The sequence below is a fragment of the Lytechinus pictus genome, chromosome 12, assembly GCF_037042905.1.
Source record: "Lytechinus pictus isolate F3 Inbred chromosome 12, Lp3.0, whole genome shotgun sequence".
Lineage (NCBI taxonomy): Eukaryota > Metazoa > Echinodermata > Echinoidea > Temnopleuroida > Toxopneustidae > Lytechinus > Lytechinus pictus.
Window position 1 is genome coordinate 25,894,880 of NC_087256.1, and position 144,179 is coordinate 26,039,058.

Below are 144,179 nucleotides of genomic sequence, written 5' to 3' on the forward strand. Positions count from 1 at the left end.
TTGATTCATCATAATGCTCTGCCCGTAAATTGTCGGGGGATGGATACAGCCGGGCCTCCCCACCCGAACTTTGGTGCACTGGCGGATCCAGGGGGGGGGGGGGGGCAAAGCCGACCCGCCCCTCCCCCTTTGAGAGGCACAATTAAAATTTGTAGTCTAAACATGCTGTTAAAACAGAAGTATGCCCCCCCCCCCCTTTAAAAGTGAAGACCTATTTTTTTTCTTTTTTTTGCTTGTCAAATCTTTTTGTGGACGAAATGTATATTTTTTGTTGAAAATCATTTTTTTGTGTTTGTCAAATTATTCCTGGGGAAAATGTGCCCCCCCCCCCCGTTTGGAAAATTCTGGATCCGCCCCTGCTTTGGGGAATGGCCCGCCACCAGCCCCGAGGATCGAATCCCATGCACCGGCCTGTCTACAAAAGAACCGGGCTAATATATTTCTAATATGATTCTGTTGAGGGCAATGTATAAGGTCAGTCAAGAGAATTCCAGCGACTCCCTCAGCTATCGATCAGCCCCCAGACCAACTTTCATGATGCGTTAGAAAAGGCAGTCCTGGTAAATGCCATTTAAAAATTGCTCAGATGGTTTCATATTTGCCCCATGAAATCCCGGACCCGTCTAAAAATCTAGTTCACGGAACCTTTCCCTTGGGGAGCGGGTGAGGGGGGGGGGGTTCCTGCATATAGCATTTTCTTCTATACAGTATAGGAGTACATTGACACACCTCTTGAACTTTTCAATTTTTCTCCTCTTTTCAAGCTCCCTCTTTTTTGAAAAATCTTAAAGGGGTGGGGTCGGGTGGTCTCCCCTGCTCCCTCCACCTGCGGAAGCACCAGCATCAATTCTTATCTATATAAATGAAATATAATGCCAAATATATTTCTAGGCATGATTGTCCATTGCAGACGAGTTGTGATTCGCACTGGAGCAGGGCTCTTTTTTCAAAGGTTTTTTTTTTTGGGGGGGGGTGGGGGGCAGTTGCGATTGGCAGGGGCAGGGCTCGATTTTCTTCAAAGGGTGACTTTTGATTTTTTTTGGGGGAAAGGGTGGGTGGCTCTTCGACAGTATCCTGCATGCCCCCCCCCCCCCCATCGATCATGAGTAATAATTGTAACTTCATGGCCCGCCATCCATTGACCGAGGTAGATAAGATTGAAAGAAACTTTCTTTTGATTAATTATTTCCTTTTTTATTTTTACGGCGACGAAACGGTTTATTTCCATTTTTTTATTTATTTATTCGTTTCTGCATGTCATGACAATGTACCGACAGTGTGACCATCACAAAATGTTAATACATTAAATTTTACATTAAAAATATAATATGAAGTATAATTATGATCATTTACATTAACTGATTATATGAAAGTGGCAATGCAGACATGCAGTGGTATGACAATACAAGCAGATGCTTGAGCCGTTGTCACACATTTGGAAATATAAAATACATGCATGTATATTTAAAAAAATACTAAGAAAGTCAAACGAACTAACTAATGATACACACAGATAAAAACCAAACAAACAAATTATGTTTCACAACTATAAATACAAATATTTAGTGTGAGGCGTAATAATTTACTTTAAATTATATCAATACAACAAAATATTTGTCTAGCGAGAGAGTTACATCTTAAAGACAAGTATGTGTTTAACTGCACTTTAATGGCAATTCGGCTATAATAGACCACCTCGTCTACTATCATGTGGTCTATCATCATTTCGTCTGATAACCAGTTGATCAAATAGCCATTTAGTCCATACCATTTAGACTGAGTGTTAATTGGGCAAAATTAATGAAAATAATATGGATATTAGACCAAATGAGACGAAATGGTGATTAGACGAAGCCTGATTATTGGACCAAATTTATTTGACCAAACGGTTGTTAGACGAAATGTTGATGGACAGAATGGCGTTAGACTCAATGAAGGTATATACACCGAATTGGCAATACCGATGAAACTTACAGATCGAACCGCTCTCCTGATAAATGGCTAAATAGCATTTTGTTTTGTGGAACTTCGGGCTGCCCATATTCATTGAATGAGGTCACGGATTTGATGACGTCGGCACACCGGCAAATCCATTTCAAGTGTACACAGCAGACGCCCACCACCAAATCACGGATTCGTAATCCTTGATCATCTAATTGAATTTTGTGTATTTCGTATCACTTTTTCTTCAAAAATACTAGATTTTGCATAAGCCACCATCATGCAGTCGGCTATGTGGAAGATCCGTGAATTAACGGACAAAGTGTAAGTTACTACTCTTTTTATCCATACGCTAGAATGGTAATCGGTGATGACGTTCGTTGCCATCGCTATCGTATCTCTGTATGCTATTCCGCCGGTACAAACGCCGTGCTATAATTTTAAATGCTGTGTGCTTGCTGCGGCGCGGCGGTGGCTACGCCCGCCCACATTCATTCAGTCTGTCTGCTGCTCAAACTTAAAGTAAATAATCAAATCAAATGAACCAACAACAAATTCATTATGTAAGACAGGTATAGACATGAGTTATGATAATTATATTTATATTAGAATGAACGGCAGTGACGTGAAAATGCGCCGAGCTGAGCTGAGATGACATTTGTCAATTTAGACTTTAGTTTAGTTGTTATAGTTAGGCCTAGTGACTAGTGACAATAGTGTAACTGTAAGTTACGTTACACTCAGTCATTTATTTTAATTGAAAAAAATAATGACTGTCATTGTCAATTTAACAAAGTTACAATACTAAGTTATACATGCAAATGTCCATCATTCTCAGCCTGCCGCATTTGCCAATGCAATGGCAAAAAAAAAGTTTCATGAATTAATTTGACAAGGAAATTAGAAAATAGTCGTGTTACTTGTTACTGTTAGATCTATCGTTCATTGTCGTTTATAGACCTAAAAAGTTAACTGTTTTAGTGTTTGATCTCCAACTTAGTAGTATGATGGTGGGCCCTAAGTCTGCACCTAACAATTTGAGTTAAGATTTAACATGGATTTCTTCTTATTTCACAAAATCTTTTGGATAATAATGTTCCTTATATTATTGAGAGTAAGTATACCAAATTTCTCATTAAAAAATGAAAGAAAATATAGGATTTTCTTGAAAAAACCTTGGACAGTCATTTTCAGATTGAAAAAAAAAATGGTACCCCATGTCTGCGCACTCATTCACTTTGCACACGATTCAGAGATTTTGATTAGAAAGGCTGTATTTTGAGGCCGTCACATGAAATGCCCTGAATTCATTATTTTTTCACCATTTTGAGTCGGATTTTTTTAAGAATACCTGTCTATGTATTGCATGTGTAAAGTTCGTGCTCGTTGCGTATCTTCTTTTACTAGAATCGCGCAGATACGCGGGTGCGCAGACTTGGGAGACCGCGCAGACATGGGGGAACTGACCATACAGTTACTGAGTTTGAAATGTTTTTGAAAGGTGAATTTAATGTTTATTATTAAATGTTAGAATTAGCTTAACTCTGATTCTGAGTGACGTTGCAGTTGCAGAATAATAATCTACTGTACCAAAATGTTTCTAACGTTAATCGTTAGGCCTAGATTCTACCTAAATAGTTGTATTCAAATGGCCGTTAAAAATTCCTATTTCGACAACTCAACAGACTCAGTTTTAAAGGAGAATGAAACTCTTGGAGCAAGTTAGCTTTTGTGAAAGCAGAAAAATCAAAGAATAAGATCAACAAAACTTTGAGTAAAATAGGACTAGCAATAAAAGAGTTATGAGCATTTGAATGTCGAGATCACTAATGCTATGGAGATCCTCCCATTGGCAATGCGACCAAGATCTGTGATGTCACACACGTACAACTCTCCCATTTGGACACTGAAAATATACCCCAAAACATCTCTTTTTGCTCATTCTAATCATATGACAAACGATTCATCAATGATATAATGTTGTGAAACCTCTGTACTTGTCATCTCATAAAGAGAACACCTCACCTTGTGATAGACTCTATAAAAGTGAGAATATAAGTTAAATAAGTACTAAAGTAATGAGGGAGTTGTACGTGTGTGATATCACAGATCTTGGTCGCATTGCCGATGGGAGGATCTACATGGCACTAGTGATCTCAATATTCAAATGCTCATAACTTTCTTATTATTCATTCAATCTTCCTCAAACTTTCAACAATATGTTTCTTTGATTTTTCTCTTTGATATGGATTCAGCTGGTTTCAAGGGTTTCATTCTCCTTTAAGGGGAGTGAGAGTGATCACTCGCCTTTTCAGGTAGAGCAATTTATCACTCGCCTCAGCAAAATTGATTTTTTGTGATATGAAATGATTAATGCATTTATGCAGAAAAATTAGAAAACAGGCAACATCATCTTACGCATTGAATTGCTTGTAGACTCTACATTTTATTACGTATTAGGTAATCTCTGTTCTGACATATGAATGTTAGAACAAGAGTGTCGGTCAATGATTGAACTGTAGTGTAGGCCTAGTGTTGGAGCCAATCTTGAAAACCTCATTCTCAGTCAAATTAAGAAGACACGAAAAAGCATTAACACACATTGCAAGAATGACAAGAAAAAGTTAATTGAGATAAATGTTGCCTATACAACTGATTGTTTGTCTCCTTAGTTGTGGTTTGTATCTTAAGTAGGTACAATCATGAACGCTAGAGGGCGCTGCGCGTAAACGGCGCTTTTTTTGCATGGACCGTTTTGCCGCCGATAAGCTGCTATCGTTGAGATTGCCGAGTGTATTGGCAAATGTAAGGGTGGATGAATCTACTCTTATTTTTAAAGTGATTTGCCCAATAGGTATGATGTGTATGAAAATTTCATCATGGATACTTACGTCATCGTCAACGAACAATGGGAGAGCTTCAACGAATAGTTTTGACTGTCAAATTGGTCTGGAATATCACTGGTAAGTACAATTTTCCGTTGAATTTTCGTATTTTTCGACGATATTATGTGAAATACGATATATATCCATCAAGATAGAAGTGAAAATGTGGTATTTTCTGAAAGCTGAATTCATTCTGGACTTGATTTTTCTTTCCACTTTGTCGCATGACATAGCGGTTTTAAGATATTGAGGTTGGAACAGGGGCTTCCCCTGGCGTCCCGGGGTGGATTTTGAGGAAATTCACGAGTTCGAGATTGCGTGTGAGCCGGGTGGCTATGCGTACGCCTATGGGCTACACACGTAATAAAGTTAGCCTAGCCAAACGAAACGGAAGGATAATTATTTTCAAAGGTTTTAGTGATTCGATGGATTTATTTAATAGGAAATTTCATTGTTTGACCATAATGATTATATTAATAATATTGATAAATGGAAGTTGGACTTACCTTAATTAAGTTTATTGTCAATGTCAGACTTCACTTGGAGTTGGACTAGCGAATCTGGGGAGTCATTCTGACTTTTGAAGTTTGAATCATCGACATCGCTTTTGGCTGTGCTGGGGCTTAATGTCATTGCACTTCATAATCTTTTTCTCTTCAAATTGGCAATACAATATTAATAATAATGAAAAAGAGACCTTTAAAAAAAAATCTGTAGGTGTTGCCAACACAGCAATATAGGCCTAAATGTTTTTTTTTTCAATTTAGGGGCCCAGGGGTATGTTATGTGCAGACAAAGTTTGTTTTTGTTATTCATGAAATTGGCAACATATAGGCCTCAGTTACCTTGATTCAGCCCAGCCATTGAATCTGTGTTATTGTTAAAAATAAATTAAATATTGCTCAATATAGGTTTGAACTGGAAGTGCATCTCTTTACAATGACTTTTTCATATTTATGTTTTATTTTTTTAGATGAAGCTTGAGCACCGATCCTACCAATGGCATCATACCAAACTATTAGAACAGCTGATCGATGATGTTTCGTGTACATTTTCCTGGCTACTTGGCAGTACTTGCTTTTACCATCCTTGTCAATATCCATCCTGGCCTATGACCTGGTCTACACTACACTCTACACTCAAGTGCAGTCTTTGCTGCAAAGTTGTTTTAAAATTCCAAGAAAGAAATAAAATTGATTTACTCTCAAGATAATTGGTGATGGAGATGAAAGAGAAAGAAAATGAGATCATGTTTGATGCACTTGTGGGTGGATGTGGTTTTTAATGGACCTCTATATTATATATTTTTATGATGCATGTATGTGTGAGGGTGGAGTGAAATGGGATGAGAGGTTAGACATTTCTTTTTACTCTTTGTCATTGCCTTTAAAAGGAAAATACAATTTGTTTGTTTTACGTAACAATCTCACAGGAATTTTACAACTTGTTTTATTATCATTATTAAAAAAATTTCTTTAAGTATATTGACCAAATGGAGGACTGAAAATGCCAATTTACAATCTCATTACAAAGTAAAATAGTGTTGGATAACAGAAGGAAAAATGATGGAATAAGAGAGATTGCAGAAGAGCTGAAAAGTACCCATTGTAGAATGAGAAAGTAGAGATTGAGGGGGGGGGTGTATTAAAAAAAATATATATATTATAAATCCCAAAGTAAATATTCTATACAATTCATGTATTGGTATATTTCATACAAATGTAGAGAAAGGAAAATATGATATTTTAGCAAGTCAATTTGATATAGAACAATTAAAATGTAATTTAGAGGCATGGAGGTCCCCCCCCCATTGTTTCTTAACAAAAGGGTATTATTGTTGATTTGTGGGATCTTTCTATTTTGTACTTAAATAATAGTACTTAGGCCAGAAATATCCTTCAACTGTCTCCTACATCTTTGATGGTAGTCCATTAAATGTGTGTTTCTGACAGAATTGAGTTACTTCAATCCAAACCCTTGATGAAAGAAGGCATCCTTGAATGTTGAAATCATGATTCTTTGCCCATTTTTTTGCATGAATTAAATATACTATTTCATAAATCCATTTAAATGTAGATACTAAAACTTGGGCAAAGATTCATTTGAAGTTGGGGGACGGGAGAGTGAAATTTGAAGTGTATACAGCTTGGTGGCCAGTGTTGCAACTACAGTACCTGTAAAGAGAAAATAAAATCAAGTAAAATTTAGGAAATTAAAAAAATGCTCAAGTCTGATAGCTTTGAGTAAATTTTGCCCACAATTCAGCCAATAAAATAATTAATGGAAAATAGGTAAAATTATCATGGTAATATCCCCAAGAACAGTAATGATTAAGATTTTAAAAAGTAGTTTTGGCCATTGGCAGCGGAAGGATTTTTTTTTTTTTTTGGGGGGGGGGGTCCACCTGAATTTTTGGGATGGAGACAGGTAACACATTTGACTGCAAAAAAAAATAGTAATCAACCAAAATTGTATGATGAACCACCAAAAAATTTTGACAAGAAAAAAAAAGGTTATCAACAAAAATATTAGGGGGGACTGCCCTCCCCCCTCAAAGTCGAGGGAACCTGTCCCGTGCTTCCGCCACCTATGGTTGTGGGTCTAGGACCCCCCCCCCCTGGAAAAAAATCATAAATGAAATAACAGATTTAAAAAATCCCTACTGATAGCCACAATGACTGAAAAAGGAAAATGTATAGATCTTTATAAAAAAAAAAACCCTGCTTAGATTCGATGATGTTGTTAACCCTGATTTTGCATGTTTACGCTTATAGGCCCTACTTACCAAAACTCATTTCAAGGGGTGGATTGGGGCATGATATTCCAGGGATCTTCAGCTTGTTGCTCCAGTGACATACATGAGAGAAAGAAACAAAAAAACTTTTTGGAATGGAAGTTCAGAAATAAAAAATGTAATTTCATGATAATGGTTAAGTTGAGTAATTTATCCCACAATTAAGCAGATAAAACTTTTTCTTAAACTTGTAATTAGTAATAATTAAAATGAGTATTTCCCAGAGCCCTGCCCCCATCTGTAAACGGTGCAATGATACAGAATAAAAATAAAAATTGGCAACTTTGAACTTATTAACCCCCCCCCCCCCCCCTTTGACCACCGACAACGAGAGGTGAATCTTGGTAAACATGAATGACTCATACTCAGTATGCACGGTAACGTGACGGAACTATTTTCGACATCGTTCACAAATTAATTTCGAAGTAAGCCAATAACGAAGCATAAAAACATGGAATAATCCGAGTTTCATCACTGGCATGTCAATTCAAGGTAAGTATTATCACCAACTTTGATTATGATATTACGGAAATACACTCGGCAGCTCTCAAATGGCATATTTAACATGCAAAGAGAGCGAGCTTGGCGTCTATTGCAAGTCGCAGCTGCAAGTGCATCTGCACAAGCAGGGCGCTGGAGCAGTGGGCTGCCGTCCATAATTGCATGAACACCATCGCCGTTGCGTCGCGGTCGCCATGCATCATAGCTTCGCATAGGTTGCCTAGCCCGCGGCGTGCATTGCAATTGCAGCTACTCGCCGCTCTAGCAGCCGACACTAGTTTCAGAGCGCACATACGGATGCACGTAGCTTAAACGATCACAAAATTGGGATATCGTTTGATATCGCTGGTGATTATGTTTATGACAATTTTGCCACAAATAAGCTACTTTTATTCCAATATTATGAACATTTTAAATACGTTTTTAATATTTTCACTTCACATCAGTGATTACTCAGTTATTTAGCTACAGAGTGATGATATTGAGAGAAGCTTTGAAGATGTTTTTAATTTTTCATTATTTTACCTATCTTAAGTGTACATTCCTCAATCCATTTTGTAATCAGACAAAAAAGTTCCCCTTGTACCAGTATGTCAAAAAATACCTCAAGTGAAGTTCGTGCAGGCTCCACTCCACTTCACTAAAACTGCTACACTACACTCCACCTACACGAACATCAAGCCGTGAATTCACTCTGATACTCCGAGTGACAAAGGTGGGAAAAAATGCATATTTATTGTAAAAATCCTACATCGTAATGAGCTTAAAAAGAATAAGAAGCTTAATTTTTTACTTTTCATCCTAATTTCACTCCATATCCATTCTCCGGTTAGCCTCAAAATGAGTGATTTAGAGCCAACATCGAGTTCCTCACACGTATAAATCGCTGCCGATTTCAAAACATTGCATGCGCGAGGATCGGAGCTCCGGGGTTATGGATAGTCCGGGGTTAAGGATAGTATGGGGTTAAGGAAATGCAGTGTGAAAATCATACTAGTGGACAAAAGATGTACATGTAGATCTACCAAACGGTTACATAACAGACTAGAAAGACCATGTCGTTGCCAAGTATGTTTCTTTTGCATATTTTTACTAGTCATTAAACACACCGGTATGGCTTACGCACAGTTTTGAACAGCAAATCATCAAAGTAGACTTGTTGGGAAATCTCCGGGGTAGAGGTCCTAGTAGAGGCTCTTCACTTTAGGTGAATTAGGTCTATACATGTAGTTGCAAAGTAAGTTCAATAAGTTCCACAAATGGTCGCACCATCTTCAACAGATATGTGATTTCGTAAAATAGAATAAACACATTTAAGCAAATAACAGAACGATGTAAAAATGAAATATGGGCGGGCAGCCAAGCTCATAATTGCAAATTTGCAGTGGTACAGTACAGACATCAGAAGCCTTATGACCTTACAGCTAAGGGAAGAGTTTCTCTTGACAGCCACCAAAAGTGAAAAAAAATCATTAGGGTTTGTGTTAGGGTTACAGTTGGGAGAAGGGACTTAGGGTGGCTGTCGCAAAAGGAACTCTTTCCTAAGCCTATTTTTCTGGTAAAATTGGTAGTTTAATTCATGGAGAATAATAGACCCATAGGCACTGAAGAGGCAATTTCCATTACTGCCGCATGCACAATGGTATACATTTTTGCTCTGACCTCATACATGTACATGTAGTTATTTATTTTAAAGGTAAATTCCCAGACAAAAATATATACACAGTTATAAAAATAGTTACACCATATGTGTATTTATATTTTTTCTTTTTTGGATATATTTATATACATATCACTTATAGATACATATTTACACTTACCTTCTTCTCTTAGTTTGTTTAATGCTTTATCATATATACTTATATGTCTTTTGCACATTATCAGTTGTTCCCCATTCTTTTCCTTTTTTTCCCCCCACTCTTATGCACCAGTTTATTACGCCTTTCTTTGTAACCTGTTTGACCCACCTCTCACTAATTCTCTTGTTATTCATCCCATTATCACTGTTTTGTTCCAGATCCTGTTTGATGTTGCCTGCCTCATTATCTTAATCCCTATTGGCTTGAGGTCTTTTACTGGCCTTACTTCCACTAACTTCCCTTTGTGTCTGCCTACTCCTTTTCTTTCATCCCCTTCACTAACCTGATTGGTCTTCTCTACTCACTAATGCCCCTTTTGTCTCCTTGTTTCTAGTGTTGCTGTAGCTTGTTTGTGGTCTATATTATGGTTGTTCCACTTTATATGTTTGTCATTTTGCCTCCGACGAAGATTCTGCTAGGATCGAAAGCTTAGGCCCCCTTTTGACTTTCTAAAAATATATACAGTGTACATGTACAAAATGTACGCTGTATTTCAAATACGTGTAGCACAAGAACTGAAATTAGGTGATTCTTCATCGATACTATTCATCTACATACATTGCATTTGCATATTGACACTTATTTGATCATTTCAGTATAGATTTACTGCTTTGTTCATCTTACATAAAAAGGAAGAATGGACGTGCTCCTTTTTCAGTCATGCACCACAATAACATGTAATATCTTTCATTTATTTTTTAATGCAGTACCAATGTGGTAATGAACTACAGTGAGGTGGAGTCCAAGGTCCGTGAAGCGACGAATGAAGAAGCATGGGGACCGCATGGTTCTCTTATGTCAGAGATTGCCAGAGAGACATTCACATACGAGCATTTTCCAGAAGTTGTCGGGATGCTGTGGAAGAGAATGCTCTATGACAACAAGAAAAGTTGGAGGAGAGTTTACAAGGTAAGCTAGTTTTAGCATGACTGGAACGGTACAATTCATATCACAGTAACAGCATTAAAATATTACTAAATGAAAAAGGGAAGTGCAGGGACTCAGTTTTATAATTATGAGGGGAGCAATAAAAAGCTCTCCTAGAACTTTTAAGGAGAGCGGTAGAGGAGCACTGCAAAAAGCTCTTCTTCAACATACAAGGGGAGCTTTTTGTCCAATTAACAAAACAGATGGTGGAAATATATGTACTAAGTTACAATCAACAACCAAAGGAAGGAAACAATCGAATATGCAATATTTATAATTGTTTTACAATGTATTGTAATTAGATTGTAAAACCTGTTTGAGTGGGGTTTTGACTTTGGCTAGAAGTAAGGTCACTGACAATTTTTTTTTGGGGGGGCTCCATTTTAATTTTTTGGTCAAATTTTGGGGGCTCTTTTTAAATGCTACTTTTTTGTACTTTCAGGAATACCTGTTCACTTATCAATGAATTATTACTTTTTGTTAAATATTATATGATTTTTAAAGTTATTTTTTCATGCTTAGAATCTTGGATGTGGGTGTGTGTGGGTGTGTGGCACTGTGCGTGTGTGTGTGACTGTGAGTTGGACTTGGATATAAATGAATTTAATATCTAATTTCTACTCTGTCTATTCCAGTACAATACCCCGTACTCAGCCATGTACATGTAATAAAGGCCCACATACCCTAACTTTTCCTGAAGTTCTTTGAAAACGCAGATCTCCACGAAAATTGCATTTCTCTATGGGGGAGTCTAAATTCGGTGAGAATGTATTCATTAAGAACTTAAATATACATGACAATGAAGAAATCATCAAACTTTATTGGCAGTTTTGAATAATATACCTGAAATGTAAACTCTGTCTGAAACAGAAAATCACCATCATTGAGGCCTTTACTGAGCGAATTGTCCCCCAGAGCTCTGGCAGAGAGACAGAGCTCCGACTGGCTACATGCGCCAATGCGTTCGTGCGTGAGCCTGCCGCCGGCCTTGTAAAATAGATGGAGCTTTGTTTGATGATTTATTTTCTGATATTTACCTCATCCCCTAGAAAAAGAATGATTTTTTAGTTATAATTAATAAATAAGGTACCGGTAACTTATTTTGGATGTTAATAGGCCGTTTTGAAAAGCAAAGCCGAATGACAACTCACCAATGCTAGGTTACTAGACTCTGAATTGTGATATCTGTAGGGGAAACATGTGCATTAGAAATAGAAATTGCACATGGTGCGTGGTAGTCTATCAATGCAACTGTTTCCCGACCGTTGCGTTGATTTTTTTTCCATACCTGGTACCATGTGTATGGAAATACGTGGTACAGAAAAAAAGACGCAAATTCGGAATTTGAAACTGCGCTCCTCGCTATTTTCAAGGCTTATTCAAGAGTTTGAGTGTGGATATTGGATGATTCTTAAACGGTAAGCGGAGCTCGAACATATGGCGTTAGTGCGAATAGTGGGCCGTTGAGTTGTTATCACTCGGCAATGATTTTGGGTGATTTCGAGGGCCACTTTAGGCATTTCCGCGCAGCTCAGCGATCGCGAGGCGCGCTATTAATCGCGCTACCTAAAATGGATTAAGGCGCGCATGTAGCGCGCGATCGCTCTCGCGCGCCTTAAAATTGAGTCCCTGGAAGTGATCCATGCAGCTTTCAATCACAAAATGTATCTGCTTATTCAAGATTTAGCTTGAATATCAGACTTATGATTCACATATATACATGTAGGTGTAGGTGGTTAGAAATCAATTTTAGGGATGGACTTTATTTATACATATTAGAAAATTTGATTGAAGTTGTGGCTATATTAATGAAACTTATCTCTGATACTGTAGGAAAAAAAACATAAAAGTTACCATTATGGTAACTTTGCCATCCAATGGTAACTACCATGGTAACGGTGCTTAACAGCCAATCAAAATCAAGGATTCCATGTAAGTTACCATTGGATGGAAGAGTTAGCATAATGGTAACTTTTATGCAACGGGGCCCAGGGAGCCAGTGGTGATTTCACCCCTGAAATGCTCCAGAGCGTGAGAAAATTCCCATTCACTGCAGTGTTAAAGCTGTAGCAGATTTTCGGCAGTAGGTTGTGAAAAGAACCCCCCCCCCCCCCCGAAGATATTTATCTGAATTATTCTTTGTTTTTTCTTTGCAGTCATTACTACTTCTTCAGTATCTTATATTGAATGGATCAGAACGAGTAGTGACCAGTGCGAGGGAACATCTGTACGATCTCAAGGGACTAGAATCCTACTCATTCGCAGATGAATTCAACAGGGACCAAGGATTAAATGGTGAGAAAATAAAAATTGTATAGAACTTTCTTGTTAGGCCTGGGATGAATAACCTTTTTGCCATTTGATTGTCTGAATAGTTCGAACAATTCAGTGGATTCACAATATGGTGCACCACCTATCGGTTGCAGCGGACAGGCCGAAATCCGCAATGCCTCCTGGGAAAAAGTGCATTATGCTGTGCTGACTGACGCGGCTCGAACGATCGGTTTGTACAAAATTATACTGTTGTTACCCAGGTCTAGGAGGTGGGAGAGAAATTTGCTTCAGATTTTTTTTTGGTAATATAGTTTTCTGTGAATTCTTCCTCCGCTCTTTCATATGGTTTTCATTTTTGAAGCATCTTTACACCAGCAATATGCGCTGACTGCGCCTGGCCTGCAAATGATGTCGACCCAAAAGTTAGAATGCCAACCGATAGATGGCACACCGTATTGTGAATCCACGGAATTTAGATTCTTAGAATTTCAGAAATGACAAGAAAATTGACCTATCTACATACCCTACGGGTGGTCATTCATAATGAGTAAGATGACTCAGTCTAGTGTTCCAGTACACGGCCTTTGACATTCATGTCAACACAGCTGAATGATACACGGTCTCCGGTACGGCCATTATTGTGTCTTGAAAGGGTTACAATGTTTGGAATTCATAAAATTTCAACATGAATTTGATTTGATATCTTGCTCTTTGTCGTAAAAATACCAAAGATTACAGCCATGTACTTTGGTGTCAGTAATCAACATCTGGCAAACATCTGATTAGTGTAAAAAAATTGTACTGTCTTTGTTTGCCAATTGTTGGTAAAATGATAGAATGCACTTGATTGTTCGAGTTTTACTCCCAGGCCGAGTTCTTGTACACATGAAGTGTATTTCATATACCTACTGTAGTATATCTACATGTAAAATGATTTCTTGACACTTGTCACTACAGTGGCTTGCGCTGGTCAGGTCACTCTATATTTCAAACACTAGAAACTTGTGGGGGTGAACACTGTTTATTTCCTTCAATTCCTTGATAAGTATGAACAAGGACATGGTTTCCATTCTAAAAGAATACAGTATTTACCACTGTTTGATATTTCAATGAGTACATGTAGAAGGTAATCCTGTCGACAATGGAAAAAAATATTCCTTAGATGCTCTGTGAAAAGCATACACTGCATGAAATTACTTCCTAACCACTGCTAATTCTGAATATTTATGTTATTAGATTTCCATGCATTAGCTTTCATTGAATCTAAAGTGAGTAATTATGGTTGAATATTAATTCCGGTACCGTAATTCACTTCAATGTTAATACGATGTAATAATGCCATAATTTTTAAGGGTGATTAATCATAAAGTGCAAATTTTATCGTAATTTTCTGTTTCACAAGTTTTGACATTGCTCTATCTTTCTTCTAATTCCTTCCATGGTACTTACAGTGAGACAAAAAGTAAAGGATATAATCCAGCTCATTCAGGATGACGAGATCCTCCGAACTAAGAGAAAAGCAGCGAGGAAGTCCAAGGACAAATATACTGGGATTGAGGGTTCATATTCAAGCCCATCATCAGATTACAGTAAGTTTGATTAAACCTGGTGGTGAACTGTATTAATTGGGACATTTGTTCTGTATGAATTTAATTTAAAGGGGAATCCAACCCAAATGAAAACTTGTTTTTATAAGGAAAAGAAAAATCAGACAAGTTGATAGGTGAAAGTTTGCACAATATTGGACAAACAATAAGAAAGTTATGAATTTTTAAAAGTTGTAAATATTGGTAATCACTATACCCATGGAGATTTCAAATTGGCCGCATATGGGATGTCATAGTGATGTAAGGCAAGGACTACTCTTCCATGTACTCCAATACATATTATGGCTAAAATGTCATTTTTCCCAAAAGTTTTATTTCAAATTATATTTTTCTTTCATGAGGACATAAAACAATATACTACCAGGGTTATATTTAGATTACTGCCCCAGGGGAATGGATACTTAGAAGAAAACCACAAATCCCTGATAATAAAGTACATGGCCTATGGGAAAGTTGTCCTTGCCCCTTGTCATAATTTACTTACCCAGTTGCCAATTTGAAATCTACATAGTATTAGTGATCTCAATTTTAAAGCAGCTATAACTTTCTTATTGCTTGTCGGATTTCTTTCAAACTTTCACCATTCTGTTTACTTTATTTTTCTCCTTCCCATCACAACATTTTATGGCCAAGGCTGGATTCCCCTTTAATGGAATTTATTAGATTTTGATTGAAGTGTCAAAACATGAAATATCATTGTTCAAAAATTGAAACACATTTCATTCATGTATATATGTAGGGACGGCTAGCTGACATATTCAAGTTCGTTTGTGTTTCTTAAAACAAAAAAATTTGTTGATGCGAGTAAGGGACAAACTTTGACTACAGAGGCCTCCTGGATCTAAAGTAGCCTGTGTTTCCGAAGTAAAGGTTAGGCTACATATGAAAGTCGTGGATAGATCATAGCTTATTAATTTTTTTACTGCTTCGATGTTTGTTGTTATAGAAAAAAGTCATACATAATCATGCTGTTTAAGCTTCTTTGAACTGCTTAAATGTTTGCTGTCATAGATTTAAAAAAATGCATGCTTCTTGAGCTTCTGTTTAACATTCCCGGTACTTCTTGCTTGCGTCTCGTAGGTGATCGATACGACCGCCAGCCCAAGTCTAACTGGCTGAGGAATAAAGAAAACGACAAAGAATTGGACGATGAATGGAACAAGAAGTCGGACAGAGGGAGACAGATGGGGAGACGAGGAGAAGAATCGGATGAATCCCCGGCAGAATATGTGTAAGTAGCATGAATGGGGGGGGGGGGGGGGGCTTGTCTGCGTACCTATTTAACATTCATGACATGTTTCATTTCACAAAATTTTCAGTTGATAATGTTCCCTTTGTTCTTACGAATACAGTGTGCAAAAAAATCTCATAAAAATTGGAAGAAGTATATGATTTTCATGGAAAAAACTTCAGCCTGTCATTTTCAGATTGAACAAAAAAATGGTGCCCCAAGTCTGTGCACCCATTCATTTTACACGCGATTTGGGGATTATGATGAGAAATGCTGTATTTTGAGGCCGTCGCATGAAATGCTTAAAATCCAATATTTTTCCACCATTTTGAGTGGGATTTTTAATGAATATCTATGTATTGCAGGTGTAAAGTTTGTGGTCGTTGCGTATTTAGTTTGTCTAGAATCGCGCAAATACGCATGTGCGCCGACAAGGGGGACTGTGTAGACTTGGGGGACCTTACCATACCAGCAGCGAAGAAATAAATGGGGGTGGGGGAAGCACCCAAAAGAGACCGTGAAATAAAACTGTCAATTTGGGGGCTACCATGAGGTAAGAAGTCGGTCCCCTTGCCTGTAAATGTTCTGCATGCATGATAGTGTGAGAATAGTCTAGATTTGGATGTATGTGATAATTTTTTTCACTGATTGCATGATCTATCCAGCTCTATTCTCAGTTTCATAAAACTTGTCATGATAATAATTTGCGAAAATATTAGTTAACTTTAATAAAAGGTACTGAAATCCTTCAATTTGTTGGGCTGATGATTAGTTTGTTTCATAAAACGTACACAAATATGGTTATTAGATCAATGTAATTTCAGGTAACTTGTTTTTTTTTCAATCATTTTTTAAAAACCAGGGTGAGATATACACAAGTTTCAATGTTTTTTTTTTTTCATCTGCTAGAGCAGTGCACATTTTAGCTTGCATGCAGCTTGAGCGCCGTGATAGGCGAGTGCGCCAAGCATTTTATTATGAAATACACTTTTTTTTGGGAAAAACACAAAATATTTATCTCACACGGTAAAAATACTGATTTTTTTGGTCAAAATACTGATTTGGGGGGATAAGAATACTGAAAATGCAAAATACAACTTGGCAGCTCTGCATACAGTGTACATGTAGCACTAATGACTCTTGGTACATTTGTGTGAATAACTGAACCAAGGTTGAATAAGAACTTTGTCTTGCATTGATAATGATTAGAATGGTTTTGATCAATTCCATAAAATATGTACGTTCGACCCCCTATATGTGGGAGCTTCATGAAATTTTCTGTCTCTGATTTCTTGTTCTTTTGACAGTCACAAAGGACCATGACTCAGTCAGTTTATATAGTGAAGTAAAACTTGAGAAAAATGGGGGTCGGATGTACAAACAGGTTGATCATTTTATGGAATTGCCCTATTGTGTGAATTACAATCATTTGAAGACTATTGTTAGGAAAAATATAGCTTATTATACTGGTGTTTCTTTCTCTTTAGTTTCCTTATTTTGCTGACTTCTTTGTAAAAAACATTTGCATTCTTGATCTGATGGAAGGAAAAATAAATACAAACCCCAATTAGAAGGTCTGTTTTGTAAAGTATGGACATAAATATATTTAACTCACAATGAAAATGCAGACTACATATTACTGCACATGATAATAAAATAATAATCATTTCATATTGTGCCATCTATCTAAAAATATCTATTTCAAGGCGCACTATTATTATTTTTATAACTTTTATGGAAGATGAAAGTTTTTTTTACAATGTCATTTAGTTGCAGTTCTTGTATCAAATGCACATTAATAAGTGCTAAAATCATTGAGATAAAATTAAAAAGCTTTCTTTTTAGGATGGCTAATGAGTAAAGACATGTTTGAAGGAGGCCTTGGGCCCGTCTTACGAAGAGTTACGATTGATCCCAGTCAACTATGGAAAACCACAACGTCAACATGTAAAATACATGTTTGTTCAAATTATTTTCTAGAAATGACGTATATTCATACATTCACTATTTTCTTGACAATTCAGTATGTTTCTCTTTGTTTTCAAAGGACCTTGAGCAAACTTCCTGAAGAAAAAATTATGACATTGATGGATTTCCATATACATGTACTTGAGATTGATCGAATCAATCACAATTATTTGTAAGACTGGGCCCTGAAGAATACACAGTGTATACATAAGCCCTTATTATAAAGCATATTCTAACCTTATGAATCAATTAATAGAATCCCCTGGACAGTAGCCCTAAAAATGGATTACAGAAGTGGAAATCGGAGGGGGGGGGGGGGTAGAAAAAAAAACCAATAAGAAAATGAAAATGAATTTCACTGAGTACCAGCATACCTTTCATGGTCGAGCCCCATATTATATCATGGGTTACTGGTAGAAAAAAAACACTGGTATCTTAAAATTCTGAGCCTCATTCAGCAGCAGCATTCGGCAAGAATCAAGCATCTTTTCACTTCCAATCCAATGTTTTCATCAAAACATAGGGATTGGGAAAGCTACTGTAGAATCTGCCATATGTGTCAAAGTTGGCCCTCGAATTATTTTTCAAGGTTAAAAAAACACAAAATTTACTCGGTCCCTGGAAATCTCTTATGTTAAAAAAATAATAATAATAAATTTAAAAGCAAAACTTGCTCAATTATACATAAAAAACAACATTGTTATCCAATACCAAGTGCAGAGGTATTTTGATGATATGATTCAGTTGTGCAAAATTATGTGGTTAGAATTCAGATTGGATATACAAAGGTTGACTGTGTCAGCATTCAGTACATAGAGAACCAGACTAAATAAATGCTGGTAATGCTGACGAGTATAGCTGGCATTTGCCATCTGGAGCCCAGCTGTAAACCTGTTAAGCACACCAGTCTGGTTTATTTTCTCACATTTTTTTTCATTCCGTGCATGCAATATCCAAGTCCTTTGGAAGCGCATAGAGACATTATTCATAATGTGGTATGCGCTATACAAGAATTGCATATTATTATTATTATTATGCTTATGGAAATACATGTACTATTTGAAGTGAAAGCTTAGCTGTTGTTCAAAGATGAAAATGTTATGTGCAAATTATCTGAGAATAAGTACATGTAATTGATTTTTTTTTTAAATTGTAAACGATTCTATTTCAATTTTCAATACCCTGCCATTAAAAAAAAAGTATGTGTGCATGTGACTCCTAGCAGGGTCGAGCTGATTTTGTGTATTTTGATTTTAAAAAAAGAATTAAATTGGTCTTACATAGAGACCTAAATGCATTATCAGAAGCATTTCCCAAAATCCCGCAAATATGTTTCATAATTCAAATTCACAACCAGAATTTATTTTAAGAGATCAGATGATTTTTTTTATCAGATACCCTTTTTACACACGCTAAAATGTCCTTAACCCCGTACTATAGGTGGGGCTAAATTGCCATTTAGCCCCACCTATAGTACGGGGTTAAGCTTAGCCCACTTTCTTTTTACACAGCATTTTTGCAAAGTGGGCTAACCCCACCTTTAGTACGGGATTATTTGGCCCTGCAAAAAAGCAGGGTTATCCCAGCAATTGCGGTGCTAAGAGCGATAGTACGGGGTTAAGATCGCTAGTGTAAAACGAAAGTGGGCTAAGCTTAACCCCGTACTATAGGTGGGGCTAAATGGCAATTTGGCCCCACCTATAGTACGGGGTTAAGGAAATTGTAGCGTGTGTAAAATGGTACGAGTGAAGTACTACGAATGATCGACAAAAACCACTAGTCCGGGGTTAGCGCGTTTCGTGTGTGAAAAGCAAGCATTCCTTATCCGGGGTTAGCAATAACAATTTGGCATGTGTAAAAAGGAAAAAAAATAGTACGGGGTTAAGGATAGTACGGGGTTAGCGATAGTCCGGGGTTAAGAAAATCCTGTGTAAAAAGGGTAATATAGTTCCAATGGAAAATTATTCTGTGTAATTTTGTCTGTCATTTGTACCATAAATGGAAATGATATGTTAGCTTATTACATGTACATGCTAATGAGAGTGCAAATACCAGTAATTATTCAAATTAAAAATTTGAAATGAATGGTCAGTAGTCAGCTCTACACTTATATCGTACCTGCATTTTTTTATTTTTTTTAAGATGTTTGTTTTGTTAATAACAGGATGAATACTATATCAAGGAAATTTGTACATGTCCTACTTATTCTTTTGCTTTTGAATATTTGTAATTAGATTTTCCAGGAGGTTAAATTGATTAGCATTTTAAAACAAAGTAATTTGACAAGAAGGTACATGTACATACCTTGAGAACATGAAAACAACTGGGGGGGGGGGGGGCTATCTTGAGCCCACTGTGCTCACCAGCAAAAATTTGTACCATGTACATTGTATTACTATAATTCACAAAATAGACCCAATGGCCCGTATTCTGAAGTCGGGTTTAATTTAAACTGTGGTTTAAAGTTGTGGTTTAAATATGGACAGCCAATAGTTGCATAAATCTCTTACGATAATTAATATAAATATATCATTTTCGCTCATATCATTCTTAACTGTTTCGGAAAGATAAATAACTTTCCTCACCATTCACGAGTTAGGAAAGAGCACAGTAAGCATAAGAAACATGCAATGTAAGGAAAATTTTGACATGTTTGGCTTTCCATAATTTTAGCACGGAGTTAGACCATGGTCTAACTTAAACCCGACTTCAGAATACGAGCCAATGAGAATTTCTTGGGCTCATGTAGTTTTTCAGGACTCTTTTACAGACATGCCACTTTGCCCTTGTCTGGGTATGAAATTAAAATTAAAGACCCACCAGTTGCTCTTCCTTTACTTTTATTTCATCCATAAATTAAGAATGAAAACAAATACCCAGGATAAATTAGAAGTGAAACTTTGAAATAGCAAGAGATAAAATTTAATTTTTGTACCATTCATTTTTAAGAATAATTCAAATATTTTAGTTCAATAAGTATAACAAGCTGTTAAAAAATTATCTATTTTGTAGTTTTGTAGACTAAAAAGTAGAAAAGAATACTTTTTTACTATACATGCATAAATTTGATTGTCAAATTGTTCATGTTGGAAGGAATACTCAGGAACACATGTTGGACTAATAAAATCAGAGTATGAATATCTTGTTAATCATTTTTTTAATCATTCTATTTTATTTTAATGAGAATTCCTCCCCTCTATTTAATTTAAAAATACTGTATCTGGATGGCATGTATGGACTTGAATCCGTTTTTCCCTTCATATCGTTTTGTACAAAGTATACATGTATAGTCTGCACTGTATTTGTTACATGTACATACAAAAATACAAATTTTCACATAATATAAATATTACATGTTTAAACTCTATAAACCTCATGCCGGTATTCTTATCATCCAGTCTACGCTAGACTGGATGGTAAGAATACTGGCATGATGCTTAGCCCTGAACTGAACTTGTTGCCCCTTCGGTGAATAGTTTGTAAAGTTCACGACTTTACATGTACGTGCATGATGCTTCTCCTAGGCATAATAATAATGACTATTCACTGGCGTAGGTTTAGGAAGTTTAGCAGGTGATTGTAAAAACAACTTGATATGCAGTGCTAACATGGACTTTGAACCTATACGTGTGCACATGGGGTGCATCCTTAGCTTATTGGTTTGTATGCTCTTCCTGTTGTAATGGAATGTGAAGTCGGTGTCATCATGCTTTGTGGTTTTAGATGCACTGTGTAACATATGAAGGGGTGTAAATATAACAAACCAATATGTTATTTATTTAAAAACAAAACCTGATTAATGGGACACATCATGAAGCTTTTGACTTGAATCAAAATTCCATTTTCGAATTCCACAGATGATTTGTTTATTTTTCTATTGTAAAGTGGGTGGATGACAAAATTCAGTACAGTGTGTGTAAATTAATAGATTATTTCGCTGCATGTACATTGCAGTCATTTTTCTATGGCTTATAAACCAATCCCTTCTTGCAGTTTATGTTGTTTTCTTATCAAAGTTGGTACACTTATTCATAAAGATGAACAATATACTACACACGTCACTGATTTGATGTATTTCTTTTACCTCATTATTTAGACATTTATACAGCATTTATGATACATGTATCAACGGCATTTATGGTACATGTATCTCTTTGGCTGTTTAATTCTATTCATGTTTTCAGCACACATGTCTAATGCCTATGTCTAATCCCCATTCACCTCCATGTCTTGACAACTCTGTAATTTTACAATACATGTATTTGATCGTTGATATTGTGAAGGGCAATCAAAATCTTCAATTGTTGTTTGTGTCTGAGCTGAAATGGAACAAGAAATTCATGGATAATTTGAAGATCACAGGACTTAAATTTTTTATATTTTAAGGGCAAGGCCATTTCTCCCTTGGTCAGCGCCGACACTCCGACGGTCCAGACCGGTAGAATTTGCTGTCGGGCCAGAAATAGTTAGATTTACTGGTCTGTCATGACCTGTAAAAAAATCAAGAAAATGACCACAGCCAAATCGCATCCCCAAAATCGGGGGAAAAAATTGCAGGCCAAAATTAATAAAATTTTGGGTTAGCCAATTCTATTGAATAGTTTCTGAAAGATCAGAAGAAGTATTACTAAGTTTTGTAAATTTTTAAAAATCGTTTCTTCATTCTTTAACTTTATTTTCCAAAGAATGTAAATTATTTCTTTGTAGAATAAAGAAAAAAACACAGTGAAATGGTAGTAATGAATATTAAAAAGTATAGTATAAAAAGGGAAAAGTTAAAAAAGTCTTAGTATGGGCTTATTCCATTATCATTGCACTAATATTGTAATGGAGAAAATAAAAAGGGGCACAACAAATTTTCAAGGCCAATGAGAGGGTCATCAAGGTCAGTTGAAGTGCATCCAAGGTCAGTCAAAGGGCATCCAAGGTCATAGCCCTTCAATGGTCTTGAATTTACTGAAGCACTGAGATTGTTGAGGGAGGGGTGGCTGCAGGAATTGAATATTTTCATTTTTTTTTCTCTCTCTTTTTTTTTCTTTGTAGAGATGACTCTGATGACTCCTCAACAAGGCAGCAACAACCAAAGAATTCCAGGTTTGAATTCCACGATGAAGAGGAGAAGGAGGAAAGGATAACATCGACAACGACGACAGAGAGGAGAACGAAGATGACCAAAAAGCGGTCAGGGAAGAGGTTAGATCTAGGGGCTGCTGCATCGTACGCAGCAGAGGCAACAGAAGATTCCGTTCCTAATACACAGGTACATGTTTTCACTGTATAGAAAGCTCTGTTCAGCATAATTTGGGAAATGTTTAAAGGTGACATGATTAAAGGTCAAGTCCACCCAAAAAAATGTTGATTTGAATAATTAGAGAAAAATCAAACTAGCATAACCCTGCAAATTTCATCAAAATCGGATGTAAAATAAGAAAGTTATGACATTTTGAAGTTTCGCTATTTTTCACAAAACAGTGATATGCACAATTCAGTGACATGCAAATGAGACAGTCAATGATGTCCTTCACCAGGCCTCTACAAATTTTTTTTTCGTCACTTGGTCACTGTCGGGCAAGTGATGAAACAATTTGCTTGCCCGATATAAAAAACTGCTTGCCCAATTTGTTTGATAATTTTTTTATTATGACGGCACTACTCTGATTTTTAAAGGTCATACAAAATAACAATTGAGAATCATGTACAGTATAAAAGAACACACATTTAAAAGTTTATTTTCAGCAATGTAGGCCGGAGTCATTATGTTTATTTTGAAAAAAAACTTTTCGCTATTTATAAATGGGCATTTAAGGTTTAAAAAAAAAACCTTCACCAAAAGTTGCTAAAATTTTTTATTTTGCCATATTTCCTTAGAAATGTTTTGATTTACTTGGAAACTATAAAGAAAGCCAGTAAAAAATATTCAGCTCTTTAATGACTCTGAAAAAGATCGTTTTATGATGTAAAAAAAAAAATCAAAAGTGGAGTGGCTAATATTTCACATTTTGCATCTTTAAATCCATGAAATTGTCATATATTTTCCATATTTACTTGAATTCTTTTTTAATTAGTTGGAAACTATCAAGACAATTAAGAATATTCACCTCTCTTGTCTTTTCTTCATCATTTAATGATAATAAACACTCGGTCAATATTTTATTTTATTTTAGTCCCGCATGTACATGTAGACTTTCATGGGGTTTTTGGTCAACACCATGAAAGTCTACATGTGGGACCACAATAATAAAGAACATTTACCGAGTGTAACATCATAAATCTGAGTCAAGAAAGAGCTGAATATTCTTCATTTTTTCGGTTGTTTCCAACTAAATCAAAACAATTTGAAGGTAATATGGAAAATAGATGGCCATTTAATGGATTTTTGCAAAGTGTGAAATTTTAGCCACTTTTGGTTGTTTTTTTTGTTTTTGCATCAGCAAATTGCGCAAGATAGTAGCGCATGCGCAGTCATTGCACACATAGAACGTAAGCTGCGATGGCACGGTTTTTCGAATGAGGTACCTGGCGACAAATTATTGGTAAATGGCGCTGATTTTACATCATTTTCCATTGTTTTTTTTTACTGGTTTGACAAAATATGAGAGATAGTTGTGATTATCCAAAAGGTATTGAAATTTAGAGGGTCTACTGATATTTTTTTTCCAAAACAACCACTTGCCCGATCGGGGAATTGACTTTGAGAAATGCTTGCCCGCACGTCATTTTCACTTGCCCCGGGCAAGCGGGTTTGTCGCGCCCTGCTTCACTCATTATTTTGTTTTTTATTGTTTGAATTATATAATATTTCATTTTTTACATATTTGACAAGAAGGACCAACTTGGCTGAACCAAATAGTATTGAACAATGCTAATTCCACATGTTGAGGAGGAATTAATTGTTGCTTCACTTGACAATGAGGAGAAAATTAGAATATTTCATATAATAAAATATCAAAGAAATAGTGAGTGGATGATGTCATCAGTTTCCTCATTTGCATACCAACCAGGATGTGCATGAATATAACTGTTTTGTGAAATTAAGCAGAACTTTAAAAGGCCATAACTTTCTTATTTTACATCCGATTTTGGTCAAATTTTCAGTGTTTTGCTTGTTAGATTTTTTCTTTTTATCCAAAACAACTTTTTGTTAGGGTGGACTTGTCCTTTAAATACAATTTTGTAATGATTTATAATCAACATACTAGTGACAAAAGGGAGAAAACAAAAAACATTTAATGCATTGCTCACTGCATTAATTGCAGATGCATTGTATTTGTGTTTCTTTGGTAAACATTAATCTATTAGACTATTTATGCATGAATACCTTTACATGCCCATCTACTCACTGATTAATGTTCGTAGAAGGTCAACCCAAAGAGGCTTCAAATGATATGTGCGCTCATGTGATTCTAATAAGTGCTGCACTGTATATCAGCAAGGATTATTAGCTTAGGTTTTAGATATCCAATTGAATTCATTGCTGCCATGGTTTACAAGGGATCACATCCTAGGCTTAATTTCATGTTGAATTTTGCTAACGTTCATGTCCTTCGACAAACATTGATCTATTTTCCACACACTACTGAGATGTCAATGTCTACAACTATACCTGAAGGAAATTTCTGGAATGCCTATGAACAGCAAAATTGATAGTTAAGCTGGCCAAGGGTATAGTTGAAGTACTATGAAGATTTTGTATGGGGAATGCAGCATGTGTGTGCATTATATGTACTAGTAATATTACACTGGTACCCATTGCTGCAAGAATGTTTACAAAATAATGCTTACAAAGCCCCAAATGCTCCCTTCTCCCAGGTTGAATATCAAGTTGCATTAGATTGCAAATATTTGTGCAACAAGCCCCAGAGACGACATGGGGAGTATTTCACGAAGTGCCTGGTCAGTCATTTTGACTGTATAATATGCTCTCAGCCAATCAGATGCAAGAATTTCAGTAGCTTATAACAGTTGTCCATAATAATCACCGACATCCTATTCAGTAGATTTGGTTCTAATTTCGGTACATTGCTTTTCCCTCATCTTTGTACAACAGAATTCCTCAAATGACTTAGTAACCGACCTCTTTGATTCCGGCATCACTGTCTCGGCAGCCCCCATCACAAATTCCGCTGCACCGTCATCTCCACGCTCAGGTCAGTTTGCAGATTTCTCATCAGCAGCAGCGAACGAAAGCCTTGGGGACTTCAATCCCAGAGGTGACACTCCCAGTGCCAAGCCACCTGCAGCAGCAAGCACTGATTTTGCTGATTTCTCAAGTTTCAAGGGCACTCCGGCTTCAGCCGCACAACCAAGGTGAGTCACTAATATCTTCTTGTTGGGCACCCTGTCACAAATAACTCATCCTATGCCCTTAAGATTAACCTAGACCATCAAAGTCACAGATGAAATCTTTCTAGCCAGACTATCAACATTTGGTTTTGCTAGCTTCGGGTTCATCCTCAGTTTTGAACAAAAATGAAAGCCATTCTCAGATGACAGGGCATCATTTATCATCTTGTTTTCATCGGTACTGGGATGATAAATCCACGTTTATCAAATTTTGGGGAAAATTAATTAGTTAATGTTTTGTTTAAATGACTAGATAGTACTCAAAGGAATCCCTTTCCACATTTTTGCTTTCTGTCTAAAGGATGGAGCCCCTTAGGAACAGTGCTCTTGCAGTCATGCTTTTCACTCATTTTTTTTACATTACGAAGGGCATGGCGAGCATTTCATGAAAGAACTTGTCAGACGTTTTATGCGACAAGTCCTGTTTTGGCCAACAGATACCATATTAACAGTGCTTCTCAGCCAATCAGAATGAAGGAAAGTTGTCAGATCTGACAACTTGTCGGACAAAAATTGTTGTTGAAATGTTCCCCTTGGGCCTGTTGCATAAAACTTTTGCCATAAAAAAAATTTTGGCAAACAAAATTATGCCATTGAAAATTACACATTAAAAAACTTTTTTTTATGGCAAAAGTTTTAAGTAACAGGCCCCTGGTGGATTGTTAGTGAAGGTTATAGTTAAATCAAGATATTTGGTTTGTTTAGGATTTTTTACCACTGTATATTTATAACGAAATTTTGCCATCCATATTCCACTGGATTGTTTTACACTCTCCTCCGTTGTGCCTATTATGACAGTGCCGATTCATCGTTCGGCGACTTCCAGAAGGTCCAGGTATCGCAGACCGTGACCCAACAGACCCAGAGCACAACCACACTACAGAGCAACCTCAGTCTCCTCAGCTTGGATGCACCGTTGCGACCATCATCAGGCAGCAACGTCATGCAGCCACAACAGCCCATGATGATGCCCCAGCAGCCACTCATGACAGCCCAGCAACCAACGCAGCAACCCATGATGCAGCCGCAACTCACCAGCATGGGCATGTTGCAACCACAGCAGGTTTGTTGCCTTCCGATTCAGGGGTGGGTTTCATGAAGCATCTCTGACAAGTTTGCTCCGAGCCAATCAAATGCAAGGATTTCAGTAGCTTATAATGAAAGCAACTGACTATATGTTTCATGAAATGCTTCCTTGATTTCACCATCTGCTATTTTTTTTTTTTGTGGTTAGAAAGGTCTACACTACATGTTGAAATTGAGAGTACCTACTTTTCTTCTCAAGAAAAATTCTTGTAATTTATGTAGGCTTCTTGTAGTCCATTTCCGTTTTGGTTTTTCATTACAGTTTTTCTGCCATCTCATCATACAGTCTTTTCATTGAGATATTTTAAGTTCATTCCTCATCTGATGTAATAGTACTGCATAAACCTATTCATATGAAGTAGTGACGGATAACGAATTATCTCTTCTTGCATTACCAGTCAAACATGATTTGATTTTAGTGATGCATATTTTCTGTCGATCACAGCACAAGTAATCTCAGGTAGTGGGCCCAGTGGTTTAAGTGCAGATTAGGCAGCATCAGGAAGGAGTTTCATGAAACAAATGATCATTTTTACTGACAAATGTGCTCTGGGCCAATCAGATGCACGGATTTTTGTAGCTTATAACAATAGTCATTGGTGATTTCTTTCATGAAATGCTTCCCAAAAGTGAGATAAATGAGTTGACAAATGCCCCATAAGACTTCATTTTGAAAGTGTGTCTTCTATTCAGTAGTTGCTCAAAGATAGAAAATAGAATCTAGTCAGTTCTTAACATCTCACAAATTCCCCCTTTCCCAGTTCACTGCTGTAGACACAATCACACAATGAAAGAAAAAGTCTTTGATAGTTTTCTAGATTAGTTTACCTAATGTCTTTATTGTGATCTCTCCTTTGCTCTTGCCTCCTTCTCGCAATCGTTTGCTGCCACAGCATCTTCTTTCATTTCACCCGCTTCAAATGGTAGGTGGTATCGTCCCTGGTGGGTGTTTTATAAAGCTGCTCGTAAGATAAGAGCGACTTTAAGAACGACTGGTGATCCTTTCTTTTGGTAAATGGTATACACCATACATGCCATAGACGATGGTTTAGCGCGAAAGAAAGGATCACCAGTCGTTCTTAAAGTCGCTCTTAACTTACGAACAGCTTTATGAAACGGGCCCCTGATCCTGTTGTCAAGTCCTACATACCTGTACCACCATTGCCATTAGTCTGGATTGTCATTTTGTGTTGAAACGGATTCTTCTTGTCGATACTAGATATATGCTTTTGTTGAGACACCTTGTATGCATGTTGTAGTTCCTTGAATATATTGAATATGATATTTCCCCTCTCATAGTGAATTATATATATGCTCACTGTAATTGGTAATGTGGCGCAAGTGGATCATTGCTGAATGAATTAATTAAATTATGAAAATAAAATTTGCAAAAATCAAAGCATGTCTTAATTTCTATTAGTTTAAGGTTACAAAGTCAGGGATTGATTGCAGATATGTGAAACAGAAACAATTTGTGAATTTAAGTTGTATGTACCTATAAAGTCCACCTTTTAGGCCTTCAGTTCTCTTGCGTTTTCATCCAATTAGCTGAACCTTAATGTATTTCCTCAATTGATCTCCCATCGGAATGTGTAAGTTTGTGCCCATGTTACAGAGATGCCAACCCTCCCGATTTCATCGGGAGGCTCCCGAAAATTCATCCCAACTCCCGCCCTTACGATTACCATCCTTATCCTCCCGAAATTACGATTTTTTTTGCATTGATCAAATTGGATTGGAAGAAAATGTATCGTCTGCTGACTTTAGCATGTAGTAACTCCATTACGTTTCGCTGCTACTAAATTCTGTGTGAAAGGCAGACAAATAAGGAGCAGCGAAAAGCTGGTGCATGTGATATGCCCAACGGGAATCCACTGTGCACCAGGCCGGTAGGCCCGGCTAGCTTCGCAAGGCGTGTGCGCTCGCGGCCGCTGGATTTGTCGAGTCGTGCGATGGAATATCGGTGTGTGATTTCGGCGTATTGATGGGTCGATATTGACACGAAATGGCGGAAAATCAACAAAAAAAGACCAAGAAATGGTCTCAGAAGTATAAGACTGAATACAGTCTCCAGTACCCGTGTATTCGGAAAGAGGAATCTACCATGCATTTTGCACAATTTGCAGCGTGGACATTAAATTTAAAGTTGAGCACGGAGGTCGTGATGATATTCGGAAGCACGTAGGGAGCAAACGGCATACGGACATTGCGAAGACGAGATCTTCGAGCTCCACTAGTACCCTGTTCACTTATTTCACCAAGCAAGGGACCAGCGAGGAGGAAGACGTTACCCGCGCTTTAATAATAATAAAGAGGATAATTCCTCATTATTATAGTTGAACAGGTACTTTTCTTCTATTGTCCCCTCATTTTTTTTACATGTAAAAATGCATACCGGGGTATTTGATATTTTTATTTTTATGTCAAAAAAGTGGGAACAATGTTTTTTTAAAAACATGTGAAATGCTCCAAAATAAGGGTCAGATTGCACCAGAGAGCATCTAGAAACCCAGAGCTTCCAGGGCCCTAAGGCGGGCCCTCGACCCCGGCCGCAAGGGTCGAGCGCTCCGCGCTCGAGATGTGCGCTACGCGCACATAATTTGGTGTCGGTTGCAAATCCTCCCTAATTCTGATTTCCAAAAGTTGGCATCTCTGATGTTATATTTGTGTTAACTTTCAAATACTCTGGTGCATCTTACATATTTTTTACAGTAACCCCCAAGTGCTTATCTGTATATGCTTGAAATGTAAATTTTCATTTATATGAGGGGAATGTGTTTTTTTTTCTTTGATTTTTTTAGTGCCTCCCCCCCCCCCCCTGGATTAACCCTAAATTGCCTAGTCAGAAAAACCCCCACATATTTATACGTTTTTCAAAATTATATAAAATATGAACAACAAAACTATTTGGGGCAGCAAGTTTTCTTGAAATCTACAAATTCATACACATCTTTCTGAAAAACCTGCAGGCCTGATGTTAATGTCATTTCTTGTTATGTTGTCATACATATATGGTTGGTATCCCGTATAAGCTCCTGTATGTGTATTTAAGATTGGTGTGGATCAAATATATTTTCAGTTTTTAGGACCCTTTTCAGCCCTTAGGAAATAAATTGACTCCTTCACTGCTGTAGCCTCCCTTACATGTACTTTCATTTCTTTGTTGTACCCTTTCATTTTTATGCCCTCCCATTTTACAATGTTCCAGTCATTAGACTTGGATGTGCAGCAACCGAATATACCGGACGCACAAGTTCACTCGCAGGCATTGCCAATGCAGCAGCCTCAGCCAATGCCGATGGGTGGAATGCCTCCTGTCGCTATGTCAGGGGGTGTAATGCCCTCCGACCAACCAGCCCAGTATATGTACTATTCAGGGGTAAGATCTTCGTCTGGCATGCCCAGTGGAACAACTGCTTGTTTAATAATGCACTCCTGTTTTAACCCGTCAACTGCTAAACTGCAATTTGTTTGGGTTCCATCAGGTTTCTGTAGGCAATGTGTTGAATATCTTTCGGTGATGGGATTTGGAGTGATGTCTTGTATTTATGCTGAAATGCACTCTGAATTAGTACATTTAATCTCTGAATGCAAACCTATTATAAGCTTCTCATTTTATTTTAGCCTCACATTTTTAAGCCTCTTGGTGATGGACTTGCTTTGATGACTACTGTCTTTGATCAATCTTTTCTACTGGTTTGTCATCTGAAATCTGTTAATCTCTTGTTAAATAAAACCTTTTTTGAGCTTCTCATTATGGCTCCACAATTTTTTTTTCAGCTTCTTGGTGATGGTCTTGCTATGACATTTGTCTATGATCGATCTTCTTTACTGGCTTGTCATCTGAAATCTGTTAATCTCTTGATTTTAACAAACCCTTTTCAAGCTTCTCATTATAACTTTTACATTTTTTCAGCTTCTTGGTATTGGTCTAGCTATGACAACTTTCATCTATGATCCATATTTTGTGCTGGCATGTCTTCTGAATCAGTAACCTCTAGATTTTAACAAACCCTTTTCAAGCTTCTCATAACTTTTTACATTTTTTCAGCTTCTTGGTATTGGTCTAGCTATGATGACTTCCATCCTTTGATCGATCTTTTGTGATGGCATGTCATCTGAATCAGTAATGTCTTGATTTTATCAAACCCCGTTGAAGCTTCTCATTATAGCTCCACATGTTTTTTTAGCTTCTTGGGAATGGTCTAGCTATGATGACTTCCATCCTTTGATCGATCTTTTGTGATGGCATGTCATCTGAATCAGTAACCTCTTGATTTTATTCAAACCCCTTTGAAGCTTCTCATGTTAGCTCCACATGTGTTTTTAGCTTCTTGGGAATGGTCTAGCTATAATGACTTTCATCCTTTGATCGATCTTTTGTGCTGGCATGTCATCTGAATCAGTAACCTCTTGATTTTATTCAAACCCCTTTGAAGCTTCTCATGTTAGCTCCACATGTGTTTTTAGCTTCTTGGGAATGGTCTAGCTATGATGACTTTCATCCTTTGATCGATCTTTTGTGATGGCATGTCATCTGAATCAGTAACCTCTTGATTTTATTCAAACCCCTTTGAAGCTTCTCATGTTAGCTCCACATTTTTTTTTATAGCTTCTTGGTAATGGTCTAGCTATGATGACTTCCGTATTTGATCAATCTTGCCTGCTGGCATGTCATCTACATCAGTTACCTCTTGATTAAAGCTCCACATTTTTTAGGTTCTTGGTATCGGGTTTGCTGTGATACCTTCCGTCTTTGATCTTCTCTGCTGACGTGCTCATTCAACAACATCAGTCTTCCCATTAAATTCTAGCAATCCATGTTTAAACATCCTTCTTTCTCGTTATATTTTAGCTTCACATTTTTAAGCTTCTTGATGATGGACTTGCTCTGATGACTACTGTCTTTGATCAATCTTCTCTACTGGTTTGTCATCTGAAATCTGTTAATCTCTTGTTAAAACAAAACCCTTTTCAAACTTCTCATTATGGCTCCACAATTTTTTTCAGCTTTTTGGTGATGGTTTTGCTATGACGACATTTGTATATGATCGATCTTCTCTACTGGCTTGTCATCTGAAATCTGTTAATCTCTTGTAAAACAAAACCTTTACGAGCTTCTAATGTCCATATTTTTTAGCTTCTTGGTAATGGTCTAGCTATGATGACTTCCATCTTTGATCGATCTTCTCTGCTGGCATGTCATCTGAATCAGTAACCTCTTGATTTTATTCAAACCCCTTTGAAGCTTCTCATGTTAGCTCCAAATTTTTTTTTATAGCTTCTTGGGAATGGTCTAGCTATGATGACTTCCATCCTTTGATCGATCTTTTGTGATGGCATGTCATCTGAATCAGTAACCTCTTGATTTTATTCAAACCCCTTTGAAGCTTCTCATGTTAGCTCCACATTTTTTTTATAGCTTCTTGGGAATGGTCTAGCTATGATGACTTCCATCTTTGATCGATCTTTTGTGCTGGCATGTCATCTGAATCAGTAATGTCTTGATTTTATCAAACCCCGTTGAAGCTTCTCATTATAGCTCCACATGTTTTTTTAGCTTCTTGGGAATGGTCTAGCTATGATGACTTCCATCTTTGATTGATCTTTTGTGATGGCATGTCATCTGAATCAGTAACCTCTTGATTTTAACAAACCCCTTTTAACAAAAGCTTCTCATTATAGCTCCACATGTTTTTTTAGCTTCTTGGGAATGGTCTAGCTATGACTTCCATCTTTGATCGATCTTCTCTGCTGGCATGTCATCTGAATCAGTAACCTCTAGATTTTAACAAACCCCTATCAAGCTTATAGCTCCATATTTTTTTTATCTTCTTGGTATTAAATGGTCTAGCTATGATGACTTCTGTGTTTGATCAATCTTGCCTGCTGGCATGTCATCTACATCAGTTACCTCTTGATTTTAGCTCCACATTTTTTAGGTTCTTGTATCGGGTTTGCTGTGATACCTTCCGTCTTTGATCTTCTCTGCTGACGTGCTCATTCAACAACATCAGTCTTCCCATTAAATTCTAGCAATCCATGTTTAAACATCCTTCTTTCTCATTATATTTTAGCTTCACATTTTTAAGCTTCTTGGTGATGGACTTGCTCTGATGACTACTGTCTTTGATCAATCTTCTCTACTGGTTTGTCATCTGAAATCTGTTAATCTCTTGTTAAAACAAAACCCTTTTCAAACTTCTCATTATGGCTCCACAATTTTTTTCAGCTTCTTGGTGATGGTTTTGCTATGACGACATTTGTCTATGATCGATCTTCTCTACTGGTTTGTCATCTGAAATCTGGTAATCTCTTGTAAAACAAAACCTTTTACAAGCTTCTAATGTCCATATTTTTTGGCAAAAAGAAGCTGCTGAAAACTGCTTATCTAATAAAAGAGAGCCAATGGAGTAGCTTCTTGGTAATGGTCTAGCTATGATGACTTCCGTATTTGATCGATCTTCTCTGCTGGCATGTCATCTGAATCAGTAACCTCTTGGTTTTATCAAACCCTTTTCAAGCTTTTCATTATAGCTCCATGTTTTTTTATCTTCTTGGTATTAAATGGTCTAGCTATGATGGCTTCTGTCTTTGATTGATCTCCGCTGGCATGTTATCTGCATCAGTTTAATACCTCTTGATTTTAGCTCCACATTTTTAGCGTCTTGGTGACAGGTTTGCTGTGATACCTTCCGTCTTTGATCTTCTCTGCTGACCTGGCAATCCACATCCTTTTGAGCTTCTTGGTGGTGCTACTGACATGATGAATTGCATCTTTTGTTATCATTCTCTTTCTCCTAGCATGCCTATCATCTGCCTGCAAGGATATTGCATCTTTTTCACCTGAAATAATGCAAACCATGTTTCAAAATTAAATTCTAGCTTTTTGGTGAGAAAATTGATATTATCATTCATATCTCCTCTCTGATTGCTCCACTTTGCTTTGATCTTTTACACTTTTTTTTTTGTAATGGGTGCTAGCAGGGTAGTGTCTCCTGAACTGACTTGTCCCATGTTTTACCCAGCAAGCTCTGCTTATCTGACAGTTACTATAGTAACAGTCAGACACCTGTGCTTCTCAGCCAATGAAAACCAAGTAAAGCTGTCAGATGATAAAATGTCATCTACTCTACTGGTGGACTGGGCTTGGGTTTTTCTTAACCCATGAATATCTTATTTTGATTCTGTCTGTCTTATCTTTTCACAATATGTTTTTGATATATATTTGCTTTTATTCTTTTTATTCATAATCTGGTGCAGAGTTGCAGTTGGATATTTGTATTTTATTTTGTTAATAGATTATATATATCTGATATTTTTGGAAATGATCTTTCAGGTATCATGTATAATGAAAAAAGAGGGAAAATAAGGTGTAGTATCTAATATGAAAATAAGCACTCAGTATACTTCTTTTGCATAAAATAGGAAGAAGATTACCCCTCTCCTGAATTTACTATATTTAGGAAGGAATTGCTATTTTTCCTCTCCACAGTAAATAAAAGAATAATAAAAAAAAATAAAAATAATAATAATAATAAATAAATAAATAAATAAAATGTGAAATTGTAACAGAATTTGATTTATGTTTGCCACCCCCTCCACTAATATCACCAATATGATATTTTACAGCATCAATATTTACACATTTCCCCCCTCTTTGTGCACCTCATTTATTTCATTTTAATACTTTTATTTTTATGCATTCAGTTTGCAACATAAAATCACTGCACTTCTGCTGTCATTGATGTACATGTATATAATGTACCTACTTTTTTTCTAATTTGTTTTTCTTTGTTTTCCTTTTCTTGCCTTTCCATTCCATGCTAATGAATTTTACTCTGTGTAAGCCTGGATGCAGTCATTCATATATTCCACCCCTGAGACTTTATGGAAAATGCTTCTATAAACACATTCATTCAGTTGATATGCTTCATTAAATCTCATTATTTTATTCTTCATTATCATATTGTTATCATCGTAGCCTGAAGAAAGAAGCGAAGATACAGAGCAAATGGTAATTCAACATACGGTGCCTTTCAGCAATTTACAAAAAAAAAATTAAAAAACTTTCCCAAAACTCAAAAGCATTGTAGAAATATATTCTGTAGTGTATGCTTCTTGCTGGTGTCTTTATACTTCTAAAGAACACTTGTAACCCTCTTGTCTTAACACGTTTCTTCCCTTTTCCCCCAAAGTACTGCATTGTTGCAATTCCTTGTGTTTCTAAACCCTCTGGCTTGCATTGAAAATTATGCTCCTTTGATGTTTACCTACATGTAGATGTAATTGTAAAGCCTCTTATTTTGGGGGATTTACATGTATGAGCGACAATACGACAATCCGCATGAATTTAATGGTTGAAACACCATGTCACTGTTTCTTCAAGAATTAATTGTAGCTTTGAAGTTATTCTTACGCTCCAATGTATTACATGTGTTCTCTTTGTCTATGGAATCCGAAGAAATATATATATATATATATATATTTCTTTTTTTTTTACAAAAATTCATTACAAATTCATACTGCTAACCCCTTTTTAATGAAACAAATAATGCACAGGATTAAATTATGATGTTAGTGCTGACGCACGCAGCTGGGATGTTCAAAATATTACACACAAGTACTTGGCGCAAGCGCCTCATGCTTTTTGTGCATAGTAGGAAATACCGTTGAGTGTGCTGCATTATCACTCACACATGAACTGTGCATTATATTCATAACAACCCGCATGCAGCTGGAAATCTTCGTGCAATTTTTTCATTCGCTATAAAGCATGCCTGGTGACGGTTATAGTTTCTTATATTTACCAATGTAATCAATCATAGTCCTATCTCTCCCACTCTTAACCGCTACTTCTGACGCCACAGAATGCTTCAGTCATAGGAGACATGAGCCATATGGCCCCTATGATGGTACAGCCTAATATCATGATGGTATGTAATCTACAACTAGACAGACATATCTGTCATTTTCGCATTATCATCGTCTTCACATGGTAGAACATAGTTTGTCCTCGATCCTGTATTGGCAGCGTTTGAAAACAGTGAACCAAATTGCAATCAGCCAACCACTATTGACTCCTAAAAAAAAAAGTCAATTCGTGCTTTGTAACTTTTGAAAAAGTGCTTAATAAGAAGTAATTATTATTATCAACAAAGTCAAGTTTGAAACCACTTATTTATTCAGTATTGATAATTAACAGTATGCCAAAACTAATATAGAGATTAAAGGGGAATACAACCCAAATAAAAACTTGTTTTTATAAGAAAGAGAAAAATCAGACAAGTTGATAGGTGAAACTTTGAACAATATTGGACAAACAACAAGAAAGTTATGAATTTTTAAAAGTTGTAAATATTGGTAATCACTATACCCATGGAGACTTCAAATTGGCCGCATATGGGATGTCATAGTGATGTAAGGCAAGGACTACTCTTCTATGTACTCCAATACATATTATGGCTAAAATGTCATTTTTCCCAAAAGTTTTATTTCAAATCATATTTCTCTTTCATGAGGACATACATGTAGAACAATATACTACCTGGGTTATATTAGATTACTGCCCCCGGGGAATGGGTACTTAGGAGAAAACCACAAATCCCTGATAATAAAGTACTTGGCCTATGGGAAAGTTGTCCTTGCCCCTTGTCATAATTTACTTACCCAGTTGCCAATTTGAAATCTACATACTATTAGTGATCTCAATTTTAAAGCAGCTATAACTTTCTTATTGCTTGTCCGATTTCTTTCAAACTTTCACCATTCTGTTTAATTTATTTTTCTCCTTCCCAACACAACATTTTATGGCCAAGGCTGGATTCCCCTTTAATATGTGATCTGTCATATACATGACAGACTACTTAAAAAACAACCAAACATAACGAAGCAATTACAGGAACAATTACATGTATGCTAAAGGACAAATAAGAACTATTTTCACTTCTGTTTCAACTTACAGTATAATGTCAAAATATGAAAGGACAACTTGATATTGCTCGACTGTCGTTTTCATTGAGTTTTCAGTTAAATTGATTTTGGCCTCACAGAGCACCCATACAGGTTATTTCCTAAATCTCTTCTCAAGTACCACTCTGCCATGTGAAGATAACTAATACGTGTTTCTTTCTCAATGTTAGGTTGAACAAAATGAAACCCATTTGCTCTTGCAATCAATTAATATTAGATCATCTTACAGACTAACTTTATTTGTTTTTTTTTTATCGATATTTTCAAGCACTATTAAAGAAAATTGGAAGCTAATTTGCTTTTCATAGTGATTTGTGGTACATTCCTTTTTTTTTTTGGGGGGGGGGTCCAAGGTGTTGAACATTTAACTGTAGAACTTGTATCTAGTTGTTCATGTTGTAATGATTTTTAACTTTATTGTATCAAGATTTCTTGTTTCTTTTGACAATATGTGAAAGATAAAATTCATTCAATGTACAGTGTATTTTCTCATATATTTTTGTAATTAGCCAAGATTATAACAAAATTAATGTTGGGGGACCAAACAAAATTATGAACGTGAATGAAGGCATCGTTTATTTTCTCACTTTGTTCTTGAATAAATAAAATTTTCCCAGTTGCAATTAGTACTCATGTAAGTGGTTTTAAATAATGGCTATTTTATTTTATTTCTATCATTTTACATGTTGTATTAATATTCAGTGCCAATCAGTTATGAATTGATATCAAACGCAATAATTCATTCTTTGCCCTCATGCTTTAGATTAAACATGATATTGCATAGTCTATTAGGCATCCAGTGACAACTTGATTGTTTTTTTCACCAAAATTATCTGCTCATATCATTTGGCAAGACTTTTCAGAAATTTGATTTAAATGCTCTTATTCCTAAAATAGGAATAATTGAATATTGAGATATGAATATTTTTCCTTATAAATACTTTTATGTACCGTGCATTATATTGAATAATTTGAATTAAAAAGAATAGTCTGAATTATAAAGAAATAGATATCATTTGAAATTTTTCTTCACCATCTTTTTCATACATGTAGCCTCCTATAGGATCAGTAATGGTATGTGTTTCATAAAAAACAATTTGTGTTGCTTTCTATCCAATTCATTGCTTTATCCTACTTGTATATTTTGGTTCTATCCCAAACATTCTTGCATTGGCAGTGTGCATGCTTTGTAATGGCTATATATAGTATTGTGCTGTGATGTTGTTTTTATAAGTTTCAGAAAAATGCTTCTTACACTCAGTCACACAAAATGAATGGAAAATAATGCAATTTCATGTGTGATATACTTTACAAAGATTTAGAAATATGAAAATGCTAGTCTTTTGTTGTATTTATTTGCAGCTACATTGTGGTCGGTGTGTATAATTTTATGAAATAGTTCATTTTTTATTTATATGAAATATTCCAAAAGTTTGTTTTGGGAAATTGTTTTAGAACTTGCCAGCTTTGTTAGAGCATGCCAAATACCTTTTTTGTCAACATTCAAAGTCTAAATCTTATCAAAGATTAAACATTCAAAATCCTCCACGTCGATGATAATTATAGCTACCGGTATTCATAAGTTTTCTTAGCAATGTGTAGATTTGATACAGATATTTTAGCCAGAAAATTATGTGTTTCTGAATGTGTTTTTTATAGTTCCATGACGTTTGCTTAGACTGGTACTATTGCTCCTATCCAAAAGTCTCTCATGAAGTCAAACATAAACCAGAACTCCAATAAACTATGGCCTTTATCCCAATCCCCAGATCATTTTGAAGGAAAATACCTATCATAACCTTCACACATTATCTTTGCAGTCCTGAGGGAATGTCTTACTTTTTTAAACAGTGATTACATAAATGTATTATGTTGTATTGTTTTAGTGCCCTTTCTACTTGTCTAAAATAAAAATGCCTAATTTCATCTTTATTTCATATCAATTATATGGCCAAATATGATTTCTATTTGTGTATGAAAACAAATATTTATTTGATTCATCTACATCTATGATTTCAAATATGAAAGGTTTCCTTTTTTCACTCAGTATATAAAAATGTCCTCCTGCGATGTTTGTATGTTTGTTTGCTGTTTTTTTTAGGGGTGGGGGGATAAATCTGAACTGTATTCTATCATTCTCTTTACATTCCTTTAATGATCCCTTTCTAAGTTCTAATTTAGGCTGCATGTATATTCATAATGAAATCCATATTTGTTTACATGTTTTGATAGTACATGTAAACAATAGAGTTGTTGCTAGGTTAGGCAAAGTAGTTGCCTAGCCTGGCAACCATTAAGCATTGCTCTCACTTCTTGACAATAGTAGACTTGTTAACTGCAAAAAAAGGGGTGAACGCTGCATTTTTTAGTACAAATGTCCCACTTGGCACAAATGTTCCTTGACTCAAAAGAAATAGATTCATCCAAAGAGACACGCTGTATCTATGCAAATAAGCAAGTAATTTGCATACATTTGCATATTATGTCGATATAGCGAAAACAAGTATTTAAGAATATATATTTAACCAGAACTGCCCTAAAATTGGAAATAAAGGCTTAGGGTAAGAAAGGGAAGAAAGTTGTCATAAAATGATTGGGATATCCTTGTTTATTATTACCTAATTTACATAAATTATGCAAATTATAATTTAAAAGTATTTTTTCATGAATCCTGAACTGTTTTATAGATAACAGCAATTAATACACAATGTCAACATTCTACATTAAAGAGAATATATTAGCGAAAACTTCGATATGCTTCATGACAGTATTAGTGTCTTAATTTGCTTAGAAAGAGGGCAAATTTTTTAAAAATGTAAGACTTGATATTGCGCTAAAACGAGACCAAAACAACCTCTATGTCACAGTCACACTCACGAATCGGACAATAAAGCGATCAATGGTATGTCATTCGAGATAACACAATCCCAACACAATAGCTTCCATCGGCTTCTCGTATCGCTTTTGTTGGTGTGTCTGCCACACCGTAATCTATGGTATATACGGGCAAAATGCATTTCGGTATCGGTAAAACACTATTTGTTTTATTTAATTCTAATTTGTTTCTCTTGGAAAATTTACAGGAGACATTGCTTTGCAGGTTACTGCTTTAATGAAGCTCTGGCACATGAATCATGATGAATATATCCTATACCTCAATCCATATTTTAACTTTATCAAAATATATATCTTTTGGAGACCCCGAAGTGGCAAAACTGCATTACCCCGCGGCATTCCCGCTACTTTACAAAACCAGTTTGACTTGTATTATCGACTTGGAAAAGACAGATGTATGAGACATCAGTTAACATGATTCCTGAATAATTTTTTTTTATTTAAGTCCACGGGAGCCCTCCGAATTTACCCCATCCCCTCTCCGTATTTCGGCACTAAATTAAAAAAAATATCGTGTTTTAACGCCACCGGCAAGGCAAATTGCGTGTTTTTTTTTTATAATAAAGCAACTTTTATATCTATATTTCAAATTTATTAATATTATTGTTATTAGTATTATTATTATTATTATTGTTCAGCAGTTTGTAATGATGCTCTATAGCACAGTAAAGGCTATAACCCAACGGGAGTTTGCCTAGGATACCCTTTCCCCTTTTGGTTTTATGTATTCAAAAATAGTTTATTGTCTTTAGAACTCTTAAAAGATTACTTTTGTTTGTATTGATATCTTGGAATAGATTGAGAAGAAAATACTCTACAATTGACATGTAGAAGAGCTGTGGTACATTGAAGAACAGCCACACGTAAGCTCTGAAATACTCAAACCCCTTTATTGATTTCACTCTATGTTAATTTTAAATATTTTTAGAGCTCGATCGGAAGAAAGATACATTTCTATTACACACAGTAAAGCCTCTTTACGTTCTCCTCTTGAAAAAAAAGACATAGAAGGCATTGTTTTATATCGCATAAAATAATTTGTGTACATGACGGTGGCCTGTCGAAGTTGCCCAACCCTTTATTTTGTTTTGACAATATACATGTACATTTAAAATATCGTCTCAATGAAGCCTTCATCTGGAAAAGGGCACTTATTAAAGGTAGCATCTACATATTATAGAGGAGGCCCTGGCACTGGGAATCGGGGGCTGAAGCACCCGCAAGATTTTCCGGGGGGATGTGCTGCATTATTATTCTCCATAGACAGCACCCCCTGGAATTCCGGCAGATGTGACCAAAAAAAGAAACGTTACTAAAATAGCCTTCATTTTGTAGTGCAATCCTTTTTGTTTATTTGCTTGTTAAAATGATGTAATTTTGAAAAACAAAAAAGGTTCAATGTAAAGTTTTGGTCCCAAGATATTTAACAAGCAAATAAAAAGGATTGCACTAAAAAAATAAAGGTTATTTTGGTAACTTTTTTTTTTCTTCGTTTTTTCACATCTGCCGGAATTCCAGGGGGTGCTGTCTATGGAGAATAATACACGCAGCACCCCCCCCCCCCCCCCCCGGAAAATCTTGCGGGTGCTTCAGCCCCCTCTTCCCAGTGCCAGGGCCTCCTCTATATAATGTAGATGCTACCTTTAATAAGTGCCCTTTTCCAGATGAGGGGTTCATTTAGACGATATTTTAAATATATATTGTCAAAACAAAATAAAGGGTTGGGCAACTTCGACAGGCCACCGTCATGTACACGAACTTATTTTATGCGATATAAAACAATGCCTTCTATGTTTTTTTTTTTTTCAAGAGGAAAAACTAAAGAGGCTTTACTGTGTGTAATAGAAATGCATCTTTCTTCCGATTGGGCTCTAAAAATATATAAATTTAACATAGAGTGGAATCAATAAAGGGGGTTGAGTATTTTAGAGCTTATGTGTGGCTTTTTCTCAATGTACCACAGCTCATCTACACGTCAATTGAAGAGTATTTTCTTCTCAATCTATTCCAAGATATCAATACAAACAAAAGTAATCTTTTAAGAGTTCTAAAGACAATAAACTATTTTTGAATACATAAAACCAAAAGGGGAAAGGGTATCCTAGGCATGCTCCTGTTGGGTTATAGCATTTACTGTGCTAGAGCATTATTACAAACGGCAGAGCAATAATAATAATAATAATAATAATAATATTAATAATGATAATGATAATAGTAATAATAATAATTATAATCATATTAATAATAATTATAATAATATCAATAGTGATGAATGTAAATATAAGAATATAGATATAAAAGTTGCTTTATTATACCAAAAAATGCAATTTGCCTTTAATACCGATGGCTTTAAAACACAATATTTTTGTATTTAGTGTCGAAATACGGAGAGGGGATGGGGTAAATTCGGAGGGCTCCCGTGGGCTTAAATAAATTTTTTTTTTTTTTTTCAGGAATCATGTTAACTGATGTCTCATACATCTGTCTTTTCCAAGTCGATTATACAAGTCTGGTTTTGTAAAGTAGCGGGAATGCCGGGAGGATGCAGTTTTGCCACTTCGGGGTCTCCAAAAGATATATATTTTAATAAAGTTAAAATATGGATTGAGGTATAGGATATATTCGTCATGATTCATGTGCCAGAGCTTCATTAAAGCAGTAACCTGCAAAGCAATGTCTCCTGTAAATTTTCCAAGAGAAACAAATTAGAAACAAATAAAACAAATAGTGTTTTACCGATACCGAAATGCATTTTGCCGTATATACCATACATTACGGTGTGGCAGACACACCAACAAAAGCGATACGAGAAGCCGATGGAAGCTATTGTGTTGGGATTGTGTTATCTCGAATGACATACCATTGGTCGCTTTATTGTCCGATTCGTGAGTGTGACTGTGACATAGAGGTTGTTTTGGTCTCGTTTTAGCGCAATATCACGTCTTACATTTTGATATATTTGCCCTCTTTCTAAGCAAATTAAGACACTAATACTGTCATGAAGCATATCGATGTTTTCGCTAATATATTCTCTTTAATGTAGAATGTTGACATTGTGTATTAATTGCTGTTATTTATGAAACAGTTTAGGATTCATGAAAAAACACTGTTTTAAATTATAATTTGCATAATATATGTAAATTAGGTAATAAAAAACAAGGATATCCCAATCACTTTATGACAATTTTCTTCCCTTTCTTACCCAAAGTCTTTATTTCCAATTTTAGGGCAGTTCTGGTTAAAAATTTATTCTTAAATACTTGTTTTCACTATATCGACATAATATGCAAATTTATGCAAATTACTTGCTTATTTGCATAGATACAGCATGTCTCTTTGGATGAATCTATTTCTTTTGACTCGAAGAACATTTATGCCAAGTGGGACATTTGTACTCAAAAATGCAGTGTTCAACCTCTTAACAAGTCTACTACAATGGAAATTCAGTTTAGAACTAGCCCGCCATGACACCATGGCAACTGACGTCACACTTCGGCACTCTATAGACCTGTTGTGCCAAGTAATTGAAATTTATGGATGTTTCTTTCAACAACAGTAGGTATTTCATCAACCTGTGTTAGTAAATGAAGTACAATACGTGGAATCTAGTTTGCATACATACTTGTTGCTATGTCTGACAAGCTTTCTGGTTGTCAACTTTTGTTTGAAAAGTATGTATATAAATAGTAAACAGGTCTATTAATACGGTACAGAGCCTTGCATCCTTCATTTAAGGATTTTGCCTTTATTTAACACAATTTTCTAGGACATAACTTTTCTGTATGCACTTTATTCAAATTTTTGTCCTCTTTTTCCTTAATTTGTAGACTCAGCCGATGAACCAAGGCATGATGGGACAGCCGGGCATGATGGGACAACCAAACATGATGGCCCAGATGCCGATGTCCTCGTCAGGTCAATCAACACCTTCCGTTAGTAATCTCAATAGTTTTGATTTGGATTAATTATGTGGCAGCTTTAATGTTGTAAAAGTTCCATATGCACCCGATGAAATTGAAAGTAAAAATATGAAGGTTTATAATAATATATCGAGCCCTAATCTAGAACATAAGTGATGGGTGAGTGGAATTACATACCAAACTATGGCTTTTTTCTGTCAATTTTTTTAGCAGGATCGAGTGTGTGTAATTGCCCGTAGACATTGGTTTATTTAGTCAGTAAATGGTCTGAATGCCTAGAGTAGTCGAACTATTGGCTCATAATTGCTTTAAAAAACTCTTCCGGTATCAGCGCTTCTCGCTAGCATTGTGGAAAGAGATCTTGACTGTAATTACAACGTGGTGAGTTCGAGTCCCAAATAAGGTAACAGAAAAAAATTGATAAAGAAATCTGAAGTGAACTAACCAGAAATCTTGATAATCTTGTTATTTTTGGTGGAGGGTGCATATGGAACTCTTTCCGGCTTGTCTATCAATGCAGCAGTGCTGCTTTACACTGTCATTATCTACTGTATATGTTTTATCATATAACATGCCAAAATATGAAGTGGGACGTACATGTCAAGGATATCAAGTAATGAAAGTTTCATTATTATATTAATGGCTTATTCACATTTCCCATCAGGTGGCCATACGACAGTTTTAACATTTTTGTACCCGCTACAGGTGATTTGAATGAAATAAATGGTGCTGCAGGGGAAATGTGACTGCAGCATTATCTTACAATTCAAATTTGTTATTAAAAGCTGTAAACTGGTCAGATATTGAAATATTTATTCTGGAATCGATACTTTTTGTGAATTACCCTAGTAGAGTTTATGCAAACAGTTCATTTTGTCTTTCTATCCGTCTTATTATTTTGCACACAAGGGAGCAAAAAGGTTTCAATAATACTGATTATATCCTACATAGATTGAATCCTGTATAGTGATTGGTTCAAATAGCATCATGTGACTGAATACATTTCAACTATGATGTTGTGTGACGTCAGACCTCGATATATTTTTGCTATACCAATATTCTGACGTCATTATTTCAGAAAACTGGATATTTAGCTAAACTCTCGTGCGCACCGGCCAGCGAGCTCTCTCTCCGGGGCAAGTCCCGCAATGCGTCGGTGCAGGCACTAATCTGCGTTCCGCTGAGCGCGGTGGCTCAGAGAAAAGTAGGTAATTCAGAGCAATGTAATTTGTGACCTCAATAATGGCAGTAAGATACAAGTAGTTTTGTTCACCAAACTTTGGCAATAAGAAAGAAGAGCGAATCTGCCAGAAAACTCACACCTCTCACAAACCTTGTTCTTGTCATTGTGTTTATTTCTGTTAGAACCGAGTCTCTGTAGCTAATTGGCACTAGTATGTTCTTATTAAATCAGTTGTAAGGTCATTACTGTTTTTTTAATGGCTTACACGTACTGTGAGTGAGTTTATTTATTTGTTGTTTTTTACAGAAGTCTAAGATCTGGTCAGGTAGCAAAGTGAATATAAGTCTAGACTCCCTCAGCCCAGCAGATAGGTATAAGAAGCACTCACAACCCTCCATGAATCAGCTACAACATAAAAGTAAGTTGAAAATGTATTTCGGTGGATGAAAATTATTATTATTTGTTTGGCATCACCTATGCCTGGGAGGCAAAGAGCGAACTGAATCACTATGACCCGCATGACTCTCCTCCCAATATACATGTAACTGATTGGGGATTGCAGGTGGACTATTACACTGGGGTTTCCCCCTACTCTTATACGAATAGTGCAGTGGGTTCTTAACGTGCAAAGGTGGTGATTCTCCTCTACACGGGGCCTTCATTTAAATTCCTATCCGAGGGATGGAGTGTTTTCCACTGTAACATAGCCTGCATCTATGGAACAGGGGAGAGACGTTTACACACAACGCAGGCTTCAGTCATCCACCGGGGGTGCACTCTAACCCACGATCTTTGGTTTCGACAGGCAGACGCTTTACGGACTGAGCCAACTATGCTCTCCAAATGCTAAAATGCGAACTATTCTTAAAATGTATATCTTGTCAACTTGTTTTGTTTTTATTCAGAACTTCCCTATTCTGTCTCAATTCAATTGTCTATGATTGTAACATACCTGTAAGGGTAATGCTAGGTATATATGAAGAATGTCCTATTCAAGAATGTTACTTGGATAGGATAATATAAAAATTCCCCTCATGATTTTAAGATTTTGATAACCAATAATTTATTTTTTTCCCCCTTTTGTTTCTAACTCAATTACGTTACCGGTAATTACAATTTGCACCGGTTTATAAAATGTGAATATGTTGATTATGTATCTGCTTTATATTACTTTTGTATTATGTTGGAATGGAAATGAAATAAGAATTGAAACAACTTCTGATGTATTAATTCTTAACCTTTGACCTCTATTTTTTTTCAGCTGGTGTGGTAATGTCACCCGGTGGGCAACCAAACTACATGAGCAGCACGATTTCGCCTGCCCAGCCATCGCCCAACCCCCAGATGGCTGGCATGATGGGCGGTATGTCCCAGATGAACATCGGTTCCCCCATGGGACAACCGGCAATGCCAAGCGGTACCATGCAAGGCAACATGGGTGGCATGAGACCACAGCAGCCACCCATGATGATGGGACAGGCACCGATGGGCATGGCCGGCAGTATGAACCAGATGGGCGGCGGTGGTGGCATGGGCATGCAATACGGCGCCTATGGTGCCAAGTGAGTACCGGCGCCGTGATCACTCGAACCTTGAACTGAAAAAGTACAGCACTATCTTCCTACATGACATCCGTTACTGAGCCGAGGGGAAAAACCGGTGTCCCACTCTAACCCGTCGACTACTGAACTGTGTAATTTCCATAGGCTTTCGTACAGGACCCACCAGGTTCCACTGGGCGACGGGTTAAGAATCAACACTCCCTTCACGGTTGCATCTGGCATGTAGAAGGAATGCCACACACGTAATTGCTGAAACCGGAAGATATAGTCAGTAGTTGCACAACATCATACAGGTAGAACATCATATAAGGTGGTAGGCAGTTGTTCATTTTACAACACAAATCTAGACAGTTATGATATATTTCCATGGCTAGATTACAGTACATGCAATTTTAGCCATGGGAAATTTCTTATAGATATGATTATAATATGAAGGAAGTAGATTGAGTTGACTACTAGGGAATGAATGTCATGATAAATTTAAGTACATGTGTAAAGTCCTTCAAATTCTGAAAGTATCAATTGAATTGCATCAAGGATTCCCCACACCAACTCAGGAAGACGTCATTTTGTCAATCATGTGAGAAGAGTAGACTACTGTATGTTAATCCAAAGATCGAGCGTCAATTTCTTCCTTATGCCCTTGGAAATTGATTGCTATGAAATATTTGGGAAGAGTCTTCATGTCTCGATGTATGTTGTGTCAAGTCTTCTGCTGGCAATCGAAGTAATATGTGTAGTAGTCCAAAGTTCGTAAGTCTGGTTTTTGTCCCCGTTAAATGGGGATGGCCGGATTAGTGAAAGAGAATTCTGTTGCAAGTGTGGAAATGTAATGCGCTGTACGTACAGGCATGTAAGCGTTTTTAAGTGGATCCGTTTTATTCTGTGGAATTCTGTTTAAAAAGGATATGAAATCAATTGATGTGTTAATTACTGAATTCTATGATTCTATGAGACATTGGACATGTACCACCAGCTCTTTTTATTCAGTGGCCCTTAACACAAAGCTTAGCAATCATCGTAGAATATTTTTCAACGATTGATTGCATTGACTTCATTGTATAATCAGTCGTGAAAATCAAGCGTACGATTGATCGCTAACCTTTGTGTTACGGGACCCAGGTGTAATTACTCTTCAATCAGTGCCTTGTTTTGTGTGAATCACTGTGATGTTATTCTCCAGGTTGTTTGCGTGATTACTGGCAAGTTTTTATGAATAGATGCAAAACAGGACCGTTCTGCTGATAAAAATTATTCCAGAAGTTCCTGTTCAGAAGACATTTCTGGGCCCTGTTTCGTAACCACTTGTTCAAATAACAAATACCCAATTTCTTTACCAAGTTTACGATCAGCCAATCAAATTGGATGATTTCAGTAGCTTTTAACTGTTATTGCAGATTTGTTATTAAAACAAGTTTTGTGAAACAGCGCCCCTGGACAGTGACCACTAGAAAATGCATATTCTGCAAATCTGACATTACAGTGACCTAAAATGTTTGGGCATTGAAAAAAATAGGAATCATTGTTAATCATAAAGTGAAAATGTTAGTATTGTGTCCGCTGTAGGTGAAATTTGTAAACATTTAAACATAAACTTAGGGTTCAGAAACATGCATGAATATTTTAATTGAAAAGATGTTTCTGATGTGGCAGACCATGATTGATTGCAAAGAAAAAAAATGACATTCCAAAAGACAAAGTTGCAATCATTCATCAGGTGCACATGAGTATTTTGTCTTGCTTATAAATGAAAGTAGCAAAGAGCAAGTTAGATACCTTCCTTCAAATTCAGATGGTATAATTTAGGGATAATTTAATAGTCTTTCGATATTAGCAAGAAGAAAAGGAGTATTAGAGAGAGAAGGGAGAGGATGCTCTTAAAAATCAGTATTGCTGTTTTAGTTGTGTGTATGTGTGCATGTGGGAAATGTTTTTAAGAAATGCTTTTTTGTTCAGTTATCAATGTAGCACTTACATAGAGGCAAAATGCATACTTATCATCAGTATCAATGCGTTGATATGCTGATAGCTCTGATTCCAAGTGCCAATGTATGTACATGTCTGTGTACGCAAGACACTAAAAGTCATTATACTGTTGTTGATAATCTGTATTCTGATTTTGAAAATGGATCGATCTTCTCACATGCGACAACCTTAAACTTTCACTCCTTTTTTGTACTGAAAGAGATTAATCAGGTTTCTTTGCAGTCCTTATTCACATATCTGTTTTGAAACAATCGAGGGCTTCTTATCCAAGAAGCAGGGTTTAATTTACCCTGACCCCCCATGCACTGTTAAATGATTATGTTAGAGTGAGGATGTTAAGATATGTATGACAGGCATAAACATTTGAACTCGTACAACTTAAAAATATTATTGAAATTAACAGTTATGGATTATGATGCAATATATACATACATATTGATGCCTACCAAAGAATGCCCACTGTAAAAGACTGCACAAGTCAAACAATCATTTTTTCAGACCAGGGGCCCGTAACACAAAGCTTAGCAATCATCGTAGAATATTTTTAACGATTGATTGCATTGACCACAATTTACAATCGGTCGTGAAAATCAAGCGTACAATTAATCGCTAACCTTTTGTGTTATGGAACCCAGAATATGAAAAACATGCATTATTTGCATCATTTTGTCTAATATCGCCTAAGTTGAGCATATTTCTGTTATCCCAAGGAATTAACTTTGACAGCTTTACCTGTATATTTATGGACTTAAACTGCTTTGTAGATTAAGAACTTGGTCTTGTTGCTCCTTGAACCAATAATAGTACGTTCTTGTATAGCGCATAATACATTATGAATAACGTCTCTTTGCGCTTCCAAAGGACTTTGATATCATTACCCCCGGCTGTAGCTCAAGCAGCCTTCAAGCGCTCGGTGCTTTTCAAGGAATGAATTCCTGCCAGGTACTCATTCACCTCACCTGGGATTGAGTACAGCACAATGTGGATAGATTTTGTGCTGAAGGAAACTACGCCATGGCTTGGATTTGAACCTACGACCCTCTGTTTCAAAGTCCGGAGACTAATCCACTGGGCCCAACGCTCCAATCCAACCGGGACTGGAATTGTGTGGCTCTGAATGCAAGAGGGGATCTAGGATGCTTTCTGTTGAACCGATCCAGGAGATAATATCACAATGTGGTCTTCTTGATAGGCTTTCCTTGGAGATTGTCGGAGAAAACTTTGCAAGGAAGGGATCTTCAACTGAAGATTACTTCAGTGCCTTGTGGGAAATTGGTATCCATCAAAGGGGGCCAGATAGACGTGTACGGTTTTGACTTCCGTGCAAGCATTGTACCCCACTGCCTATCACTTCAAGTGTTCGCAAAGCTGTATCATAATCCAGCAGCTCACGGATGCTGCAACTGCGAACGGAAGTGAAGCGTACCTTGGGAACGTTCCACTGGATTTGTCCCTAAAGTTACTGTGAACGGGATCGAAGAGCTTAATCAAATTTTCTTGATACCTTGAAAACCTATAGTACAACCTTAGATTCTTCTTAATGTATTGTATTGATGTGTCATGATATATGATATTCATCCTTTATCTCCATACCGCGAAGAGATTTTGTCTCTTAGGAGTAGATTTATGTTTTATGTAGTTGCCATGGAGATAAAACTTGAAGGAGATGAAAAAGTGTATCTGATCGATCGTATATGTGGGAGGGAGAATTCGGAAAGCAAGTTTGGGCGAGGGGTCAGATTTTAAGCAAATGTGTCCAGAAATGCAGACACTTTGTACATAGGAATCTTGAAAGGCAAAACTGTATTTCAGAGAAGGCTGAATAAAAGGAATCTATAGATGGTGGCAGTAGTGGTGATGATGATGAGAAGGAGGAGCTGAAGTCATCTTAAGCAAGTGGGGTGTTGATACAACTTCATTATTTAAGATTAATAAGATAAATGCATGTCTCCCGCTGCCATCCTCGTTTTCCTACGTTATAATAATTTTGATTGGTGACCTGCCTTTCTGTTCTACTGCCTATATATACATCTTGCTTGAAGCTTCCTACAGTTATAATTGTGGGAATATAGGCTATCAGTGGCAGATCCAGCCGGGGGGGGGGGGGGGGTGGTTGGCGGCACAAGGAATGTGTGCCCCCTCTATATTTTGATAGTCATCCATTGAAAATTCATATTAATATAGCTAGATCTAAACAATTGTCATCTGCACCTCCTTTATTTTATAATTTGCTTTTTGTGCCCCCTCTAATTTTAAATTCTTTATCTACCACAGGTTATATGGAGATGAAATGAAATGTACTGATTATGTAATCCCCTACCCAGTCCTTGTACTTGCAGGCGTAACTTTAAATGTTGTAGAGTGAGTTAAGAGATTCATTTAACTTGGACAAAATGAGAATGATACTGAAATGCCCATTTCTGATGCTGCATATATCAGTATTATATCGTTTTAAGTTGATACTTTTTTTCTTCGGTTTCTGGTTGATTAACTTGTAATTATAGGCTATATAATATATATCATATTGAGACGAATGCATCTTGGTTTCTAGTTTATCTTCATATTCCTTTTTGCAGAGAAGCATTCATCCGCCTTTTCTGTAAAAGTGTTGAAGTATTTTTTTCTCTCAAGTGACTATTTTATGTTCTTTGTTAACAAAACATTATTTCGCCAAAACTTTGGATTCTTTATAGAGAAATTCTTATATGGGAAAGATCTATATGGAGGAGATTTATATATTATCGCTCTATTTGTGTGATTAGGATATTATGAACCTGTAAATAGGAAACAATGATATTGTGTATTCAAACTCTCATTCTTCTATGTTTAATTGAGATATGTGTGCTTGCTATTAAGGGATTTCCCACAACAATTATGCAAGCTTAAAGCACATAGTTACTAGTAGATATAATCCTGATTAGGCCTGCAGCATATTTCGTTGAGAATATAGCTAAATTTCCCCCAGGCGTTTTTTTTTTTTTTTTTTAATTTTGTGACTCTTGTAACTTTTACAGTCCAGCTATATAAGATATAGGATCCAACATTTTAAAAATGTAACTCAAGACTCAACACTGTTTCTTCACGAGCTATGTGAATAAGGACTTTTTAAGAGTTCATTTTAGTAATGGCTGACAGCCCGACACCATCGTTTGAAAAGGTATTCTTGAAGTGACATGTACATGGTTTTTTGTTTATTATCGTAAATTAAAAATTGCTCAAATTTAGTCTGCTCAACATATATTGTTAACAAAATATATGAACAAATGGTGTCTGGCTCTTTTCAAATAATTTGATGTATTGTTAAACTTAACCATCTGACAGAGATACCCACTTTTCTTTATGGGGCTATAGCATTGAAAAAATGGATGGTTTCTGCCAAAAAGGATTTGATTTTAAGCATTGATGTATTGTTTCTGCCTTTACATAATTTTATTATTCTAAATGTCCATTGCTGGAAATATATTTGAATAATTTGCCATCGATCGGAAATGATCCCTATTCAATTTTCAGAATAATAGATTGCTATTTGCAATCTCTGATTTTGAAATAAATTCTGCTCCATGATAAAAATGTTCTTCATATGAACGTTTTGTCTTGTCTACACATCAATCAGATGCACCTTTTCAGTGAATCTTGGGCCTCATTCCAAACTCCTGAAGGCATCAATTGGCAATTTTTTTACATTTCCCCCTTTTAAAAACTTAGGTCTAAGTGAGAAGTAATGTACGTATTAAGAATAATAAGAGGGTGTAATTTATTAAATCGTTCTGTTGAAAAAAATAGAAAAATTAATGTTCCTTGTATTAAGCTATTTATGACAGTACTTACAAACATTAAATATCCTTTCATTATTTCTGTTTATTTTTATCAACATGCATGAACGATACTATAGATAACCTTGTACACATATGTGCATGCCGTGAGTTATGTAATTCTTTGTGTTAGTGTCATGTATTGTTTAATTTTAGTTATACCAGCAAGAAATATAATTTCATGAATTTTAGGTTTGAACTGTGGTATTAAGGAACTAAATTGCCTCACTTTGTTCAGTTTTTCACCAAACTGGTTATATTTAGACGTATCTGTTTGAATTAGGTTGTAACCATGTATATTGTAACTTTTGTACACTAGTCATTTTTTAATTGGAGATATAAGTAATTTGACATATTTTGTAAACATGGTGTATAATTTCATTGGTTGAAAGAAAAATATTTTTATACCCTACTTGCATTTCATTAATCAGCATTTAGTCAATTGATTTTACTAACTTTATTTTTTTTAATTATAGGCAATCAATTTTCTATGTTCCCCTTTACTTTTTGGTTTTCCTTTTTATCATTGATTATACATGATATATATTAGTGGCAAAATCGATAGATGCTTTCAAACGCGATCAAAATAATGTTTCATATTGGGAAATGCAAGGATATAGAATGTGCATTGTAGAAAAAAATAAAAATGGATAACAAACAGTTATACATCCTATCCAAAGGACTGCAGAGAGTTTGAGATAGCAGATACAGATGCTAATAGTTAGTCTATATCCTTGCAAATATACTGGTAATAAAACGGCTGGTCTGTATTATTAGTAAATGAAGGAGTTGCAGTGATGAACATTAGCCACAATTGTCCATCATAATTTAATTTTATCCAGCTCAAGGGGGCATAATCTGCTATTAACAAGTGCACTCCTTATCGCCAGCCCTTTGTCTAATGTTACCACACACCCGTAACTGATTTTCTTAGTTTTTATTTTGCAATATATTTTCCTGTAGTAGTAGTATAGTTACGTTGAAACCAGATGACCATTGTATTTCTTATCAGGCTAGAAGCAAATTGTATTGAAATGCATTGTATGTATCATGACTTGGATGAAAATGATTTCTTCTAAAGGTGTGATCTTGCTCTCTAAAAAAAGCAAACCTGTTAATATCACTTTGTACAGAATGAATTTTAGATATGAGAAAAGGATAATAAGAAATAAATATTTTATAGAATTGAACGATGCTTGTGAATGGGCTTTTCTTTTTGTTGATCTCGTTGATGAGCATGATGATGATGATGATGATGGTCATAGTCTTTTAAAGTGCATGCATTTACCATTCATGATGAATGTGGGGTTTGTGTATGTGTCGGTCAATGCCGTGAGTTAATCACGTGCATTTTCTTCCTTTTTTTTTTACATTGAATTTGATGAGAATTGAACCGATATATGGATTTCGATTTTTTTTCTTCAAAGTATATAGCAAAGGTCCAAATCGGTTATGATACATTATGATTTGGGGTTAGCCTGAAGTAAAGACTGCATGGGGCATTCCTACAATATACCCCTTGGGGGTAGGAAAAATTGATGATAATTCAGAGTTATTTTTTTATATACTCACAATTACTGCTTCTTGGAAAGACATTTTTTCTTTAAAGACGTCGAAAGTAGAAATAACATATGGGAAAGAATAATGAAGTTACATAACCGGTTTGTCCTTTTTAATAAAAACAAGATTTAATAAGACATGAAAGATATAAGTGAATAGTATTACTCGCACTGGTGATACACAATACAAGAACGAGATTCGGTGTGATGATAATAAAAGGAAATAAAGAAAGAAAGGGAACGAGCGTTCTATCGCACATTTCAAGGTAGTACTTCTATCAAGTCCTTTCAACGTTTTGATAGGAGGGGTTTTAAAAATGCAAAGAATTGACACTGCTCTTTCTTGTCTTTCGCCACATAAAGGTGGTGGAGGTGTGAAAATAATGTTCGAATTTTAACACCTTGCGTTCCCGGGCTAGCTTCGGACAAGTCAGACAATAGTGAGACTAGAAATTTATTTCGCCGCTAATCTGTAATTGATACCCTTATGGGGGCTTCCGCCACAAAAGAGGGGCAAATTGCTTTCTTTCTTCTCAAGGCGTTATAATCGGGTCCATTAAATCGTCTTAAACACCGTCAAACGCGTGAAGATTATCGAACGCGAATGGCCTGAAAGAGAGCGTTTGCGAAATAAGAGAAAAGAATGTGCTTGAAAAGCAGCACATAATTGCTTAGGAAGACACAAAGGTTGTTTCTCACTTCGCGATGCTTTTGTCCTCAATGAATAGCGACCCCGCCCATTATGAAAATTGATTTGAATTGCCGAGAATGTATTTGTGATTGAGGACATTACGGACACCTAAAATTTGTCATATCCAGAAATAAAAATCAATCTGTTGCAACTTCTTTTGTGTGCTTTCGAAGCCCTTCGCTCCCGGCTCACTATTCGCATCGTTATCTTTTGTAAGAGTTATGTTCGCTCGTAAATCTGAGACAGTTTTTTAATTAATCCCGTATTCATTCTGATCACATCACTGTCGCCCGTAGAAAATGGATTTATCTGACAACTGCTCGCCTGTAATATGTTTTTCTTTACCTTTTATCCTCTTTTCAAGTTTCTTATATAATAAAATGACAAAAATAACAAAAACGAATGGCATTCTAGACATGGGAGGCTCAATGCTCCAGTTTCATATCATTCTCGTTCCGAAACGAAACACCACGTTTAACTTTAATATCATATTTATATATGTTTCCTTTATTACTTACGATTCATCCAAAAATATACTAAATACACCTCTTTTCTTTGTTTTTTATCACATCGAAGTCTCCCGATTTTTATAGCAATTTTTTTTTTTAATGATATTGTATTTCTTCCTCGTAATATGATTTTACAATTCCAAATATCGCGAAACAAGTTATTCACATACTAAGTATCTCATATAAAAAACAAACAAATAAGAGCATATAAATTCATATCAAAATTATCTCAAATCAATATAACAATTTCTTCAAAACATTAAGTTTTAACCCGAAAAGATATATATATATTTTCATGTGAAAACTCTTATAAATTTTTCCCCCCAAAAAAGTACATAATATAGAATAAAATTACCTCAATATTTATATCATGTTAATATCAAAATTATGTCAAATCAAATAAACTACTTTTTTTCATGAAACTCTATGATCCTGAAGAGGAAGGTTACATATATATAATCTTTCACTCACCCACGCACCCCACACTCCCTACCACACAAACATTTTTTTTAAACATGTTTTTATTAAGGATTTCATTCAAATGAATTACATAAACTCCAGATAAATACAAACAAAAAATACAAATCTTCATTTTATATCCACAAGGAAATGCCAAAAAAATACATATATAATTTACCAAAAACTGAAGCAAATAAGGACGGAATGAAATTCCTTAAAATGATACTTATATCTTAAAAAAAACAAAAAAAAATTACTTAATTGAGCCCCCTACCCTCTATGTATTTTAATAATAATTAATATTAAATGACTAAATGATTTGCAGGAGAACAGAAATCAACCTACATGTATTATCATTGCATCCCATTTTACATCAAGCTTCAACATAACTTTACATAATTATACACACATATACACACACCCACCCACACACACATACACACATGCACATACCATGCATACGTAAACAAACATAATATATACAAATCTGCATATGAATGCTTAACATTTTGGCGAAATAGGATACAGAAAGAAAAGGACCTGCAGATCATATTGATACAAGAGAAAAAAATATACACACACGCACTCACACACACACGCACACAAAAACCCTCACGCACACACATCATACAACAGGTAGCACATCCGTTCCGGTCTGTCGATCTGTAACTTTGTATCATAAAAAAAAAAATAGAATACGATAAATGAAAAGTCAAAGAAATGCACCAATTTGTTCAAAAATTCCCTGTTTTCTTGGCTATATTATATTCTTCGTTTCTGTAACCTTTAATCATATCTGTTGTTTTTTGTACGGACGGTAGCTCGCCCTTTTCTCTAGAAATAAAAATTATATGTTTTAGCAGAAAGATTATACAGTTATTGCATGTATTCTCACACATTTACCAGATAGACCGATGAAAATTGTTTTCCAATCATCAATCCTAACTTCCTTTAAATGAAGCTTTTCGATGACCTCTTTCCATAACTGTTTACCTTTAAACAATCTAAAAATAAATAAATTTATGTAGGTAACCAAAGATCTTCAGTTCTATTTGAAAATTTTCACTATCTATAACTATAAAATCACTTTGTATCCATTCTTTTTTAATCACAGAAAAAAATTATTTGAATCATCAGCAGATTATCAGCAGTGTAACCCCGGTTATATAAGAAATATACTTCGGCCTCCCAATGATCTAAAAAGTAGTCAAAGGTTACTTTCCAACCTAAATATTTCTCACCATACAGCAGCCTTTAATCCACATAATTCTCTGAGTTTTAATGAAAACTTCAAAATTAGTTACTTTAAGTCCCCCTGCACAATAATCTTGATATAGAATTTTCCGTTTTATTCTGTCATTTCCACCCCAAATGAAATTAAAAGAAATCTTTTCAATTTCTTTAAAGATATTTTGAGGAACTGAAATAAGAGAAGAAACATAATTTAATTTTGAAAAAAAACATGCATTTTTAACAATCTAATTTTGCCAAACATTGTCAGATCTCGTTGCCTCCACCATCCAATTAATCTTTTGATTTTACTCAAAATTTCCTTATAATTTAAGTCATCTTTTATTTTGGAGTCTCGTGAAAAATATACCCCTAAAATTTGTATATATTGCATTCTATGTCCAAACAAAGGTAAAACCGGCCTATCACATTCTTCCCCCAACCACATAAAATTTGTCTTATCCATGCTTATTTTTAAACCACTCAATTTCTCAAACTCTCCGAAGACTTTCTTCACCCTATTAACTGAGTACGTGTCTTTTAGAAACAATGTACAACCATCTGCGTACAATACTTGTTTTATTTTTCTTTCACCAAACTCAATTCCTTCAATACCCGGATCATTTCGAATAAAATTAGCAAGTAATTCAATAGCTATAAAAAATAAATAAGGAGAGAGGGGATCTCCTTGTCTTACTCCTCTTTTAACCTCAAAATATCCAGTTGAGTGTCCCCCATTCATCACACAGCTACTAACATCATTAAAAAATGTCTATGCTTGAAAGAGGTTTCGCGCCCTCAAACGCCACATCGGTGCCAGGAATGAATCAAAGAGTTCTCAGTTGAGAAATATAATTTATAAATGTTGCTTGCAACACTGCTCCAACATAATTTTCATAATCAAAGAATTGCTTTTTTATAACATATTTTCTTTAGTTCGTTGACGATGAAGATGGATATTTGTGGGTTTTCTTTCTTTTTTCTTTTTTTTTTTGGGGGGGGGAGTGGGTCGAACTCAATTATACTTTTTTTTTGTTTTACGAAGTAAGAATGCTCGTCTGTAAAATTGTACTTGATTTGTACTACTTTATATTACTTTGTAATATGTTTTGAATGGAAATGGAATAAAGAATTGAATTGAATTGAATTGAATTGAACTGAATGAGAATCAGTTGTAGCTTTTCGTATTTATTTATGGAAAGTAAATGAAATGGACTTGAATAAATGGAAATTCATTAGCAATTTTAACTCGGAATCCCTTGCTTTAATGCTCCTCAAGGAGTGGAGAAAGTACGTATGCCTAAAGTGCTGGCAAGTAACAATTAGATGACCGGAGGTAACGCTAAAGCTTTAATAGAGACGACTCACTAGTTCGGCGTCCGGTGTCCTAAGCGAAGGATTATTATTTCATCCATATTTCAATTAATAACAAAACTAATCTTTCAAGCTCATTGGGTATAACAACAGTATCGATAATCTCTCATACATCATAATTCAAGCAATTATCCTGTCAAAAACTACTGAATTCAATCCTTTAAAGAAATAATTAATAGAAAATAATTAACTGATACGGAGAGACAGAGAGAGTGAATAGATACCACGAAATCCACAAATTGTAACGATGGCGTCAGACAGAATAGTTTGTACGGTTTGTGCGCCACGCCAAAAAAAAAAGATTAAAGCTGCTATAAATCCCGCTGTTTTTATGGGAGGCCTACAGGTAGAATTTTTGTCTGCAAGCGAAATGAGTTGACTTCGCCCCCTCCCATTTTCACATTCAAATAAATCAATCTGGAATGGGGCAGGGGCGCGGAAAATAAATGACCCCTGTTATTCGTTATTTCAATATAAGCATGCACATTATCATACCTAATAACAGGTTGGGGTCAATGCTCTCCCTTCCCTAAACACTCTCTTCATTGTTTTGGTTATCATTGAATTGAAAGATAATTGGTGTGAAATATTAGTTTCTTAATGAACCATATACCTCACTGTTGTTCGCAATATTCCACTCGTAAGTGATATGACTATGAAGTACCTCTATGACATAAGCCCAAATTTGTTCATGTCATTTTCATCAAAACTTAACTTTTTTTTTTCTTTTGATAGTTTCATATGACAAGACAGTGGCAAGAATATTACTTGTGCTCCAATGTTAATCATTATCGGTTCTTCTCAACGTATAGGTTAACGGAACAAAACATATCAAGATACCCCCATGGCTTGCCAGATTCTAGATATTGATAAAAAAAGTAATCAACTTATGAACAGCTCTTTGAATTATCTTTATGACACTTCGGAACTTTCGACTTTGGTGCTATTATGCAGAAAGCTATATATTTTTTTATTTTTATTTTTAAGCTATATATTTCTTTTCCATGCACGACAATTTTCCGCTGTTTGCGCGCTCACTTGTTACTCCTTTTCTTGCAAAAGAAAATTATTAATCATACAATTTCAGTCCAAGAAAATGGCACGATTTCATTCAGTAAGGATTTCGGTAAGTCGTGCTTCCGCTCTTCGCGGAGTAAGGAAAATCTTCTCTTTTTTTACCTCTTAAACCATCTCACACGTATTTCCCCATAAAAGCTACCACTGTTATTTCCAGTAATCAAGTTTCCCGATAAAAAAAAAAATCAGTTCAATTAGCCAATGAAGATACGAGATAATTATAGTCTCTTAAAAAAAGTTTGGAGTTATTGATAACATGCTGCACGCTTTGTAAGGGGCGGGGATATTGGGGGAGTCACCCGTTTCTATTCCAAATCCCTTGGAAGCGCTTCGCGCGCTGTTTAAATTGATCTACAAACTTAGTGTGCTAACCCTATTGCTCACTAAATAATCGCTCTTCTCAAATGAATTTATTGCTATGCGGGTAAATGTAGTCGAATAAAGTGTTTTGGCGCTTAATGATATCCCTTTTATACATCAAATAACTTTATTGAAATAAATGTATGACTAAAATATTGCTTTTCACTGGAAATCTGTGTTATAAGTCGAAGTGTTATTGAACCTCTGGGTAGATAACTTTCACTGAGAAACTGCTACAAAATAATTATTTTGGCGTGCAATTTATTCCATTTGTATACAAAGTCGCGCCTTACATGATGTGCATACTCATGGGACGCCCCTGATCTCAAATTGCTTCAGATACTCCAACTCTCGTAATTCATTGCCCTTTGACCTATAGCAGGAGGTGCGTGTTCACTTATAATCCCTTTATGATTGATTTTACTCTTAATTACATCGTTACCAATCATAATTCACTTTTTAATAATCATTTCTTAAATAGCCAATTACATCTCCCTTCTTGCTTTAAAGTTATAACCCAATTCTAAAGCCATAATCCCCAATCTCATAAAATTATTCGATGTTCAGTGTTGGTTTAAGTTAACTCAACAAATTGTACAAGACGTCATTATTTGTATACTTAAGGCGATGTATAATGGGCTATTAACGTGAACTATACCTGATTTGGTGGTCAAAAGATTGATAAAGAGCCCTGCCGAATAATCTTAAGCGCCCGTTTTCGTATCAATTCTTGAAATGTCATTTAGCTTGTATACCCGAAAAGAAAAATGACTTCGCGCGAAACTGTTTTAATTTGACTAGTCCAATATTGGGAGAAGAAACGAATTATCTCAGTTATCAATTCACCTTGACCTTAGCGGGTATTCTCTTTCTTTCATTCCGCCAACTTCATTAACCCCGTGCAAATTGCATTGCTGGAAGGTTAGAAATCGAGAAAGTATCATAGCCAATTCATAAAATCTAATTGTGTCTCGCCAATTGAATCCAAGTCATTTTCGTCCTATTCACGAGCAATCTGATTGTACCATCGTTTGTAAATCATTGACACAATTTTTGGGGTAATAGATTTTCCGCTTTTGCACCCCCCCCCCCTCCTCCCCAAGCCTCCCCTCTCCTTTCTACTATCTTTCATTTAGCTCCGACAACAGCTGTGACACACGGCGCTTAACACGCTAAATGCTTCGCTCTAGGATATTAATTTTCGTCATTCCGAATAATAACTGAGGGAGAAAAATGGGGCATGACAATTACAAAGTTTGATGACTCTCAGTACGGTTAACAATCCTCGAATCTTATCCCATGTCATTAAGCAGACAATCGCGTCGATGTGGTCTTGGGATGATTTTTTTTCTTCTTCGGGCCGATGTTGGGAAAGAATGACGATGTCCTGACTTTATAGAGACCCACAATATTTATTAAAAGTCACTTTCAGTAACGAAGTTTTCCCGCGGTCGTGTGGCAATCTGGTTTTCAGAGCAGTCTCGCCAAGCCCGAGGGCCGAACTGATCTCTCTAATTCTATTTCGTGTCACCTAGCATCTGTTTCGAGGTCCATGATATGAGTTGTTTTATTCCATCTTCAACCATGTTCAATGTTCAATTCAACGAAATGAAGGTATATGTCTGGCAGCATTTCTAAATTGTACTATTTTACAAATAAAGTTAAGACGTACATAATTATATCAAACGTTTACAATAAAGTAATGTAAAAATTACATTCATATCACATGGACAATATAGAATACAATACGAAATATGCACGGGTCGTGTGGTCTAGTGGTTAGCACATTGGACTCATAATCGTATGGTTGTGGGTTCGAATCCCTTGTGTGTCATTGTCTCCACTTTGATAAAAAAGAGCATAGAGTAATTTCTGTCGTATATAAGGTCATCCGCTATATGCCTGATGAACTTAGACGTAATCTGATCCCTATGTAATTTGTTATATACCAGTTTGGCGTAATACCAGCAAAATAAATAAATAAAAATGTCCTGCCGATTTCCTACAGGAGTTACCATAACAGAAAACAGAAAACAATCGTATATACATAGCAAATGGATAATGATTATATAGGATCAATAATGATTGTGCAGCGTGATAATCAACATGATATCTCATCTCTGTGCATAAGCTGCGAAGTCCACGGTTCGAATCCCACCGTGGCCCCCATCTTATAGGCAAGTTAATTGGAGTAGAAATATATTACAAAGTAAGAAGATGGAGCCACGTTCGTGAGAGAAAAAAAAATGCATGACAATCATGTCAAGTTCACTTTAGCCGAGTATTGAGGGGTCCCATCTTGCGTATTCATGGACATAATCACTCATTACTCATAAGGAACGGTAATGGGCTACTCCAGTTCATCCGCCATCACTAATGGCTGTTCTTATAATCCTCCCACAATGGGCTACCAATGGGCGCTTCAAAGTGTTCAGCTCTTTATAGGAGAGCCATGATTTATCGCTATTTCTCGGCAATCATCATCATGAAGGCAATTTGCGATCCCAAAGCAAAGCAGAGAGAGAGAACGCCACCGATTTTATGAGAAGACGGCTAGGGTTGAGTAATGATATCGAGGTTAGCGACGGCCGGGTTGGGAGGGGTTCCAGGCAATGATTCGGGATATGTGTTTACAAGAATTTTTAGATGAGTAAATTTGTTTGATAACAGTGTCAATTCTGTCGTTGGATATGATCTTAAATGAAGAAGCGCACGCTGCCTGCATGTTTTAACAAAATGCTTTGCGCGGGATCCCATTAGGATGTATGCCCCCACCCCCTCTCTGTCTCTCGCCAGGCCCTAATGATCATGATTTTTCGATCCTTCTTAACTTTGACCTGGTGGGTGTTTCATGAAAGTTGTCAGCACTGACTAAATTGTCCGTGCTGAAAAATTCAGTGAAATCCTTGGTTATGATTGGCTGAAAGGCACTGATCTCTGACTGTTACTATGGTAACTGCCGGAGAAAGACAACGTGTCAGTACTGACAACTTTCATGAAACGGTCCCCACAGATGTTTCAGGAGATTCGATGGAAATTGTAATATTGAAAGCTACACAATTTAATTTGGTTGAATACAATTCATGTTAATTTTTGTTTTACTTTATTTTGTTTATTTATCTGTTTGTTTATTTATTTTTATTTATTTTTTTTTTTATTTATCTATTTTTTTTTATTTTTTTTTTATTGGGGGGGGGGGGGTGTCTCCAGCCCCCAACACATACACACCGTCCCATACATTTTGACAGTCGATGTAAAATGAATGTAACATTTGGGAAGTGGATGCCTGGGTGGGGGGGGGGGCGCAAGGGAAAACAATCTTCTGCCCTTGAAGTTGGACACAGGGCCCCTATTCTGAAAGTCCATTAACCCTTAGGGTGACACGACATTTGCTCCTGCGACATTTCTCCGGTCTTAATATCTCAGAGGGCATTATGGTTAGAGATAGGATTGTAAGTTTTGGTTCAGAATAATGTAAAGATAATGATTAGGGTTTATTTAGTTTTGGAGGTTAGATTTTAGGTTGGATCGGGTTGGATGCTGCCTAACGTGCAGATTTTCCATCGGAGAAATTGTCGCCGGAGCAAATGTCATGGAAACTAACTTAGACCATGGTCTAACTCTGGGCTAAAACTTATTCATGTTATCGGAAAAAATGTCAAACCGTTTTCACATTTTATTTCCTTCTGTTTACTATGTTGTTTCATCATGCTCTGATGGTGAAAAAACACCAAATGTTTCAGTTATTATTCCCAGACAGTTATGGATGATTGAGAGTAAAATGAGCCGATAGATACTGAGCCTGTATAATGTAAGGGATTCCTGTAAGATATTAGCTCTTAAACTTCAACTTAAGACCGGAACAAGAGTACAGAATAATGGGGCAAGAAGACGAATGTTGTTCAATTGTTTAATTTGCAACATTCCCCCTTTTTTATACTGGTACAATAAACTTGCATTCTTTGCCACTCTCGACCCAGGTGCTAAATGGGTACCCGGTAGGATGCGAAAAATGTTTGAATTTGCCAGTGCCATAATGAGGCTGCGATGAATGCAAGGAATGCTCCACATGGAGTGGAAATTGTGCACTTTTCGTGCGGGATTGAAATGAATCCAACGACCGGGGTAATAATATGCTGTAAAGCGCTTTGAGCCGTTCTGGGAAAATCGCTATATAAAATTGACTATTATTATTGTTCTTGGTTTGCCCCATCTCAAAGAAATTCAGAAATATAAAGAGCCCCAAGACCGGGCCTTGGGGTAACCATTCGGTCAATATAATGGATGACTACGAGTATGAACATGAGTGCTGAATGATACGGAGACGATAAAAGTATTATCTTGGGCGGTGATCGAATAATGATAATATTCAAAATGATCTCCGTTTATTTACATAGGAGAAATTTTAAATGGTGATTATCTAAACACAAAAAATACGGAACATAAATCATTTATATGCCCACTCAATAACCTCCTCTCCCGATAAACACCCATTTTTCTTAATTGCTCATTTTCTCTATTATCATTCTTCTTAATTCATTGCAGTATATTACATTTGAAGTACTGAAGTTGTTTATTAAACAGTTTTAAAAAATGCTTGAAAATATTTAAGTCAGTATGGAGTCATTAATCGATTTGTTATTTTGGTTGACCATTGGTTAAACCATTCGCGTGCTCCATTTGTTATTGCGGCAATTCCCACTATTCTTTTCTATCTCGAATCCTCGACGTTGTCCGTTATGAAACATAATCATGACAGATACCTGAAAAGTAATTTACCTACAGAAAAAAATTTAAATACATGTTTCATCACTTTGAGTCGACGCCCTTTTAGGCATGAATAGGGCGGAGTTTCTACCGCTCTTTGAAAACTTTTACGGTAAAAACAATCACCGCATGCGAATCTATCAAATTAAAAATTGTGAGATTTACTTGCTTCACAATCTTCAACACCTTATTTCATTTTCTCTTATTCCCTTCATGGAGCGCCTTAGTTGGTGAATGCAAAACAGGAACAAGTCAAAGGCCTCAAACTTTTGGGCATCTATTCCGACTAAGGTTCGGCGACGAACGTAAGAACGTCTCCTACATCCAGCCTGCCTCCATCAGATCGCATTAACTTGAAACCCTTTGTCGGGGGGCGAAGGGCTGGGCGCCAGTCGTACAGGTGATATGTAAATCCACCTTGTTTTGATGTCACACCGAGTTACCATCAGATTGGCAGTGTTCATACTGGACTTTAAAGTGCGTCAGAGGAGAGGATGGACCGGGATTAGGCCCTTCCATCCCAAAAGCTTTCATTTCGAGTATGAAATAATCCTTCTCCGATTACTTTTGTATTAAGAAGTGTTTATTTGTTAACAACTTAACTTCTTTACACAAAATAAAATAGATACATCAAATAAAATAGCATATCTTTACAAATTAATATATGGAACATCGAAGACTCATATAATGAACACTTTACATTTTAACCTAATAAACTCAACGTCCTCAAATCTTTTTTCTAGTGTTAAATATTCACATCATAAGAGATTTTCCAAATACACAAAATAAATCAGTAATACAACTTAGTCGAATTGAAGCCATTAACAAAAAAATTCCATAAAAAACCCCAAATCGATTATGAAACTGTAACCGATTATCAGATTTGAAAAGGACCGACAATGATCCTATAAATATAATATCAAACATATCTTGCTAGAAAAAAAATGCAAGACTTTTTCTTTTCGATATAAGCCTTTTATGGCATTTTGTGATAGATATGTGACACACTCGTGTGATCAAAACTTATTATTCCGTTTCATAGATTAAATTATGATTAATTGAAATAAAAAGTAATTTCTTCAATGTGTCAACGGAGTCCGTCTATTTATTATGAAATGTGTTACAATATTCATGATAAGGCCTTCTTCCTGATGGATTGAGAAAAGGGAATGTTGGATAAGATGATCTGGGATGACGATCGACTTGTTCATTAATATCATGACCGTATCCTGAGTTTGATTTTTTTCTTATTTTGTAAATATTATTACTTTTCGATTTTCATTTTATTATTCATCTTAATCTTTATCATCATTTTTTTTTTTTGGGGGGGGGGAGGGAGGGGTGGTCGTTCCTGATTAATATTTACACTAATTTGACCTAGCAATTCGTAACATAAGTAAGAACGAATGGTGAAGTTGTCATTAATTTCGGTATCATTCTTTCCAGCATAATTGTCCTATCGTAAGACCCCAGACGGGTCAGAGTTGGTCTGCAGAACGCTCCAGGAATACTTTTTACCACCGCTTAAAGTTGGAACACATCCTCTCATTCGTGTCTTAAACGTTCACAACCATTATCAAACCCTATACACAAGAAGTTGAAATACCATTCAGAGATTAATACTGTAATCGATTTCTTTGAACAGCATTTGATTCCCCCTCCTTTCTCTCTTTACCATCCTAGAAGCACGGCCTTTTATTGCTTATTGTCTGGGGCGCAATGGACTAATTTTTCGCTGGGTGCCCCGAACAGAGCCCCGCTCTGAAGTTTGAAAAGGGAACAATTAATGACAATTAAACCTTTTAGACATGATGGATCGGCCTGACATTGAGATTACTTTCGTATTCGATTGAGGTCGCGATAATTCTTTCAAGGAATCTTTTGTATCCCAACGTCTCCCCGAATTGGGTCCAAAAGCCCAGCGTTACATTATTTTGCCGACGCACAGTCGAGTTCGGCGCCAGTTTGTTCTATAAACGTGTAATATTTCGCTCCCATTTTGCCAATTAAAAATTGAGTATTTTTGCGTCCATTATTGACCCCATTTGACAAGAAAACAGACCAATTATACGCCACACTTAAAACTTAAATGTTGTTCAGATGAAATTGTGTCCTCTTTAAAGACTTTCAATATAATTTACTGGTATTCATAAATATTTGAAAGGTTTTCATTCACTTTGTTTGAAAGAAGTTAACGATATAACAAAAGGAGAATGGTCCCACTTTGAAATTGTGTCTCGAATGAGGAATAAAACCATAAACTTATCAACTTACCATGCTTATCACAATTTGAAAGAACTTGAGGGCCCTGTTTTGGCACTGTCATTGTAAGTTAGACCAGGTCCATGATTAGACTGTGCTATAGCGTCGCAAAATAATCGGTCGTGGAGTAAAAAGTGATAGACAATATCACTCTTAAAAATGTTGGGCGAATTCTGGGTAGTTTTAAACCAATAATGATTGGTTTAAAACAACTACACAATATTGGTTGAAAACTACCCAGAGTTGGATAATTTTTTTTAACCAATTGTTGTGTGGACAGTATGTTGCCCAACATTTTAAGAGTGTATAAATCAATTATTTAGAGTATCTATGATTTTTTTCCCATAAAAATGATAATGAATAAAGTAAGTAATTTCATATTCCTATTTGTGTGTAATGCACTTTATATTCATACTCTCACACTCTCCCATCCCCCTATAATGCCTCCGCCCTCTCTGTCTCCTCCCCCTCTCCCCTTCTCTCTCACCTCTCTCTCTCTCTCTCGCTTTCTCTCTCTCTCTCTCTATCTCTCTGATTCCTTTTCAGGAGGATGGGGAGCTGCCTCCATGCATGAACCTACAGGTCCATGCTCCATGACTCTTGGTCTACACCAGTAAATTCCTAACTATTCCTTTAAAACGAAAATCACATCACCCTATCATTTCATAAGAAAAAGCCAGCGTGTTAACCATTCCATTCCAAGAGAACTTGAAATCAATGGCCATCCATTATCATGATTATGCCGTCATTTAAGTACTGGATAGGATAGATTATTATCCCATTCGGTAAGCAATTTCCATAAATTTCTCATCGATTTGGGCTTCTCATATCTCAAAGAAAACTCAAAGTGCTTAAACTACCCGAAGCTCATTCTCCACCATTCTATCGGTGGCATTAATCTGAGAGGATTTTCTTAACTTCCTTCCCGCGCTAATGTATCGCTCGTGCGGACTTTTAATTCTAAAAAAGAATAATAAAAAACTGAATACCATATCCAGAAAGAAGGATTATGGTTATGACCCAGAAACCTACTCTGACGTCTTTCGCTAACGATCGTCGGAAAATCTTAGATAATATGTATTAATATTAATGACACTTCGCAGTAATTCCTCACTCAAAGTACCGGTGATAATGTTAACTTTGACTTAATTTTGATTTGCAGTGATCAGCGATGATGGTGCGGTTACTTTAGAGCAGTATTCATCTTATTAATCATGTTGATGGTGCTGGAATAATCAAAGCCCATTAAAAGTGCGCACCATCCATACACGTCGACTTACGACTTTAAAAAACAAAAAGAGATTTCGACATATGAATATCGATGACGAGAATATAAATGGGCATATATTTGATTTGATTTCCTGTTCTCTTCTGCATACATTCATTTAATTCGTATAAAACTTTTTTTTTCATTACATGACAAATATAAAATGATTTCGCTGTTTGGGCATGAATCATAGAAGAAATGTACCAAAATATCATTTAACACCCACGCCCACACCCACACACACACACACACCCTCACCCTCCATCACACACCCTCACATGCGCACCCACACACACACACACCACCACACACACACGCACACACCCTCCCGCACACCCTCACCCACACACACACATACACACACACCCGCACACCCTCACACACCCTCACACACTTACACACACACACAAAGATCCACTACCAACATATTACAACATTTACAATTCGCAGGAGAAGGATTTGTCATCATAAGCACATTGCATGAAAAAATGACAACCACAGATTAAAACTCATTAAATTGATTAAATACATTGAGACAGCAGAATGGGTGTATATTTTTATACGGAAAGCATCAATTCATAATAAAAATGGAGATGATAACATGAGGATGATGGTGACAATGGTAAAGATGAAAGCAATGGAGATGACGGTGGTCATGATGGAGATTATTGAGAGTGATTTCATGGAAAAAAATGAAACATTGATACAGAAAATTTACGTCCAATATTCTGATAATAACATGGATTTAACATTTGCCTTAAATGAATAAGGAGACGATAGTCTTTTGATAGATCTGGTAGAGAGTTCCATAAATCGGAACCATGGTGTCTAATCGATCTCTGCGAAATAATCAATTTAGGGTTGATCAAATGAAAATTTGAAGAGTTATGGGTAGGATAACAATGAATAGAAGTGTTCATAGTATAAACATTGTGGAATGAAGGTGGCAGCATGTTATTTACATACTTGAACATAAGTAGTAAACTTGAAAGTGAATTTACGTCAAATACTTCAATTCGTTGAATAATGGATTTGTGTGTGATAAATATTGGGAATCAGTACAAATTCGAATTACTTTTTTTCTGTAACAAGTATACTGTATTAATGTTAGTTTTTGCACAGGTTGCCCAAACTATATTGCAGTAAGAAATATAAGGTAATATTAATTAATTGTATAGTGTGACAAGGGTAGTATGTGGAATTATGTTTTTTCGTTTTGTAAAGCACACCTACGTTTCGAGAGATACTTGTAGTTATACATCGTATATGTTCATTCCAATTTAATTTTTCATCTATTGTGACAGCTAAAAAACTTTGTTTCCTTTTTTTCGTTTGAGAGGAATATTATCAATGGTTATAATGTAACGGAATTCAGTTTTATGTGAATTTGCACGTTTGAAATACATAAAGATTGTTTAATCTATATCAAGTGAAAGCTTGTTACACTTACACCACAAAGATAATTTTGGCAATGTAGACAAATAAGTTGTGTTACATAAGAGAGTTAAGAAGTATTCCGGGTTGAAAATAATTTGTATCTAAAAAAAAGAAAGTCAAATTAATTGAGCAAAACGTTGAAAAATTTCATCAAAATCTAATAACAAATAACGAAATTATTGAATTTCAAAGTTGAAGAGTTATGCACGCCGTCATGAATATTCATTAGGTGGACCGATGATGACTTGTCTCCATCTTGCTTTTTCTTAAGCTATATTTTGTACATGAAATCATAATTATTACATAATAGTTCATACATGTGCATAATAATCATGTCTCCCTTGTAACAATATAAGTTGCAGTAATGAATATCTAATGGATTAAATCGTTAAAACAACTTTTTTTTCATTCTTGTTGCACAAAATTTGAATAAATATAATTTTTCGTGAAAAAATACAAAAAGAATACTTGCTTATATGACATCATCAGCTTGCTCGCTGCATATTAATGAGGACATGCGTAGAACCGTTTTACCAAAATAATGCAAAGCCTTTAAAATGTCATAACGATGTTATTCCTTTTTCCAATTTTGATGAAATTTTAAATGTTTGTTTGTGTGATTTTACTTTATCAATTCAAATCATATTATTTTCAATCCTGAGTATCCCCTTAAGGAAGTAAAGTTAGAAAGATGGTACAGAATATAGAACAGTACACAATTCATCACAACTATGGCATTATCCCTGTTATAGCACCGTCGTACATCATGAGAGGGGGCTTGGAAGGCCATGGACTCCCGAAATTTTCTCGACCAAGAAAAACATGAAAAATGGAAAAGGGAAAGAAAAGGAAAAGAAAAAGCGTGAAATATATAAATTTATCAAAAAGGGGCAGCTATTTATTCCACCTCCCTCAAACGAAAACACCGTAGCCAAGATCCTCGTTTTATAGACCACTTTCACGACTTTGTACAAGCTGTATACACCTGCACTCCTTCTTATAGTTTTATGATAAAAAAACACTTTTCAATGGAAGAAGATTGATAGTTATCAAGATTAAAATTATGAGCAGAAAGCTAACACTAATTCTTCAGCAAGTGATGCATAGTATTACATTGAATGTTTGAGATAAAGCTCTCACAAGGAAATTGATCAATTTCTTCCATTATCATTTTCTTGAATTTATACCCGCGTATTAATAGAAGTAATGAAGAAATACGTCCATATGGTGATTTATATGCATTAAATGATGCAAACATAAATCGTCATAAGTAGAAAATGATCATGAGTAAGCACGGCATCCATATCTTTTTTCTTTACATGGCCATGTAATCGACCGCCAGTACGATAACCCAAATGGTTTGATTAAATGTCAGATGAATTTTTGTCTTTTTCCAGGGCCCCACAACGCAAAGATAAGGACTCAATGGCTAATTTTAAAGAACAATTCTGATTGGTTCCTCGTCAGTCTGCTGAGCAAAATGCGCATGCAACGATGGCCTCGATAGGCGTTTCATTTAACCCTAACTAGGCCGGGCTTTTTTGGCTGTTCTGTGACCGGGGGGGGGGGGTTGATTCAACCCCCCCCCCCCTGAGGTCTTGGCCGCCGATCGCTCGAGCGCCGCAAAAAATTGCACGCTGGTAGTGTGCGATGTAATCTACAAGGCTGTATGGCAAACTTTTCCAAAATAATGAGATTTTATTTTATATGAATTAATTATGCTAATTTATGCATAAATCATACTTTTTGCTCTAATTCACCAAATAAAGCTCATAGAATGCTAATTTTTGGTAAAACTATTCTTTGTAGCATTCTTAACAATCGAAATTGAAAAAAACTTCGGTTTGGAAATCAATTTCTATGTATTTTATTGTCTTTGTTTTTCAACCTTTTTTTTTCTTTGTTTTTTCCCAGATTTATTGCACAACCTTTTTGAAGCATAATTATGCTAAAATCAATTGATTTCAGCTGTTTAAAGTAAAAATAATCATATCTTTATGAATAAGATGAGAAAACTCAATTTGCATTGACTTTGTACACAAAATCACGTTTTGGAACAATTTTTGGTCTGACATGCACTTACGAAATGTTGCGTAATTTCGGAACCGCATACCCGGGCGTCGTAAATTTGGTCTCCAAAAATGCACGAGACTTGAAAGTATAAACTCTGCGAGTGGCGCGGTCAAGAAATTTCGCGCGGCGGAATGATCGCAGAAAATGTTGAGGGGGGGTGATTCAACCCCCCCCGGCCTGTTTAGGGTTAATGCCCAGATGACAATCGCACGGTCAGATTCCTTATATTGACATACGCAGCGCTGCTGGATTTGGAATGAAATGGGGGGGGGGGGTGCCCCCTCTAGAGCTATAAAAATACATATTTATTGACCATTATAATACCTATCTATCCAATCATGCAAAAGTGTGCCCGTATCATTATATTTCTTTTAAAATATTGCAAATGCCCTCTTGATCAGTTTTGTCGCTTCGCTCCCTCGCTCAATTTTGTTCTTGAACCTTTGTTTATTTTTCTTGCTCCCCTCCCCTCCCCCGTAAAAAAAATGTGTACTGCCATTATTCGCTTACAGTTATGTAATTCTGCCGCGTCAAAATGCTTTAATAAAGGAATTTAGGACAGCGTAAATTGTTGCTGAGTTGGTATTACATTTATCAATGATTAATAATTCCATCTGTTCATTTATTATTCCTTTGAAGACTTATTTTGGTTAATACCTATGCAGTTTGTAATTGTTTGTTAATATAATTGTCATGTACTGCTGTCCCTCTATCATTCTTGAATTAAAGGGGGAAATAAGTACAATGTGAACTTAGCCCATAATTATGAGTCCATAGTTTTTTATCATTTAAAAAAAAAAGTAAATTCTATCTCCCCTTTGTCAATTGATATTGTTTCCCATATTAATTCAATGCAAGTAATCTCATCTTATAGTGACAGGTAATGAACGACTATTATCACCTCATCGGTGATATGAATAGTATTTACTGAATATGCATGCATTCTTCCCGCATCTTCGCTTGAAAATGGGAAAAATCGCCTCAGAAAAATGCTTGCCCCATATAGCATTCATTAATCAATAACTTTGCTTATAATAAACACCACAAAAGGATTACCATTAACAAAGCCTATGAATATGCGGAGATAGCCATTCTACTAAGCCCTTTTAAACAATGGAACGCCTGGCATGTGACATACTGGGTCACGGTCCTCGACCCCAGCCCCATTTCGACTCGGATGTTTTTGTCCATAATATTTATTCCCCCACAAATTGGGTTCAAATTGAAAAATTTTAACAGTCCACTTGGGACGGATAACTCTCCAACGAGTGGAAACAAGACTAATAAAATTGCGATGAAGTGTGAAGTTAGTTTTTGAAAGCTGGGGAGATTTGTTGTTTAAATTGCTAAAGCTTGGCAATCACTTTATGGTGAAATCATTTCACCCCAGCTTAATATTATCGAAACATAAAATTCCCACAACACAGTGAAGGGGGTAAGAACGCTTGAAAATCAAAGTGACGTGTGCAAATTTCAAATAAGTTTGCATGAATGGTCCTTTGTTATGTTTATATAATGTGCGAAAGTGATAACTTTTTAATAATCTTTCATAATCCATAGTAAAGTGTTATCTTTATTTTTATTGGTTATTTAGCTTTGATAATCTTAATAAGTTATTACGTAAACCTGACCAGATCGAATATATTTCGTCGAAAGTCGGTCATACCATCACGTACTGCAACGCAGCACAAACTAAGCCTGCCCCTTTAAACCGACTTTCTGGCTACTAAACGGGGCATCATAGCATTTTAATGGCCGACTCTCGTAAATTAATATGCCGACAAGGCTTGTTAACGTGTGGGACCATTGTAGGAAGCTTTATGACAGACCCTCAATGAAAACATTGACCTCCAGAAATACGAACGTGTGGGACTGATGGTAAAATTGTATAGCTCACAAGAAGCACTCGGTCCCACCGGTCTCGTTGGAAGGAATTACTCGGGTTAACTGCCGGTCGCAGCCGAAGACTGCAGAGAAAATTAAAAGCACGGGAACCCATATTTTACTCGGTCCCAATTGGTAGAATTGGAAGTTGGGATAATTGGTATGTTTTCTGGTAGACGCCATTTTGGCGGGGAGGGTGTGTACAAAGGGGCACAGTTAAGCAATAAATATTCTCCAAAAAAGGTCATGTAGATGTGTGGCATATTTATTTCTGTTACAGATATTATCAAATTCTAATTGTAAAACAAACAAAGCTGCATGATAAATATTAATGTAAATGATAAGGGACGAGGTCAGCTGAGTCTTATTTCAAAAGGGGGCAATTAAGCTGACCCTCGGGCGATTGCTTTAAAATGAATTTATATTTAATTTATATAAACAAAGGTATAGGCAAGATTGGGAACACGCCGCGAGCGAGCTCCTCTTAAAAACGAAATTTTTGACATCATATTAGGAATTAATTTCATATTCCACCAGCTCCCTCAACTAATTTTTTTGATCCTTCTCAATTTTAAATCATTTTATATTATTCCAGTGTACGTTGGCCATTTTATCAGAAAACTTTTTGACTAATCCCTTATCAAATTCATTGAGATTGTATCAAAGTGAATGTCAAAGTCGTTCTAAAGGGGGCATGCGGTCTAGTGGTTAGAGCATTGGACTCATTATTGAAAGGTTGTGAGTTCGAGTCCCAGCTCGGCCATTATCTCCACTTTTCGGTCTTCATTAACTGTCAGCCAATATGACTGAATAACGTAGACGTAAAATGTTTCATAATGTGATTGGTTACTGCATATACCAGATTTGCATTGATGCGGCGGAGAGCAGATTTGCTGAGTTCCTGTGGAAGTTTCTTAAACAGAAACAGAAAATCAAATAATAATAGTAATTGTCAATGTTCCTTTGATTTATCTAAGCTTGCAGGCTGTGACGATAAAACATCTATTTATTGCCCCAATCTTTTCTCTCTCCTTAATTGTCTATCGATATTCTTAATTCGACCACTAACCACTCAAAATATGAGACCCTGATATAGCCATCACCGATCGAACTCACACACAAAGATCTTGGGGGGAATGCTAGGAAATTTACCGAGTTGTTTAGGATGGATTTTTTTCTTTAATTTGGTGCATTCTTTCTAGTAGTTACATTTTGAAGAAAAAAAACCAAAACATAGCACAGTGCCCCAAGGTGTGCACCACAGTGTGTTCACAGTGTGGAACAGAAAGTGAAGTCCCATTCACACTGTTAAATTTTTAGCATTTCAACAGTGTGAATCACATATCAAAACAGTCGACCATGTTAACACGCTGTGAACAGCCACACTGTGGAGGTGTCCACATTGTTAAAATAACTCCACACTGCTTAATTTGAGCATTTCAAACATTGAATGATATTAAATAATATGTTCACATAGTCCACTATGCGAACACACTGTGATCACACTGTGCGACATTGTGTTCTTTCCAGCACGGTTGCCCCCCCCCCTCCCCTCCACCTGCTTCAAAAGACGACGCTACACCCCTCCCTTTGCACTTGCAACACTAACACCATCCACGCACACCCACCCACACCCTCACACACTGATATACCCGGTACCTGGCAGAAAAATAGCCCAAAGCAACCGACGGCTAATAATAATTCCCGCTTCCAGCCTGACTTTGGTGTTCGACATCGCCGCTATGAAATCCGAGACCATAAATTCCATTATTGGCTACCGAGAAAAGCTGTTTTAACTTTGGATTTGGTTTGGATGTTATTTCTCAAAATTGGGCTGGGATGCATGAATTCTTGTAACCAGTAATGCTTTGAGAGAGAGAGGTTGGGGGGGGGGGAGGGAGTATAGGGTAGGGGTTGAGTATCACGGCAATGTCGACTGAGACTTAAAAAAAATGATACATATTCCAAGCATAGTTAGCTTCAACATCATCATTAATTCATCTGGAGCAATAATAATAATAATAATAATAATAGTAATAATGATAATAATAATAATGATGATAATAATAATAACAATAATGATAATGATACTACTAATAATAATGATAATAATAATTATTATAATAATAATGATAATAATAATAATGATAATGATAATAATAATAATCATCATAATAATAATAACATGAAAATAATACTGATAATGACAATAATTCAATATTTACACAGCGCCTATTAAACATTTCTCTATGCTCTTTACAACCTAACCACTTAACTTATTTTTAATTTATCAAATTTAGTCACTCAACTAAATATCTTAGCTAACTTAATTACCTTACCTAGATAACTTAACTATACCAACAACTTAACTAGGGACAAATAAGCTATGAAAATGATTAGATTGCTTAACTGATTAGACTTGATTACTATTTTAAGGAAGAGATTTGTCTTAAGTGCTACTTTAAAGGAACTGAGAGAAGAATAAGGTCTTGAGCTATGAAAGTGAGTTCCATGCAGAGTGTGGGAGCCACAACTGAGAAGTCTCTGTCACCTTGTGTAGCAGAAGTTGCCTTTGTTACTACCAAAAGATAAATTAAATAAATATCTAAATTGAATAATATTCATATATTAGAGAAAAGGCATAACATCATTTTTCCTATACTATTAATAGCGGGACCAGGCGGGGACGCAATGGTAGCGCGCCAATTTAAATTTTGAAAATCGCCCATTGATCATCATATTGATACAGCTTAATCTAAGAAAGTTATCATCTACACCCCTATGTTTTCAACTTTTCCATTTGCTCCCCCTTCATTAACAAATCCCGAATCCGCCACGTACTGCCTTTCAATACAAAACAAATCACCTCAATGTCATTTGGCTTATAGCGCAATTTTCATCTCATAGTTTTCGGCATAATAGCTTATAAAATGATTAATATTTGGCTGTAATAAAATGAAGTGAAAACACATAGTTCATTTTGAAACATAAAGGATTTTTCCATCCAATGCTTGCCTTCATATTCCCTTTCTTGCTGGAAATCCCCTTTCCATAATGTTGGATTATGTCATTTACAATAATAATAATAAACAATCATTTATGTTTCTACACTTTATTTTTTTTATTTATGCTACTCCAATGAATGTATGCGATGTAATTGTTTTATTTGGAAATGAATAAATACTTATTTGCATTTCGATTAGCCCTATATGAACTAATCGTTTTCAGAATTCACTAAAAAAAAATAGCCTGAAAATTGAAATTATTTTGCTAGTTTGCACAAAATCCAGAGATCGATTTCATAGATCCAGTTCCATGGATCCAAAACAACCGATAGAAAGACATTTGAGGAAATACAAGAACATCTAAAACGAAGAAAAAAGAATAAAACACAAAATACGCTTCGTCGCCTATGTAATTCGAGTAGGAATATTTTTCATTCAGTTATCCCAAAAAGAAATCTGAATTACCCTGATACATTACCCTGAAGGGGTTGCAAAATGGAATCTTGACTTTGACTCCAGTTTGTTGAATACCTCATTTGTTCCGCCTATGTTAAGGAAGAAAAAGACCATATCGGTTTACAAATAGTAATCTCACTAATCCGTAAGCTTAGGGAGGACCAAACATAATGTCTCGTCAACTTTTTTTTTTTTTTCTCATTTCCAATTTTCTTTAAAACTTCAATCGACTTAGCCCTATCATATTATCAAGCTCAACATTTTCAGGGTTATTTAATTTTTTCTTTTTAAATATAGTCTCATTTTCTGCTAAGTATATATTGTGTAATATAGGAAGGGTTCGTTATTGCCGCACTAGTTAAAATGAAATTGCCCGAGGATTTGAAAACTAAATCGTCTGGTATTTGAACTATGAACTGATTTCTAATTGTTGTTTTTCCGACAGACTTACGGCTTTTGTATGAGGTGTGATCACGAGAATGAATGCTGTTTTACGAGAAAAAACATATTCGGAGAGTAACATTTTATATGAAAAAATTCTCAATGAAACAAACAATATTGCACTAATATCCGAATCATGTACAACGTACATAATGAGGGGGACATTATATGCTATTGCCGAATCCCAAAAATGATAATCTTATAAACTAAGATTTCAAAATATTTTGATGATTGATTATTGAGTTGCTGTTGTAGCTTGGGTCGTGTGGTCCAGTGGTTCGAGCATTGGACTCATAATCGCAAGGTTGTGAGTTCGAATCCCCACTCTGCCATTGTCTCCACTTTGATAAAGAGACCCGAGAGTAATATCTGCAGTCTATAATGTCAGCCACTGTGACTGACTAAGCTATATAGACGTAAATTGTTTCCTAGGTAATTGGTTATATACCAGCTTGGCATTTACCAGCAAAAAGCTGTCCTGCCGAGTTCCTACGGGACTTCCCATAAACAGAAACAGATAAACTTTGTCGTTCGATAACTATCATGCGTATTTTTTTAAATATTTTCATATATATTTTTATTTTGTTCAAGCAGTGAAAGTATTGTTTCATCCAATTAAACATAAATGCATGATACTAGTACATAAATTTGCAAGAATACAAAACTACATTTATCGTACTTTTAAAGTGAAATTATTTTGGGTTTTTTTTTTGCACCTCAATTAAAGGCAATTTGCAAAATTTGATCTGTATGTGAAATTGAGAATCGGTGTATTTATTTTACCACACACTCCATTCATATTAATGTTCTATAGTATTCTTCCTTGAAAACACAATTCTCACACTTTCCTGTTTTACGTCTCTGGAAGTGACATCATGTTTGTTTGTATTTATTTAGACAAGTAAAACATACAAAGTAAAACATGTCAAGGGATACCAAAGAAAGGTTTGAAAAACCCGTACAAGTTTGGATCCCAATAATATAAAGTAGCATCAAGATAAAAACATAAGTTTGACACTCGGAAAAAATAAAACAATGTAAATTACCATAGAAAAGGACATCGATAACATTTATAGATTTATGTAACGTTTAAAAAGATTAAAAACATGATATAAGAACAAAATGATAAAACATGCATAAGATAACATAATATAACAAAATATAATAAATTAATTGATGACAAATCTTTATGAGATGTGGTGTGGTTCAAAATTATACATAATATGACAAGAAAGATAATAAATAAGCTGTGAGGCATTATTATGGAAAGGAAAAGTGAAACTATTTAGTAATAGAAGTTATATACGAAGGTGAGCCTTGAGTAAGCTTTTAAAAGTAGAGATAGATGTGCTATTTATCACATTACTAGGGAGCATGTTCCAATCTTTGGAGGTTCTACATATAATTACCCCCCCCCCCTGCGTGCGACTCAGATTTGTGCCTCTACGCCGTATGCCAACCCCACTTATCCTGGGGCCGTTTCATAAAAGCTGTTCGTAAATTAAGAGCGACTTTGAGAACGACTGCTGCACATTTCCTACGCGCTAAATAGTCACCAATGGACATTTAAAGGTGACGTGTCGTATGGGACATTTCGACAACAATTTCTAGTCTCTTAGCTGATTGCTTGAAAAATAAAAAAATAATTTTGGTCAATAATAAATTTATAGTAGATTGTCGTGTGAAAAACTGAGTACCCCAAAAAATGTTTGATTACGGGTAAATTAAAGGTGAAAGTGTTGTGTGTCGTACGGGACTCAGAAGTGTCCCGTATGACACCAATATTTTCACCTCTAATTCACCCACGGACAACATATTGTTTGTTGGTTGTCATTTTTTGATAAGACTACCCAGTAGTTCTTTATCATTACCACAAAACAAATTGAAGTTCCTCGTTTGCTTGGACAGTAGGTTGGAAAATGTTGCGAAACTAGCTGATTTACCACAAGAAAGGATAACCAGTCGTTCTTAAAATCGCTCTTAACTTACGAACAGCTTGATAAAACACCCACCAGTATCCCTAAGCATCTGAAAATAAGAGAAGATCATTGATTATATATGTCTTCTGATTGTTCTTCTTGTGTCACGTGACGTTTAGGTCATGTGTTCTGTTTCCTCTCTGTCTAAAAGGTCAAAAGCAAGCCTACACTAGGGAATGCAAATTGGATACCTAAAATGAATATAGGCCTACATGTAGATTTCGAATTTCTGTAATTCGGGAATTGAGCCAAGTTGAAAGATTATCAAGACATCACCAGCTTTCAACAGTTTTAACACACTCTAATTGCAGACGACGTGGATTGTTATATTTTTCCTTAATTTTCTTAATTATTTATATAGGCTTATAAAATAATGTGTGTTGGCGGGTTCGTAAGAAGAGCAAAATATTATTGCAGACGACGTTTAAGTGGATTGTTTTATTTTTCCTTCATTTTCTTAATAGGCTTATAAAATTCTGTTCGTAAGAAGAGCAAAATAAAAAAGCGGTTATCATGTTTTGATAATGTGGTAATGTAAATCTAATTATCGTGCATGTGGATAACAAAATGTATTTTGTTTATCTTTGAAAATAGTTAATTTAAGAGCGACTGAATGTATTTGTGGTATTGTAAGTATATTTTCGTGTCATGTTAAATCAGAAAAAAAAAAGGATTTTCACATTCGTGAATATTACCTGTCCAGGGACGGATCCAGGATTTTTCGAAAAAAAAAAGAAGTTATTAACTTTCAAAGGGGGGGGGGGCAAATTTATGTTTCAACGGCATTTTTACAATACAAATTTTAATTGTGCTTCTCAAAGGGGGGGGGGGGCACGAGCCGGCTGTGCACCCCCCCCCCCCCCCTCTGGATCCGCCAGTGATCCTGTCATTTTGTGTACCTTCTCTTTAAACCGGCTCTACCTATATACTCTCTTACTCTCTTCGCCCATGTCTTTGAGTTTTCTTCCTAGTCCATAAATTGAACTTGATTGGTCAAATAAGAACGAGATATCCAATTTGTGTCAATAACAAAATGGCCCGGGGCATCTTCTTATTATTAGGCATGTTCTTGCCCTATTTCTTTGTGAGTTGTAAGATTGTTCTGTTTGTTTTAGCCGATGTTGTGCCGGTTAAGCGCCTAGGGGGCTGGTTCCTTTGATTTTGATTGCCAGACCTTAGAAATTATGATTGCAATCAAATCAGCAATGCCTGTAGTCAAAGAGGAATACAACGTATCTAGACGATCAATGACAACACGGTTACATTTTTTTTCTCAAAATAAACGTTTTTTCTTTTCTTTTCGTTCTCTTTTTTTTTTTTTTTTTTTTTTGGGGGGGGGGTAAAACTTTGTTAAGCGTCAAACGTTTGGGCACCTCCATTTTCTATAATACGGGATAAAAACTTGTGCGGGGTTATCAAACCTTTTCTTTTGTATCCCTTGACATGCTTTACTTTGTATGTTTTACTTGACGAAATGAATACAAATACACAAAAATAATTTCATTGATCAAACATAACAGATTATGATTGATAACTCTTTATAATATTTACCTTTTAATAATTATTTAAAAATAAACAGTTATGATTGCAGGTCGAGAATTCATGTGACGCAAAAAAAAAATCACCTTCAAAACAAAGAACACAAATGCTAGGTATAGAACTGTATGTAAAGGAACGGGGATGGCGCCACAAGCGGGTAGGAGGCACCGCCCCTCATGAATATTCAAGTGGTAAGAAAGAGACAATTGGGAAGATCAAATGGGGAAAAAGGAAGGATGTGGGGTAAAAAAGAGATATTGTGACTCAATGGATAAGTCTCTAGACTTTGAACCACAAGGTTCGGGGTTCGAATCCCACCACTGCACTCGCGTCCTTTGGCAAGGCGTTTATCTACCTTTGTCACTCTCCACCCAGGTGTAGTAAGTGGGAAGTGGTAAGAAGGAATTCTTTGAGTGCTCGGGCACCTGATTAGGCCCTGGGAGCCGTGCTAAAACTGGGGGAATGGTGTGTTGCCCTAACTGCCTAAGAAACATTGTATTAAGCGTTACATAGGCGTTGCATATTATTATTATTGTTGTTATTGAAGAGAGAAGAAAGGAGAGCGGAGCGTATATAAGAAGAGATGTTTGGGTCTTCTGATTCTATATAATACCTATATTACATAAATCAGTTATGAGTGACGTCATTTTTAGATCATCTTGTTCCCCCTAAATAATGTCCCGGCACCGCCACTGTAGAGCCACCCCTTATCTGTCTTCAGAATTGAGTTTACCTGTCATTTTCAACATCAAAATGGATATGTACATTATACAAAGAGGAATAAACAATAATTTGCTTATACTTAAATGCAATACGAGCTTTTAGAACAAAGGACAAAACCGATGTTTTTGATTGGCATTGCGTGAAATACCGATACACACCACGAGTCCTTAACTACTCAGCGGAAATATGAAATAATAATTTAGCACATTTCGGGATATCAAAGAGATAATCGAGATTTGCGTGTATCTAAGTCCGTGTACAGTTGACATGGCTAAGGCCGAGAGAAGGATGTCGGCCAACATCAGACGAACGACATCCCACCGCGATCGCATGAAGCTAATTTATTATTCTTGCTCTTCCCTGCCGCCCTCTTCTTTTGGCGGACTTTGAACGAGAGATCAGAGCTGAATCAATTGTAACTGTTGCGTCGCTGCGGGACGTTCAATTGACGCTTGCATGGGTTGTTGATTACGTCCAATCAAACGGCGGCGGCCCATGAAAGGGGCGCGGAGAGATTCCTCGCACAGTGCCGGAATTACCGCTACGTCATCCGGCTCGGACCGCGGGGTACAAGCCATACCAGGCGCAGGGGCTATTTGGAGATATCGTCTGCGCGCAGCGGGGTTGCCTCCGATTAAGTCGGCAGCGCGAAGAAAACACGTCCGTCTATTGCCCGAGCCGGCGTTCTCAAACGGTACCGCGGGTAATTGCCACTGTATCAATTTTGATTACTGTTTCTTTGCTGTCTGTAGGAGGGTACGGTTATGCGGGATAAACACCTCCCCTTGGTATGCTATTGCGGAGTTTGGTGGGAACCAGAGGGGCACTCTCTTCCCCCTTCATGCCCTTCGTCTGCAATGCGGTCGAGGCAACGACAAGCACTTGTGGTTGAAGCCTCAAGAGCCGCTTTGGATACCCACTTACCAGAGGGAAATAACCCTCATTAGCCCTATTCAGCTCATTAGCGGCAAAATTTCTAATTGATTTTTAAAATAAAAAATAATAATAAAACAAACATTTCCAAAGTCATATATTGGACACGGTATACAGGTCTTATTGTTGTTGAGATCTATTCCTTTTATCTTCGGTGCATTCACATTTCCGCAAACACCAACCCCCCAATTTCAAGAACATTCTGTAGGTCAAGCAATACCATTTACAAACTCGGCAGCCCTTACCCCCTCCCCTTAGAATATCTTTAACGTATTTTTCGGGGGACATAATAGGGCTAACTCAATAATAACGCATACTCTGCTGGACTCCGTTCTCATAAATGGGCAATAAGGAAATAGAATGGGTTGAAGTTGGTTCAGCTTGAGAAATTGATGACAACTTTGTTGGGGACGACATGAAAGAGGACCAAGCTATAAGCTAGGGTTCATCTTGCGGACATTACATCAGATATCTTCCCCTATAGTATCGGGTAAGAATCTAAAGAGTTTGGTTCTTCCATCGACAAGACCATGAAGACAGCAGATGATAGAGAATTATTTTCGCATAGCGACGTATAGAGGATTCAAGAACAGAGGAAGTGCATTGTCGAATGACCTTCAAGACAAAGAACAACCAACAGGTCTTTGGCGAAAAGTGCTGAATCAAAATAGCAGTTAAGTTCTTGGTTCTACATACAAACGACATCATTTGCGATTTCCGTCGGCTCCGTGACTTAGGACGAAACTGCTATTCCGGTTCACAAATTTTCGACAAAGACATCCCAGCTGTTGATTGTCAAATGCCCTTCATGAGAAATAACAACCAAGAGGTCTTTGGCGAAAATTGCTGAATCAAAATAGCAGTTAAGTTCTTGGTTCTACATACAAACGACGCCATGTGCGATTTCCGTCGGCTCCGTAACTTAGGACGAAACTGCTATTCCGGTTCACGAATTTTCGACAAAGACCTCCCAGCTGTTGATTGTCATTTGACGGGCCATTTCAATAGATTTTCTGTGTTCTTGGATCCTCCGTATGCCGTTTATTTCTAGCTTAAATAAACGATATCGTGAATTTTATTAGGGATTTTAAACTATCCCTTTTGAATGTAACATTATCTTGCTCCTCGTTACCAAACGGTTACTATTATTATTACCATTGTCATTATTAGTATCATTAATATTGAAATTAATATAAATAATAATACTATAATAATAATTATTATCATTTTTGTTATTATTATCATTTGTATTAGAAGAATAATATAAAAAAAATCGATATGTTTCTTAAGATTTGATCATCTTCTATTAACCAACATCTTTATTTACACATTATATTTCATATTCATTTCATTTCCATTCTAATCTTCAACGATACTTCCATTTCTTATATCAAATATTGATTTCCCCTGATTTTTCATAGTTTATTATTTTGCATATCATCATAATGTTTACCTTTATATTTATTTATTTATTTATTCATTCATTCATTATCTATTTAGTTATGCATTCATTATTTATTCATTAATTTATCCATTAATTATTTATTTGTTGACTTATTGAAATATTGATATTTCTCAATTTTTATCTATTTATCAATTTCTATTTTCCCTCCTTTTTTAATTTTTTTTTGGGGGGAGGTGGTAAGGGGCATCTCTTTCAACGCCCAATGATAATCCAAACTCTTTTATGGTCTAAAAAGTGCAAACGGACATTAATCAAAGCTGAGGGGAAAAAGAGAAAGGATTGTCCATCAGCAGTCAACTATTTCAGTGTAATGTTAAATATAATTGAAGTAGAGATGACATGACTAATGCCTCACAGTTGAGTCTTTTGTTAAGATACAAAACTCGAATTTCAGAAACAAGACAAGATAAATTATTGAGCAACATAACTTATTCCCTCAGCTGCGTGTCTGATGATCCTGAGTGAATGATAACAGCGAATATGAGAATAGTTGAAGCACAAAAACTATCTGTTTTCACCAATCTCTTACCCACTTTGTCAAAATTACACGGATGGGATTTTTGTTCTTGCATTTTCTCTGTTTGCTTGAAGTTTTGTCGAATTTGTTGAGACAAGTTGTCGTCAGGACGTCGCGAGCGTCCAGGCGGACCATTCCCCGGTGATTGGTGTCACAGGTCTGGCTGAGGCTGCACGGCGTCGGGGTTAATTCCGCGCGTCCGACAAATGGGCGTGTGAGAGGGCAGTGGATTTGGGATGGAGGGGCGAGGGATTTTTTCTTTGGGAGGGGGGGGGGGGGTGCTTCGGTACTATGTGAAAGGAAGGGAGGAAGAAAATGAATGAAAAAGTTTTTTTTAATGAAAATTTGTAAGGAAAATTGAAACAATCTAAATAAGATGCGCCTAAATATAGAGAAAGGGTCGATATATAGGTTGAGTGAGGAAAAGGAGGAGTGTGCGTGCGCACGAGAGGGTGTGGGTGAGGGTAGGTATATGGAGGTGGGTGTGTGTTGTACATAAAGATGGTTTACGGTACTTGTGTGTGCGATTGTATCCCTCACACACTTTTTCTTTTATTTGAAAAGGGGTATACAATGTTATTTGGATGTAGTGTGGGGTGTTTTGGGTTTGGGGTCTGCTCGCAGTCTGGAAGAGGTATTTATTTCAGTTCGTCTTATCTTTGTTTGGTGATAGAATGGATATATGGTATACGAGCTCACGGGAGACACGAATGTATTACTTGGTTTCATTTGTTTAGTACAATAAGACGTTTGGTTACTTACAGGGGTTTGTAATGCCAAATTCTTCCTGGATTACTTTAAATGTTAGAGGGTTAAGGGATAAGGTTAAAAGAACACGCATTTGGGAGTGGTGTAAAAGAAAAGGGAGTGATGTGACGTTTTTACAGGAAACATATAGTACTATAGAAGTAGAAGAACAGTGGAAAAAAGAATGGGGTGGGCCAATGTTCTTTTGTCATGGGTCAAACCACAGTAGGGGTGTTCTTATATTGCTCTCCCCCAACTTAGATTTTAAAAGGGATGTTGTTGTTACAGGTAAAGAAGGAAGATACATTATACTTAAAGCAGAAATCCAAGGGGTTAAATTTTTGTTGGGAAATGTGTATTTTCCTACAAGAGACAAAGTAGCACTGCAATGTGACCTTTTAAATGAGCTAGATAAAAGTATTCATAAAGTTTTTGATTCAGATTATTCGATAATATTAGGAGGAGATTTTAACACTGTAATGGACGGGAGTATGGATTATGAAGGGCCAAACATATCAAAATCTAGGTTTAGTGCAGTTTTGAAAGAATTTTTGAATAAGTATGATTTAGAAGATATATGGAGAAAAAGGAATCCTAATGCTCGACAATTTACTTTTAGACAAAGGTCGCCTTTAGTCCAAAGTCGTTTAGATTATTGGTTTATATCATGCAGTTTAGAGAAATTAGTGAATAAGTGTGAAATCTTAGTATCAGTAACACCGGATCATTCGGGCATTATTCTACAATTTCAGAATTTGAAAGAAAATTATGTTTACGGAAATTCATACTGGAAATTTAATAATAGTCTTTGTATGGATAAAGATTTTATTAAAGAGATGTATGATATTATATCTGAATTGAAAAATGAATGGGCACCTAGGTTTTCGAATAAATTAGTCTTTTGGGATTTTTTAAAAATGAAAATGAGGGAATTTGCTATGAAATATTCTCGGGAAAAAGCAAAATTACGAAAACGCGAAATAGAAACAGTAGAGGCTGAAATCAAGACTTTAGAAAAGCAGATACTCGAAGATTCATCGAGATCTGTGATTGATAGAATTAAATTGAAAAAAGATAAGTTAAATGAATTATATAATTTTTCTCGGCAAGGAATTAAAGTTCGCTCTAGAGCAGATTGGTTTGAGGAGGGGGAAAATAATATGAAGTACTTCGAACAACTGTTAAATATAAATAAGAGGAAAAGTGTTATTAAAGAATTAGTCAATGAAAATGGAGAAATTATTAGGGACAAAAATAATATTTTAAAAGAAATAAAGATTTTCTATGAAAAATTATATTCTTTGAAAAATGAAAGTTGTTATAATAACAGTTTATTTTTTAACGACGTCTTAAAGTTAAGTGAACAGAACAGAAAACTATGTGAAGGTAAAATAACAAAAGAAGAATGCTTTAAGGTGTTAAAAGAAATGAAATGGAATAAGTCACCTGGAAATGACGGTTTTACCGTAGAATTTTATGATACACTTTGGCCAGTGTTAGGGGATTTGTTGGTAGAAGTATTAAACGAAACATATATAAGAGGGGAATTAACAATTTCTCAAAAACAAGGGACTATCACATTGATAGAGAAGGAAGGAAAAGATGCTTTATATATTAAAAATTACAGACCTATTACGTTATTAAATGTTGATTACAAAATATTATCTAAGGTTTTGGCAGCAAGGATCAAACAGGTTTTAAACGAAATAATTCATTATGATCAGGTGGGATACATAAAAGATAGAAATATTGGGGAAGCAGTTCGACTAATAGAAGATATATTATTTTACTCTAGACATTACTTGGAGCAAGGACAAGGATTTTTGATTGCGGTAGATTTTGAAAAAGCTTTTGACTCTATATCTCATCAATACTTATTGAAAGCACTCAATTTTTTTGGTTTTGGGGAGTCATTTTGTTCTTGGGTGAAAATACTATATAAGAATATAAGTAGTTGTGTTATGAATGGAGGGTATTCCACCGGTTACTTTAATGTAGAAAGGGGGGTCAGACAAGGTGACCCACTGTCGCCCTATTTGTTTTTGATTGCAATAGAATTACTGGCGCATGAAATAAGAAGAGACAAAATTATTAAAGGGATAAGTTTGGGGGAGCATGAAATAAGACAGGTATTGTATGCCGATGATATGACAATCTTTTTGAAAGACATGGATTCAATAAAAAGGTTGCATTATATTTTTGAAGAATTTGAAAAAGTCAGTGGCTTAAAGGTAAATATGGACAAGACACATTTTATGTACATGGGTAAGGAAAATGGAAAAACAAATGACCCTGTATATGTATTTGGAAAATATGTTAGGGAAGTTAAAATTTTAGGAGTAATATTTTCAGTTGATTTTAGATTAAAAGATGATCTGAACTATAAAGAAATATTAAGTAAAATAAAAAAGCTTTTAGGTTGGTGGAAACAACGAGACTTGACTATTATGGGAAAAATACATTTATTGAAAACATATGCATTGACAAAGATAAATTATGTTTCATCCATCCTTGTTGTCCCCTCATGGGTGTATATAGAAATCGAGAAATTATCATTTGATTTTATATGGGGAGGGAAAGATCGTATTAAAAGAAAAATTATGTATCAGAACTATAATTGTGGTGGGGTTAAAATGATAAATTTTAAAATATTTGTTAGAACGCAGCGTATAATGTGGGTAAAAAGACTTTTGTATGGAGAAAAAAATCTGGGGTGGAAGTTATTTTTTGATTATTCCCTAAGTTCAGTTGGAGGAAGGTTAATTTTTCTATGTGATTATGAAATGAAAAAGATAAAAAGTAAGTTGAATATTCCATCTTATTATTTGGAAATGCTAGATGCTTGGCAAGAGATTGATAATTTAAGGCATTTCAATGGTTCTAAAAATCCAATCATTTTCAATAATAAGAATATTTGTATAAAAAATAAGATGATATTTGATAAAGATTTATTAGAACGAGGGTTAATTAAGGTTGAACATATCATTGACAATGGACATGTTAAACCGGTCGCATACTTTTTGAATCTTGGTATGGGAAGTGATCTTTTGTTTACCATAGGTGAAATATATCATGCAATTCCAAGTGATTGGAGAAATGATTTAGGTTCGATACAGTTTTGTGAGATAGACTTAATTAATTTTAATATAAACTTGCTTCTGTTCGGGAGGGAAATTAGCTTTAAGGAGGTACCATCAAGAAAAATATATGAATATTTTATTAAAGAACTGCAAAAGTCATATGATTTACAGATAAGAGATGGAGAAAATAATTATAATTATACAGAGAAAGAAATTGGTGAATGTTTTTTTAGACCAAGAATAACATTATTAATTGGAAGACATAGGGAATTTCAATTTAAGCTTCTGCATGGGGCAATTTACACTAGAGTTAATTTGTTTAGATTTGGATTTGTTGAAGATAATCTCTGTTCGTACTGTAAACGGGAAACAGAAACATATTCACATATATTTTTGTCTTGCTTAAAGGTCAAACTGATATGGGAAACTTTGATACAGCGATTTGAATTAGATGAAATAAAGGACTTGAAATGGCGGGATATATTTGTTGGTTTGTCAGGCAATACAAATAGAATAAAAAGTTGTAATACTATTATCTTTATGGTAAAATATATATTATTTATATTTAGAAAGGAGGGGGTATTACCAACCATTGACGATATACATAAACTTATTTTAGAATATAAGGATCAAGAAAAGAAAATAGCTATTAAAATGGGGAAATTAGGGCGGCACTTGCAAAAATGGGAAACAGTAAAATTGTGTTAAGGTTAAGTTGTAAGTCTTTTATCTACTTTCAATATATGTAATGCTTCTCCCGTGAGCTTGTTATATTCAAAATTGTTTATCGAATTGTTTTGTACGTTTAAACATGATTTATTTATGATGAGTGTGGGCAGATCTTCTGGACAGTGGTGTGTTGTGTGTGTGTGGTGTGTATGTGTGTGTGTTTGTGTGTGTGTTGGGGCGGGGGAGGGAGGGGGAGGGGGAAGTTTTGGTCTTTAAGATTTTTTTATAATAACTGATTTCATTGTTTTCTTTAAGATATATATGATTCATGATTTTATTAAGTTAGTGAAAAAAAAAGTGAAAATATGAAATGTCAAGTATTATATGTGATTTGAAATGTTAATTTGAAATGTTATGTATTTTTTTTTGTTCATGAAATCAGAATAAAAACATTATTCAAAAAAAAAAAAAAAAAAGTGTGTGACTGTGTGTGTGATAAATTGGATGGATGTGGGTGTTTATTATTGTGTGGACTTATAATTCAATGTTGAAAATGGGACAAAAATGAATGAAAATGTCATGCAGAATAATGAAGGGGGGGGGGGCTTATGGAGAAAGGACAGATACATGTTTTACCAGTATTCAGTTTATATGCCTTCGCGAATGAGATATCAAAAGTCAAAGAAATAAAATTTGAGACAAACTATATGAACATGATGAAGGGTCTCAGAGAGAAAGAAAGGAAAGTGACGAATAACAATCACCCTCAGAAGACATGTCATAAATAAAAAATGAAAATAAAGAATACAAATTAATAAATTTAACTTAAAAATTTCGTGCCGCTTAGCACAATATCGGGTCACTGCATTTAAATGTATTATAGAAGGGACTTTTTACCGACAGATGGAATTCTGTCAAAGCTAAAGAGGTCCATCAAAATAGCACTATGAGTTGGTGCTCCGTTACCAATAAAAACTAGATTTGGAAGTATTTCTTGAATTCATGAAAAAAATTTATTCTAATCGAAACATGTTCCCTCGAATGTAGTAAATGCAAACTACTCCAACAAAGCATTGTGACACTGAATTGCAATATTTGGTGATCCCTATTATTTCTTTTTATATGATGATTTCTTTAAGCTTGGCGACCAGAGAATCATCGGATGAAAAAAGGCAAATTTATAGTCATTTTGGCATTTTTAAGGAGAATCTTGAACATTTTATACTTAGTATCAAAACTGAACTTTTCTCTATAAATCAGCAGTTGGATGTCCTGAAATAATATGACAAACTTACACTACAGTTTTCATGGTAAATAGTCATTTCCGAGTTTGCTCGTTGGCTTCGCTCGTTCAAATTTCCCCGAATTTATCATGTTTATGATATCCATTTAGTAATCCCTGTATGTTTTCATAGCTTCTTGTGCCTCAGGACTTTTAATATCAAAATATGTCCTCAAAAGGGGCGACTTTTAGGGGATATTGCAATTTTTTTTTTACCAAGGAGAGAGTGATATCTCCTTGATTTTACGTTGAAAATCAAATGTTACATGCCTTGCCGTAATATTGTTAAATTGCGATGTGATGATGAGAATGTATAGTAGTGGCCGTACTTCTTATCCAAAGTCCGTCTCCACCTTAAATGTTCATCGAGGTTAGCCCCAAATAGACAATGTTATTACCACAGTTTAAACAATAACTTAAACTAAAATCAAAATATTGTACTTCTACTTCAGTAATAAGTTTGTTTAACGAATGTATTTAAACTTTTTACAGAACATACATATTCACAAAATCTGTATACAAAAATAATTTGTTTATAGACAAAATTGATCTGCATTAAGCCAATTATGCCACGGGATGATAAAGAAAACAAAAGTGACAATATTTGCGAGAACGAATGTGCAAATAGTAAGTCAGAAAGTATAGCGTATCCTTTTATTTATCCAATTTGATCTTAAATAAAACACGACTTAAATAGAGTATAATCGTATAAAAGAATAACAGAAAAAAAAATACAACAAAATAAGGGTTAATAATTATATACATAATATGATTTTGTTGGAAAAAGCATGAAAATTCAGCCTACATAAGTTTTCCATTGTTATGTGTAAAAGTGGAATGCACAACATACACTCTAAAAAACTGAGTAAAATTTAACCCAATAGGAAAGGGAACATGCATGTTTGCTGGGTACTTTTTACCGCATATTGGGCTATTTCAACGCAACATTGCGTAAAATTTACAACATATTGGGTATCTTTCTACCCAACCAACATGCATGTTCCCATTGGTTAAACCTTTTTTTTTAGAGTGTAGCTTTATGGATGTGATGGATATTAGATTATAGAGCGGAATGATGACCGATGATATCATGAGCCATCTTAAATGAAATTAAGAATTAAGTAGATTAATTTATTTCTGCTCCAAGAGTTTAATGGTATAAATCCAAACAAAATTGTACAAGATTCCTTACTTGCACCAATATACCCCTGCACCATTCAGAGTACAAATTTCCAGGTGTATGCATTTTTGTACTTCTTTTAATTTAGGTTGCAACATACAAGATTGCACCTTATTGGTGCTGCCAGTTATAGGTGCAAACTTCTTCTTTCCATATTGCACCAATTCTTACAGACAGAACTTTCAAACTTCAAAACCATTAAATAAATGCGGGAATCGAAAAAAGTTGACGACAGTTGAGGTGCTCTCGATTTTATTCTCTTTGACTGTGCATGTTTTAATTACAACATTTCAAATGTGGATTCGGATTGGGGGTAATTAATAGATCACCTTGATTTCGCGTATATAAAGGTCTGATTTGTTTAAGTATTTCCATGTAGCGTGGTTGTGTGATTTTGTATCATATATTATTTAGTGCAATACTACTTTTGTAATTATTTATGATATATTATGGATAATATTTTGTGTATACCAACAGTCAGAACATGATTGTTATGCCACTGTTTAATTATTATTATTTTTTTTTGCATGACAAAAATGTTTGAATATCTTAATAGAAGTGAAACTTCACTCACCGAAAAAAATATTAGGTTGGTCAACATATGGCCCTACCAACTGGTGGTTTAAGGAAAATGGGGATTTTTCTTAACCAACAGTTGATAGGTTCATTTTAACCAACCCAGTATTAATTGAAACATTAAACATTTCTGAGAGTGTAATGATTGATTGTAATTTTTTTTTCGGGGGGGGTGGGGTTCCAAGAAGATAACAGAAAACAATGGCGTACAGATGGGGGGCGCTTGGGGACTCTTGCCCCCCCCCCCCCAAAAAAAAAAAAAAAAAAAAAAAAAAAAAAAAATCAAGACCAAGAGCAAGAAAAAAAAAGAGAAAAGGAAAAGGGTGAAATATCATATTCTTTTCTGAATATTATGTCAAAATCCATCACAAACTTCGAATTTTGTAATACAAATGTCGACATTTTGCTCGCTCACTTCGCTTGCTTGTAAGCGATACGCCATATCGAGTTCCCCATTTTTTTTGGCTCATTACGCAACTGAAAGAAAACTACTTTAGCAGAAACCTCAAAGAGAACTATTATTGCTTTATTGCTTGTAATCGAATATTTTTTAATTTTTAAAGTGCATTTCTTTAAGAATACTGTTCTGCTTTAATAAAAAAAATGCCACAAGACAGTTTGGATTGCGTGACAGCTTCATCTGTCAACATCTCACGAACTGATAAAAGCATAAAAATTATACTGTTGGTGTGAGCGTGACCGGTATACGGATGTGTGAGTGTGTGTGCACGAGTGTGGGTGTGTGTGTAGGTGCGTTTGTGCGCGTGGAAGGTAAGAAAGCAAGCTAAAGAAATGTACACTCTAAATGCAAAAGAGCTAATCTGGTCCCTAATCTCACTCCTCTCAGAGTGAGACGAGGGACCAATCATTTTGGAGTGGGATTTACATCTTTTGAGAGTGCGTTATTGCTCCTTCTGGACTGAACAGTGTATATTTAAAGACATTTTAACTCCAGGAGGAGCTATAATGCCCTCTAAAAAGATGTAAATCCCACTCCAAAACAACTGATTCCTTGCCCCCACTCTGGGAGAAATGTGATTAGGTATCAAATTAGCTCTGTTACATTTTGAATGTAAAATGTGATTTTTTTTCCCTGCAAACATAAATATATAAATAGATAAAGATAAAGTTTGTGTTGAGATTTAAGACTGGACAAAACGAATGGCCCTCAATAAACCCTTCCCTCGACAGAAAGAAGGGGGGGTGGGGCAAAATGGCGTAGATAATCTGATTCTTATGTGAATATCTCTCTCCGTCTACCAAATAGCCGATAAAATTTCGTCTTGAGAGAGAGAAAGAGAAGGGAAAGGAATCGAGTCTTGAAAGCAATATTTCAACCAGCCAATTATATACATATTTGTCGGCTGTGTTTACAGTATGATTATGCCAATAAGTTAAACAAACATGGAACGCAGCGGGATGATCTCTATATTTCACGCCGCATCTAGCCCGATGACATATCTAGGGTATGCCGGTCCCTCTCTCCGATGACTGAACGCTGTGGTGACATACCGCTGCTGCTATGTGCGGCATACGGCCGAGGTCAGCCCCCGCGTCTGTCGGCCTGCGTTCCCTTGCGGCATTCGGCCACATGCAGCCTCAGCGGTTGGTAGCTCCTGAAAAAAAAAAATGAAAAGAGCGATGAAAATGTGCGTGATATATTCGAAATGTGAACCAGGCTACGTAAAATGAAAGTATTGCGATTTCGTTTGAGGCACTTCTGACTGGGCTCTTTGAGTGCTGTCGGAGATATTTCTCAGCTCCTGCATTCTATCTCGAAGTTGTATCAGAAGCAATTGATCTAATCCTGATAAAATATCCCAGATATTTCTTTTAGCGGCCAATTACTGCTTAAGGATGTTTACACCAGTGACTGAAGAGCGTTCTTTCTTTTCTTCCTCAACCTTCTCGCTTGTATTTACTCCGACCCTACTCTTTTTGATGCCCCCATCTTTCACGCAACCGACACGCCAAATTTAGCACGCCCCTCCATTTTCCCCCGACCATCCTCTTTCCATGATTCGCTCAATTTGAACTTGATCAGCTGCAGATCTCTAACCAAACAACATGGGGATGACAGAAAACTATTATCATTGTGTTATTCCGATTAGAAATGAGGCAAGGATGACAATACTGACGATAGGTGTGCGATGACAATATCGACCTTGATAAAAAATATCAATATACTTTTGACTTTTTGCAACAAAATCGTTTTTTGACCTGTGATTTTTTTTTTGTACATGTGATGAAATATAAGAAAAAAACACGTCAGGTGTGACGTAGAGGCAAAGGAGATTACAGATAGAGAGAGTGAGGGTGTGCGTGTGTGTGCGTTGGTTTGGGCAAATGACTGGGTGTTTGTGTGTGTGAGAGTGGGTCGATGTATTGTTATTTGTCTATGATTGTATGTATGCTTGCGAGGTATGTGCGTGTGTGTGCGTGAGATGCACATCGAGGATGTGCATGTATGTTGGAAAATGTGTAAATTTATAAACTTCCAAATTAAGAACGTTTCATCGTATTTGATCAACATTTTTCTTATCCATGACTGTATTAAACATGTTTAATCACTTAACAATTCATAGAGATAGGAGTAGCTCTAAATGAATTAACAGCTGATAAGAAAGATGGGTTATTCAATTTATTCAGTTAAATAGCCTTTCATGGAATTATTCTTATAATATCAATCTTTCGCCTAATCGTTTTTCTATTCGGAAAAAAATATACGTTTTTATGTTACAGCTCTGTTTTAAAGCTTGTCGGCTGAAAGCAGAACAGGTTTGAGGATTATAAACCCCTAATCATTGTTTGAAAAATTTCATATTTTTGCGAGGAAGGAACATGAAGAGAGAGAAAGAGAGGGGGAGGGGGGGGTGGGGGAGACGTCGAGAGAGGGCGAGAGCTTAAAGAAAAACAGGTACTGGTGAAAATATAGGAAAATGTATTGTGTTGGAAAAAGATGACTTTAGAGAAATACAATGTTTTACATCTTAGTTCTTTAAACCATATCTGAATTTTTTTCTTGTGTACTAGACAATAAAATAATCCCTTTAGATTCTTAGTTGGATTTGTAGCATCCAAAGATTTTAGGGATGTTACTTATGTTATTTACCATAGGCAGCGAACCTGTAGGTTGACAAGCAAAAAAAAATGAAGGAGATTTGGGAGCAATAACCCTTTTTTTTGCTTGTCAATTTTCTCTCACCACAATCTTCTTTTTCTATTTTTTTTTTGGGGGGGGGGGCTGGTAATTTTTTTCTGAATAAAACTTTCAGCAGCCCCTATTCAAACTTCGTTCCCAGGGCTCTACTTATTTTTATTTCAACGTTAAGCACCAAAAAAATCACATTTTATTGAGAAAACACTATGCATATTTCAATAAATTCAATTTCAGATACTCGTTAATATATTTTTCATTGAAAGAGGTATCTCGTCATATCTTATTTGATATATCTGTACTCTTTTTATAATCTCTTCTCCCTTCTAAAGCTCAGAATATTTTACTGGTAAAACCACAAGAAAATGAGAAGACTATACATCACACTAAAACGACTCATTATTCTTTTATATTTCGAAATATAGGGACTTAAGCGTTTATCTTCGAATTAAGTTTTAAAAAGCGATAAGACCGTACTTTTCCCGATGAATAATGGATGAGATTAGTCAAAATGTCGTTAAACGAGCGCTTTTATTTTAATTGTTTAAAACAATGCAAAAGGCAAGCGCGACTCTTACTATACAAAAACAAAATCACTGATAGTCATCAAATCTCACTACTGAATCACCTAAATTCTGTGTAATTGTGTTTTTATTCAAATTAAGCAATCAGGAATTTTGGCGAGGAAGGAAAAGGAGGCTTATTTCAGATCACGTGTCGTAATGATCGACGATATAATCTGCTAAACGAGCGTCATAACTTACCTTGGAAAATTATAACGAGAAATAAAGAAGCGGGGAAAACAGAGGCTTTTACCATAAACAACTCCGTTTTGCTAAGGGGGTGTAGGAGAACTTAAACACCCCCGTTTTAATGCCGAAAGAAGGTACGGGTAAGGGGTAAATGAAGGAAACAGGGAAATAAACTCATTTCATTAAACCCTCCATTTTATTTTCATGTAATATTTTCACACATCATGCATCCCCATGCTATATAACAACTTTACTCCCTTGTAGGAATCTTAAAGTAAGTTATGGAATACACTCTTAGATTTTCATGTTTCTGGAGGAAAAAAAATATATCGGGAGTAGGATTTGTTTCTTGAGGTTTCGGGTTTCGATCAAGAAAAAAAAAGAAAGAAAGAAAAAGAGCAAAATCATGATTGTTTTTTTATCACTCTTACATCATTATTTTGCAAAATACTGCGCCCTCAAGGAACCCTCCCTAACTCACCTTCATGGTCTTTCTCTCTGCTTCCCCTTCTTCCTTTCTTTATCTCTCTCTTTCTATCCCCCTCTCTCCTACTCTCTTTCTCTCTCAGTCTCTCTCTCTCTCTCCTTATCTCACTCTTCTCGTTCACTTACCCATCTTCTCGATTTCCCTCTTTTTAGATGAACTTCTTTCCCCATTCCCTATTCCCTTTTGGTCCGAAACATCACTTTTTATGACGATACGCTGGGAAAGCGAGCATATGAAGAGTTTTATTCCAAAAGGAGCTAAATCCACGTTTGGTGTTTTTTCTGTAAATCAATTTTTTTTTTTAATTTACCACAGACTTTCCCTTATCCACAGCTGTTTCATTTTAATATATTTGATAGTTTTATCATCTCAGATTAATCAAATTATATTTCAAAAAATCTAACATTCAATATCAAGTTTTAAGAATTTTTGAAATTTAATTTTTCATGGATTTAGTTCCTTTTGGAATAAAACCTTAGTTGAATGTCAAATTGAACACGAAACACATAAATATTGCTAAAAGAACACATCTTGAATTATACCTGATGTTTATCCATTTAAAATTTTCTAAGCACGGTGACTTTTTGATGTTGAAGGAGCTAAATCCCCCAAAATATTCATTAAATAGTAAAATAAGGTTATTTTCATAAAGATTTGCACAGATGGTGTGAACTTGCATCCACACAACTTATACGTAAAAGTTGAATGCATAACTTCATGTAAAGTAGTAAAATTAACAAATTTTAAATGACCCGGTTGTGGATTTAGCTCCTTTTGGAATAAAACTCAAATTTGCAATCATTTTTCACCAATCTTCAAAAAAAAAATCAAATGCGATATGGTGCATTTAATTCCATGTCTGAAATAAATGTATTTATTATAAAAAAAAAAATCAATTTTGGTAAAGAATGGATTTAGCCCCTTTTGGAATCAAACTCTTCATATGCAGCTTACCGCACGTCATTAACGGCAACCAACACTCTCGCTGTTAAACACTGCTGATAACTTTTCATTTAATGGATTTTCTGCCGAAAAGAAATCCCGCCATTAATAACCAACCCGCCAAAATCACACCACGACCATCGCCAATACAATCTGTGCTGGCATATCTTAATCATGCCAGAATCCCGCGAATAAGACGTTAATTGTCGCCTAAGTGTCGTTTGATAATAAGCAGGCTCGTGCATTTGAAATCCAGGCCCGTCCACTAATAGTTTTTGTTTTCGTATATAGATTCAAGATAACGATTTCCCCCGTCGTAAAGATGCTCAAACCAGGCGATAAGAAAGCTTTAGTGGTGTGAAGATTTAATGGGCAATCAGTGCTATCGGTATTAAAGTGAAAAAGATCAATTTTCCAACGAGCAAATACCTCATCATTTGCCTCCTTTTCCAACGCCATAACTGTCAAGGATGGAATCGCCGAATCCACCGTCATTTTAGCCTATTATCTTTTGATATCATGATGGTGATAATCATCGAAGAGGCCATTTTAAGTAGGTATTTTTCCTTGATTCTCCGTTCCACTTAAGTTAGCGTCGCAGAAGGGATGAATTACCAGTCGATCACTATATAAAAGTGGTCATTACTGACAATCAATGCATTCTACTTAACACGACGTTTTAAAGTGTGATAAAGATGCTATTACATTAATCCATTCTTATCGTTTCCAAGGAAGTGTCCTTGCTTTTGAGACGACCATTTTGCCGCTTTTTACCTCCATGATTGCTTCCTGAGTTACCGGAAGCGAAGACGCTCGACATATTCAAGAACATACAAAATGTATTTTCACTTGCCCTTCAGGACAAAGGCCAACCAAGAATTCTTTGTCGAAAATTGGTGAATCAAAACAGCAATTTTGTCCTGGACACTGGACAAACGATACATTTGCACTTTTCGTCAGTTTCGAAACTTAAGACGGAAGTGCTGTTCCGGTTCACCAATTTTCGACAAAGACCTCCCAACTTTCCTTTGTCATTTGACAGGCATTTTCAATACATTTACTGTGTTCTAGGATCCGTCGTGCGTCGGATTCACTAGAATCACTGTCATCCTTCTCTTCCCCTAATCATCATCATCGTCGTCATATAAACACTTTACATTATCGGCATCGTAATCATTGTCATTATCATCATCATCATATTATTCAAATTATTCGTCACCATCGTCGTAGTCATCTTACCATCACCACCACCACCACCAGCATCAACATCACCATCATCATCATCATCACCATCATCATCATCATCACCACCACCACCACCATCGTCGTCATTTATAATTGTCGGCATCGTCACTATCACCAGTATCACCAGTATCACTTTCATCTTTCTCTTCCCCTTATCATCATCCTCGTCGTCAAATCAACATGATACAATACCCCCACCACTACCACCATTATCATCATCATCATCTTCATCAGTCGTCAAAAAGTCGTCACCACCCCTACTACTCACCACCCTCCGAGCCCTTACCCTCACCATTAACCCCCTCGCGTGTCGACCTTCAACTTCGAAATCGACGATGACAAGAATTTGAATCTCCTCGACATTTTCCAAATTGAAACTGGACCTCGCTGATCCTTCCACCTCCCTGCTTCTTCCGCCTAGGATTTGCGGGGGTCTTACCCTGTCTTAGGACTGCCTCTTCGCGTAAAGCTCGCACCGTGACGAAAAATTGAAGCATCTCACCCAACCGATGCTCCGCTAATAGTTTGACCCAGTCACCCGATACCACATCGATCGACTGAGTGTGATTTCTTAAAGAGTCAATAATGTTGTTTTTATATTTTGGGTTGATTTTCTCGCTAAATTTAAGCTTGTTCCATAGTTTTACTCAAAAAATTTAAACTATCACCAAAATATTATATTATCAGCGACACTCAGATTCAATTTTCTTTGCGATTGACCTTACACTCAAATATCTTTCTGTTTGATATAAATTGCAGTTGTTGCAGGTGAGCTTATTATTTCATTCTGTATACCACAAAAGTTATACAAACAAATCTGACATTTTTTCAATATGATAGGCCTACACGAGACTTATCTAAATGTCCTTAGTCTTTAAAAACACTCATTACCATCAAGGGAAAGGTATTAGGACAGAAAGAAACACCCGAGGCGTTAACTTTTCTTAGCTTTTTAAAACTTCACAGTTCGTTCTGGCGCTAACTGGCAGTTTTCGCTACTTCGCATACTAGATTAGATGATCATACAACTAGAAGCGGTATTATTACAGGTGTTTATAGCAAGGAGTTACTGTACATTTATTTACGTTTTCAGAATATTACACCACTGGAAATCACTGTAACCATGGTAACTACACTTTGCCAGTAATTTGAGAACACGCTGTTAAAAGTACTAGTAATTTTACAAAGAAAAATCGTAAATTTACAGGATGTTTACGTTATAACAACAGACGACACAATTATTTAACAAACGTATTTATGTAGTGATATGTAACGTAGAATTACATAGTAAATGTAAAACAAGGTAGAATATAATAATCTTTGTAAAAGTACCAACGAACTATCGTGTTTTTACGTTGATTGCAGTGCATCTATAGTATAAATAGTGTTCGTATTTGTAAATTAACGGCGATTTTCATGTTAAATGAATGTTAAAATTGCGTGTGTGAGGGTGTGTTTGTGTGTTTTTACAGCCCATCGCAATTTAACAATTCATACTGTTTGTGAGTCCCAACTGCCAGTATTAATTACTGTGGGTTTTTACAGTTTTATCTTTAACAGTGCTGCAGTTGTAAAATATTGCATTACTATTTTTTTTCCTTTAAAAAACACACCCCGTTGAACAGGTTGTACGTGAAAAATGAAAATGTCAAATTACCGGAAATCGGATTAGTGAAGTATTGTTTACATATATAATGTTGCATTTTCTCTTTAAAATCGATGGATACCTGAGTTTGCAGTGAGGGATCAGGACAATCTTGTACAGAATATCCTTGCGATGGGATTACCCGGTAGGAGTGACGAAAATGGGTACTAAAGGTATTCGGTATTCGTTTGACATCTCGGACTATACAACTATGCATGTCAGCTGCCAGTTTTACCAATTGCAGGAACGACTGGGAGCTCTCTGTGTGTGTGGGTGTATGTGAGGGTGAGAGGGGGATATTTGGGTGAGAGGTGGTAAAATGTATATAGTGTGTAATGATCCGAAAGGTTTGGGGGCATCATATGGCATATGTAGCAAACTTTACTTTAAGATAGTCGAAATACTTAGATGATTGATTGACAATTTATTTTTTGAAATAGTTTTTAATGACTTTAAGAGAAATTATAGGATAATTTCATTTTTATGTTATAGCATATTTCATTCTTTTCGACTTTTCTTTCCCTATTTTCAGGGACGGCGCCCGGATATTATGATGAGGGGGAGGGGGTGGATAGCGGGAGAAGACTTATAGAATTACAACGCCGATACCACTCTCTGTACTTATATGAAGATGATTTTGCATTGCGTTCCACACTGTCACCACATTGTAGGATACTATGTAGCCAGGCCTACTTGTGACTGTGGGTTTTTGAAATGCACAATGTGAACACACTGTGGGACGCTGTGGTTTTTACCATCAGGGGAGATCATCCAATGGCGTCACCTCCAAGTTCAAACAGTCAAAGTGTGCACCTGCTATGCCGTACGCTCAAATCGGTTGAAAATAATTTCACACTGTGGACAACTCTATAATGCGAGTGTCCACAGTGTGTGCACGATGTGGGCTCTGTGATTACGAGATTCAACGTGTTAGATTTCAATATTTTAACAGTGTTAAGATGATTTCGCACTGTGTGGACACACTGTCATGACAGTGTGACGCTGTATTCTTTTGTGTGGAGCGTTGTGGCCCAGTGGATTAGTCTTCGGACTTTGAAACAGAGGGTCGTGGGTTCGAATCCCAGCCATGGCGTAGTTTCCTTCAGCAAGAAATTTATCTACATTGTGCTGTACTCAACCCAGGTGAGGGGAATGGGTACCCGGCAGGATTGTTTCCTTGAATTCATGAGCGCTGAAAGGCAGCTCGTGCTAAGGCCGGGGTAATAATAATAATAACAACACGCCTCGGAATAGAATATTTATAGATAGATGGCGCTATATAAATGCCTATTATTATTATCATTATTTCCAGCAGATACCTTGAAGTAATACGATAAAATTGCGACCTTCTATCACTGCTGGAAAGAACAAAGTGTGATCAAAGTGTGTTCACATAGTAAACTATGCGAAAATATTATTCACACTGTAAAAATATTCAATTTCAACAGTGTGAAGATGTTTTCACACAGAGGACACCTCGACAGTGTGACTGTTCACAGCATTTTCACACAGTCGACTATGTGAATATGTGATTCAAAGTTGAAATGCTCAAATGTAACAATGTGAATGTAATTCACATTGTGTTCAACACTGTAACCACACTATGGCACAAACTGTGTCACACTGTGTCCTTTCCAGTAGGAACTCACTGTGGACACTTCTACAGTGGGAGTGTTCACAGTGTGCTCACATGGTGGACTCTGTGACTGTGGCATTCCCATTATTAAATTGGAGGATTTCCACAGCGCGAAGAAAAGTTTACATCGTGCTCCTCACTATGAGCACACCGAGGAGCTTCATTGAACACACTATGAACACACTATGATCACGGATTGGGAACCACTGTGAACATATGGGTACACTGTGAGACGCAATGTGAACACACTGTGAAAAGCACTTGTAGGACACTCTGTGAACACATCATGCGACCTACTTATTCATCCCATCAAGTTCAATGTCAACCGCCAACCAATTTTGTCACATGCACTGACGAAATCACGACTAAGGTTATCTAAGGTAGATGATAATCTACCGGCGACCACACTCAAAAGTGCGTTTACACCATGTTTGTTTTATTTTTCGTGCTCGAATTCACAACCGTTGGTCTCAGACAACACCCCTCAAAAGTGTCACATTATACAAACGGCTAAAGCGACGAAAGTACGCTGCAAAAACACCGGTGTTGATTTAACACCAGCCTGGAATCTAAATATATCCACACCAGAGAAGTGTTAAACAACATCAGTGTGGTTTTGGTCTAATATCAGACAGGTGTTTATACAACACCAATTAGTTATAAAACAGGTGTGGACATATATAGATTCCGGGCTGGTGGTAAATCAACACCGACGTTTTTGCAGTGTAATATTACTTCTAAATAGAATGATGGACCGTTACGTCATCCACACACGTGAAACCGACTCCAGACCGATCAAAGCTATTACGTTATTGCCAATGATATACCATTGTTCGATTTGGAGTCGGGTGCCTTGGTATGGCTGTAACATTGACCACACCCCAAGGTCGGTTCATACAACTCTATTTTAATGCAGTCAATATTTGTTTGTAGGTCCACCCTTGCTCATTTCGACACTGGAGCCTTAAAAACTTGTTAAAGAGTTGTGGCTCAGACTTTGAACCACAAGGTCCGGGGTTCGAATCCCAACGCAACACTCGCGTCATTTTGGCAAGGCGTTTATTTACATTTGTCATTCTCCACCTATGTGTAATAAATGGATACCCGGTATGAATTCCATGAGTGCTCGAGCGCCCGATAGGAGTATAGCGGTGCTAAATCCAAGGTATGCAAACTTAAAAACATTGTATTTACCATGTTAAGCGTTAAGCGCTATGTAAATGTATTATTATTGTTATTATTATTATTATTATTACTATTATTATTATTATTATCATCATCATTATTATTATCATCATTATTATTATTATCATCATCATCATCATCATTATCATCATTATAAGGCCAATTAATTAAACGCGTTTACACGGTGGTATCGCAAACAATCGCAGACGCCTGTTATTATTATTATTATTACTATTATTATTATTATTATCATCATCATTATTATTATCATCATTATTATTATTATCATCATCATCATCATCATTATCATCATTATAAGGCCAATTAATTAAACGCGTTTACACGGTGGTATCGCAAACAATCGCAGACGCCGAAAAACTGAATCAACATGTTGTCCGAAACATCATTCAACTTGAACATGACAGGGCGTGTTCACACGGATTATATCCGATGGTTCCTGGCTTAGTTCGCAGGTCGAACACGGTCCCTGTGAACGTGACATGAATAACTAGGTCCATCCTCTTATCCTCAAATGAACTTGGAGGAAACATCTTATATAATGTCCGCACTTTTGTCATAATTGCGTCCGTACATTTCGCGCCGTGCCACTGACCAAGCTCTAGAATCGTTCAAATATTTCATCTATTAAAGGTATTGTTTAACTTTGTTCAATTGATAAATACTTTTCATTGTCATGTTCAAGATACTCCAGCTGATAGGAAGGCCTATGTTAAAAATTCATGGATATATTTTTTTAAACAACAATAAATTACTATAATTTTATTTATTTTAATGCTTTGAAGGAATGGGTTTACATTAAATGTATAGGTATGTACTGCACTTTGACTACTCACCTGTCCAAAACTATGCATGATTCAATGTTATTTCAGCTGAAAATGTCACTTTTACCCATGCTCATCACCATCATGATTAAGGTATCACCTGTCAAAAACTATGAAAACAGAATAACATGGACAAAAATAACAGGGACAGTGATCATGAGTGTGGGGATTTAAATCGGCACTTTCCATAACAACATAATTTAACCATAAATCGTGAATTATTAGGGGGTTTTCCAGCCCTTTAAATTGCATTGAACTACGGGTGCGGGATCGCATCTTGTTACCATGGTTACTGGAATGATCAGCTGGAGGATGCAGATTTACCTTACTCAGGATCTAGTGAGAAAGAGTAGATGGGATGGGACGAGGGTGGGATTTGGGGAAGGGGCAGAATATTTATTGAAAGATTGAAGAGAGAGAGAGAAGAGAGAGAGAGGGGTTGGGTACGAGAAGAAATTTGAGAGTTAAGGGGGAAAAGACAGAGTACTGGAAAGTGTTCAAGTTCAAGTTCAAGTTCAAGTTTTATTTTCCATTTCCATTATCAACATTATAAGCAAATACAAATCAAACATACATTATAAATATAAACAAATACAAATGAAATATGATAAAAATGATTACAAATCAATTACAAGTTCCAAAACATTTGTAAAATAGGTTTAACAGAATCTGATATGGAAATGAGGGATCCACTAAAAAGCATTGCTTGTAGAGCGTGGATCCCCTAAGATAGTATATTAAACATTTGAAAAATGTGGCTCATTCGCAAGTGTAAATACAATAAGTTAAAATAGAATATTGTGTAGTGTAGTGTAGAATAGTTTAGTGTAGTGTAGAATAGTGTAGTATAGTGTAGAATAGTGTAGTGGCGTAATAAGGCAACAAAAAAATAGTGGGACTCGGTCTGTTATTGAAGTGCAATATTTTGAAAACGTTGCAAGGGACCAAAGCGAGTGGGCCAAAAGTCGAACATTTTGACAATACATACCAATTTTGAAATAATTTCGACTCATAAAAATGGCAATTCTGCCAAATATCATATTGAATTCGATGAAAATTATGCTCCGAAGAAGTGCTCCTCCTCGTGATTGTGGGGGCACCCCTCACTCGTAGAGAAGAGGGGAAGAAATATTCAGGAGAGAGGGCTAGAAAGGGAGGGGAGGAGGGGGGGGGGTGAGTGGTGAGAGAGGGAGCGCATTATTTATTTATATATATGTTTATTTATTTATCTATTTATTTATAATAATAATATAGGGTATTTATATTGCGCACATATCCACCTTGTTAGGTGCTCAAGGCGCTCCTATCTATTTATCTATTTATTATTCATGTTTTCTTCGTAAAAAGCAGGGTAGTCCCATATATTTAGAGGAAGAAGAATGTATTGCAACCTCCTCGTATACGTTTAACATGGCGGTGCACACGCCTTTGCCAACTCTCTATAACTTTATTATATGAAACCGCTACCAGACGGGCCCCAATAATCCATCCATCTATCAATCAATCTGCGATTAAAAATGATTATTGGTGGGACCTCTGGGTAGAATTATTTCTATTTCAAAATGAGATTTGTAGAAATACTCTTAATTTGATGGCAACACCCAAAGTCCTAACTGCCTAATTACATCGAACCGCTCAAACCCCTAACCGCCTTTCCCTCTGCTCAATCCTGCAGTCAAAATTGCCAATGTTGTCCTCTTCCCCGGCAATCATCGTCATAACGCAATTTCATTCGTCAAGGTCGCCTCTTAAGACTTGGTAATTTGGAACAATTTTTCGAAAACAGGTTAGTGTCATTGCTAACCGAGCCCGTTTAGACTACTTCTCAAGACACAGCTCGGTAGTTGGTCTCGAATTCTGTGAGCGAATGCATTTTAACATTCATAATTCAATCAATTGTATCAGTTAATAGGGCTGTTTGCAAGCCATACCCCAAACATTCAGCTACTGGCTTTGCAAAGAGTATTTTGACTATGAATGATTCTTTAATCCTGCAATATCTACTGTATATGGTTTAAGAACATATTAAGGAGCTTGAATAGACTATTCTGTCTTAAGGTAAACGTATAATGGTAACTTGTGTCTCTGCAGACTCGGGGGCATGGGATACGTGCCCCCCCCCTGTCCCCCGCCCATTAGCTAGAAATGTCGAGCTGTCTATTTTTAGAAGCGTGTTTGTCCGGTTTGAAATGAAATTCAATCCTTCAGTTTTGTTTCTTTACGAAAACAATCGACCCACTTTGGCCCCTTTCATTTTTGAAAAATAGACCCGCCCCTGCGCCCCTCTATAGCATTAAACCATTATTGGTATTACAATAGCTCAGGGGCATAATTTAAGTAAAAATATTAAAACTAAGTACGAAAGCTAGACTCTTTGTTGAAATAAGATTGAATTGCTTGATTAGGATTTATGTTACTTTTTATTAATTTTTTTCATACAGAAAGAAAGGGAGAGAGGGATATACAAAAATATATGACTATATATTAGACAATTATGTCGCACCCAGCTAATCATTCATGATTCAGGTCATACCGGGGTATTATCACCACAACGGGATCATTTCTAACAGAACATTTATTATTTAATTTCCGAAGGCGAAATAAATACCTTTTTAGAGAGTTAATAAACAAATGCTGGAATTTATTTGTACAGCAAGTGACAGGTTAGCTTTGTTTTGTTCACACTGAAGGTAAATACATCCGGATAGTTGTGTGTGTGAACATTGCTCACTGCCTCAAAATAGAAAGGTGAAGTGTACTTTCTTCAAAACAACGCGGTTGCACTTTGGGGAGGAGAGCAATGGGAGGGGACGCGAACAAAGATGTATCCGTATGACATCGTCAACCACTTATCTTTTTTTTTTTTTTGGGGGGGGGGTCTTCATATTTTACAATGATTATCATTGTCTTAAAAGCAATGGTGTATTCAAATCGATACAAGTGAAAAGAAAGGGGAGAAACTCATAACTTAACTACGTATTATTTTATGTTCTGTCATAATTGAGCTTCAAGTTCAAACTTTGTGAATCAATGACTTATCGAAATCAATTGACACTCAAACTATGCGATCATGATACAATCCAACTATTAATAAAGGAGACACACCCACATTGTCCGACCGTGTGCCACAGTGTGGGCACAGTGTGGAACACAATGTAAACTCACCTTCACACTGTAAAATTTAAGCATTTGAACAGTGTGCATCACATATCCACATAATCGACCATGTGAACACGCTGTGAACAGTCACACTGTCGAGGTGTCCACAGTGTGAAAATATCTTCACACTGTTGAATTTGAGCATTTTAACAATTTTAACAGTGTGAATAATAGTTTCACATAGTCCATGATAATGTAGATAAGAATTATGCAACCATTTTTTTCATTGCTTTATTTTTTCCTGGTAACGTTATCACAACATTTGTATCTGTGTATGGTGTTATTACCAATTTGATTAAAAGGGAAAAAATCCAAAGTGAGGTTAGGTCCATATCTAGATACTTGCTTACTCTTTGCTTATTTTCTTTATCGTCATAATCAGGTTAAATGCATAATTTAAGTAAAAATATTAAAAAGTTGAGAAGAAACTAAGTACGAAAGATGGATGATTATGGAAAAAAGGCTTAGTCCTTTTTTTTATATTGGCGACACTTTGGCCTTCTCTTACGCTGTGTCATATAGGTCACGGCGCCATTTCACTCATTAATTCCATCAAGCTATGGTATCCGCATGGTGTCATATTTTCTTTTTTAATCTCACAATTTTAGAAATCATCTATACCTTTCCGAGATCCTCCTCATCGTTTGCACTCGACGTTATCAGATTCCGGCCCCAAGCACGTTTGGCAGAAGTAAACGTATCACTCCATTAGTGCATAAACAGCTTCTCAATTAGCACCTCCAGACTTATTTATCGTTCCCCACCATCCAAGTTACAACTAATTATCCAATCATATTCGTTAGATATTTCCTCCTCCTTCCAAATTCCGATGATTTTTTTTTTCATTTTTAGTGGTTTTATTTGCTCACGTCCAAGTCTACTGCATAACGAAGAATTAATTTCAGTCTTGGACCGCGGGGAAATGAAATTTTCCTTACCCCTTTCGCTGTCGGTGTCGGGAATCATGCCATTCTGCAGTATGGCCGACGAGATGCTTTCAGGATGGAGAGATTTAAGAAACTCCAAATATCGATTTGTCATCACAGTCCCACATACTGATCTACAAGTATTCATCCTGGATCTATTTTTGCAATCATCTCACGGAGGAATTTGTTTAAAGTGTGTATTTATAGATGGGTGTTTTCGAAGGTGATTTGAAGATATCTCTATCTTGCAGAAGGTTGTGAGGTGTGAAATGATTTTTAAAAGCAGCTTTGCAATTCTATACCTCTATATAGGAAGTACAGTTTCTTTTAAAATCCAATAACTCGTGCTTACTTTATTTTGTATTTATCATTTTTTTTGGAGGGGGACGAAAAAGTTTCATGGATTGAATCTTCATACCACTAAATGTAAATATAGCCCGATACTAATTTGAATTTTCCACTCGCTACCCGTGCAGGATAATATAGCAGAACTACATCGAAAGAAATCAAACTTGATAACAAAGATGTACTAAAATGTACCACAAAATATAAATAAATGTTGACAAAATGAAATTAATGAGAAATTCAAATTCATAAAAGCTGGAACTGTTCAAGTCCTAGATTTTAATGTCTCTCAACTTCGAATAACAAACATCGGCATACAAATTTTCAAAATAATTCCAAATTGCCAAAACATCGATTGTTCTTGTTGTTAGAATCCTACATTTCTCGAAACTACACCTCGTTTGGCTCTCTCCTTTACACGAGATTTATCTCGTGCTTTGCGTTATTTAAGAAGTGTCTTTATTTTTACAGGCGGGGTCATGTGGTTAGAGAATTGGGCTTATGATAGTGAAGTCGTGAGTTCAAATCTCAACTCGGCCATCATCTCCACTTTGTTTAATGAAATAGACCCGAGAGTAATATCTGTTGTAAACAAGGTCAGGAACTATAAAGAATATGTTTCCTATATATGTAATTGGTTATACATCAGCTTGGCTTTGAAACGGTTACCTCATTATACCCCTCATGATAATGTCTATATGCTAAAAAAACAAAGGTAGTACATGATGCCTATGTGTATATAAAAATTGTGAATTTTGTCATCAAAACCAAAGAGATCAAGACTGGCCACAGAATGAAACAAGGCCCATCGGAAAAATCAAGAGGAAATCTGAAGAAATGGAAAAGTGCAGGAAGATTGTCGATTTTGGGGTTAGGGCTGGCATCCAAGGAATCCCTCCTTCAATCTTAGATGGCACGTCGTGTCACTTGTCTTGCGGATTTACTGAAATTGATCTACCAATCAATAACGCGCATTGTTCGTTGGCAGAAAGCAGCAATTTGTAGTTGTCAAAGTCGATGGATTATTGGCGCTGGGAATCTCCATGGTTTATCGGTCTGATCCTCCACTGATTGGCGACAGATCACCCACACCCACCGTTCTGAGAGCTGGATTTGGACTGTTCGTACCAATAGTCCCACATACGCCGTGACGCAGGGTGTTGAGTGACTCGGACTGCAGGGAAACAGTTGCCGAATGCCTAAACCCGGGCAATTATGGGGCTATTATTCCCGGTAAGTTGATACTTTGTTGGTAATAGCACATAACTAAGGATTTGTTGGTGGCATTTGGAAGATCCCTTTTGTGACAGCACAGACAAATGAGATGAAACTAGCCCACGTAATAAAATAAAATAGAGTTGCCAACTCAGGGATCGCATTCCCACCGATCTGTGTGGGATAACTGCCCTACATCTCAATGATTCTTTCCCATTACTGATAAGCAAAATAAAAGAAGATGATAATTTTCAGAACATATAGAGTGCAATCCTTTCTTATTGTGAGATATGACGATATTATACGTGGCAGGTCTAGAAGACTAGTGGGATGGAATTGCAATTGACATGCAAAATCAAGTGCCAAACCGGGTCATTCCCAGAAATATGTATAAAATACAATAAAAGGTGGGTTTGAATAGCTCTTTTTCAGCGCAGAGGGGGGGGGGGGGGGCACAACCGATGTTGCTCCGACTTCAGCTCGTGCTGCCGATTAAGTCTTCCAGTTATTACCAAAATGCTTTTAAATAATTTTATTGATGTCCACAATCTTCTAGAAATACGCAAATTTTAAGATCACTATACCCTTTTCATATACCAAGTTTATTCAACATCTTTGCATATTTGAACTATCAGATTGAACTACCCTGGAAAATAGATTCATTATTTTAAGAGAAAAACAAGAAAAACCATTTTAATACACTCAAATTAACATATGAATAAAATAGATTATATCAGATTCAACGAGCCATTTAATCATAGAAATTGACTCGATTCCAAAAAAAAGGAAAAGCTTTTTACTACCTTTTACCAATCAAAATTGAATGCTTGATTGTTATGACAATATCCACACTGTTACTTTCCAAGCTATTAAAACCGTTTCCCCTCCCGTTCACTCCTATCGAAATTGAATAACACGATGTCTGGCAAAAGAACTTATTCGATGTCATGTTCTGTACAACGATGCTAAATTACCCTGCATTTCCGCGTTGTTTAAATCACTTATTTACCAATAACGGGTGGCCATGATATCAAAACGTCTGTCAAAAAATGTGTAAGTTTGGAGATTGATGTCGATAAAAGTCATTACGTGATGGCTCAATGTTGAAAATGATTTCATTTCGCATTGGAAAATCTCCAAAGAATTTTGTCGCCTTCCGAACAAGCAGTCTGGCTCATAATTTTCCTATTTTTTGATAAAGGTGACATCACTTCCCCATATTTATGATTACTATGATTTTTTTATTTTATTTCTAGATTTTGAGAGAACAGGTGATTTATCGAAAATAGCTTGGGGCCTGAATGTCACTTACATAACATAATGCAGTATGCGTGTCGACTATAAGTGAAGAGCTGAATACATTACGGAAAATTTTTAAACATTCTCTTATCATGGTAGTTTGGTCAAGCGAAAGAACTTTTAATGATCGATGAGTAATGGTAAAGTCATTGCAATGTCGTTATCGAGTACAATGTGATATTAATTTCTTACGATCTTTGATATTCGGACCACAGATGAAGGGGCGTGTCTTCATGCGCCCCCTCCCCACCCACCCTCCCCCTCTCTCTCTATCTCTCACTATCTCTCACTCACACACACACACACACACACACACACACCCTCACACACACACACACACACACACACACCCTCACACGCACCCTCACCCACCCACACACACGCAATTGCGTGCATACATGCCCAACACCCATATCATCAGAATCCCACTGTTTATAATACTTTTCAAAAGAAATATATAAATAATGCAATAAACTTGAAAATACATTTCTAACATTTTCAAGAAATAGGCCAACAAACAAAACAACCGCCACGCACTATGCGATCAAACTATGACGTGATTTATTTTTATTTTTTTGGGGGGCTGGGCAAATCACACTTAAGATGAAGTAGAAAAAAAAGAAGAGGGAAACCATGCTAGTCAAAGTTTGGAATGATGATAATGCTAAGAGTAATAAAGTCAAAACTTTTCTTTTCTGCAAGTCTTACGGTCGGAGTAAATAAATCGGCTTCAAATCGGAGCGGATAAAAAAATTGCTATGACGTCATACGACTTGCATTTGAATTTTGTTATTTTGCATAGACGAAGACTCGCGATAGTCTTGAGTTTTTATTTTAGCATTCATATCACTGTTCGGAACTTTGATTTGTAAATATTGCATTCTAAGATTTCCATAAAAAATGAAAATAATCTTTCTCTGAGTCTGATCGCAAACAGATCGTGTAGTGTGCGGTGATCAGATATACTAACTTGGGGCATTTGTCCCCACCCCCATGATACAAATTTATTTTTTTACGTATAATTTATGCAAGAGATCTTGGCGACCGAGCGATGAAAGATAACGCGGTATCAGTTCGGGTCATCTTATATGAATTTTCGCATTCAGCCATCTGGAAATTTTTTTTTTAGTTGTTTGTCTGCGGGAGAGACTAGTGACCGAACGAAAGTAGTTCTTTTAAAGTCAACTCATTTTCCAAGAAAGCATCTACTGCGCATCGTTAAGCCTCTGGAAATATTCAAAATATGAATATAAGAAAAAGAGGGATAATTTTAAAGAGCCCTCTTTCTTTGCTTCCATTTCCACCTTAATATTTTCGTTGCAATCATCATAACACAATTATGACGCAATATCATCTCGGGAGTCACGTGACTACGAAGACTCGATGGAGAATAATGCACTGTGTCGGTTGCTCTGCCACAAAATCAACTCGTCATTCAGCGCGAAAGCACCTGCAAAATGAAGAGCAATTACTGCGCGGCGATAGCTTTATAATGACCGGATAATGAGGTAGATTTGACCATGGACTAGCAAATTTGATCTTCGAGGACACCGCACAAAGCAGGACCTGCATATTACCCATAATCCTTTTTCATACACTCCTTTTCTAGTCAATGCATTTATGAATTACTTCGTTCTAAAAACTTATCTATACAAAGTTGAGTATATATTTTATCACATGGGCACTGAATTGATATTAAAATAATTGTCTTGTGAAACAAAGTCTTATTCCTCCCTGAGCATGTGGCATTACCATTGTTTTAACATTATTTTTATGCTTCAATAGAATACATAAGAAATAGTGAGTGAGGGACATCATCGACTCGCTCATTTGCATGTCACTGAGTTGTGCATATATCTGTTTTGTGAAAAATAAGTGAAACATTATGCTTGTTTGATATATCTCTATTGATTAAAATTAACATTTTTCTGGGGTGGACTTGACATTTAAGGGGTGGGGAGATATACTGTCATATCCATTCATGGACGGAAATCTCTCCTCAAAGGTGGAGGGCACAATTGAGTTTTTCATTGTTCTTATACACCGTCCCCCATATATACATATGAAGAGTTTGGTTGCAAAAGAGGTTAGGTCCACTTTGGACCATTCCGAGAAAAACCATGTTTTTTATTCTCACTTATTGCAATATTTTTATGAGTAACTAAATTGTCATGGTGTACTACCCTATCATGTGAACATAAAACTGGGTATAAAAGAATTCTACCGGTCTTCAATTGTTTCTATATATTTTAGAAAAAATTATCATTGTGGACCTAACCCCCTTTGCAAGCAAACTGAAATGAATCCATTTTCTTTTTAATAAAAAGTAATTTTTCTTTGCCACTTTTATTCACATTTTCATTTGAATTTCAAATTTTCTTTGGCATCATCAGAGCGACTAAAAATTTAGAGGTTTTGAGACAGAAAACAATAATATTTATGAAAATCGTACCTAACCCCTTTTGACAAATGAGCTCTTCAGAAGAGTTTGGTTGCAAAAGGGGTTAGGTCCACTCCAAGAAAATATTTTTTTTAATTCTCCCATATTGCAATATTTTTATGCGAAACTAAATTTTTATGATACCCTACCATGAGAACATAAAATTGGGTATAAGAGAAATCTACCTGTCTTTATATTTTTTAAAATATTATTTTCAAAAAAAAAATCTGTGTGGACCTAACCCCTTTTACAAACAAACAAAAATGGACCTAACCCCTTTTGAAAAAAAAAGGTGATTTTTCTTTGCCATTTTAGTTCAAGTTTTAATGAGAATTTCAACTTTTCTTTGGTATTATCTTATAGAGCTACTAAAAATCTATACACTGAGACAAATTGAAAAAAAAATCAAATTTGATGAAAAATGGACCAAGCCCCTTTTGCAAGTGAGCTCTGAATATATGAATATAAATATATGACAGTCACTACTTAGCTTTATTCTTATAAAACAACATAGATGTATATTTAAATAGTCGAGCGCGAAGCGCGAGCTATAATTTTTTTGAAATTTCATGTACTTCGTCCTAAAAATGGAACATTTTGAGCAATGTTTGTGACCCTGAACAAGATGCGTATGTAACAAATAAATACTGCGAGCGCAAAGCGCAAGCAATTTACGTTCTGGCCTGATCGAAAAGGGACCTATTAAATATTGTTTGCAGTAACCCATGAAGACGAAACATATATCAACAATCAAATTATGCGAGCGCGATCTGAAAAGTTTTGACATTCCGACCTAAAAATTTGACATTCTAAGCACTTTTTGTAATCATGAACAAGATAGGTGTATAACTATAAAATTGGCGCGAGCGCGAAGCGCGAGCAGAAACAAAATTGATGTTTTGTAATGATCGCACTCTAATAAATGATGGGAGCGCGAAGCTTTTTTTAATTATTATTTTGGTCTAGGACCGGGGCATTCTAAGGACTTTTTGTCATCGTATGAAAATGATAAATATCTTCCTATTCCTCTTCCTAAGCGCGAGATGAAACTTGTCGATATAAAAGACAATTTGATTGTTTGGAATTCATGAAAATGTTATTATCTTACTTATTAATTTTAATAAGCCTAATGAGAGCACGAAATTAAGGCCAGAAAACTGGACATTTTATAAGCACTTTTGTAATAATGAAAAGGATGCATGGGTTAATATATTTTTAACAAAAATAATGCGATTACAAATCGCGATCCGAAATTTGTGAACTGTCATGAAAGGGGAATAAGTAGTTTTTAGAATACATCCATAACTCACCAGTCAAATTGCGAGCGCGCAGTGCTAGCTGATACGTTTTGACAACTATACCTGAAAATAGATACTTGGAGAAATTTATGGAATACACGAAGAGAATAGGTACATTGAATGATGCTAGCGTGAGCTGAATATGATGATATTCAGACCATAAACATGATAAAACGGACATTTTATATAACGCTGATTAAAATCAATTTGTGAATAAAACAAAATAATGAAAGCTCGATGTCCGAGAAATGTTTTGTATTTTGACTTAAAAACTTGATATTTAAGCTCCATTTCAGCCTAATGAGCAAAATATGTTTCTCATAGAACAGGCAATGCGAGCACGAAGCGTGAGCGAAAATTGTATTGAGTGACATGAAAGATGTCTTCCCTCACCTCATCTCATTCACTTGTCTTCTTATTTTTCTCTTCTTTTTTTCTCCTCTCTTTTCCTTTTATTCTTTCTTTCCCTTAAGTTTGTATTTGTTTTGCTCCTTCCACAAATAGTGTGTGTGTGTGTGTGTGGGGGGGGGGGGGTATTGGATATTGTGTCCCCTCTCCTTCCCAAAAAGTCGGGTTTTCCGTCCATGGTCATATCTATTACTTTGTTTTTAGCACTGATTATGACGGAGAGGGAGAAAGATTTCAATGAATGAAAATAGTTGTTTCTCGCCTTCATTTGTCTGAATGATTTGTTTTTAAAGTTTTATTGTATACGTTGTATAAAACTTAATGGTATGCAATAATCATAGGTGACAGAAGTGGGGGGGGGGGGCAGGGGGCAGTCGCCCCTTGGGTAATTAAATCACTCAACTTATCGAATGGTAATTTATCGAAAATATTTACGAAAAACACGTCACACAAAAAGACTTTCAAATCTGTTTGATTTGCATAGATAAATTATGATTGAGACAATGGCAACAAAATATGATATTTTCCACCCCTCTCAAGCCAAATGAAATCTTTCAGCGTGAATATTCACGGCGACATGTTTGAAGTGTTTGTTTGTTTGCGGCAGCAATCATTTGTTCCTCCAGTAATGCGATCTGACATGGGTACTCGTGCAACTGTCAACTGCCAAAATGAACGGTACTGGCGGTCCAAGGCGCTGATCTGGACACGGGGAGCGGGCGGAGAGACAGAACGCAACGGGGTAAGCACCGCCGAAACATTTCTCTCTTTCCGCTCGGGTTTCCGGAACGCATGGTGCTCCCTGATATGGATAAATTGGCGTAATTGGACTGGGGAAATGACTAAAAGGTGTCATGAAAAAGTTGAGATCGCAAGAGAAAACACGATTTGATTATGATCGAGGGGTTGAGGTGTTTGGTACAAAGTTAATTTTGCCCCGTCTGCAGCAATATAATAACATCATAATTCAGTCTGGAAAACTTTAAATGTTCCGGAAAAAAATATGATCATATCTTGATCCTCATCGATATCACTTTTATTATCGTTTTAACAATATTTGAAAACAACAAATATGCAAGCGCTGAGTAGGAGGCTGGATATACCCCATATTTCTTCCAGCCTTGTGCAAGATGGTTTTCAACAAAGTCCACGTCAGTTGCTTTCAATACGGGTTTAAATAAATCCATTTGTGTGTATTCAGAAAAAGAAACTCTGTATTTGATTTAGTTTTTTAGCTCTCTATACAAGATCATGTTCTATGGAAACTGAAGTGAACCTTGAAATGTTAATTTTCACTGTATTTTGTTCAGAGAATGAGGCAATTCTCCTTCTCATTAGACGCTTATATCAACGCTGCAAAATAGGCCTTTACTGAAGGCAAAAAACTTCTGCGTTAAGCCTTTCAGTCTCATAAATAATTCAAGAAAGAAATGTTCCAGGTACTTCTTCTGCTACACCTGGGTCGGGTAAAGTTCTATTATGAATAAACGTATTACTGGATGAAATTAAAACCATGACTGGAGTCGAACCTAGGACCCTCCGATTGAAAGAGTCGGAACCTGACCAGTCCTCCCGTCCATTGCTGTCGATTTCAGGCAATTTTGACAAGATACTATTGAGTTGACATTGCTTTAATACCAAGAAATCATTGGCGCCAAAAAAAAAATCACGACCAAGAGAAAAGGGAGAAAAAATGAAAAGGAAAGGAAAAGGGCTTAAACATTTTCTGAATATTGTGTCAAAATCTATACCAAAATTATACATATATTTTTTTTTATAATGAAAAGTTCACCATTTTTGCTCGCTAGCTTTGCTCGCTCGTAGTTTTTTTTTATATTTGCCCCACGTGGCATGTCCTACCCCCTCAAAAGTTATGACTCGTTATGCTACAACAAAAAAAGAAAGGAAAAGGGCTTAAACATTTTCTGAATATTGTGTCAAAATCTATACCAAAATTATACATATATTTTTTTTTATAATGAAAAGTTCACCATTTTTGCTCGCTAGCTTTGCTCGCTCGTAGTTTTTTTATTTTTTTTATTTGCCCCACATGGCATGTCCTACCCCCTCAAAAGTTATGACTCGTTATGCTACAACAAAAATACTTTTTTAAACAAAAATTGATCTATCAATCTATGAACAATTCTTCCAAAGAAAATGTGTGGTTTATGTCACTATATATACTTTCTTCTCGCTCCAAAGCTCCAATCACCTCATGTTGTTTCCATTATCTTCAACTCCTGGCACATCCCTTTTTCTTTATCCCCAGATTTTCATCGCAGACCCATCCCCTGTCTCTTCGGCGAGGACCATAAAGCTTGACAAATTGATTCTTTGGCGGAGTGATGGGCCAAGAATCTTCGGCAGACGACCGCTCGACAAAAACACGCATTGTTCCCGCCTTTTATCCGGGATAAAAACCCTGAAATGTACCCTCATTGGATTTTACTTAAAATGTCTCTTGCGCGCGATGGATCCTGAATGCAACTATCCAAGTGTTAAATGAAATTGCGAATGGAATCCCAAACATTAAGCTTACTTCTTTGCTTAAGTCGTGACGAGATTTGGATGACAACGGTGGAGCTGGGATGGCGTTTTTATATCTTACTATAAATCGGGAACGAAACAGAAAAGAAAACACCAACCATCTGCGACTTCACTCAACAAAGAAAGAAATATATGAAGAATTATTAAAAAGTAAGAGTAATATTACCCAATCTGAAGGAACAAACCCTCCTTTGCTTTCGTTTAATCATGAACACAACTAAGAATATTCTGCATTTGCCGTTTGATATCAAGCCGATAGAATGTCCTTTGTGCTATCAATAACATTCGTTTAAAAAATAAATGCCATCAAGAAACATGTCCTTAGCGTAGCATATCACAACATTCAGTAATTGGTAAATTGGTAAAATTAAAAAAAGTATCTACTACAAAAGAAACGGTCGTATTTTGATCCCTTTTCCTAGCTCTAAAATATGTACAAGATGGGGACACGACTCACTACATGGTATAAACATTGTGTATAACTTTTAGCTTAAAGGGAGGGGGTTTGTGTAACTTCGGCATAAAGACTTTCTTTCAAAATGCTTTACTTAAAAAGTCACTGACTCTCAAACCTCTAATTGGAATCCAACTCATGCATCGAAAGCACGGGTTAGAAAGTTAGAATCTCCATAGTCTCAGTAAGTGCACTAGCCTCTCAACCTATTGTTGTTCTTTTATCAATTAATCAACAAGGCTTGTCCGCAAAATGATAAAATGATTTTATTTACCCTTACCCGATTGTAGTTTGTTACCGATTAGCCAACAGTCAGACACTTAGCCCCTAAATTAATGTTACTGTTATTAAATCCGAGGTGATTAATACCATCTTAATCCGGTTGGAACCCCTCCCCAATCCCCACCCTGAACTGGGCAGATCTGTCATTTCTCCGGCCTATAGCCTAATCCGTCCAATATCTTTGATTTCATATCAATGACCCGTCTTGCGTGAAATGGCGCTGGTTAAAAAGGGAATTCAGATCATGTCATCTTAATTCTGCAGATCCCATTAAAGAGAATGTGATCTTTTCTCTTTCTCCATTTGATCATCCATCGACAAGGTTTCCCGTGGCGTCGTCAAAAGATTTGTCTGATCTTGTGACAAATCTCTCCATTCTTCCCGCCATTTTGATGGGTCTTATGCCCATTGTTCGGAAAGCATCAATATCCCTTTCCATGATTGATATGGGTTCTTTCTTCTATATGTTCATTGTCCCGTCTGTATCTTTTGAGGGCCTAGAACAGAGGCGCTGGTATATGAGATTTCGGTGATCAACAAAATTGTCGAAAAAGACATCATCTGCTGTATGTAAGTAAATTATATTTATTTTCAAAGCAACTAAAAAAGTTTATGTTTATGCAAATATATGCCCTATTGGACGGAAATACAAAAAAATTGGTAAAAAAAGTATACAGAAATATTTCATAATTACATACACATTTTCTTCATCCCCTTCGTAATGTTAATTGGTAGTCATTCATATTTGACTAATGTTGCCGATGATTTCATTGTCAAAGAATTTGATCTCTAATGCTAGGTCTTAAAGTGAAGAAGGTAACTTATTTTGGGGTGTCGTTAATGGAGGGCACTGGTCGTCACCTTAAATTGTGGCGTTAGGTCTTGCCACGTTTGACGGTGTATAAACGACGACCCCAACAAGAAGTGTTTAATCTAGTGTTGCATTGAGGGTGTAACCATGGACTAGTAGGTCCATGGTGTAGCTGAAGTTGAAGACCTTTTATTTTCATACACACAAACTAGAGGTGTCGAAGTCTAGTGATGTGTCGACCGTCTAACTACAGGGGGATAACGTCTTAAAATGTATAGTTCTTAACACCCTAACGGAAGGTGTTGTCTAAAGTGGTTTATATCGTCATAATACAGGTCATTGGGACCAAGCTTCGGGTCTCTTCTCTTCATTTTCCACTTCTGGTGTTGAATAGGGAAAGGTTATATAAAACTCATTTATAACTGGAACATCGATGGGCTCTTGAAAAAAAATGCCATACCCCTCTTCCCTTTCACTCCTGCCCCGAAAATCTAACAAAATCATTTGTTTGACATTTGAATTGTCATCAAATTTCAATGAATATCTAGCCGATTTGAAGTTTTACATGCCAAATGTAAAGAATTGATTACTTGTTAAAAATCGCAATAATTTTTCTCACTCACTTTGCTCACTTGCATATCTTTAAAAAAAAATCAGATACGCTAGGATTTCCTTCACTCGTAAATTCTTTAACTCATTTCTCATCGCGCAACTGCTCTTGATTTGTATAAACGCAAATGAAAAACTTGTGACACAATATTGATCATTTTGTTGCTCGTGTCACCAAGTTTGTTTAGATCAATATAAAACAGGAATAGAAATAAGAAAAAAATTGAAATAAACTTTTCTTTTTCATTTTCAAGATGTCTAAGCTTGAACAGTGCTAATTATGGCCTATACTCAGGTTAAAGTTTGTGTGGTCTTGTTGCTTGAGCATTGCATCGCGAAGTTGTGAGTTCGAATCCCCGCTCGTCCATCACATCCACTTTAACACACACACACACTCACAAACAACAACAACAAAATAAGCCGGGAGTAATTTCTGTCGTATAATAAGGTAAAACTTATACATAAAACGTATCTTATGTAATTTGATATGTGTACCACTTATATGTTATGAGCCACAATTATATGCTGCCCAGTCAATACGAGAGTCACTCCAATAGAAAGTTGAAAGTTAATCTTGGTCGAGGAACTTTTTTTTCGGCGGGTGGGGGATGAGCCCCAGCCCCCCTCTCCCGTCTCTACACCAGTGGTATTGGAATTCCTTGAACATTATTATTGTCCAGTGTATTGTGCACGATCTGACGATATCAAGATTGACGCTTCAATCATATTTTTTCCTGGATTATTCAGATGTTTTTGTTTACAAATTTCCTGCTTACTGCTTACTAAAAACAGAAAGAACATCTGCAGAAAAAGAATTTTACCCATGAAATGATCCCTCTTTACCTTTAAAATACGCTATATGCTCTTGTTTGCTGTTCGTCAAAGGAGTGTCAATATTGTTGTTGCGTGTAACAGAAACCTCAACAAGACAACAGACGATAAAAAAGATCATTTGTCAAACCGACCAACAAATGGCGCGAACTCGCATTCGGGGAAGTATTTGGGGAGGACATCAGAAGATGAAGAAGAAAAAGACGCGGACAAATAAAAACTGATGCCGTCAAATATAGCCCAATGACAACTTTAATAGAGTGCTGTAACAATGATAAAATATTGCGCGTCTGTTCCCATCGCCAAATTGGGAAAGGTCGCTAGATAGTGCTTTTATAAGAAGTGGACAGCCCCTTCACCTTGTTGAATCTGACAGAACTCCATTCCAGATAGAGATAGATAGAGAGAGAGAGGGGGGGGGGGGAGAGCCTTTTTCTGCAGTGAGGGTAAAACCGAGATGGTCGTACGACATTTGCTCCTGCGACAATTACTCCGGGCTTAATTTTGTCTGAGATGTAGGGTTAGAGTTAGGGTTGAAATAGCGTTTATGTTACGTTTAGGGTTAGGTTTAGGATAGGGTATAGTATTAAATCCAGCGTTGAATTTGGTCATTCCATTGGTGTGTGGAATTTACAGCGGAGCAATTGTCGCCGGAGCAAATGTCATGGAACCCTTGAGATACAAGGGCCATGATTTTACGCAACACAGACACACACTCTCAAAACTCGCAAGTCTTGAATCTTAATTTGGATTTGGATCTGAATTGTCTGAAGTATGCCTTGTTAGAAGTCCTAGTAATATTCCATACACCATTGGCAATGTAAACATAATCCTTGGGGTCGAGTAGGATCCATGTTCCAACCAATGCCCGGCCGTTAATACTTCAGACAGAAAGTTGGACTGCGGCCCGAGATTTTACCATCTGACAATTTGCATGATTGGCGAAATCAATTTTTTTAGGGGGGGGGGGGCTGGTAGATAGCGTTATCGATCGGAATGACATCTCAAGTACATCACAAAGACATAATCATCCTTTAATGGTAAAGAATGATGTGTCCGAAGGAATACATCGTCCGATATAATAAGATTTCATTTGTATTTCAATGTTTCTTTTTAACTGCCTTGCATTAGACATGTTAGATTATTCCAAGACTACTATTTATTTGGCTTTTTACAGCAAGTACCCTTGATCCCCAATTTTGCCCACCCATACGCGAACACGTCGGCCGCACAATCTACAATCCTTATCCCTTATTCCTCGTATATTCTAAGCAGATCATATTACTTTCTCGTTAACTTTAGGCATGATTACCAAATATGACGAAGGATAATCCAGAACCGCATTAAAAGTAACTCCATTCTTGCGTTTTAACCCAAATAAACTGCGTCTATACCTAAACGGCGCGCCTAAAACACACCAGTCATTAATCATGGACTGAAGTGACTCCATTTTCTTTTCTTTCTTCTCAAAAGAAATGGCTCTGGCTTTACTGTTTGCTAAAGTTGCTGTAGACTGTTATGACAGTTAGTCGAAGAAAGATGTCGCCTGGCCGAGGCCGCCGGTAACAACGAAGCTTACGGAGACCACCGCGTGTCCTATAATTCTTGAATGTCCCGAACATAAATGTTCGTCCAAAGTGGACGAAAATCTTTGGGAACATCTTGTTAGGTTGTTTGTACGATGTTTAAGTATGGTTAAAAAAGCTTTTTTTATGGAAAATATTTATGTAGGTCCGTTAAAAATTGAAGAGAACGCCCTTAGAATATTTCTGATAAAGAATATGTCGAAAGAAAATACTTGGTCAACGTGCTTTGTTATATCGATAGGGTCTGTAAACCGAAAAAGCGTTAGGCCTACGGTGTCAACTTATGAATTCATATATCTTAAATGGGAGAAATTGTTATACATGTTTTTGAAGTGCACGGCTGCCGGAAAAAAAAGTCCGCGAATGTGTAATTAAGACATGCAACTTTTTGCTTTGCACGTGGCTTTCATTTTTATTTCATTGCACAAAATATTAAGTAATGAATTGGTATTAGCAGTGGTGAACTTGAAGATGATGATGATGAGGAGGGTAAGGATGGTGATGACGACGACGATGATGGTGATGAAACAATAACTGATAATAATGTGGATAAAAAAATCAAGTCGCATTATACCCTCTTCTGGCAGCACTAAACAACTCGGTATAATTTTACTTTCATATTCAAATGACACATTCTGTTAAAAGTACGTCTATCTGTAACTTTAATCATTTTAGTTTGAGGTAAATGTTATCAACGAAAAAATCTTCAGTTCTACACATTTTCCCATAAACACCCATGTATCCATCCCCGATCTATTAGACCTCCAAACAGAGTCCCGATACTAATGTCTTCGAGTCCTAATTGATGGTACTCTATCGCTTCAAGAGCCGGTCTTTTGATCCACTTGATGGGTTTATTATGGTGTTTTAACGAGGCGGCTAATAGACGATGGAGCCACTTAAATGATCTTTCGAACTCTCCTCTTGTCCACTCTCTGCATACCGTGGACATCATTTATCTTTCGAGGACAGACGGGAGAACAACAGTCAAATGACCACTCACGAAGGTTTTGCATAAACGAAACAGGTACGAACGATAGTGAAGTAGATCATCATAGATCATCACGATCATGAATTGGAGGTTGCAGTGTGGAGCGTTGTGGCACTTGGATTAGTCTCTGGACTTCGAAACAAAGGGTAGTCGGTTCGAATCCTAGCCATGGCGTAATTTCCTTCAGTTAGTAATTTATCCACATCGGGTGATTTCAAGTCCGGTGTTTGCGTTGGTGTCGGTGTTGGAAGCACAATTTGGATTGCTTCCCCTAGCTCCATAATGTAGTGTGAGTTTGTAAAATTGATCCAGATCACATTATTGACATCTCAACAGCTAGTGAGAGACTTTCCAGGACCGTCTTCATTTTATGTTTGGTGTTATACTTGTGTTAAAATGACCTAACACCAACACCAAAAGGTCAACACTGAACTTGAAATCACCCAATTGTGCTGCACTCAACCCAGGTGAGGGAAATGGGAACCTTGCAGGAATTTATTCCTTGAAACGAAGATCGCGTAAAATACCTTGGCTAAATCCAGGGTTATTATGCTGCATTTATTGTAGAGCGCTTAGAGACTTCTGAAAAAGAAGTATATGCGTATATATGCAAGTATAATTACTACCATACCGTTTTGTTCATCTGAGAACTAACACTGTAGCATCATCTTTAATCATCTTGTTTGATGCCTTTTGGATGATTCTGTATCTTTTAATGAATTTATTATAATAATAATAATATAGGGTATTTATATTGCGCACATATCCACCTTGTTAGGTGCTCAAGGCGCTCCTATATTACCCGGCTAAGCTAGGCGTTCATAGCGCACACAGCTTTTTAAGGAATTACTTCCTACCGGTACCCATTTACCTCACCTGGGTTGAGTGCAGCACATTGTGGATCAGTTTCTTGCCGAAGGAAATTACGCCATGGCTGGGATTCGAACCCACGACCCTCTGTTTCAAAGTCCGAAGACTAATCCACTGGGCCACAACGCTCCACGAAAAAAATCACATCGTACACGCGATACGTTTGTTGTTAATTGTGATCATCATCGCATACACTCTTAAAACGGAATGTTCAGAGAAACCACTCAGTTGGTGAATATTTGTCCAACCGATAACAAAAATCTGGTAGATTCTCACCAATAAATACGTTTTTTGTACATGGGACATAGTCACCAACACGCTGGTAATTTTGACCATTATTAGCGACATTAGACACATATGGTACTGATAGTTTCATCTCGAATGATTCTTGTAGATGTTTTATTTGCATAAATAATACACCCCAATGAATGTATACACAGATACATTTATGCGCATACACATAAGATCCACACAAATTGATATGGACAATACTGTTTTCAGACACGCAGCAGTATTGCGACCAATAATTGTCGATTACCTGTTGGCTGGAGTAGTAAAATCATTATTTCTACCTAAGATATTGCTAAAATACCGAAATATCAAAGTAAGCAGTGATCCGATAGCTCCTGGGACATTGCGGGGGACCCGATTCATAAAGGGCTAAAGAGCAATGGCGACTATACCATGCACTCTCAATTTTTTTTAAACCAAACTCTAAATTTGTTAAATATGAACATTGAACATATTAACTGTTGGTTAAAGGGGAAGTCACCCTAAAGAAAAGTTTGTTTTAAAAATTACAGAAAAATCAATTAAAAAAATTTGGTAAAGGTTTGAGGAAAAGCCGTTAAGATTATTTTAGATTTTGGATTTGTGACGTTATAAACGAGCAGCTGCCCCATATGTATCTAAAATGCATGAATTTCATTTTTTAATGGTTCCTGATTACTTGTATTTGTTTTCTTTTCATGATCGGATGTGAAATGATTTGTCTATTGATATACAAAAGGTATACAGTTACAAACCATTTTTTTTCTGAGAACATGACATTACATTGATTTGTTACCAGTCGCTATGTAGAAATGCTGCTCGCAAATGACGTCACAAATAAAATAATTAAGATTCTAATAACTTTTCAATTCTTTGATGGATATTTCTCAAACCTTCGGCGTTTTTTAAATATATCTTTTCTGCTATTCTTACAATGAACTTTTCATTTGTCTGGGTGAACTTCGCCTTTAATACTAAACTTCATTCAAAATAAATTGAGTTTTTGATGTACTAACAGTTGGTCGTTTCATATTTAAACCAACTTTTGCATTGGATAAAAAACATTCTCAGAATGTGCATGGTAACAGGGCTCAGAAGCCAACCACAGTCAATGTTTCCATGGAAATTACTATAATTTCAAAGTTACTATACAGTGCGTATCAAAAAAAGTTTACACTTAGAAAAAATCCTGTAAAATCGTAAATTGGTAATATCCTGGTGATTTTTCCACATTTTAACATTGGTAGAGATCCATATAAGCAAATGACGATATAACTGTCGAAAAATATTTCCGCTTGAGTGAGCACCACTTACCTTTGAAAAGTTAGTGAAAAATGATTTGCGCAGAACTTTGAAATAGTTATGCGAATAAAAGTAGACCTTAATCTTGAAGAACATGTGCAATTTAGCTTGTAAAATTGATTTAAAGATGTATTTTACCTTTTTAACTTGTTTCCTTGCTCAAAACACTTCGAAGAGTGCATTGCGCCCCATACACCGAGGCCATCGTGACGATATTTGCTTTACACTGAGCTGTGATTTACATGAAATGGCTTAGGCTTGATTTTCATTTTGTTAATCATTGTCAAGCTTGGGAAAAGTGTGGAGAAACGAGTATTAAATGAAAAATGAAATGTAAACGTACTTTAAATGATAAAAACTTAGTGAAAAAATGCTGGAGATGTCTGATATAAACTTTTCTTTAGATTCAGTTATGTCCTCAGATCCAGCTGGCACAAAAAGGGTAAATGTTGTGCTTACTAAGTGTAGAAATTTCAGTTTGGGTGGCAAATTGTTACAAAATGCTTGAATGTATTCGTTTTATTTCAATTAACTAAAAGGGCAAGGGAAATGTATGAGAAATGTTTCGCAGGGTAAGTTTGATTTCGCCCTTTCCCCTTGACACAGCGTGAAAGTGAGCATTTCTGCGCAAACAGATTTCTGCGAGCTTTACAAAAATGGACAGTGGTCACTCAAGTGTAACATTCTGTCAAAACTTTTACTTCCATTGGATAGATGAGACCCAAACCCAAGAATATATGTGAAAAAATTACCCACATGTTGTATATTTTTCAATTCCCAGGGCTTTTTCAAAGTGAAAACTTTTTTTGATACGCACTGTATAGCTGTAACTCTTTATGAAACGGGTCACAAGTAGGTCAATAGACCGCATCCTTGTGAGAAAACTATTCAAATGTTGCCAATCGGATAACGAAGTGATTGACCTTTATTTATCTATTTATTTATTCGCTTAATTATCTATTTATTTATTTAAATATGTTTACTTATTTTTTTATCAATTAATTAATTTATTCATTCATTTATCTATTTATTCATTTTTCTATTCATTTGTTTTTTTAATTATTATTCACATACCGGTACTTATTTATGTGCTAGTTTCTTATCTACATACTCATTTATTATAATTATCTATTCATTTATTCATGTATTTATTTATTAAAAATCTTTATAGATAGTCAATATTCAGATACATTTTTACACGGTTCCGTTGATATGAAAAATCGATAACATATAGAAACATACATGAAATAACTTAGTTTTGAATGCAATACTTAAAGCAGAAAACTGAGTGATAAACACGCAAAGTATAAATTTAATGTATTAATTTATTTTCTTTAATGCAATTTAAAAGAAATATTACTTGTATTTTTGTACCATTATCTGTTGTTTTATTTTCCATTTAACTCAGTAGTCAAATAGTTATTTTTATTTTTATTGTAAAGGATCATGAGATTTTCCCTTAATATGAGTATGTATATTGACATGGTATTCATGGTATTGGTGATTTAGTATGATGGTTTTACAAACATGGTAAAAAGCATCAAGCATCCGAGTTTCTGTAAATTCTCTCTCAAAAAATGATAGTACAAAATTGTAGTATTGATAGTACAAAATACTAAAGCTAAATATAAATGATTGTACAAAATGAAACTAATCACTTTTTTCACCCGAAGAGCTATAAAAACAGGACTTGGATTGCAGCCATTATCTGAGCTCCGGAAAGTGCTCTTTAAATCAAACGAAATAAAATAAAACTTAATTAAACCGTTTCTCCTTTTCTTACACAAAACCGTTTCCATTATTGAGAATACGTCAATAAACTGACACAGGCATACCCTATATTGATGCACTTTTCAAATTATATGACTATTCATTTTGAGACACTATGAGGTATTTCCTAATTGTCATATATTGATTTTATATTTGTTCAGAACAAATACAACTAACGAAAAAAGGGATCCACGTTTCCCATGCAGATCGAAAGCTCACTATTTGCCGATATGCTTGGAAAGACATACAAACAACTGTAAGTTAATGCAATGGGGTCCGAGTGAGCACAGCTGTCCATAATCGTCCTGCCTCCGTGAACTTGACCTTGAGGTAGTGATTGTGAATCAAGGGTGAACAACGAGTTTTTTGTTTGGTTATCTAATTAAGCAGATGAATGCGATGTTCTTTCGACACCTTCTCAAGGATGACAATAGAACAAAGTTAGATTGATTGATTTTTTTTATCATTTACTCATGAAAGAAACAATATGGTAAGTTTAATATTTTACGATCTGGGAATATTCGAGATGTTTCTTTGGTGTCCGAACAGAGCGTTTGTTTCTGTTGTGTTCAGTGATGAACAAGACAAACAGATGGTGATAAATCAAATCAAAATCTAGAACAAAACTCATATGGTTGTGTGAATCAAACGTCCATTAAACAATGTGAGTTCATTTTTTTTATTTAAAGGATAAGAAAATTAATTAGTGCTTGCATTTTAATGACCTGTATTCTGAACAACTGAACAAAGAAAGCTGCGTTGCCGATTTACACTTTTTCACACGTAAGGTGCATTGCAATAACCGCCTAAAGCACACCCACTCCCGCAAACGCACATCATACACTCACCCACACTGTTACACGCACCCAGACTTATGTAGGCCAAATAGTGCACACGCACCCTTTGCATCGCACTCACAACTACCCTTTTCTCACTAATCACACCCACACCCAGGCACATACACACCCACACAATACCCTTTATCTCTTTCTTTCACACACACCAACACACGCTCACACGCACCCTCAAACATCGAAAGTGCACGCTTAGCTTCGTATGCTTTATATAATTATTGGGATGATTGCAAAATCTTGTTGAACATAGTCTTCTTTCGGAGCAGAATTTATATAACTTAGTTTATCTTATGAAGATAGTAAATGGACGCAGTACACGCCAGTGTGTGTGTGTGTGGGTGGGGGGGGGTCATTCCTGTTTATTCTTACAACTTCGATATAAGTTTCAATGCTTGTGATTGTAAATAAGATACTTAAGATACATGGCGTCGTATACTACATTGGCAACACGGATAGCTTACCATTCTTGTTTTTTTTTTCTTTTACAAAGGTAGTTTGAAATCGATATCGCGTAATTAACCAGAAAAAAAAAACAGTCGATAGTTTTACAGATTTCACACGAAACTAATCTTTATTGAAGGTCAATCTTTTATCATGAGCCCGACCTTCATTGCAAAATCAATCACATTTTGTCTCCTTTTTCTACGAGTCATTAGGTAGACGCACAAGCCTTAATGGTGATGAAAGAGGATGACACGCACCCAGATCAGCGAATCCTCTGCCGTTTTCATGGGCGATCGATCAACCGATCACCAAGGAATTTTCGGCTCGATTGTCGCGGTCGCCTAGAAAACCATCCGCGTTCTGTTCTTCGCTTCGACAAAGGGTGCTTTTCTTGACCATCATTGTTTTGACCACAGTTGGCAAATTTGCATTTTGCGCATCGTTTATTTTATCTTTAATGACAGCACGCGATATTGAGTAAATGCGATCGGCTCTATCCGTCATTTACAACAAAATTAGATGTTTTTGTTTAGCTCCTGAAAGCTGCTTTCTTCTTGATAGGTTTTACATTGTTCCGCGTTCCATCAACCCTACTACCCTCACCGGTTTTGTCTTCTATTCTCACTTCGTTACAATACAATAGCACATAATGATTTCAAAGAAGTACGAAATGAAGGTCTAATTCTGTTTTACAATCATATTAATTAGGCAGTGGAACTGCAAGTACTAATAAGCTTTATCATTTGAAGAAACATGATTGTGAAAGGGTAGTAAAATTATCTTCAACATCTCTGAACAACGAGTTTGCACAAACGTTCCCGAAAAGAAATTCTTTACGGCATTCCAAAGTAAGCGTTTTTGGCGGTACCGAATACTGTAACAAGCAAATAAAATGGCACTTCCTTATTCAAATTATCTAAAGGAATATCTGAATCTTCTAAGAAGAACATCCTTTTGAACATTTCAAATTTAAGATTTCTACCAGGAGCCAAGTTTTATATCAAAGCAATAATTCCTCATAATTATTACTTTATTTATCCCGAAGGGCAACCAGATAGTTACCGAGTGAAAATCACCGGCCTGCTTTACTTAAAAATCACAACTTGATAGGTTGACATCACACTATTTACTCGAGGCTAACGCCATCTTTAATGTGGTTGCTCTTTCACAACCTGGTACTCTTCAAACTTCCCCCTGATCAGTTGAGTGTTCCCATTAGCTGATAACCAGTAACCAATCCAGATCCCAGGAGAAACAAGCCTTGATATTAATCCTCGCAGAATAAGTTACAACTGAAACTGTTTCAAACTTCGGGGAGCAGCGGGAACCCGAGGCGGCCGTCGGACGAACCGCTGCCGCGCAATTCTTTAACCAAACAGAAATTAATTCGATATAAAAACACCATTAATATTCATTTTCATCGCAGATTCAAAGATCGAAACTATTACCGTATAGCTACTGTTATGTCTGCTGCTCCTGCTAGTTGTCAATCATAGTTAGATGCATTGTTTTTGTTTCATATATATTTCGAGAAGACAGGTAACATTTAGATGATATCATATTTATCGTTTCAGCTGGAAAGGTGGAATGGAAAGAGTGTGGGTTCGAGCTCGTGTGTGAGGGTGTGTGTGTGTGTGATCGTTTAATGGATGTAGTGGAAAAAGTGGCGACGGTTGTAGAAAGTCTGATGATGGGCATGATGGTTGTGATAATGGTATTGTTGATTGTAGTGGCTTAATGAGCCAAAAATTTTGAGGGGGCTCAGTATGGCGTATCGCGTAAAATTGATAAGAAGTTGCGAGTGAGCGAAGCGAGCGAGCGAGCAAAAATTTGGATATTTTTATTTCAAAAATCCAAGTTTTTGATAGATTTGGACATATTATTTGGAAAAATGTATTTCACCCTGTCCCTTTCATTTTTCTTTCCTTCTCCTTTTTTTCTTGGTCGTGAAATATTGAAGGGGGGGGGCAAGAGCCCCCCCCCCCGTATCTGTACGCCCATGGTTGATTGCGATGGTTGTGGCGTGTATGGCGGTGGTTGTATACCGGTGGTGCTAAGAGCGGAAGTAGAGGGGAGGTGGGGTTGTAATTAGGTAAAGCGATGGTGATGGTGCTGATGATGGTGTTATTGGGGGTAGTTGGGGTGTAATGAGGGTGGTGGTAGCGGTTGGTAATTAGTTGGAGGTTATCATGGTTATGGTGAATTGGTGACGGAGTGGGGTCACTATGGTGATGGCGTTGGTGTAGCTAAATTGAAGTGGTTTGATAATGGTGCTTCTTGTTCTGGAGCTAACTGAATAGGCGATGAGGACGTAAGAGGTTCAGGAGTCGATATATAAGTCATGATGGTGATGAGGACGATGGTGGTGGTGGTGGTGGTACATGTGTAGATTGCGGTAGAGGATATGCGGAGGGAAGTATAGGGCCATATAGATCTCGATATTGCGGTGTTGCTGATGGTGTTTCAGGAAGAAGAGTTGTGATGATGCTATATTGTTGATACTATTGGAGATACTTTGTGTAGGAGAGCTGGAAGACTGGGTGTGCATTGGGTCTCGATCCTGCTTATAGAGTTTCTAACGGTGATCATGTTGATGACACCATGCTGTAGTAGGTCCATGATGGCACCAATCACTGTATGGATGGAGCAGTGTTCGAGCCATGAGAGTGTGTATTGGTGGAAACAGTGGCGTAACTACGGGGGGGGGCATGGGGGGCACGTGCCCCCCCCAATCGGCTGGCCCCCCCCCAAAAAAAAAAAAAAAAAAAAACGGGGAAAAGGAGAAAAAGAGGGAGAAAGGAAGAGAAACGTAGTGGGGAAAGAAGAAATTATGTTCATTATAAATGTTATATTATATTATAATTATGTTATTTTACATAAGAAGCATTTTTTCATAATTTTATGAAACATTATTTGCTCAGGGCCTATGTCTTTATTGTTCCTGGTGCTCGCTTAGACTGTTTAACGAGATATATATTCCTGTTGTACTAAAACCTCCCGTTTTCAAATCAATATACTGTACACCAAATATATTTCCTCGCAATTCGATTTATTATTTCACGTAGTGACATTTGCTTCTTTTTCATGACTACTTAAAGTGATCTGCTCTTCAAGAATTCCTAAAATCAGTCCTTAAAATGCCAATTTTTCTGATCTCAATATCAACAATTTTCAGCTCGCGCTTCGCGCTCGCATCATTTAGTAAGTGAAATACGTGCGGTCTTAGTGAATTTCTGCAAACAAGCCTTAGAATGCCCCTCTTCAGGTCTGAATTTCCTAAATTTTCAGCTCGTGCTTCGCGCTCGCAGTATTTGATTAGTGAGATGCGTATAGTAATCATGATTACCATGTCTACAAAAAGTGCTAAATGTGTTTAGATGTAATTCTAACAAAATCAGCAAAGGATGGCACTAGCATTAGATGACTATGCTGAGATATATATACTCTTAATGGATTCCTAAAATACAAAAATTCCCTGTTTGGGGTCAATATATACAAAAAATTTCAGCTCGCGCTTCGCGCTCGCATTAAATCAGTGAGATATATATCCGTTTAATGGCACTGCATGTCCTTAAAATGTCTCTATTAGGTCAGTATACCGGGCAACTGAGCACGCTTCACGCGCTCCCTAAATGACTCGAAATTTTTGCTGGTGCCCCCCCAATGCCGTGACCCACGGTACGCCACTGGGTGGAAACAGCATATACCACAAGACATGACAGTAAAGAAGCAAAAACACAGTGTGAATTTTGGGTAGAAAACATGTAGCTGATTTACCAACATGCACCCTTTTCTCCATTTCCTTTTTAAAGTCTAACATGTATATAATTAGAAGTGTATATTTAAGGGATAACTAATAAAATCATGGGACCAACGTGGCCTCCATTAGTCAGCAAAGTGAACGGTTTTTTTTTCCACGAAGATTTCATACCTTTTGGTTCTGATTACAATTCTCTCCCCCATCATCGCCAGGAATGCAGGCGTGGATATGTAATAAGCTTCAACGAGCTTCTAAGACACCCCCCACACCAATCAGCAAGTAGTCGGCTATGGTCTTAAATAAAAACGCCTGATCAATATGGCTTATCTCTTGAACATGCCCATCAATTTTCTGCATGGAAAATGCTCCTCTTGCTATTCCCCAGGGGAATTACTCAAAACGGAAAGTGGGGTGCCACTGTAGCGTATTTCTTCAAATGAGATTAACCCAGTCGTATTGATGGGAAATGAAATTTTATTCGGTGCAAATTTGCGCGACATTTCCCTTTTTGCAACCACGTTTTCAATACATGGGACTGAGGGAAGACTGGTTTTCCAATTCACATATTTTTTTCCTGACCTATCATTTTGGTTTTATCCGCTAGTTTCTCCTCGTCATCCCCTCAGTTGCTTATCTCTAGGGTTTCATAACTTGACTCGTTAATACTGATGAAAGTTTGAATCAAAATATCACTGGGCGAGTTGAGAAACATCAATTTGTAGCGGACCTTCGAAAAAAAATCCCCGTAAGTGAAGTTAAAGTGTATTTTTGATAATCTGGAAATGCTGATTTGGGAATGTATATGGTATTCTCAAGGGGCGTTACGGAAGACGTTATCTAAACATCCCACGAATTACGAATCATGAAAGGACCGCGCCTCTTCACTTAACGGTAGCCTCAACAAAATATCAGGCGTAAAAAAAAAAATCCTTTTTATTTTTCTTCAAATAAATAAACACATTCTTAGCTTTATGAACCGTTAAAAATATTCGGATGAAATAGCAACTTTCATTGAATAAAGTGTGATGGTTATGATTTGTCTACAGCAAAGCCTTCGCTACATTAATTCGGGGTAGTGTTGAATCCACAGCGTTTCCCTTGCCATTTACTTACTTTCGAATTTACTTACTCATTTACTGACTTACCTGTATTTATTTACTTACCTACCTACATACTTAATTGTTTACTATTTTACCTATTTACTTACTTTCTTACTTTCTTCATGGGTGTTAAGTGCAAAAGTCCCAACTTTTGGTAAATTTACGGCTTTATCCTTTTACTTTTAAAGATAGGGAAAATCTATTTGTCTTCTCTGCACCTTGGCGGTATGATGTACACAGCATCCCGAATCGTATTAGCAAGCTGGCGGCTCATCGTCGCACTCTCGAATATTTTTAAGGCCTCATCAAGATGGTTTATACATATAAACATATTATTGACTTTATTCTTGGAAATATTTATGAGGTTTACACGTTCATATTTTAGTCTTTAAGCGGATTGAGAATTAAATCTAAGAGTGTGAAAATAACTAAGATGCTTCATTGCTGCAGTATAAGTTTATGAATATAATGATGTACTGTAAGTGCGGAATTGTACTCGAATCCAAATATATACATGTACAATATCCAAAGTAATTGGTATCACTGGTATTATCTATATATTTCTCTGTTTGGACATTCATGCTCATGTCGACGATGGTTTCCCACAATTTATTAAAGTATTACTTTATCCACTTCTTTCTTTTTATATTCTTTTCCTCCCCCTTCCTTCCTTCTTCTTCTTCTTCTTCTTCTCCTCCTCTTCATTCTTCTTCTAAAGTCCTCCTCTATATCCTTCTTATTCGTGTTTCGAATGTTCCACCCGTCCGAATAGCTTCATGAGTCTGGGCGCGCGTGGACGCGGCTCAAGTTCAAACGCCCGTCACCGCGAATTGTGTCGCTCGAACTTGACAGAGCCGACTGGGGCGATATAAAAATCCCAGCACGGGGCGACCCCTCCGATAGTAGCCCGAAAGCGAACCGAGCTCGCCGACAAAGGCCGGTAATATTTCACACAGATGCCCTCCTATGTTTTCTCTTGAAAACTGTCACCTGTCGTAAAAATGAAATTCCGGCAAAATGAGGAGAGAAAACGAGAGCAGAAAAAAAGTGGAAAGAATTACAGAGATTGTCGAGACAGCGAGAGTAAGGCGAGAGAGGAGACGATAGAAAATTGAGAAAATTGGGCGAATTTCGGTCTGTTACTGTAACAAAAGGTAATTCCCGTAAGCTGGAAAACAAGAATGACGTCGCGAGATGGGTTGGTGTCGAGGTGCGTCAGATCACGAGGGAGAGAGAGGCAGAGAGGAGGGGAAAAAGTCCAAGGGAATAATAACCGCGGAAAATTGTTACTGTTGCCGATTTTAATTTGATTATGGTTGTGATATGGTTTTGAAGCTGGGTGTAATTTTAGAAGTGAAGTAATTCATTTTTAGATTACACCCAAGGTCGTTATGTTTTGACACCGAGATGTTGAGAATTTTTTTTTGCACGAGTACCATTTTCGATCTCTCCATCGTCATGTACTGATGTACTGGGTGTGAGCATGGTGAGAGAGTCAAATCACTATGTGAAGTTGTGCATAACAACATGTTGTTTTTAACAGAAGTTTACTGTCGGTCAGTCCTTTACTGCGTTGCTTATATATATATTTTTTTTCTAATCAACGACTAATCTTTCATCGCAAGAATGAGAATCATATATAATGTAGTTATCACTTGATCACTTGATGAGGGGAGATATTTTGGTCAGAAATGGTTCTCAAATGGGAGGGAGCACGGGCAGGATGTACGCCACTCACTGCCCATGCATATACTAATTCTGGCTCCCAACCAATCATATTGAATGATTTCAGTAGCTTTTAACTGTTATTGCAAATTTGTTACTATAACAAGTTTTATGAAACGGGCCCCTAATCTTTCGTTATCGTTTTGTGTTTCAACTGAAGGGTATATCCTTGAGAAAGATGTATCCAGTTATTCATAATACATGTAATATAGCATCTTCTTAATTACTTTTACTGTCAATCTTACTGCGTTATTAGTTATTATCATGAAAATTTATTGAAACCTGTGACTTATGGATGAAAATCTTTTTTTCTTAATTAAACAAATTATCTTTGATAAAAAAATGATCTTATTTATCAACTTGATTTGTTTTTTTGATGTGCGCTTTTTCAATTTCACTGAACTTTGACTAAGTGTGTACACTCTTAAAATAATCGCTAGAGGGTATTCATTTGTCTCGCAATCTACTATGGTCAACAAGGAAATTCGTGATCACTCTCGCAAAAAAGCGTTCACTAGCTTTCTAGGAAATTCGTGATCACTCTCGCAAAAAGTGTTCTCTAGCTTTCTAGGAAATTCGTGATCACTCTCGCAAAAAGTGTTCACTAGCTTACAAGTTCACGAGCTCGTGTTTCATTTACTTATGTTTTCGAATGGCTCGTTAATAGCTACACGAACGCATGTTAACTTTTTTAAGTATATCAATGGCCTTCACGATTCATTCCTAACATCCCAATTCTTCAAGAAATCAGTTCATTTTGCTATAAGTTTTTAAAAAGCTCTACTTTCTCGTATTTTAACAATTTATTTTTCTTTTTTATATTCATGTTATAAAGAGAATTCATGAAAAAAATCAGTGGTTTTTCCCTTTACTTCTACTTATACATGCAGATAACTTTGGTAGTTTGATGATTCCGATGAAATTGAAAATAAGAATAAATGAATAATATTATCAAGAAGGGATAATGAATATACCCTTTTCTAGATTATGATCATGATGGTGGGGGGAATCTTCAAAATTACAACAATAGCAATGAACCCCTGACAATGCCAAACTAAATTTACTTAAAGAAACCAATATCTAAAATTCACATATAAGGTGTAAAAACTCATTTTAACACATTATTATAACATGATTTTGATGAAATTTAACGAGATTTTTACAGTCTTTGCCATTGGACTTAATTTGTGGGATTCAGCAAACTAGATCTTGTTTAAAGGGATTTCCGGGCTAATGAAAGTATTTATAGTTTGATAAATGGAGTAGAATTCACTGAGCAAAATGCCGAAAATTTCATCAGAATCGGATAACAAATAATAAAGTTATTGAAGTTTAAAGTTTAGCAATATTTTGTGACAACAGTCGTCATGAATATTCATTAGGTGGGCTGATGATGTCACATCCCCACTTGTTCTTTTTTATTTTATTATATGAAATTGGGTTTATTCAAATTTTTTTCTCCAAGAACTAGAAAAATTGTATTGACAACCATTGGCGGCGGAAGCCAAAAATTTTAGGGGGGGACCACAAATTTTTTTTGACAAGCCAAAAAAAAAAAAAACAAAAAAAAAAAACGGTTATCAATAAAACATTTAGGGGGGGACCGTCCCCCCACCTAAAATTTAGGGGGGACACGTCCCCCCCCCGCTTCCGCCGCCTATGTTGACAACTGATTTAGTGCATTAGATATTTATTGCTGCAACTTATTTCATTATAAGGGAGACATATTATTCACACAAGAAGGAAATAATGAAAAAATTATGATTCTATGTAATATCATTAGAAAACGGAAAGTGGGGATGTGACATCATCAGCCCACCTAATGAATATTCATGACGAGTGTTTTCACAAAATATTGCTAGACTTCAATAACTTTATTATATTTTCGGCATTTTGCTCAGTGAATTCTACTCTATGTATTAAGATATAAATATTTTCAGCCTGGACCATCCCTTTTAGTAACATAGAAGTACAACCCAATTTTACAGTTGAGCTAACGAATTTTAAAGACTTGAATAAAGCCGGCAATAGAACTGTGGTTCCAGTTTAACGTCTCTTCAAGAAACCCTTTTCATCAATAATTGCATTCCTAAAAAGTTACATTCAAATCCAAGGTCCCAGAACTGGACAAGCCAATCTTCTAATTTCGTCTACAGCCTCAGTCAACACAATGTCTTGTTTCCCACGGCGACCCCCTTCTCGATAATGAATGAGAGGGAATTACAGTTGTGCCTATTATTATTCTCTGCAGAGAATTAAACTATGCCTGGCAAACAAACATAATTTTACTGCGACGAAAAGAAGTTAACAAGTGAATTCCACTCAAGACAAATGACTTGTAATCCAATCTGGATTTGAGGTATTGATCGAACGATATCTCTAACCCTCTCGCTGCCAGCAGTCGTAAGGGTTCGCTAAACACCCACTGGAGTGTCGCGTTACGACCGACTGAAGGGGTTAACCATTTTTGGCGCTGCAGACAGCTTGTTCGTCGCCACTTTCCAAAACGCGCGCGTAACTTCATACGCTAATCAATTTGGCAAGGTATTTTCGGTCGCCGTGGTAGGCCTTCTAGCCTTGTCATGATACTTCCATCATGATGAATGTGCCCCTCTTTTCTCCCATACGAACGATTAAAATTCCTGGCGCATGTATGCAACCCTATAATACGAATAATTATTTGGCGATCAATTTAGGGGTGGGTTCGTTTGTTGTTGGTCTGAAAAGGGAGCTTAGAATTGTGACATATCGCATTAAAATCTGACAGAAAGTTATTCGGGTCAGTTGAAGACTTCACTTACTTATTTCGAGTACTTAATGGAGAGAAACTGAACAAAATGTAGGTCTCCGATCTGGCGGGTGTTTCATAAAGCTGTTCGTAAGTTAAGAGCGACTTTAAGAACGACTGGTGATCCTTTCTTACGCGCGTAACCATCGCTAATGAATATACCATTTACCACAATAAAGGATCACCAGTCGTTCTTAAAGTCGCTCTTAACTTACGAACAGCTTTATGAAACGGCCCCCTGGATTGTTTGGTTCCTCTATCACAGTAATTACATTTTGAATAGTGATCTATAATAATGTTTCTAAACATATTTATACTGTGCATGATGTTGGGTTTACGGTTCAGTCTTTTAGTAGCTCCATGTTTATAGTCCCCACAAAGACGACCCACACGTAATTCATACATGGCGCACATATCGTGGGGCAGAGCGGGAACTTGTTAACATTCACTTTCTCACGTTTAACAAGCCAAGAAGACTGATTACAAAATATAAACTTTTGGTATAGTACAATGTAAAAACTGGAATGTTTGGTGTCTACAGGGGACCACATCTTGAGGTGTTAAAATTACACCCTAGAGATTGAACATAACACCAGCTAGTTTTGACAATAAAATAAATTTAAATTGATGAAGACATGACGTAGTGTAGACTTGGAAACTTAACCACTCACACAATCAATATTTTGCGATTGAAGGAACGTTATAACTTTGAATATATATATATATATATATATATATATATATATATATTTATTTACATATATAAACAATATTTTGAAGATTAAAACCAAAGCCATTAAGATGTCATGTCATGTTTCGCACAATATTCGGCCATGTTTTTTCTAGCATGGAGTCGCATAGGAAGAGGGAAATAGTCAGATAACCCAAATTGAAGTGTCATACTATTAAAGCCACAAATCTGTCTTATTTTCCATCCAAGTAATTATTCCCAACACGAGAATCACCGGCACTCACACCCCTCTCGAAAGCTGTAATTCAAAGCGACTTTCGCTTCTTGCAACGGTGAGGTCCTCTGCACTGCCAAGTTCCCCCTTTTCCCCCTCAAGTTCTCTTCCCAAAACATGAAAATATATCGATACAAAAGTTTTGAAGAAAAAAAAAACAAGCAGGAAGACCGGGCAAGTGAGAGATAATAAGCAGACACGGAGGCGCTACTTTCTCGTTGGATTGGATTTGTAGAAATTACAGAATCTTCCGGAATTGGTTATCATACACCCAGTCCGATTTCTGATGAGTGATGGCCAAGTCAAGTTCACCTCACTCCTTTGAATTCATGGGGGGTATGGCAGGGGCCGCGGAAGCGGGGGGGGGGGGGCTTCAGCCCCCACTTTTTTTCCAAAACCGTGTACAAAAACGTAATAATGACCATATGATTTTGATTTTTTGCATGATCAGCCCCACCCCCCCCCCACTTTGAAAACCGTTCCGCGGCCCATGGTGATGATGATGTTATGATGACTGTGTAGTTCTTTTGCATGTGGACACCACCTCCGTCTTAGGTTACTTAGCCCCCCCCCCATCACCCCTCCTTGCTTCTGATTTTTTTTCTTCATTTCCCATATCTGCTTACCATGCTTTTGTGGACCTAGGTCCTATATACCTCCTCACCACCTCCATTCATCTACCCGGGCCCCGTCTCACAAAGAGTTGAGATTGATCCGATCCGCGACAACTATGGAAAGCCAGCAACGTCAACATCTACAGTGCATGTTTGTTCAAAATATATATTTTCTACATATGCTGTTTATTCATACATTCATTGCTTTCTTGAAAAAGTGAGGGTTCTTCTCTATATCTACAAAGCACATTGCGCAAATTTCCTGTAGAAAAAAATATGACGCTGAGGGATTTCCATACATTTGAGGTTGATCGGATCAATCGTAACTCTTCGTAAGACGGCCGGGGCCTTGCTCTTTATTCCAATCCAAAAATCCAAGCCTCTTAACCCCGTTTGCCCTTGCCATTTCAATCCCCTAACACTCTCCACCCCCTCTCTATCTATTTATCTATCTATCACACACACACACACACACGCCCCTTATGAACCCACCTACGTAACGTGAACACACTATAATTATTATTAAATTGTACATTACCTTTAGTATACTCGAGTATACTTGCCTTACAATGCATTGTATTCTGTTTGGCAAGATTTTCTTTTGTATAGATTGTTTTTCATCCTACTGCACTCAATCCATGAAAGACCAGTAGCAACCATCAAAGTTGCAGCAGAGAATTATCTACGAGCCGTTATTTCACTTTATTTGTATACGTTCCAATTTTTAATTTTGTATAATTTTTAGTCTTAAAAAACAAAACTCTCTTCCTAAAAGGGCGTCTTAGACCAACCTGACTTAACCAGAAACTGACCGTTCGACGGGGCCATCCTGAAAAGAAATTTATACATCACAATAATTATATCTTTGTATTTACAATGAAGGCATCGAACTCAAATGCTTAGACTTTTTTGCACCTACACTCCATAATGGAAGGAACTACTGTAGGTGCTTATTCTATTTCCCTGGATGCCCCCCCCCTACCCCGGCGCAAAAAGAGAAAGCAACAAGAGGGGGATATACCCCTACTCATCCTGGCTGCCAGCGTGAAATTGCAATTAATTAACGGCCAAACTGGTAGATTTTTGTGGATGATTGTGTCGTTATTATTCATACACGTATGTCACTCACCAAGCGATGTTCACTCGCTTCACACGTCCAGTGCTTGTACAGGATATGTGAGGTGACATCCCGCAAGTCGTCCCGGCACCACTTGTTCATTACCGCGCGCCATAGGTCATTTCCCCGTCTCCCTTACCATTTGGGCATGAAAGGAACCTGAAATTCTGGCTATACCCCGCGTCGATTCCTTAACATCTTACCTTTACACCCCCCACCCCCGATTTATTTCAACCTATAGTTAATGTGGTTACTTTGAACAGGTTAGAACATTTTTCGAATCCATTTTCAACCTGACCGCGTGGGAGTGTCGTGATGTAACATTTATGTCTCTCGTCTTTTAATCATCATCATAATAATAATAATATAGGTATATTGACCCAGCGAAGCCATTTCAGTTCTGAAAACGGTTCTCCCAGCGGGCCCTGCTATTATTATTACCCCGGCTTTAGCTGGGCTGCCTAGGCGCTCAAAGCTCAAATCATAGTACCATCGAGGAAGCGCCGTCCTTTGGCAAGGCATCAGTGTAAACCTGGCCGCCGAGTCTCGCCACTCAGGTGTTAATGTAAATGAGTACCTGATATAGAGTTTAGGCTTCGAACCTCTATGGTGTTCGCTTTTCAATCAAAGCGTCTTGACTTCTCATGAGTATTCCTCAGGAAGTGGAGATTGTTCATCTCTTTCTCTCTCTGAATACGTGGATTGTATGACCGGCTTGTATGCCCGCCCTATCCATCTACCCAAGCCCATTATCATATCCTAAAAACTCATGTTTCAATTTTATGCAATCGGGACGTCGCTAACCATTTTGAAGGACATCGAAGGTATTTGGTAGCCCGAATGCTGCGTTACCAATTAGGAAGTTTTTGCAACTTCAACGGGGACGGGTTCAAGAACACACTAAATGTATTAAAATGCCTATCAAATCACAAAGAACAGCTGGGAGGCCTTTGTCGAAAAATTGGTGAACCGGAACAGCAGTTTCGTCCTAAGGTTTCGTCGAGCAGACGAAAAATTGCGATTTTGAGGTTTGTCCAGAGTCCAGGACGAAACTGCTGTTTTGATTTCACCTTTTTTCGACAATGGCCTCCCGAATGTTTATTGTCATATGACGGGCATTTTCAATAGATTAACTGTGTTCTTGAATCGTGCATCGTGGAAGCGGAAACAGCCTATTAATTCGATGTTTTGAACTCCAGGATAGGGATGTCTGTGTGTGGAGAAACACATCTAAAACTGTGGTGTTAACCGGTGTACATTGAGGACCACACCAGTTATTTTGCACCTTTGTTAAAATGTTAGTTTAACACCTATAGGTGTTATTACAACTCCTTTGGTTGTTACCCTTACACTCTTTGGTGTTATGTTTAATCTCTAGGGTGTAATTTTAACACCTCAGGGTGTGGTCCTCTATTAACACCAACTGGTGTCAGTTTTAACACCACTGTTTTTACAGTGAATGTGGTCATGGCAAACATTGTTTTAAAACAAATGACATAATACCTTAATCACCTTTATTATGCTCATATAAACTTGCGAGAGTTATGAACAAAAAACATAAACGTCATTTCTGACGCATAGGCGGGCGAAATAATCAGCATTTCACCTCGGCATCCCCCTAAATGATGATACTTTCTTATGTTTCATAAGCGAATATCTCTCAACACCTCCGCCTGTTGAAATGATACGAATGGAAGAAAAAATAGTATGATTGAATCTTTTATTAAGCTGTGAGTCTTCGCGTGACGAAAAGGTAGACAGCACCTGTTCTGTCCAATCGTCTAAGGGGCTGGCTGTGGGAAAGGTGTAAATTTGAAAACAAGGAGCGAAAATTAAGACAAAGGTAAGGTTCCAACAAAGCCCCTAAGTCCGTCATTTGCTACTGGAGATTGCAAAACCAAGAAAACAATGAGTTGAAATTGAGTGGAGTAATCCGTCTCGCGTTAAGAATGATGGAGCCGGCACCTAATATCATTAAGATCAATTTTGAGTTGTTTCGAGGGCCAGTGCCAATAAATCGCGCAAAATATTAATAATCATTACATTTCTTGATCCATTGTTTGGCTTTATTGTGTTAGGGGCTTGGTGTTACCTCTCAAGGCTCGACGGATCCAGGGGTGTACGTAAAACGTCATGGACTGTCATGTTTTCGTATAGAATGTGCCGAAAATAATGCCAAGACATTTCTGGCTATCGCCCAGTGCCAAAGAGTTTACAATATACATTCTTTATAAATCAAGAAATGAGACAAATATAAGGCTATAAAGTTTTAAATGTTTTAGATGTCTTCTAGGTAATTTAGGTCCAAACAATTTTCATCAGCTCGGAAACCATTTTTTTAAATTGACTATTGGATTTAAAATCTACCTTAATCTGTAATAAATTATTTTGAAAACAATCCCTCGTCATCCAAAAGTACCATCAAAGATTCAAAGAAAATGAAAAACTTAAACGGTAAAATTAATGACATGGCTTTCCGATAAAACTTGAAAGAAAAATAGAATGCTAACTTACATTTTTATCTCACCCTGTTTCTTTTTAATAATATGTATAGATAATAAGCATTTTAAGAGTGGTAGACAGCTTAGCCGGATACAACTGTCGGGTCGTGTGGTCTAGTGGTTAGAGCATTGGACTCATAATCGTAAGGTTGTGAGTTCGAATCCCCACTCTGCCATTGTCTCCAATTTGAATAAAAGGCCCGATAGCAATATATGTCGTCTGTAATGTCAGCCAATTGACTGATCAAACAAGACGTAAAATGTTTCCTAGGTAATTGGTTATATACCAGCTTGGCGTTTACTAGCAAAACGCTGACCTACCAACTCCTACGTATTATGCGTGATAATTATAAGCACAAATTTATTATTATTATTAGTTAACAGAAGCAGAATAGGGGAATGGACCTCTTGTATTATAAAGTAATTGGGGTTTGCATTGACTGACACACGGAGAAAGAAAGAGACAGACAGACAGACAGAGATATAGAGAGAGAGCAAGAGAGGAAAAAAATATTAAGAGAAGAAAGAGAGTAGGGAAGAGGGATTTGATTAATAAATTAGTAAATACAATGATAAAGACAATAGTAAAGAGAGAGGAAGATATAATAGGCTTGATCCCCTACATAAAATTGTAAGTACCCCTTCCCCATCACCACCCATTGGCCCGTATTCTGAAGTCGGGTTTAACTTAGACCACGGTCTAACACAGTTTAACTCTGT

The 144,179-nt window shown here is 36.4% G+C and overlaps 1 protein-coding gene across 4 annotated transcripts; it reads left to right on the forward strand.

Moving 5' to 3' along the window:
* The first annotated feature begins 1,975 nt into the window (after window positions 1-1,975).
* LOC129272334 (clathrin interactor 1-like) lies at window positions 1,976-49,288 on the forward strand. Of its 4 annotated transcripts, XM_064107977.1 has the most exons (14): window positions 2,067-2,265; window positions 10,688-10,889; window positions 13,064-13,202; window positions 14,633-14,770; window positions 15,869-16,019; window positions 23,031-23,247; window positions 26,035-26,294; window positions 27,129-27,393; window positions 30,625-30,795; window positions 36,287-36,352; window positions 38,442-38,462; window positions 44,111-44,215; window positions 45,693-45,804; window positions 46,648-49,288. In XM_064107977.1, exons 1-14 carry the CDS (start codon window positions 2,222-2,224, stop codon window positions 46,950-46,952), a joined length of 2,196 nt encoding a protein of 731 aa, XP_063964047.1. In that variant the 5' UTR covers window positions 2,067-2,221; the 3' UTR covers window positions 46,953-49,288. The 4 variants fall into 4 exon arrangements, with proteins under 4 accessions (XP_054765463.2, XP_063964047.1, XP_054765460.2 ...); XM_054909485.2 differs by lacking the exon at window positions 38,442-38,462; XM_064107978.1 differs by lacking the exon at window positions 30,625-30,795.
* The last annotated feature ends 94,891 nt before the right edge of the window (window positions 49,289-144,179 follow it).

Coding starts and splice junctions, on each gene's coding strand:
- LOC129272334 (XM_064107977.1), top strand. CDS start 2,222: ATGCAGTCGGCTATGTGGAAGATCCGTGAATTAACGGACAAAGT. Junction 16,020..23,030: donor GAATCCCCGGCAGAATATGT/GTAAGTAGCATG, acceptor TTTTCTTTGTAG/AGATGACTCTGATGACTCCT. Junction 26,295..27,128: donor GCTTCAGCCGCACAACCAAG/GTGAGTCACTAA, acceptor CTATTATGACAG/TGCCGATTCATCGTTCGGCG.